Here is a 126308-nt window from a genome sequence, read left to right as displayed (position 1 = left end):
AGTAAGAGAGGGGGGGGCAGACAGGCAGCAGTGTGTGTGTGAGAGAGAAGAGAGAGAGAGAGAGAGAGAGAGAGAGAGAGAGAGAGAGAGAGAGAGAGAGAGAGAGAGAGAGAGAGAGAGAGAGGGATGGAGGGAGGTGGAGAGAGAGAGGGTGTGTGTGAGAGATCCACACAGCATCACCTTTCACCGCGCCCACCCCAACCCCCCCTCCTCTATCTCTCGTTTTCTCCCCCCCCCCACCACCCCCCCTCCTCTCGCTCTGGAAAAAACGGCAAGGAGCGGCGACTCGCAGGGCCGCACATAGCTGATCAATATTCGATTTAGTTGCTAATTTAGGGCCTTTCTATAGCTGTCATCCCGTGATGTATGAGCCCTAACCCGAGGTCGCCGCAGAAAAGAAGGGGGAGGGAAAAAAAGAAGAAAAAAAATCAAACACCAGTCAACTTTTCACTTAACAATAGAGCGACTTGAATATTATTTATGGGCGAAAGGCCCACTTTATGGGTGAATTGCTCCTATCGCTGCTGGGATGATGAAGCGCCTTGTAAGTACATGCTACACACAGGCGTAAACAGACATAAAGGCAACGGGAAAACATGTAAACATGTGGGAAACACTTGCTATTCAGGATGGGTGCAGAACAATATGCAGCATTATCATCAGCACAATGGCAATAATATTTTTTGGCATGTTAGAAATATTTCGCAAAAAAATCACTCTCCTTTTTCACGACGTTTGATACATTTTATTAATAACAATTTATTTGCCCCCCCACACACACACACACACACACACACACACACACACACACACAGACACACACAGACACACACACAAACACACCACCAGAAAGCCATACACATATACGCACACGTGTCTCAGCGCGCGCCCACTGCCAACTTTGAGATTAGACAAAACATATCCTATTTGTCTTATGGACCAACATTATACATTATAGACCTAATTGTTTTGCACTTTGCTTCGCACGAACACATACACATACACACACACACACACACACACACACACACACACACACACACACACACACACACACTCACACTCACACAACAAATGCCTACTTTATTTTGCCACTTAATGTCTTCCCGATCGATCACTGTTCTAAGGATGTTATCAATAATTTGGAAGCTTGATTAACTTCAACGTTTCCATAACAATTCTCCGCGTTTATCCTCCTCTTGAATTTTTAATTAACGCTTGCTTAATTAGTTCGAGATCGTTTGGGAGTAAGAGACACTTTATTTTAGGGGGGAGGGGAGGAAATTAACATAAAAATCTCGCCTGATAAATTGATATATTATCAGGAAAGAAATGTTGTAGGAATTTCTTGGCGGAACGAGTCATAAACAGACATCTATCAAAATAAGGCAGCCAGATACGACGTGCAATTCTTATAGAAGGCTATATTATTTAATTATTTCACGTCTATAATATCCTAATTCAAATAAACACCAACAATGAGGATGCAAACTCTTCATTATCCCATGGTAATAATACTTACATACATTAATATACTGATATATAGACATGTGAAAACACACATACATATGAGTAAAGCAATAGGACACATGAGCCTCACTATCAATTTCCTCAAGTGACAAAGTACTTTTACACAATGTAACTATAGTAAGAATTAATTTAAGTCAGAGCAAAAATGTACACAACTGGACCTTTATGGGGCCATTTGTGTACATTTTTACTCTGACTTAAATGAATACTGATGACCATGTTGTCATGCAGGACCCAAACTAAAATACTGAGACATTAGTTTGGGAGATAGAGGGAGATATTATATCTCCCTCTTATTGAAGTTATTCTCAGTCTGTGCTCTCACATGAACACCTTGCAAGTCACTTTTGGTTCCTGGCCCCTTGAGGTTGAGAAACCAACACTGTTCACTGTCAGGACACGCATCAACTGCATGTCCATTCCAGGTCTCAAACTTAGTAAAACACGTATTTAATCAAACAAGATGATCATTGGCCGATTTGAGACAGTTAAACTTCCTCCTGATGGGTCATTTGAATCAAAGGTCAAAGGTCAACCTGCGATCGAACGTGTGTCAGCCGAGCGCAACCGACCCAGTGGAGGCGTTGACTGAAATTTCTGTACATTTGCGCGGCCTTTAAACAGCATGCGCTGGGTAGGCTGCTGTGTAAACCATTGAATGCATAAAAGGCATTTTAATTAGGGTGATTAGTTAAGGAATCAATGAGCTGGCACTGGCAGAGCATACAGCAAGGCCTGGGATCAACTAATGGGAGCAATAGCACACTAACTGCACTTATATACAAGTTACTTTACAGTGGTGTAAAGTAACTAAGTGCATTTACTCAAGTATTGTACCAAATTTCAATACTTTTACTTCCAGCCTACTCCACTACATCTCAAAGAGGCAAATATTGTACATTTGACTCCACTGCAATTATTTGAAAACTTTAGTTACTAGTTACTTTGTAGATTTGGATTATTATTACAAAACATACATTACCCACTTCAGCCCTATATTCATTTCGGCCATTTGAAAATAGCCGATCTACAAGCTCACAAAGCTTGTAGATCTGCTACATTCTGCGTAATGAGTACTTTCTACTTTTGGTACTTTAAATACATTTTGACACTAATACTTTTGTACTTTTACTCAAGTAAATTTGCAATTCCAGACTTTCACTTGTAACAGAGTATTTTTACATTTCAGTAAAAAGATGTGATTTTTCCACCACTGGTTACTAAAAAGGAAGCACAATACTTATGCTGTTGCTGTCCACCTGGTACAGCCTCCATCCCGCATGATTAAACAACCTGATCTAACCTTCAAATTCAGACTCTTGGATGAATGTGTCAAAGACAAAAAAATATTGTTTCTTTAGTGGTTCTTTGTGAAGATGGAGGTGCTACATGGCACAGCTGTCATACAAAGAGCCAGTTTTAACCAGCAAGACTGTGCAACATCAGCAATAACATATACACAAGATCATAAATGGTCCAAATGGGCCCAGATTTGGTTACATTTTTACAATCTCAGAGTTACAAGAGTTATCACATTTTTACTGTGTAGTACGTCCAGAATGTATTGTGAATATGAATAATATACGTCCATTCACATGGATTTGTATTACTTTGTCCTGATTAGCCTACATAATTCATTGACAGAGAGAACAAAATCCAGAGTGCTAATCCAACTCCAACTCTTTGAGTTAAATCAACACTCCAGATTTTGACCATGCACATGGTTGAATTACACAGGAAGTCGAATTAGCGGCGTGAATTCCGAGCCGGAGTCACATTTCCACACGGGCCATACATCACACAGAAGAAGCGGTGTGGTTAGCAGTCTCTTTGCATATAAACTAGGATATGGAGACTTGCAGAGTGAGTGTGTGTGCCGCGTATTGGCTGCTGCCAGCTCCCATGCAGCCTCCTGGGTTGTTTAGTCGGTGGAAGTGAGAGTGTGATTTCCCCAGACCCTGCTCTCAAGAGACACCCCCCCCACACACACACACCTCCCCCCGCCCTCTCCCCTGCCATCTACCCCCGAACCGCACTGGTTAAACGGACAGGTCATTCACACGCACACGCACACGCACACACACACACACACACACACACACACACACATACACACACATATTCACTCCCTCCAACCACCCTACCGCCTCTTCTACTCCCACTTCCAATGCCTTTCAATCTCTTCAGGGAGAGGGGGGGGGGGGTGTATAAAGGCCACATTTCCCTGGTCGTTACCAGCCAGTCACTGGGAATCTCTCACTTCACTGTATACACGATAATCAGATCAAACCTGGAATTACCGTCATTAGAAATACTGAGGGGCCTGTGGGGGCCAGGCGGGAAGGGGGGATCATAAGGAAATGACCTTGTTGAATAATATGCTACCAATGTGAGTTGTTGTAATTGTAAATTACCCCCCCCCCCCACACACACACACACACACACACACACACTAACCATCTATACCCTCCCTCCCCCCAAACACTAACCACATGCTGTAATGATGAGCACCCCGTCCATTGTGAATGAATCAAATGAAATTGATGCCGATTCGCTGTGCATGAATGACAAGCTCATAGAGATGTGTGTTGGGAATTAATGGGTTATGACATAGGTGGCCTAAGAATGTGTGCACGTGTACACATGTTATTTGTGTGTGTTGCACAGTATAGAGGTGCATGCATGTGTTTGTGTATGTACATTATGTACAGTGTTGTACAGTATATATATCGTTGCTGTCGGGCAGAAACCAGCTATCTCCATTTTTCAACTTTTCTATATTTCTTTATAAATCAGTGCAATTGAACACCCTTACGTCTGTGTGTGGGTTTTACAAATATTGACAATGAAAAGTATTAAAAAGCGCTTCTGACTAAACCGCCTAACTCCATCTCCACATTAATGGTCAAAAACCTCCTAACTCCACTTGAGCTGGATTTGGGAATGTGTGTGTGTGTGTGTGTGTGTGTGTGTGTGTGTGTGTGTGTGTGTGTGTGTGTGGGTCCATGCGTGCATGATGCCTGTGTGTGGCTTTGCATGTTCTAGGTAGTGGTACCCCTTTCTGTGTGTGCATGTGTAATACGTGAATGTGAGTTACTCCAGTAATCTCCATGATCTATGAGCTTGTCTGCTTGTCACTCAGCCATTAGAGACAGACAGAAAGGCCTCTCTCTATCTTACCACACCTCTTTTGCTCCCCTCGGCTGTGTCGGCACCGCCGCTGCCTCCACCACCCCCATCCAAAAATAATTGTGTGTTAATGGGTGAGACAGGGGTTTGGTGGGGGATGAGAGCTTAAGTGTCGGGTTGTGGTTTGATAAGGGATAGAGCGATTGTCACAGAGATACTGTAGGTCACTGGATAGAGGTTTCCTCATCCTCAAAAAAGGCGTTTTGAAAATGTGATGGCATTTGACACCATGTGCTAGTCATAAAAGGAGAATACCCCCCCCCCCCCCCCCCCACAGATTTGGTTTGTCTCACAAGGATCCCCGGGAACAATAAATCATCTTGTCTTGACAGTTAGCTTAAGTTAATAATCTAGACTCCCTAGTCCCCCCCTTGTGATATCATCAGTAAAACAGCCGCTCCGTCGACTCTTAAATACAGCTCCATGAAGAGATGGAAATTAAAACAATGGTATGACCCAGAAGCCTCAGGGAAGCATAGGACAATACGTGTCACATGATTAAACTAGTCTACCGTATCTGTTTAACAGGCTTTTTAGCTATTCAAATCAAAACCAAAAAGTTACGAACAAATAAACTAGTTAAAATCACTTTTAGAAAATCAGTTTCAAGTTTATTTGTCAAAGGCAGCAGTCACACAGAGTACAATCAACACCATCTGTTGGGTTCTCTCAACAATGGAGGCCCTGCTGAAGGTGCAAAAAGTATAGGCTACACAAGATGAAGTTAAGAAAGACAGAAAAAATAAAACACACGCACACACGCACGCACGCACGCACGCACGCACGCACGCACACACACACACACACACACACACACACACACACACACACACACACACACACACACACACACACACACACACACACACACACACACACACACACACACACACACACACACACACACACACACACACACACACACACACAGAGTATATATAGTATCACATACCCAGCCTTTAAAGTTTATTTGACCTGGGTAAGAGGAGTGATAAAAGGACAGAGATGGTAATAGGTTTGCACTGACTGATCAGCTGCCCTATAACTCCTAGGGCTGACAAGTCAGCTGACAATCAATGCAAGCTAAAGCTGTATCTTCCAGAGGGGTTATACAGCAACTGGCCAATCGGTAAGTGGCAACGGGGAATCACCCAGCACTGCAAGCGACCTCTCTGCTTACAATGCAATGCAATCGTACCTCCAGGTTATGGGATTGAAACAGCTGATGTGACCATCCCGACAAGCTATGGGACTGAAACAGACAAGATGGAACTATGGGATTAGTTTGGGGGTTGCCTTTGCCCAGTTGGTGAGAATTTAATATAGAATGAGGAATAAAGAATGAGCCTGATTCGGGCTGTTTTCTGTTGGGACTCACAAAACAAAACATGTTTTTCACTCAGATGTGGTGCAAGCAGTGAGTAGCAGCAAGTAGCAGTGCAAGCTTTTGAACATGGGAGGTGCTGACAGGTACGCCTCATGGCTTTGCGTGTTGACAAGCATGGTGTCCAAGTTGCATATAGGGAATCACTCTCAGTAATCTATTTTGAAATTGCACATATAATTGAATATTGATATGAAATGTAATTTTGGTTCAGAAATGTTGGACACAGGGCTTAGCTTAGCTTGACAAGAGAACCGAATGCGAGCTGACAAGAATGCACATCTGGCACACAACACTGTATGTGATGCAGTACGTAAGGGGTGGTCCCTGTGTGAAACACCCAGTATTGTGGGTGCACCATTTTCTTTTGGACTTCATGAGTTGTGTCCACAAGCAACAAGTGGCAGAATGTTATTTAGTATGCCTTCAGAAAACCCAACATGAATAAAACTATGAATGGTTTGGTAGAATTAACAGCTGAGGAGACAATGGTGCAGTGATCTTCAACAGTTCACGGAATGGCTGCATACCAGCAAAGGTGAGGCATGCCACATTGTGTTTATGGGTAGTGTGCGTCCATTTATGGGTAGTGTGCGTCCATTTAACATCAGATTGAACTGTGTTTCTGCCATACACACAAAAGGAAATGAAACCATGCATGTGATCTTTTTTTGATTTTTTTCACTGAGTAATGGACCAAAATAGCAGAGCATTGAAAAGACTAATTCCCATGAGAGAGTTCACTTAAAGTGTTGCTCAAATGCTATTTTCTCATTTTCTTTGTGAATAAACTAGGCTGCATCAGTTGAATCTATAGAGAGAGATTTTCACCTCAGGCTTTTGTCATATTTCCACCTCAGGCTTTTGTCATTGCCCGAGGTTGGATAATGAAGGCAACAATGAATTCCGGGGTGATGATTTGTTGATCAAATACCCTTATATATTCACAAGGATATTGAGAAAGTAGCATTGACCACTTCAATTCAATATGCACTGTATAGAAAGTAGTTCTGTACAGTCAGTCAGTCAGTCAGAAGCGCATTGACTACATAGTTTACACATGAAACACATCTTTAACAGAGGGGACGAAAAAGCTGTAAGACTGAAAACAGGAAAACAGAGAGAGAGAGAGACAGCGAGAAACGTATGGATGAGCCAGACTGTTAAAGTGCACTAACAAGAGAATGAAACCTGGTGCGCCCTGAGAGGCAGGGAGCTCCAAAAGTCAACAGAGTTAGAGGCCTGTAGACATTCACACGGTCCTAATATGGATGGAATGAGCCATGAGAGCACAGAGGAACTAAAGAACAACCCACTAACAGGTCTCCCCTGAACCGTCTCTCCAAAGTCCCTCTCTCCCACCTCCACTTTCCCTCCCTCGTTTCCTCTCTTCCTCGCCGTATGCCTCACCCCATCTCTCTCGCTCTGTCACCACCTCCATCCGCTAAACAAAGTTGCCTGCCGCCGACTGGACCCCAGAGGCTGTTGTCAGCAGGAAGGTGGCTGTAGCCGAGAGAGAGAGAGAGAGAGAGAGAGAGAGAGAGAGAGAGAGAGAGAGAGAGAGAGAGAGAGAGAGAGAGAGAGAGAGATGTGAATGAGGGAGATAGAAAGAGGTGTATGTGAGTGAGGGTTGGTTGGGGCACGTGTGGAGGGAGGGTGGTGTGGGACGAGGAGAATGAAGCGTTTCTAATTTAAATAAACCCTTCGGCAGACTGAAACTGGCAGTGAGTTTCCCTTCCGTTCACCAGGAAAGGAGAAGAGAGGAAAGAGAGGGAAGAGAGTGCAGGGGTGGGGGTGAGGGCAAAAAAGGAAAGGAGCGATAGATAAATAGATAGATGGATGGATGGCTATAGAGACATCTCTATTGTTGGTATATGGTTATCCGACTGGGAGAGTCAGGGGGCCAGAGGATGGGGAACAGGGGGAATGGGACTGAAATGGTTTAAGATATAGATGAGCTTGATGGAGGAGGAGAAGGGACCAAAACAATAGGGGGGGGGGGGGGGGGAGACACTGACAAGACATTGGGTTTTACGGGGGAGAGAATAGAGTAAAAGTTGGGTAATGGAGAAGTGTGTGCGTGTGCGTGCGTGCGTGCGTGCGTGCGTGCGTGCGTGCGTGCGTGCGTGCGTGCGTGCGTGTGTGTGTGTGGTGTGGGGGGTTACTCATTTGGAAACCCTCATCCGTCTCTTGAACTTGAACACGCACACGTGCACACGCACACACACGCACACACACACACGCACACGCACACGCGCACACACACACACACACACACACACACACACACACACACACACACACACACACACACACACACACACACATGATGAATAGAATGAAAACAAGAAAGACTGCAAAGAAAGAAAGGACAGACAGAGAAAGTCAAGACTTTGATGTTCTTTGGGTGGTGGGTCTGATCAGTCACATTTCATCAAAAACTTGGCCCAAGTCTTTTTTTAATGACTCCCAGCTTCCAGTCACTGCCATGGTCTCTTCTCCGTCACACTGTCTCCCCCTGTCTGTCCCTTTGGCTCGTCACACCAATGGCCTCCTAACTGGAGTAGCCTGCCTTCCCTTCCTAATAGCATGCCATGGAGGAAGGATGTGCAAAGTTATGTAAAAAATAAATAAATACATCTACAATAAATTAAATTAATTTGAATGAAATCTGTAAAAGTATTTGAGGGAGAAAGGAATTGGATAAAGAGGCTAAATTAAAGTACAGATAGAAATACAGACATACAGACAGGCAAGTAGGACATAGGGCAGGTAGAATATAGAGGTGCTACTGTTTATCTACCTGGTAGATAAACAGTAGCAGCTCTACCTATCTTGGAGACTACCTATCTTGGAGAGTCTGTGAGACCTATAAAAGCCAAAAAGATAAGGTTTATGGTAAAATAAATAAACAATAATAAATAAATAAATAAATAAAAGGGAAAAGGGGGGGATGGGGATCCAAATAAGATGTCTTTTTAAATAAAAGGACTGTCTAGTGCGAATATATACAGTACATATCCATTGAATAAGTCAACTGAGGGGCCAGGGCTTGACAAGCATGTAGACAAAAATGACAAAATGCGATTACACAGTCTCTGGATTAAAGGCGTGTGTGCGTAAAGGCGCGACACGCGCGTGTTTGTGTGTATATATATAGGCCCACAGGTAGGCAACGGAAAGGAGAGAGAGAGAGAGAGAGAGAGAGAGAGAGAGAGAGAGAGAGAGAGAGAGAGAGAGAGAGAGAGAGAGAGAGAGAGAGAGAGAGAGAGACTGTTTCAACCCCCCTCCTTCAAACATACACACAGAGAACAGAACTAGCTCCAGCGGCGCTGGAGTGGAGCGGCGACGCGGGGAGAACCATAAATCTTCATATAGCGGCTGTTTTGATTAATGCAGCCGAGTCGAGCTAGGGGGCTGGACCTATCCCATTACGGCCTAATGGAAGATGGAGCGGCGCTGTCTCCACCACTAGGCCCCTGTCATTTGTTCCACTTTGCAGTCCATTTGGCCGAGAGACTACAAGCCACTCCATCAAAAATATTTTCAGAGTTAATTTCCGCCCGCTTAATTCGCCTTGATTCGGATTGCGTATCGAATGGCAGGATCGATTTTCGCCTGGCGTCTAAATTAAATAAAAGAGGGGGGTATACTTTAAGTCTGCGTTTTCTTTCTTTTCTCTTTTCCATTCCATTCTTCCACCTCTTTTCCAGCCATCCTTTACTGTGGTGGCCCCCCTCGTTCTTTTTTTCGATGCATCTCATTTCCTCCTTTCTCTCAGATTTTGATAGGCCCATGTTTGGAGGAGAGGAAAGGGGGGGGGGGGGGAGAGGAAGCACAGAGCCAGGGTGTAGTTACAGATGAAGGAAGACCTATTGAAAGATAAGCTGCTAAAGGTGGATGGATTTATGGATTTGTAATAAATTATAAACAGACACAAATAAAGACATTTGAGTTGGACATGGTGGGAGTGCACCTGCAGCTGTGAGAAGAAAGAAAGAAAGAAAGAAAGAAAGAAAGATGATAATAAAAAAAAACTACGATGGGCTTCCAAACAATGATCCTGTGTAGGCTAAAGAAAATGGATAGAAAATAAAGATTGGAAAGTGAAGAAGAATTGAACAAGCCTACATGAGAAAAGTGGGGTAAATTAGGGGCATCGGGGTATTGAAAGGGTGAAAAATAATAGGGGGGGAAAGTACCAAAAAGAAATGAAAAGAGGCACACACAAAAAAATGTGCAGTGACAAATTGGTCGAGTGTGTCGCGAATTCCCTTTTAGATTTAAAGCCGCGTGTAGCCTATCGTCATATCTTTCCAGTGTAATTTATTTTCTCATTTCTCTCGGCCCCTCAGTCCCCCTCTCTCTCCCTCTCTCTCTGTGAATTTATCTGTTAGCCCCCGCTCAGTCACGTGCGATAGAGGAGGGGAAAAAAGTCAATAAAAGTCTCCAGCGACAACTGTTTCCCCCGTCGGCCTCTTGTCTCAGTGGCATTATCTTCCCTCACTGCTCTGCTTTTCTATTTGTTTATTCGCCAAAGTTGCTTTGCTCCTCCTCGTTTCCTTCTCTTTCAGTTGCATTTCCTGTTTCTGAGCCCCCCTCTCTCATATCATAGGTTTTACAGGCCCGAGCTTCTCTCCAGAGAGCCCTATTGATTTTATTCTCCCACTAACAGTGAGCCTATGCTTTGAAATTACAAAATCAGGAAGCTGTAAAATCCATCTACTTGTAGCTGCTCCAGAAATATTTCTATAGCCATCGGAAAGAAAGTTTTCGATGTTAGTGCTGCTCTACAAGTTCACAAGTTGAACATATGACCATGCAGTTTTTGGTCTTGGCACATAAACACACTTCTGAATTTCAATCCATGTTACATTTTAATCAATGATTGAGCTTTCACTTTTGAGGCATGTCACATAAAGTGGCCAATCCCTTTACGAGATTGTGTTGAAATTCATACATTTATAACTGTCAGAATCAGCGACAGACACTTGAACTGCACAGTGTTAACAGACATGGATTGGTGGTTGCTGGGATTAAAACTGTGATATTCCAATTACAGAGTGGTCTCTAACCTCAACTACCATGACAATTAAGATTTTATGACACATCACGGTGCCGACATGATAAAAATGGGTACTGGATACTTTGTGGCATGACAGTCTTGCTTGCCTAAAATAACTGTTTGAAAGAAAGAAAGAAAGAAGACACATTGCATTGTTGTTGGCGAGCGACGCTATCGTATGACACAGTATAAATGAGGCGTAAGACTTGGCAGTAGAAGGAGCCGTGAGTGACACAGGCAGGTTTGGAGACACCTTCCACCTTTAAGAACTAATTTGCACCAATACTTAATCAGGATTATAAATCAATAACGACAATGCCACGTACTCTCATCCACTCCCTACGATATTGTAGAAATAAGGGGGGGGGGGGGTTGATAGACCCCTGTACATCGGGCACCCTTGAGGGGTATATACCACCGTGGCAAGCAGGAGTGATGACCAAGTCCATCCAGCAATATGACTTGTTCAGTCAGCCCCCACCAATACCAGTGTCTCTATTTCAGTCACCACATCTGTTATTGTCTGATTCTTAAGAAAAAAGTGGCTGAGCGCGGAGAATAATGAAACCAAAGGCCAACACACACACAGTCAACAAGCCCCTGGTAAGAAACACACTGTGTCAATATTAATCTCCCTGACAGAAAGTCGAAATATGGCATCTGTCACACATCATCTTCCCTCTCTCCTGTCTTTCTCTCGAGTGGAGATGCATGGAGAGAGACAAAGAGGGAGAGAGTGAAAGACAGGGAAGAGTACAAAAAAAGGGAAGTTGTTGGAAATTGAGGATATGGATGGGAAAGGGCAAAGGACTTGAATATATACAGAATATAACATTTTAAAGGTTTCGTCCTATAATAAAGCCTGAATTTATGAGCAGAGTGAAAGTGAATGTATTATTTTGTGTATTACTTTGTGGTAACTGATGAGGACTCAAAAGTCATTCCACAACATGCAAAAGTCAAGCAAAATGTATGTACTTCATTTTATTAATTTCTTAAATCATAGGATATAAAGGCAAGTGCTTGCATTGGTGTACAGCATATACTGTAGAGTGTAGTGTAAGTGTGTGTGCACACGTCTATGTGTGTTCCTATCTACATGGACAGACATACATTATGTGAATGAGAGCACAGCAGTCCACAATATATGACAGCTCTTACAACATGAAGTAGCGATGAAGAGGAACACAGGCCAGCTCTCCTTTGACCAAATCTTTCCTTAGGCCTTGGGACGATCAGACTAGATCAGTACTTGGACTCTGATATACATGCAAAGCTACATCCTTTGTTGCAACAATGCTATAGCTTGACCTTCCCAACATCAGTGCCGACGTCCTGCTGGAATTGTATATTTTCAAGGTCAACAATCCATCCAAAGCGCAACAAGTCAAAGAGCGAGGTCCAGGCCTGCCGACTGTAAGGCAACTACAACTGTATTGCGCTCATAAACAGTGATGCTCAAAGACAGCAGCAATCATGGCAGCACATCTATAATGTGAGATAACAAAGGACAAAGGACGGTGATGAAAAATAAAATGTCTTCCTATATATTTCATCAGCTTTCCCTGAATGCTAGGGCATTTTCTTGCGCCCCCTTATACCCATCCACCATCCTTTATTTATCCTTCAATCATCTCTGTCTCTCTCCACCTCTTCAGCCTGTTATCCCTTTCTCCCACCCATTTCACCCAGAACACTTTCCTCTCTTTCATCCTCTCCCCATCTGCTTCCTCTTCGTCCCACCTCTCCTCTTTCTCCTCCTCCCTCTGTCCTTCTGGCCCTTTTCAGCTCCTCATCTTCTCTCTCTCTCTTTTTCTCTTCCTCTTACCCTCCCACCCTGCCTCTCTTTTTTCCTCCCTCTATCTCTTGCCCTCCCTGGCGCTTCCCCCTCTTTCCCCTGTGATGAATGAGTCTGTCGGCTGGGTGCAGTTCATATTTACTGAGCAAGGGAGCGCACACTGTCAGTCTCCCTCGCCCTCCACATCTCTATTCCTCTGCTAAACAGACAGAGAGAGCAAAAGGTTACGCTGGGATGAGAGGGAGGGGAGGGTGGCCACGGTCAACAGATCCACTACAAGCAGTTACCCACTGCCATACCAGTGTGGCTTGTAGGGACCGCTACACCACGCTCAATATACTACATGGACTGAAGCACAGCTTCAGCCCAGTGGTATAGCACCAGATAGAGGCGTCAGCAGAGGCAACGAGAGAGTAAGGTACAGAGCTCTTCAGAGCCGGCTGTCAATGCAGTGACGCTAATAGGGAATAAACAGGGTCTTATTCATCCCACTACTACACGCAGCTCGGCTCACCTTCCACCTGCGCTCACCGGCCTACTCTCTGCACTCAACACAATTTAATTGTGTTGTACTCTTTGTCCTTCCTTTGAGCAAGCCGTGCTTTTAGGCACGTTTGTGGACTTGCAAGAGAGCGAGAGAGGAGCCGTTGCCAGCTGTGTCTTACCAAAGGGTCCACAAAGTACCCGGTTTCATCTACGCCCACGTGCGACTGTGTTACAGGGAGGAGGGGGGAGTCAAACGGGGTGTTTTGACCTGTGCGTTGACCCCTTCATGAATGAGAGGAGTGGATGCGGGGCCCTGCCGGAGCCCAGAGGGATGGGCAGAGAGCCCCGCAGAGCCACCATCTCTTCCCACACACTGACCTCAGAGGCCAAGCCAAACGCCAAAACCACCGCAGTGTGACGACACCGGTGACACCACAGCGCCAACGCATGCGGCGTGTTCCTCTGCCAAATTGACAAAAATATAGACAGTAAATACGAGGAAAATTGGATAGCTCGAATTACATCAACCCCCCACCCACTGCCCACACAGACCCACACACACGACACAGGACACAACTGGACTTTATAAGATCCAATATGGGGGGTAATTCAATTTTTTTCCCAGACTATATCCTAAAAGACTACCAACTGCCTGTCAGCGAAGGGGACAGATTGAAAATGCCTTTGCCATTTGGCATTGGGATGAGAAGGCTAAATAAATGTTAGGTTTTATGTTTCGATTTGTTGATGATTTGCAGTACTCACAGACATCTTAGTCCAACAATATCTGCACCGATGAAACATAATGTTATTGTAGACACGCATAGAGTGTATAGAGCATTGCAAATACATCTGATATACTGTGAGTACATGCACACACACACACAAAAAATATGCACGTACGCGTACGCACACGCACGCACGCACGCACGCACGCACGCACGCACGCACGCACGCACGCACGCACGCACGCACGCACACACACACACACACACACACACACACACACACACACACACACACACACACACACACACACACACACACACACACACACACAGTGTGTGTGTAGTATATGTATAGACTGAAGGAAAATAGAAGAACAGAGGAGGGAAAATACTGAGTGCAGGGAAGTAAAGCATCACACCATAATGATCTGAATATTATGGAAAATTGGACACAGAGAGGGGGAAAATTGGAAGTCTTTTGAGGAGCTGAGAAAGGTCTGAATGCGTCCAAATGTGAATACAATGACCAATATCAAAAACGGATGAACACATATGTCTGTGTGGACGAGAGACATGGTGCTGTTGTTAATATCCTCTAGAGGTTCTAAAAGCTCCCTTCACCACAACAAATGATGGGGTCAGGGGGTGATATACAGGGAGCATTATCAGCTGGAGTAACACTGGACGTTTCTGATGGAAATGTATGATGTTCCCATAGTGTGAAAATAAAAGGCAGTCTTGTGATCTCAGTCTACGGGTCACACACACCAGGTTCCTTATTCCATATCAGAAGAATCAGAATAACTATTTGACAAGTAGCCTATAGTAGCTGCACATGAGTTTGCCTGTGTGACATGTGTGACATGGTCCTTGTGAGGTATACCAGCCAACGCGTTAAAAAATAAATAATGGAGTATAGCTGCACAAACGTAGATGGCGATGCAAATTTATTGTAGACAAAGAGACAGAAAAATCACCATGGTCTACATTCTTAACATGATGTACTATGTTCCACTCATTATACAGACACATTACAAAAACAGGTAAAGTTCTACTTCTTGAATCTGAATGAAAGGAGACAGATTTCCTGATCCTTCCTTAAGCATGCTTTCTACAGCTATTGGTTTCCCCCTGGTGCCTTGAGAGAGGAACTGCCACGGTTTTGTTTACCGGCCTTTCAGGGCCAATTCAGCAGCCAACTCATCTGCATTATGGCTGATCTGGCCCTCAAACAGTGACATATCCGGCTATCACCCCAATAAACAATGAAAGAAATACAAAGGCTCAACAATAATACCTTTATCTCTTAGGATGCTTTCTGTGCTGTAGTCATGTGTGTATCACTTCTATCAATGGACCCCCCCCCCCCCACAACACACACACACGGGTCCTACATCATATTTGTCCATCTGCCTGCCAAGCCGATGGAACATTCCAAAAACGTCTGCTGCACAATCCATCTCAATTTTCTAAATCTATTAACTTTCTTTGTGTGGCCTGCCTCTCCAGAAGCCCCGATCTTTAAAAACCGTGGTTGTTCTACAATTATGATAACTGCAACAGAGGGGGGGAATTAGAAGATCCACCCCATTCATCTCTCTGCCCCTCCTTTGCAACAGACATGACGCGGCTAAATGAAAAATGGACACGCTTTAAGAAGTATTGATTCCCGCTTTAAACAAAGGTACACTCAATATTATTTGGCCCTAAATACATCTTTGTTATCTGTGCCCGAGTTGCAGTTACTGCGGTGTCCTCGTAATCGCGGACATAAAAATAATAGGCCAATTCCCTCTGAATTGACCCAGACAGGCCTGTTGTCCTAGTGATGCATACCTAGGGTGTAAATGAATGTGAGCAAGAGTTTCTGACGACTACACCCTACCATCTGGGGGAAATATGCCCTTGTGGTGTGAAAAGAAGCCCAAGTAAAAGTAATAGAACACATTTGGTGTGAGAACTTATTAGTTTGTTTTAGAAGGCAATCTGAAATTGTGAAACATTTATCGACATAGGGATCACTAGGAAAGGCAGGGACAGTACAGGGCAGAAATAAAGCTCATGCCTTAGGCTTTGGTGCCATTAAGCTAGACCTAGAAATATCAGACAGGCATATGTATACATTGTATTTATAAACAACAGAGAGTGCAGATTGTGTTATGTCATTTATTCGAATTAAAACAGAAGTTCAGTAGTCTGATGTGTTTCAATATGTAGTTTGTTATTATATTTAGTACATATGAGGTAGAGGAAACAGGTACATCAAGAAAAGCAACAAGGTTTTTAATGGAGAGATTAATAGTAGCCCTGCTTTACCTTTTTTACGTTATCTTTTAAAAGCAATAAACATATACTTACTTTCCCATACTGATTATACTAGCAAGCAGTAAGGTTTAAAATGGAGGTATTAATAAAATACTAAGTATAAGACAGAAACTAGTTCAACCAAATCACCTTGCTAAACTTTTAATATTTCCTACAATCATCATCGGAACTTATGTCTGACAGTTGAGTACAACACAACTTACACAATTACAATCTTTCCAACAAAGTGACCAAATACAATAAAGTCTCAGCTTTTCCACATTTTATACTCCTCTTTAAACAATACTATTCTACAATATTGAATTAAGTTAAGAACAAGAAATATTGCCATTCCAAAAACAAAATGTGTCTCTGTTTCATATACAAAGTTTGGGCCACGGCAGTGTAACGGATTTTGAGATGATACCTTAAGAGCACTATGAAAATATAATGGCCTTTTTTTTATTGCCTCTGATCATCCCCATCTAGTGGGAAGTACACCAACATGTTAACATTATCATTTTTATAAACGTAACACATAATACAAGCACAAATATTAGCATAGAAAAAAAGCAAGACACCCTTCTCGAATAACATTAGTGTTAAAATGCCAGTATGTTAAGTGTATGTTCCCAGTAGACAAAAACAACAAAACTAAAAAAGAAACGCCAAAGACAATCGACTAAAAGGGCTCATGCTTAGTTTGAGCTTGTGTACAACAACTTGGAGAGACTGTCTTCTCTAGCAGCAGTAAATTAAACCAACAAAATTAACAGTGGACAGGGATGAGTGGTTGGCTTTGTCTTTATGCCATTTGTTTAGCAATCAAAACTGAGTCTCAACTAAATTCACACACTAGTGTCCATTTGGAATATACCTCAATTTTATTTTCTGAATGCATAACACCCTTTTTGTATGGCACCGGCTAGGCAGCTAATAGAGGTCAACTATCCCACCCATCCCCATGACAACCAGGCCAATGCTCAAAGACGTTCCCTTATGGCTCCCAAACTGTGAAATGGCCTCCCTTTCGTCAGTAAGGACAGAATAGAAAAACTTGTCCCTCAAAACTTTTGTCAAACAGCGACTCCCTTCATTCACTCAGGTTTTCTGACATTTTCCTTTTTAGACATCTGCCATGATGAAGCTTCAGATGATTAGTGCGTTTGAACCGATGGCTACAATAAAGGCATTGATACGGTCTCTTACACATATGGACCTGCCTCTTGTGTGACTTCAGCCCCGTTTTAAAGCGAAAGGTTTTATCGCACTCATCGCATTCATATGGACGTTCATCTGAGTGAATTGCACTGTGTATGTCCAGTGACCCTTTGACAGAGAACCCGCGATAACAAATGGTACAAACATAGGGCTTTTCCCCTGTGTGTTTTCTTCTCTTGTGTGTGCAAAGGTCTCCTGACTGAGCGAAGCTTGACTCGCACTGGTCGCATTTAAAGGGTTTCTCACCCGTGTGGGTCCGTTGGTGGTTCACCAAGTGATATATGCGTTTGAAGTTCTTGCCACAGTCCTTACATTGGTAGGGCCGTTCGCCTGTGTGTTTGCGCATGTGGACCTTCAGAACCGCCAAACTGACTGCTTTTAGTCCACAATCACCGCACTGATGTGTCTTAAAATGGATCCTCATGTGATATTTCAGATTCTCTTTGCTACTGAAGCATTTTCCACACTCAGAACAATTAAATGATTCCTCCGACGGGAAATGTATCTTCTGTCTGTGTTTGGTTAGAGCTTGCTTGTAGCCGAAAGCCTTTCCACATTCGGGGCAGGAAAACGCCTTCTCACCTGTGTGCACGATCATGTGTTTGCGTAGAATTGCTGCCTCTGTAAACCTTTTCTTGCACACTTCACATTCAAACTTTTTGATTCCTGTGTGTATAAACATGTGCTTACGGAGCGAACCAACATCTCTGCAGGCCTTGCCGCACTCTTTGCAGGCATGAGGCTTCTCGTTGGTGTGTAGGTACATGTGATTCTTAAGACTTCGGGGGTTTCTCACCGTCTTGCCACACACTTGACAATTCACGCCTACAACGAGGGATACTGGCTTCGTAAAATCAGGATGAGCGAATATTATTTTGGTTTTCCTACCTACACAATGGTGAGGGCCCTGGCCCCAGGACTTCTTGAAACTCCTCCTGCAGTTGGAGCAACGGAGATGTCCCTTGTGTATGTGGACAGCCATGTCATGCCAGCTCCTGCAGTGATTCCTCAGGTTCCTCAGGTAATCAAAACTGCGAGCGCAGACTGGACATGTGTGTTTTTTCTTAGGAGGAGCAGTGAGATGTGCCTTGTTTTTATGAAGACTTAGCTGTCCTGGAGTGTGAAAGGTACAATCACACTGAGGACAACTGTACACGCCTTCCTTTTGGAACTGGAGCTTTGAAGACAGTTGTCTGACTGCATCAGTGTACTCATCACGGTGATGGTACTTTACATGCTGCTGTAGGAAGGTGGGGTCTGTGAAGCCTAAGGTGCAGTATGGACATGGGTGGGAATCTACCGTCATTTGCAGAGGCACAGCTAGAGAGAGAAGAGCAGACGATTAATTATGGAATGTAAAACAGTAATTAAGTGAAAAAAGGGAGACAAAAGATAAGACTATAAGTCCATGTTTGCAATATTTCTATGTGTGTGTGCGTGTGTGTGTGTGTGTGTGTGTGTGTGTGTGTGTGTGTGTGTGTGTGTGTGTGTGTGTGTGTGTGTGTGTGTGTGTGTGTGTGTGTGTGTGTGTGTGTGTGTGTGTGTGTGTGTGTGTGCGCGTGTGTGCGTGGGGGGGATTGTGTTTAACATAATGCAGCCAGTCATCATTTAATGTGGTCATTCAATTAATTATCTAGCTGGATTTTGCGTTGTTTTTGTTTCGTTTTTTTTTTTACAGTGACATAGTAGTATCAAGCTGTTAAAGGGGGTGTAAGTGATATCGATATTGCTCAAGTAAGTGTTAAATAGTTGTATGTTCCAATAGTAATCACTGCTATAGATATGAGTGTTCAGTAAGAAGGGGTTTTCTGTCTGTCCAGCTCTTTAGTAATAAGAAAATACATTTTTAAGTCTGGATACAAATTTTAACCAAGAGAGGATAAAAAAGTGAAATTTGAGTAGTAATCAAAGTGGTAGATAAAATTGGAATCGGAACACTATAAATTTGAAGCTGATGAATGGGTTTGCTCTGCTGATCGGATTAAATTGGTCTGAAAATGTATTTTCTATTTATTAACCATTTGAACCCTAGCATCCCTATTATGAGGGGGACCATCGGCGAAAATAACCGAATAACCGATATACAAACTCGCAACGTGTTGCATTTCCCTTAATGTACAGGGGAAATAAGAGTGACCAAATACAAAGCCAACCCTGGTCAAGTTTACAAAGTAAAGAGGGCTGCTGGAGAAACAAAGAGACCCATGTTATTGAACTAACACTCTACAATATAGCATATCTTTTATTTGTCTGTCATTAAATGTTTCGATTAATTGAATACACAGGACCCCAATGGAAACAAGCCATAGTGCTTTGGGTTTAATCCTTTTTAGCATCCCTTTGTATAGAACTGTACTTTCTGTGCTTTTTTTGCAAACTGCTAAATAAAGTATTCAATCAACCAATCTATCAAGCAAGCAATGATTACTATATGAATATAGGGCTGTAACCTTTTACAATATAACTTACAGCACCTTTAAATTGAAATCAGGACTCGAACGAATACTAAATATGAAATAAAAAAAAAGAATAAAAAAGTTGATCGGGACCACCCACTTTTGAAACATAATGTCAACCTCTACTTGCTCAATCCCCTGGCCTATACAACTATAATTCTACAAAGCTCTGTCCCAGTCTGTCTGCATGTTTATTTGTCCCCAAAATCTCTTCTACCCGGTTTTCCTCAGTGGCTTTGACATGTGCACGGAACAGCGAAGCCCGTTTTTCACTTTCCCCGAATGCTTATTAGCGTGTTCGCCAGCTCCCGGGTTGCCAAATCATGTGCGTGCAACAAGCGCCGGTGTTGCCACATCCGTGAAACAAGAGGACCATGACGCACTTTGGGTGCTCATATCCCCCGAAGGGTATGGTCTAGTACTATTAATTTACTTTATCCTACTTGTTCGCTGTGGAACATAAGCCATTACTACTACTATGTCAAAGTCAATTTCTGTTTTGAGTGAACTCACTCAGGAGAAGAATGGTATGGTGCAAAACATTCACAACCTCATGGACATTTATTTAGCATTTAGTTATACTTTGCTAGTTTGCTTTAAATGAACTATCTATATAGTGTCATGTTATGTGTCATCACTCATCAGTGACGGACATTACCAAATAAACCACTCAGTGGAGATGACTAAAAAGCCCTCAACAACTTCACTTAAAAAATAATTAACAGTGAGGTGTCTTACGTTCATTGTTCATTGGTGCCTCCTCTTCTTCATAGTCTTCATTTAAACATGGCTGACTTTCTCTCTTAACTTTCTTGGGATGCCTTGAAGACTTTCGTCTGACTGTATCATTGTACTCATCACGGTGATGGTATTTGACATGCTGCTGTAGGAAGGTGGGGTCCTTGAAGGAGACGGTGCAGTACGGACACAGGTGGGAACCTGGAGTAATTTGCACAGGCACAGCTAGAGGGGGAAGATCAGACAATTAATGAGGGAATGTAAAATACAGTAATAAAAGAGGGAACAAAATATGTGTGGTGTCTTACTTTCATAATTTGTTGATGCCTCGTCTTCCTCGTGGTCCTCATCTAGATGTGGCTCACTTTCTCTCTTAACAAATTCCAATTTCCTAGTCTGTATTACAGGAAATAATTCAGATACCTCATGGTCTATTGGCTCCTCCTTGACTTGCTTGAAATTCATCTCACTCTCCTGATTATTGCTCAGCTTAACCCCACTGGGTTGTAGAATAGTCTTTTTAGGGCGCCCAGGTCCTCTCTTTGCAGATTTGATCATCAACCCATTCTCATTCTTCTGATGAATGCTCAGTTCAACCACACTTTGTTGAACAATGTACTTTTTAGGGCGGCCAGGTCCTCTCTTTGGAGATTTAATCATCAGCCCATTGCCATCATCCTGATTATTGCTCAATTCAACCCCCTTAAGTTGTACACTAGTCTTTTTAGGGCGGCCAGGTCCTCTCTTTGTAGATTTGATCATCATCCCATTCCCATCCTCCTGATTATTGCTTGGTTCCACCCCACTATGTAGAACTGTCTTTTTAGGGCGGCCAGGTCCTCTCTTTGTAGATTTTATGATCAGCCCATTCCCATCCTCCAGATTATTGCTTGGTTCCACCCCAGTGACCCCATTATGTAGAACAGCCTTTTTAGGACGGCCAGGTCCTCTCTTTGTAGAGTTGAGCATCTTGTTGTGGGATGTCACTACTTGTGTAGTTGTTTTAGGAATTTAGGATATCCTCCTGACCTCTGTTAGGTTGTGTTCACACTGCAGGTGTCTCCTTTGGGGTGACTCATTCTTCAAATGTACATCATTTCATGGTTCTACTTCTACAAACAAGACAAGAAATCAATCATGAGTGGATTAAAGTTTGTCAACACTTAGGCTATTTAACACAGTGGATCTCAGCGTTTCTCATGTCAAGGACACCCACATTAATATGCATCTGGATGCAGACCCCCATCTGAAAAGATTGTGCCAGGGACCACCATAAAAGATGCATTGTTCTTAAAAAACATCTAGATTTTTTTTTTAAATCATAAGCTATGTTATAGAGTTAATGTTGTTAAACTGATTTTGATGCTATATTATTAACTCATTTAGCTGGGGACCCCAGAGACCCCACTTTGAGATCAAATAATAGTGAATAATGGTGGAGAATAATAATTTGCTGAAGAGACTCAACACTTTATCGTGCTTCGTGTGATGATAGGAGTTTAACGTGTCGTTGGCATTGCTAATTCCAGCGTCAGTTCAATTGTATTACCAGTGGTGTAAAGTAACTAAGTACATTTACTCAAGTACTGTACTATTTTGTACTAAGTACAATTTTGAGGTATATTTTTACTTTACCAGAGTATTTCCAATTTTCAGTACTTTTACTTCTCAGGGGCAAATATTACTTATACTCCACTACAATTAATTGAATTACTAGTTACTTTGTAGATTTTGATTATTAAAAAACGTACATTATACACTTCAACCCCATACATTTCGGCCACTTGAAAATAGCAGATCTACAAGCTCACAATATGCAACGCATTGTGACCTTGTAGATCTGCTATTTTCAAAAGATTTTTTATACAATTTATTTCACAAGTTTTAAAATGTATGTAGAATTTCTACATTATGAGCACTTATACTTTTGGTACTTAAGTACATGGTGATGATACCAATACTTTTGTACTTTTACTCAAGTAAATTTTGAATTCCGTACTTGTAACAGAATATTTCTACATTGCAGCAGTATTGATACTTTTACTTAAGTAAAACATGTGAGTACTTCTTCCACCACTGCAGGCTACATAGCTTAGCTTTTCGCATGTGCATCTGATTCTGCAGTGATAACTTTACCTGACCGCGTCTAAATAGCTCCGCCAGCCTGGAGTGTTGTTGTGTGGACTTGTCTGTGTCCAGTCATCATAACTCTGTGTGTACAGTGTCCCGTTTACCAACCATTATTTCATCATGCAAAGCTTAAAATAACGTTAAAGTGTTGCTTACCGAGCGATAGGGCGGACAAACCTCGCGCCAGTGGAAAAAAACTGGTTTCCAGGTCTGAAAGCCCACCCACTGTGTATCCGGTCATTTGCACTTTCACGTCGATACATGCACGCAGCGTTTCCGTATCCGCTCTAGACCGGATCAACAAGGTTCAAGGGTGTCGTCAAGTCAGACCTACTTGATTGATTGATGTACTTTATTTAGTAAGACATGAGAACAACAGTACATGGAAGTACAAATTCACAATACAAGGTCTACTAAACTGGAAGACTCATAAAAGCACAGAGCTTGTTTCAAATGAGTTCCCCATGCACACAAATCATGATGACATATAAGAGACAGACAGATATACACAACTACTATAGAATGTCATACAATCAGTTTACAGGTTACTGGTATGAAGAGTGAGAAATATGTACAAAAGGAGAGGGAGAGAGGGGGGGGGGGGGTAGGGGGGTAGGTTAGGTTAGGACTTAGACAGGGGCCATTTTCCAATTGCAGCCTCCTGAAGGTGTATCTTTAGGGCTGTTTTGAAAGAGAGTACTAATGTCACGTCAGGCAAATTGTTTTATATTTTGGACAAACCTTAGAGAATACAGAGACTCCTGATTGGGTCACTTTTATTAAATATTTTTAAAAAATAAATAAAATAAAACCCCATGATCAATAGACATCTTTGGTGTTTCAGCCCATGCAGTTTATTATCAGGTAAAGTCACACAATGAGGCAGAGGAAACAAGCACACCAAGAAAAGCAACCATAGATTTTCAATCAATACACCCCCGCCCCCCCCCCCCCCCGTTTACCTTTTTATACTTTAACTTTTAAAAAAACAAACTCAATTCTCAATTCAACTCCAACTTCTTTGTCACATCACGTGTTTACAAGTAAGGAATAAGGATAGAGATAGAATGAACAAGGAAAACAGGTCAGTTATCACCTCACTTGGACAAGAGCTTATTCCATCATGGTCTACAATTGGCAACACAGTAAAATTTGTTCTACTTTTTTTTTTTTCTACTTTTTTTTCCAATAAATTGTCTATAAAGTTGCAGCTTTTGCACAATGTGTCCTCTTTTCCACAATACTATTCTACAAAACTGAGGTCTGCGTTGAAAAATATAATTTTAAAAAAGGCAAAAAAAATACAATAGCAGCATTCCAAAACTCAAACACAAGATTTGTGGCTCAGTTTCACATTGAAACTTTGGAGTAGGCCTACGTCATGCAAACACATTCTGAGAAAAAATAAATGATGGCATCAATCTCTTTATTTTAAATTGTCTGTGATTATCCCCAACGGTGTACTGTTGTAAGTAGACCAACATAGAAATATTTTCATTGCATCACAAACATAAAAGTACAACTTTCAGGACAGAGAAAAACATCTCTGAATGCAGACATCTACAACTACAGTATTAATAGTTCCATGTATGTCAAATAATTGATTTCAAAATACTACTGTTAGTCTATAAAGCTTTAGATGGTTTACGGCCAAAATACATTTCTGATCTTGTACGATATCATGAACTTTCCAGACCTCTCAGTTCAACAGGGAAAGGTCTGCTTTCTGTCCCTACAATCAAAAATAAGCAGCATTTAGTTTTTATGCTCCACATATCTGGAACAAACTCCCAGAAAACTGCAGGTCTGCTGCCACTCTAATTTCTTTTAAAACACAACTAAAGACCTTTCTGTTTGCTGCTGCCTTTGATTGACTTATTTGTTTTATGCATCCTAATGTCATTTTATAATTGTGTTTCCTTTGCTTGATGTTCTAAATCACCTTGTTGTTGAAATGTGCTATACAAATAAAATTGCCTTGCCTAGTATTACACATGCGAGGATGTTTACATGAATCCCAGTGTGTGCGTCAGTGTTCATGAAAAGATGGTCCCTCTATCGGCATGCTTTTTAGCTTGTGTATCCAAAACATGTCTTAAACAACAAGGAGAGGCTGTCCCACTCTAGTAGCAGTAAAGTTTTCTAAAACTAAATAGGGAGTGGACAGGGAACTGTGGTTGGCTTTGTCTTTATATTGTTTGTTTAGACAACAACCGACAACAACCAGGCCAAATGCTCAAAGACTCTCCCAAACTGTGGAATGACCTCCCTCCCATCAGTCAGGACCAGGTAGACAGACATTTGTAATACAGCAACTCCCTTCATTCACTCAGGTTTTCTGACATTTTCCTTTTTACACATCTGCCATGATGAAGCTTCAGATGATCGGTGCGTTTGAACCGACTGCTACAATAAAGGCATTGATACGGTCTCTTACACATATGGACCTGCCTCTTGTGTGACTTCATCCCCGTTTTCCAGCGAAAAGTTTTATCGCACTCATCGCATTCATATGGACGTTCATCTGAGTGAATTGCGCTGTGTAGGTCCAGTGACCCTTTGACAGAGAACCCGCGATAACAAATGGTACAAACATAGGGCTTTTCCCCTGTGTGTTTTCTTCTCTTGTGTTTGCCAAGGTCTCCTGACTGAGCGAAGCTTGACTCGCACTGGTCACATTTAAAGGGTTTCTCACCCGTGTGGGTCCGTTGGTGGTTGACCAAGTGATATATGCGTTTGAAGTTCTTGCCACAGTCCTTACATTGGTAAGGCCGTTCTCCTGTGTGTTTGCGCATGTGGACCTTCAGAACCGCCAAACTGACTGCTTTTAGTCCACATTCGCTGCACTGATGTGTCTTAAAATGGATCCTCATGTGATATTTCACATTCTCTTTGCTACTGAAGCATTTTCCACACTCAGAACAATTAAATGATTCCTCTGACGGGAAATGTACCTTCTGTCTGTGTTTGGTTAGAGCCTGCTTGTAGCCGAAAGCCTTTCCACATTCGGGGCAGGAAAACGCCTTCTCACCTGTGTGCACGATCATGTGTTTACGTAGAATTGCTGCCTCTGTAAACCTTTTCTTGCACACTTCACATTCAAACTTTTTGATTCCTGTGTGTATAAACATGTGCTTACGGAGCGAACCAACATCTCTGCAGGCCTTGCCGCACTCTTTGCAGGCATGAGGCTTCTCGTTGGTGTGTAAGTACATGTGATTCTTAAGACTTTGGGGGTTTCTCACCGTCTTGCCACACACTTGACAATTCACGCCTACAACGAGGGATACTGGCTTTGTAAAATCTGGATGAGCGAATATTATTTTGGTTTTCCTACCTACACAATGGTGAGGGCCCTGGCCCCAGGACTTCTTGAAACTCCTCCTGCAGTTGGAGCAACGGAGATGTCCCTTGTGCATGTGGACAGCCATGTCATGCCAGCTCCTGCAGTGATTCCTCAGGTTCCTCAGGTAATCAAAACTGCGAGCGCAGACTGGACATGTGTGTTTTTTCTTAGGAGGAGCAGTGAGATGTGCCTTGTTTTTATGAAGACTTAGCTGTCCTGGAGTGTGAAAGGTACAATCACACTGAGGACAACTGTACACTCCCTCCTTTTTGAACTGGAGCTTTGAAGACAGTTGTCTGACTGCATCAGTGTACTCATCAGGATGATGGTACTTTACATGCTGCTGTAGGAAGGCGGGGTCTGTGAAGCCTAAGGTGCAGTATGGACATGGGTGGGAATCTACCGTCATTTGCACAGGCACAGCTAGAGAGAGAAGAGCAGACGATTAATTATGGAAGTAATTAAGTGAAAAGAGGGAGACAAAAGATAAGACTATAAGTCCATGTTTGCAATATTTCTGTGTGTGTGTGTGCGTGTGCATGCGCGCGTGTGTGTGTGTGTGTGTGTGTGTGTGTGTGTGTGTGTGTGTGTGTGTGTGTGTGTGTGTGTGCGTGCGCGTGTGGGGGCCTGGGGGGGATTGTGTTTAACATAATGCTGCCAGTCATCATTTAATGTGGTCATTAAATTAATTATCTAGCTGGATTTTGCGTTGTTTTTGTTTCATTTGTTTACAGTGACACAGTAGTGTCAAGCTGTTAAAGGGGGTGTAAGTGATTCATATTGATATTGCTCAAGTAAGTGTTAAATAGTTGTATGTTCCAATAGTAATAATCACTATAGATATGAGTGTTAAAGGACGATTTCACCACTTTTCAACATATCTTCATATAATAGGTCATGATAAAATGATACCATTTTTTTCTACTTGGTCTGTGTCTCATAGGAGGGCTGTGGACAGTCCACAAACCCGTCTACCAGTGACATCATCGTTAGGCAGGATTTTTTTTTCCAAAAAGATTACAATTTTTTAAATTCCGATTTATATTAGGGGGAGAACAATGGGATCTATTATTGCATTGCACCTTTCCAGGAATACAAATCCTGCAGTTTCTATTAGCTTGGATTCCCCATCGATGATGTCACTGGTAGACGGGTTTCTGAACTGTCTACAGCCCTCCTATGAGACACAGACTGATTAGAAAAAAATTGCATCATTTTATCATGAGCATTAGTGAGGACCTATTATATGAAGATATGTTGAAAAGTCGTCCTTTAAGTAAGAAGGGGTTCCCTGTCTGTCCAGCTCTTTAGTAATAAGAAAATACATTTTCAAGTCTGGATACAAATTTTAACCAAGAGAACTCACACAGGATAAAAAAGTGAAATTTGAGTAGTAATTAAAGTGGTAGATAAAATTGGAATCAGAACACTATAAATTTGAAGCTGATAAATGGGTTCGTTCTGCTGATCGGATTAAATTGGTCTGAAAATGTATTTTCTATTTATTAACCATTTGAACCCTAGCATCCCTATTATGAGGGGGACCATCGGCGAAAATAACCGAATAACCGATATACAAACTCACAACGTGTTGCATTTCCCTTAATGTACAGGGGAAAAAGAGTGACCAAATACAAAGCCAACGCTGGTCAAGTTTACAAAGTAAAGAGGGCTGCTGGAGAAACAAAGAGACCCATGTTATTGAACTAACACCCAACAATATAGCATATATTTTATTTGTCTGTCACTAAATGTTTCGATGAATTGAATACACAGGACCCCAATGGAAACAAGCCATAGTGCTTTCTTGGGTTTAATCCTTTTTAGCATCCCTTTGTATAGAACTGTACTTTCTGTGCTTTTTTTTTGCAAACTGCGAAATAAAGTATTCAATCAATCAATCTATCAAGCAAGCAATGATTACTATAGGAATATAGGGCTGTAACTTTTTACAATATAACTTACAGCACCTTTAAATTGAAATCAGGACTCGAACGAATACTAAATATGAAATAAAAAAAGAATAAAAAAGTTGAGCGGGACCACCCACCAGACTGTCTGCATGTTTATTTGTCCCCAAAATCTCTTCTGCCCGGTTCTCCTCAGTGGCTTTGACCATTACCATGTGCAAGGAACAGCGAAGCCCGTTTTTCACTTTCCCCGAATGCTTATTAGTGTGTTCGCCAGCTCCCGGGTTGCCAAATCCTGTGCGTGCAACAAGCGCCGGTGTTGCCACATCCGTGAAACAAGAGGACCATGACGCACTTTGGGTGCTCATATCCCCCGACGGGTATGGTCTAGTACTATTAATTTACTTTATCCTACTTGTTCCCTGTGGAACATAAGCCATTACTACTACTATGTCAAAGTCAATTTCTGTTTTGAGTGAACTCACTCAGGAGAAGAATGGTATGGTACAAAACATTCACAACCTAGTGAATTTCCCTCATAGACATTTAATTGTCATCACTCATCAGTGACGGACATTACCAAATAAACCACTCAGTGGAGATGACTAAAAAGCCCTCAACAACTTCACTTAAAAAACAATTAACAGTGAGGTGTCTTACGTTCATTGTTCATTGGTGCCTCCTCTTCTTCATAGTCTTCATTTAAACATGGCTCACTTTCTCTCTTAACTTTCTTGGGATGCCTTGAAGACTTTCGTCTGACTGTATCATTGTACTCATCACGGTGATGGTATTTGACATGCTGCTGTAGGAAGGTGGGGTCCTTGAAGGAGACGGTGCAGTACGGACACAGGTGGGAACCTGGAGTAATTTGCACAGGCACAGCTAGAGGGGGAAGATCAGACAATTAATGAGGGAATGTAAAAGACAGTAATAAAAGAGGGAACAAAATATGTGTGGTGTCTTACTTTCATAATTTGTTGATGCCTCGTCTTCCCCGTGGTCCTCATCTAGATGTGGCTCACTTTCTCTCTTAACAAATTCCAATTTACTAGTCTGTATTACAGGAAATAATTCAGATACCTCATGGTCTATTGGCTCCTCTTTGACTTCCTTGAAATTCATCTCACTCTCCTGATTATTGCTCAGCTTAACCCCACTGGGTTGTAGAATAGTCTTTTTAGGGCGCCCAGGTCCTCTCTTTGTAGATTTGGTCATCAACCCATTCTCATTCTTCTGATGAATGCTCAGTTCAACCACACTTTGTTGTACAATATACTTTTTAGGTCTGCCTGGCCCTTTCTTTGCAGATTTGATCATCAGCCCATTACCAATCACTTGATTATTACTCAGTTCTACCCCATGTTGTGCTATAGTCTTTTTAGGGCGGCCAGGTCCTCTCTTTGGAGATTTAATCATCAGCCCATTGCCATCATCCTGATTATTGCTCAATTCAACCCCCTTAAGTTGTACACTAGTCTTCTTAGGACGGCCTGGTCCTCTCTTTGTAGATTTGATCATCATCCCATTCCCATCTTCCTGATTATTGCTTGGTTCCACCCCACTATGTAAAACAGCCTTTTTAGGGCGGCCAGGTCGTCTCTTTGTAGAGTTGACCATCTTGTTGTGGGATGTCACTACTCTGCTTGTGTAGTTGTTTTAGGAATTTAGGATATCCTCCTGACCTCTGTCAGATTGTGTTCGCACTGCAGGCGTCTCCTTTGGGGTGACTCATTCTTCAAATGTACATCATTTCATGGTTCTGCTTCTACAAACAAGACAAGAAATCAATCATGAGTGGATTAAAGTTTGTCAACACTTGGGCTATTTAACACAGTGGTTCTCAACGTTTTTCATGTCAAGGACATCTGAAAAGATTGAGCCAGGGACCACCATAAAAGATGCATTGTTCTTAAAACGCATCTAGATTTTTTTTTAAATCATAAGCTATGTTATAGAGTTAATGTTGTTAAACTGATTTTGATGCTACATTATTAACTCATTTAGCTGGGGACCCCAGAGACCCCACTTTGAGATCAAATAATAGTGAATAATGGTGGAGAATAATAATTTGCTGAAGAGACTCAACACTTTATCGTGCTTCGTGTGATGATAGGAGTTTAACATTGGCATTGCTAATTCCAGCGTCAGTTCAATTGTATTACCAGTGGTGTAAAGTAACTAAGTACATTTACTCAAGTACTGTACTGAAGTACAATTTTGAGGTATATTTTTGCTTTACTAGAGTATTTCCAATTTTCAGTACTTTTACTTCTCAGGGGCAAATATTATACTTATACTCCACTACAATTAATTGAAAACTTTAGTTACTAGTTACTTTGTAGATTTTGATTATTAAAAAACGTACATTATACGCTTCAACCCCATACATTTCGGCCACTTGAAAATAGCAGATCTACAAGCTCACAATATGCGAGGCATTGTGAATTTGAAAACTTGTGAAATGGGACAGTCTACTGTAGAATGTACCATTTCACAAGTTTTAAAATGTATGTAGAATTTCTACATTATGAGCACTTATACTTTTGGTACTTAAGTACATTATGATGATACCAATACTTTTGTACTTTTACTCAAGTACATTTTGAATTCCGGACTTGTACTTGTAACAGAGTATTTCTACATTGCAGCAGTATTGATACTTTTACTTCAGTAAAACATGCGAGTAGCCTACCTCTTCCACCACTGCAGGCTACATAGTATAGCTTAGCTTTTCGCATGTGCATCTGCAGTGATAACTTTACCTGACCCGCGACTAAATAGCTCCGCCTGCCTGGAGTGTTGTTGTGTGGACCCGTCTGTGTGCAGTCATTATAACTCTATGTGTGCAGTGTCCCGTTTACCAACCATTATTTCATCATGCAAAGCTTAAAACAAAGTTAAAGTGTTTCTTACCGAGCGATAGGGCGGACAAATCTCGCGCCAGTGGAAAATAACTGGTTTCCACGTCTGAAAGCCCACCCACTATGTATTCGGTCATTTGCACTTTCACATCGATACATACACGCAGCGTTTCCGTATCCGCTCTAGACCGGATCAGCAAGGTTCAAGGGTGTCGTCAAGTGAGACGGAGGGTGCGTTCGAAAATACAGCACTGAGCGGCAGTGAGCGCACTGGTCAATACAAACTAATAGGCGAGTGTGCTCCGGTGCGTAATTTCCGAACGCACCCCTACTAATGTCACGTCAGGCAAATCGTTTTATATTTGGACATACCTTACAGAATACAGAGACTCCAGATTGGGTCACTTTTTATTAAATGATAAAAAATAAAAAAAAGATCAATAGACATCTTTGAGGTAGAGGAAACAAGCACACCAAGAAAAGCAAACATAGATTTTCAATCAATATAACCCCCTTACCTTTTTATAATTTAACTTTTATAAAAACAAACTCAATTCTCAATTCAACTCCAACTTCTTTGTCACATCACGTGTTTACAAGTAAGGAATAAGGATAGAGATAGAATGAACAAGGAAAACAGGTCAGTTATCACCTCACTTGGACAAGAGCTTATTCCATCATGGTCTACAATTGGCAACACAGTAAAATTAGTTCTACTTTCTTTTTTTCCCCCTACTTTTTTTCCAATAAATTATCCATTGCAGCTTTTGCACAATGTATCCTCTTTTCCACAATACTATTCTACAAAACTGAGGTCTGCGTTGAATTTTTTTTTTAAAGAAAAGGCAAAAAAGATTAGAATAGCAGCATTCCAAAACTCAAACACAAGATTTGTGGCTCAGTTTCACATTGAAACTTTGGAGTAGGCCTACGTCATGCAAACACATTTTGAGAAAAAATAAATGATGGCATCAATCTCTTTATTTTAAATTGTCTGTGATTATCCCCAACGGTGTACTGTTGTAAGTAGACTAACATAGAAATATTTTCATTGCATCACAAACATAATAAAAGTACAACTTTGAGGACAGAAAAAAACATCTCTGAATGCAGACATCTACAACTACAGTATTAATAGTTCCATGTATGTCAAATAATTGATTTCAAAATACTACTGTTAGTCTATAAAGCTTTAGATGGTTTAGGGCCAAAATACATTTCTGATCTTGTACGATATCATGAACTTTCCAGACCTCTCAGTTCATCTGGGAAAGGTCTGCTTTCTGTCCCTACAATCAAAAATAAGCAACATTTAGTTTTTATGCTCCACATATCTGGAACAAACTCCCAGAAAACTGCAGGTCTGCTGCCACTCTTATTTCTTTTACAACACAACTAAAGACCTTTCTGTTTGCTGCTGCCTTTGATTGAGTTATTTGTTTTATGCATCCTAATGTCATTTTATAATTGTGTTTCCTTTGCTTGATGTTCTAAATCAGTGGTTTTCAACCAGTGGTCCTTGAGGGAGTACCAGGGGGTCCCCAGCGAAATTAGTTAACATAGCGTCACAATCATTTTTAACCACTTAGCTTTGGCTATTCAAAAATAGCAGATATACAAGCTCATAGCGCGGCACCGATTTTTTAAAAACCTTGAAAAAGTGTGCATATCTTTGAATATATATATTTTTTAAAGCGAAAATTAACTGATATCTTTGCTGCTGGGGGTCCCTGGCATAAAACATTTTCAAAAAGGTTGAAAACCACTGTTCTAAATCACCTTGTTGAAATGTGCTATACAAATAAAATTGGCTTGCCTAGTATTACACATGCGAGGATGTTTACATGAATCCCAGTGTGCGTGACGCACACACAGTGTTCATGAAAAAATGGTCCCTCTATCGGCATGCTTTTTAGCTTGTGTATCCAAAACATGTCTTAAACAACAAGGAGAGGCTGTCCCACTCTAGTAGCAGTAAAGTTTTCTAAAACTAAATAGGGAGTGGACAGGGAACTGTGGTTGGCTTTGTCTTCATATTGTTTGTTAAGAAATCAAACAGCTGCGTCCCAACTAAATTCACCTTTTTGCATCCATCCACGTTAGTGTCCATTTGGTACAGTTGGAATATATAAATTATATATTTTTTAAACACATCCAGGGGTTGACACGAAGGTCTCAGAGGCACTTGCTCATTTGGGCAACTACAGGTTATGCTCTACTTACCCCAAGGTCATGCCTATTTACGAAAAGTAAATGCACTTGCCCGTCGGGCAACCTGAAGGCAAACTCTCCACATTATATTTACTTGCCACGGGCACTCGGGCAACCGTTGTGTCAACCCCTGAAACCCTTTTTCATGGCACTGGCTAACAGAGGTCCTCTATTCCACCCCTTCCGACAACAACCAGGCCAAATTCTCAAAGACTCTCCCTCCCAGCTCCCAAACTGTGGAATGACCTCCCTCCCATCAGTCAGGACTAGGTAGACAGACATTTGTAATACAGCAACTCCCTTCATTCACTCAGGTTTTCCTTTTTACACATCTGCCATGATGAAGCTTCAGATGATTAGTGTGTTTGAACCGATGGCCACAATAAAGGCTGATGCGGTCTCTTACACACACATATGGACCTCCCTCTTGTGTCTCCTCAGCCCCGTTTTCCAGCCAAAGGCTTTCCCGCACTCATCGCATTCATATGGACGTTCATCTGAGTGAGTTGCGATGTGTACGTTCAGTGACCCTTTGACAGAGAACCCACGATAACAAATGGTACAAACATAGGGCTTTTCCCCTGTGTGTTTTCTTCTCTTGTGTGTGGTAAGGTCTCCTGACTGAGCGAAGCTTGACACGCACTGGTCGCATTTAAAGGGTTTCTCACCTGTGTGGGTCCGCTGGTGGTTGACCAAGTGATATATGCGTTTGAAGTTCTTGCCACAGTCCTTACATTGGTAAGGCCGTTCTCCTGTGTGTTTGCGCATGTGGACCTTCAGAACCCCCAAACTGACTACTTTTAGTCCACATTCGCTGCACTGATGTGTCTTAAAATGGATCCTCATGTGATTCTTCACATTCTCTTTGCTACTGAAGCATTTTCCACACTCAGAACAATTAAATGATTCCCCTGATGGGAAATGTATCTTCCGTCTGTGTTTGGTTAGAGACTGCTTGAGGCCGAAAGCCTTTCCACATTCGGGGCAGGAAAACGCCTTCTCACCTGTGTGCACGATCATGTGTTTACGTAGAATTGCTGCCTCTGTAAACCTTTTCTTACACACTTCACATCCATACTTTTTGATCCCTGTGTGTATAAACATGTGCTTACGGAGCGAACCAGCATCTCTCCAGGCCTTGCCGCACTCTTTGCAGGCATGAGGCTTCTCGTTGGTGTGCAGGAGCATGTGATCCTTAAGACTGTAGGGGTCTCCCACCATCTTGCCACACACTTGACAATTCACGCCTACAACGAGGGATACTGGCTTTGTAAAATCAGGATGAGCGAATATTATTTTGGTTTTCCTACCTACACAATGGTGAGGGCCCTGGCCCCAGGACTTCTTGAAACTCCTCCTGCAGTTGGAGCAACGGAGATGTCCCTTGTGCATGTGGACAGCCATGTCATGCCAGCTCCTGCAGTGATTCCTCAGGTTCCTCAGGTAATCAAAACTGCGAGCACAGACTGGACATGTGTGTTTTTTCTTAGGAGGAGCAGTGAGATGTGCCTTGTTTTTATGAAGACTTAGCTGCCCAGGAGTGTGAAAGGTACAATCACACTGAGGACAACTGTACACGCCCTCCTTTTTGAACTGGAGCTTTGAAGACAGTTGTCTGACTGCATCAGTGTACTCATCAGGGTGATGGTACTTTACATGCTGCTGTAGGAAGGTGGGGTCTGTGAAGCCAACGCTGCAGTATGGACATGGGTGGGAATCTGCCGTCATTTGCCCAGGCACAGCTAGAGAGAGAAGAGCAGACAATTAATTATGGACCTCAGTCCATAATTAATGGACCTCAATGGAAACAAGGCCGCAAGGACTTTTTTGGACAGACCTTTTAGACAAAGTGTTTTAACTGTACTCATGCTGTTTTTACATTTCTGCCTAAATAAAATATTCAATCAATCAATCAAATGGAATGTAAAAGACAGTACTTAAGTGAAAAAGGGTTGACAACTATATGTCCATGTTTGCACGATTTCTATGTTTGTGTGTGTGGGAGTGTTCAGTCAGAAGGGTTTCCCTGTCTGTCCAGCTCTTTAGTAATAAGAAAATACATTTTCAAGTCTGGATACAAATGTTATCTAATCAGGAGAGAGAACTCATACAGGATACAGGATAAACAAGTGAAATTTGAGTAGTAATTAAAGTGAGACTATACAATTAGTTGATAAATGTGTTAGCTCTGCTAATCGGATTAAATTGATGACCCGTCTGAAAATGTATTTTCTATTTATTAACCATTTGAACCCTAGCATCCCCATTATGAGGGGAACAATCGGCGAAAATAACCGATATACAATCTCACAACATGTTGCATTTCCCTTAATGTACAGGGAAAAAAAGAGTGACCAAATACAGAGCCAACCCTGGTCAAGTTTACAAAGTAAAGAGGGCTTAGGTGGTTAAACAGATGGAGAGACGGGGAGACCCATGTTACTGAACTAACACTCTACAATATAGCAATGATTACTATAGGAATGTAGAGCTGTACCCTTTTACAATATAACTTACAAACACATTTAAATTAAAATCAGGACTCGAACGAATACTAAATAATAATTTATAAATATTCAAAACGTTGATCGGGACCACCCTAAAGAAACTTGTCAAGCTCTACTTGCTCAATCCCCTGGCCTATACTATTAATTTACTTAATCCTACTTCCCTGTGGAACATAAGCCTTTACTACTACTATGTCAATTTCTGTTTTGAGTTAACTCACTCAGGAGAAAACTCACTCAGGAGAACAATTGTATTGTGCAAAACATTCACAACATAGTGAATTTCACTCATGGACATTTTTAGCATTTAGTTACTTAGCTTCAAATTAACTATCTATAGTGTCATGTTATGTGTCGTCAGTGACGGACATTATCAAATAAACCACTCTGTGGAGATGACTAAAAAGCCCTCAACAACTTCACTTATCAAACAATTAACAGTGAGGTGTCTTACGTTCATTGTTCATTGGTGCCTCCTCTTCTTCATAGTCTTCATTTAAACATGGCTGACTTTCTCTCTTAAATTCCTTGGGATGCCTTGAAGACTTTCGTCTGACTGTATCATTGTACTCATCACGGTGATGGTATTTGACATGCTGCTGTAGGAAGGTGGGGTCCTTGAAGGAAACTGCGCAGTACGGACACAGGTGGGAACCTGGAGTAATTTGCACAGGCACAGCTAGAGGGGGAAGATCAGACAATTAATGAGGGAATGTAAAAGACAGTAATAAAAGAGGGAACAAAATATGTGTGGTGTCTTACTTTCATTGTTTGTTGATGCCTCGTCTTCCACGTGGTCCTCATCTAAATGTGGCTCACATTCTCTCTTAACTTCCAATTTCCTAGTCTGTATTACAGGAAATAATTCAGATACCTCATGGTCTATTGCCTCCTCCTTGACTTGCTTGAAATGAATCCTATTCTCCTGATTCTTTTTAGGGCGGCCAGGTCCTCTTTTTGTAGATTTGATCATCAACCCATTCTCATTATCCTGATTATTGCTCAGTTCAACCACACTTTGTTGTACAATAGACTTTTTAGGTCTCCCAGGCCCTTTCTTTGCAGATTTGGTCATCAGTCCATTACCAATCTCTTGATTATTGCTCCTTTCAACCCCATGTTGTGCTATAGTCTTTTTAGGGCGGCCAGGTCCTCGTTTTGGAGATTTAATCATCATCCCATTCCCCTCCTCCTGATTATTGCTCAATTCAACCCCACTATGTTGTACTATAGTCTTCTTAGGGCGGCCAGGTCCTCTCTTTGTAGATTTGATCACCAGCCCATTCCCATCCTCCTGATTATTGCTTCGTTCCACCCCACTAAGTAGAACTGTCTTTTTAGGGTGGCCATGTCCACTCTTTGGAGATTTAATCATCCCATTCCCATCATCCTGATTTTTGCTCAATTCAACACCCTTAAGTTGTACACTAGTCTTTTTAGGTCGCCCTGGTCCTCTCTTTGTAGATTTTAAGATCAGCCCATTCCCATCCTCCTGATTATTGCTTGGTTCCACCCCACTATGTAGAACAACCTTTTTAGGGCGGCCAGGTCCTCTCTTTGTAGAGTTGACCATCTTGTTGTGGGATGTGCAGTTGTTTTAGGAATTTAGGATATCCCCCTGACCTCTGTCAGGTTGTGTTCTTTTTAACCAGATTAAATATTCCCTTCCGTATGTTCGCACTGCAGGTGTCTCCTTTGGGGTGACTGATTCTTCAAATGTACATCATTTCATGGTTCTACAGACAAGACAAGAAATCATGAGTGGATTAAAGTTAGCTAACACTCAGGCTCTTTAACAGTGGTTCTCAAAGTTTTTCATGTCAAGGACACCAACATTAATATGTATTTGGACGTAGACCCCCATCTGAAAAGATGTTGTGCCAGGGACCACCATATCAGATGCATTGCTAAGTTTAGAAAATATTCCAAGTTCTTAAAAAACAATATCTAGATTTTTTTTTAATAGACAAAAATAGTTTGTATATTATATTTAGAGTTAATGTGGTCAAACTGATTTTGATGCTATATTATTAACTCATTTAGCTGGGGACCCCTGGGAGGCCCCGGTCCGGACCCCAGTTTAAGAACCACTGATCTAACAGGTCAGTAGCTCCATAAAGAACCTCTCACTCCGCTATACAGCTCCGAGATGAGGCTCTATGTGGTTCTCATCCGGGATCGGTCGAACGTCCGCCAAGGCTCCGCTGTTTACCCTTTTGTATACATCGTATCCCAAAACTAATGGTAGATTCCAAACCTCACGGATGTTTAAGGTTTGGACCGGAGCATAATATTTTAGGTCTGGAGCGAAACTACCCGTTTAAATCGCTTATTTAGTCAGCCTGTGGCCATGTTTCCCATTCAACCCGGAAAACCCCCCTACGTCCGCTGCCAGTACTGCTCCTGGTTTGGCTACAATGGGAAACATGGCCACCGGCGGACTAAATAAGCGATTTAAACGGGTAGTTTCGCTCCAGACCTAAAATATTATGCACCGGTCCAAACCTTAAACATCCGTGAGGTTTGGAATCTACCATTAGTTTTGGGATACGATGTATACAAAAGGGTAAACAGCGGAGCTTGGCGGACGTTCGACCGATCCCGCGTGAGAACCACATAGAACCTCATCTCGGAGCTGTATAGCGGAGTGAGAGGTTCTTTATGGAGCTAACAGGTCAGCTCCCTGTGTAACACTTCAACATCAAATAATGGTGAATAATGGTCAAGTGGTGAATAATAATTTGCTGAAGAGCCTCAACACGTTATCGTGCTTCATGTGATGATAGGAGTTTAACGTTGGCATTGCTAATGCAGAATCAGTTGTATGTATTACGTTTTGCATACAAACAAGCTATATAGCTTAGCTTTTAGCATGTGCATCTGCAGTGATAACTTTACCTGACCCGCGTCTAAATAGCTCCGCCGGGCTGGAGTGTTGTTGTGTGGACCTGTGTGCAGTCATTATAACTATGTTTGCACTGTCCTGTTTACCAACCATTATTTCATCATGCAAACCTTTTATGAATCAAGTCAAAGTGTTGCTTACCGAGAGACAGAGCGGACAAACCTCGCGCCAGTGGAAATTTGGAAAAATACTGGTTTGGTTTCTAGTTTCTACTCTGAAAGCCCGCCCACTCAGTGTATATCCGGTCGTTTGCACCACATCAGTACATACACGTAGCGTTTCCGTATCCGTTCTAGACCGGATCCTACGTCAGAATCAGATTTAATAGGTAGTTTTATATTTTTGACTAACCTGACAGAGACTCCAGATTGCGTCACTTTTTATTGAGTAAATATATATTGATTGATTGATTTAAAACTTTATTTATAAGTTTGCAGAAAAAAAGCAAATTACAGAAAGTACAGTTAAAATACAGTTAAAATACAAGATCAGATAGGATTAAAAAGACCATGAAAGCCTGGCTTGTATCAAATGGGGTCCTTTTGTACTCAATACATAGTCACATTAAATGACAGGCAGATATACACTACTATGCAGAACATCATATAAAAAGTTTAGAATTAGAATGGACCCCTTAATAGCTGAGAGAGACCCCCCACTAACCTTTTCGTAGACTTGTTTGACAACACTATCATCAGTGTTGTATTCATGTTAATGTGTATTTTCAGACAATCAACCACTTAAACCCTCAATGCTTAAAAAAAACTTGTAGCCTACTTGATCTGCTTTTTTCCCCCTATACACCAAACCTCTTTGCCATAAATGGCCTATCAACAAGCTCACAACGCCTCACAGCGCAAGCCGTTGTGAGCTTGTAGATCTGCTATATTCGGTTAATGATCCCCTGAGAAAAGGAATTCTAGGGTTCAAGTGGCTAATGTAAAAAAGAAAAGTTCTTATCACACAAACATTTGGTGGCCTTCTTGTAGTAACTCTGAAGACCCCCTAGGGGTCCCAGACCCCCTGTTGAAGACCCCTGAGGTAGAGGAAGCAGGCACATGAAGAAAAGCAACTAGGTTTTCAATGGAGAGATCAATATGACTTTTTTATACTTAAACTTTTAAAATCAAACATTCTCACTTCAACTCCAAGTCATTTGTCACATCACATGTTTACAAGTAAGGATAGAGATGGAAAGAACAAAGAAAACAGGACAGTTAACACCTCACTTGTACTGCACAAGCTTACATTCCATCATGTCTAAAACTGGCTACACAGCATATTAGTTCTACTTGTGTCTTTTTCCAACAAAGAGACCAATACAATACTGAAGAAATGTCCACACTCTGAACAATTAAACGATTTGTCTGATGGGAAATGTATCTTCTGTCTGTGTTTGGTTAGAGCCTGCTTGTAGCCGAAAGCCTTTCCACATTCGGGGCAGGAATACGGCTTCTCACCTGTGTGCACGATCATGTAGATACGTAGACCTTCTCCCTTTGCAAATATTTTCTTGCACACTTTACACTCAAAACAGTTTGACCCCTGTGTGTATGAACATGTGCTTACGGAGCGGCATGAGCGAATATTATTTTGGTTATTCAACCTACACAATGGTGAGGGCCCTGGCCCCAGGACTTCTTGAAACTCCTCCTGCAGTTGGAGCAACGGAGATGTCCCTTGTGCATGTGGACAGCCATATCATGCCAGCTCCGGCAGTGATTCCTCGGGTTTCTCAGGTAATCAAAACTGCGAGCACAGACTGGACATGTGTGTTTTTTTTTGGGAGGAGCAGTGAGATGTGCCTTGTTTTTATGATGAGCTAGCTGTGCATTAGAGTGAGAAAGGTACAATCACACTGAGGACAACTGTACATGGTTTCATTTGGAACTGGAGCTTTGAAGACAGTTGTCTGACTGCATCAGTGTACTCATCAGGATGATGGTACTTTACATGCTGCTGTAGGAAGGTGGGGTCTGTGAAGCATAAGGTGCAGTATGGACATGGGTGGGAATCTGCCATCATTTGCACAGGCACAGCTAGAGAGAGAAGAGCAGACAATTAATCAGACAATGTAAAAGACAGTAATAAAGGAAAAATAGGGAGACAAGAAAAAGTACAGGTCCATGTTTGCATTATTTCTGTTAGTCGGGGGCAGCGCATTTATTGTGTAAAGAGAGAGAGAGAGAGAGAGAAAGAGAGAGAGAATGCAGTGAGTCTGTAGGGTATTTATTAATAATGTGGTCATTAAATGAAGTATCTCTAGCTTATTATTCCATGCTTGGATTGGTTCTGATGATTTTAGAATGATCACAGTGACTTTAGTACAAAGCTGTTGAACTAAAAGGATTCGGATCAGCAAATGCTAAATATTAAATGACTCTGTGGTATTGGAGACAAAATAATGATGACCGGGACAGTCCTAGTGAAAAAGATAAACCTGTGCTTGCTCAACCTAGTTAATTTCACTCATGAATATTTATTTGGCATTCAGTTATTCTTTGAACAGCATAACTTCTATAGTGTCATGTCATCAGTGATGGACATTATCAAGTAAACCACTCAGTGGAAAGGACTAAAACGTCCTCAACAACTTTACTAATCAAACTATTAACAGTGAGGTGTCTTACGTTCATTGTTCATTGGCGCATTCTCTTCTTCATGGTCTTCATTTAAACATGACTCACTTTCTCTCTTAACTTTCTTGGGGTGCCTTGAAGACTTTCGTCTGACTGTATCATTGTACTCATCACGGTGATGGTATTTGACATGCTGCTGTAGGAAGGTGGGGTCCTTGAAGGAGACGGCGCAGTACGGACACAGGTGGGAACATGGAGTCATTTGCACAGGCACAGCTAGAGGGGGAAGATCAGACAATTAATGAGGGAATGTAAAAGACAGTAATAAAAGGGAGAATAAAAATGGTGTGGTAATCTTACTTTCATTGTTTGCTGATGCTTCCTCTTCCCCGTGGTCCTCATCTAAATGTGTCTCGCATTCTCTGTTAACAAATTCCAATTTCCTAGTCTGTATTGCAGGAAATAATTTAGATAACTCATGGTCTATAGGCTCCTCTTTGTCCTGCTTGAAATGAATCCCATTCTCCTGATTATTGCTCAATTCAGGCCCCCTGTGTTGTACAATAGGTCGTACAACACTTGTACAATTTTTAGGTCGCCCTGGTCCTCTCTTTGTAGGTTTTATGATCATCCCATTCCCATCCTCCTGATTATTGCTTGGTTCCACCCCACTGCGTAGAATAGCCTTTTTAGGGCGGCCAGGTCCTCTCTTTGTAGATTTGATCATCAACCCATTCTGATTGTCCTGATGAATGCTCAGTTCAACCACACTTTGTTGAACAATATACTTTTTAGGTCTCCCAGGTCTTTTCTTTATAGACTTTTTAGGTCTCCCAGGTCCTTTCTTTATAGATTTGATCATCAGCCCATTACCAATCACTTGATTATTACTCAGTTCAACCCCTTGTTGTGCTATAGTCTTTTTAGGGCGACCAGGTCCTCTCTTTGGAGATTTAATTATCAGCCCATACCCATCCTCCTGATTATTGCTCAATTCAAATCCACTATGTTGTACAATAGTCTTCTTAGGGCGCCCAGGTCCTCTCTTTCTAGATGTGATCATCAGCCCATTCCAATTTTCCTTATTGCTTAGTTCAACCACACGTTGTTGTACAATAGTCTTTTTAGGGCGGCCAGGTCCTCTCTTACTAATTTTGATCATCAGCCCATCCCCAGTATCTTGATTGCTCAATTCAGGCCCCTTGTATTGTACAATAGGTCGTACAACACTTGTACATTTTTTAGGTCGCCCTGGTCCTCTCTTTGTAGGTTTTATGATCAGCCCATCCTCCTGATTATTGCTCAATTCAAATCCACTATGTTGGTCAATAGTCTTCTTGGGGCGCCCAGGTCTTCTCTTTCTAGATGTGATCATCAGCCCATTCCCATTTTCCTTATTGCTTAGTTCAACCACACGTTGTTGTACAAAAGTCTTTTTAGGGCAGCCAGGTCCTCTCTTACTAATTTTGATCATCAGCCCATCCCCAGCATCCCGACTATTGCTCAATTCAGGCCCCCTGTATTGTACAATAGGTCGTACAACACTTGTACAATTTTTAGGTCGCCCTGGTCCTCTCTTAGTAAGTTTTATGATCAGCCCATTCCCATCCTCCTGATTATTGCTTGGTTCCACCCCACTATGAAGAACAGCCTTTTTAGGACGGCCAGGTCCTCTCTTTGTAGATTTCACCATCTTGTTGTGGGATGTCACTACTCTGCTTGTGAAATTGATTTAGGATATCTCCTCCTGACCTCTGTCAGGTTGTGTTGTTGTTGTTAACCAGGTTCATCTCCCTTCCATAGTATTTTCCCCAGGTGTCTCTTTGGGGTGACTGATTCTTTGAATATCAGTTCAGTTCCTACAAACAAGAAAAGACATCACGATGAGTGGATTAAAGTTCAGTGATGGAATTAAGAAGTATTCACATGTTTTACTTAAATAAAAGTATCAATACTGCCATGTAGATATACTCTGTTAAGTAAAATGCCAGTATTTAAAATACTCGAGTAAAAGTGCAAAAGTATTGGCATCAAAATATACTTAAAAGTACTGTGCAGAATGTCCCATTTTACAAGTTCGAAATGTATAAGAATCTGTTTAAAATAGCAGATCTACAAGCTCGCAAAGCATCGCAACGCATTGTGAGCTTGTAGATCTGCTACTTTCAAATGGCCAAAACATAGGGCTGAAGTGGGTAATGTATGTTTTCATAAAAATCTACAAAGCAACTAGTAACTAAAGTTTTCAAATAATTGAAATGGAGTAAAAGTTCAAAATGTTCCCCTGAGATATAATGGGGTAGAAGTAAAAGTATTGAAAATTGGAAATACTGAAGAAAGTAAAAAAAAATACCTCAAAATTGTACTGAAGTACAGTCCTTGAGTAAATGTACTTAGCCCACTCAAGGACTTTAGGTTACCTTTATACCACTGTTAAAGTTTGCGAACACTACTTCTGGGTGAACAATAGTCATGGTTCACATGCTCATAACGCTCATGTTTCAGGGCTAGGGAAACAGGTCAGCTCACACTTGAGTCGCTGCCTACATCCCATAATGGACTGGTGATTAATAATTGGCTTATGAGCCTCTACACATGCTTCATGACATGTGAATTCAACGATAGCATTTAATTCAAATCCCGTTAGTTGAATTCAGTTTTGCGTAAAAACAGGCGACGTAGCTTAGCTTTTAGCTATTCAGTGAAAGTTGCCATGTTCGCTTATTATAAGCGACGTTGGGCTTGTTTTTCTGGTATTAAAGTTGCTAGTTGCAGGTTGCGTTTTGGGCTTGTTGTTTCTAAAAGTGTAGTAACACTTTGGGCTTGTTTCCTAATGTTGTTTAAAACAGTGGTTCCCAAACATTTTCGTAAGCCCCAAATTAACACATATTTAAAAGAAAAGCTCAAATAGCCAATATATTATGTTTAAAGGGCTTGTTTTCATAGACCTGATTGCTTGTTTCTCTCACAACATCTGGTAACACTGTATCCTGTACATCTGTCTGCAGAGTTGTAACGTGTTACTCCTGCCCTGCGTCTACATAAGCATGATAGTCGAAGTGTTTTTGTCAGTGTCGACCTACGTGCAGTGTCCTGTTAATTTCATTGTCTATCATTCATAGGTTTATTGAACAAAGTGTATCTTCTTACCAGATTGTGTGGAAAGACTGCCAGCCGATGAGCCGAATGAACGCGCGCCTGTACGATCGGGTAAGAGCCCGCCTACTGTATCCGGTCATTTGCACACAATACTTACGCACAGCCTCCGTATCCGCTCAAGACCCAGACAGGATCAGCAATCAGCCAAGTCAATTGACCCCAGTCCAGCAGCGAAAACATTGGAACAGACTGAACTACTCCTTGCTGCAGAGCTTTTAAAAAAAAAAGGTCCTCGTGTTTGCCGTGTAGAGTAGGGCAATGGTTCTCAAAGTGGGGTTCGGGGACCTCCAGGGGCCCTTGAGGGGGTTCCATGGGGTCCCCAGCAAAATGAGTTAATTTAGCATCAAAATAATTTAAAGCCTCACTATGTAACTTTTTTTAATGCATAAAATGTTTGTCCAATCTGTACGGTAGAGTAAGTTAATACAATATAACTTATACAATTGGGGTGGTTGCATATATTCAAACCCATTTAGAGAGCAGAGTTCTGTCAAGCTTTGATCTCGCCGTAAAGCGGGCTGCTATGGGAAACATTGAAACTTCCTCATCGAGGAGTCTATGGGAGTCTATGCTAGTGTTGTCACTCTTACTAGATCACGCTGCTTCTATTGAGACATTTAGATTGTGTCAAAGGTCATGTCTCACCTAGACACGATTTTTGACCTGGTGGTCAAGATTCAATTTATCCCCCGAGCAAGCAGACGTGCTCTATTAGCTCAATGGTACAAATTTCAGCACTTGCGCAGGATACCAGGTTCAAATCCGGGGTAGAAGAGGAAAGTTACATAGTGCTTACAAGCTCACAAAGAATCGCAACGTGACTCTGTGTGAGCTTGTAGATCGGCTATTTCCAAAAAAATCATTTTAACATCAAAAGTCTTGTATTGGGTCCCTGGCACAAAATATTTTCTGATGGGGGTCTGCGGCCAAATACAAATGAATTTGGGGGTCCCGTCCTTGACATGCAAAAGTTTGAGAACCATTGGTGTTGTGTAGTTAACTTGAAAAGCACTCGAAGTCTCCATCTGTCCGCGGTGAGCAGAGTTTAAACGGATGGAACAATGGGTGTGGAAATATCGATCCGCTTGTTTGGGATGCAACAGGCTATACATTATCATACAATTATTTAAAATAAACAAATCCAACTTGATGGATGTTTAAATCTTCAATGAGTAGGAAGGTAACCACATGTAATCTCATCCCTAAAATGTAATGTAGACATTATCTACATTAACTTATTTATTATAATACAAATTAGTAGGACAAATTCATCAATATCAATAAATATATATCCTTCATACATTTTTATTTATTTACTTGGGGACAAATAAAACACTGCTTGAATATACGCCTGCCTTTCAGTACTATTTCACTTTTTTTCATAAGACAAATTGGACATTTAGAATTAATCTGCAGTGAAATTGAAACTGCAATCCCTGTTAATCCCTGTCATTTCTTACCATTTATCATAGATACAGGTCAGGCAGCCAACTATTAGAACAACAGGTAATGCAGAATTGTAATGTTAATTATAATGCACACATTCAAAACATTTTGCATCTATAGTGATGACTTTAATAAGTGGAATAATTTCACACATAACACCACACAGTGCATTCAGTTCCATGCATTAATCAAATAATGTTATATAAGGTTACATATAAAAACAACATACTATATAGTGTTGAAATGTGAGGGTCTACTCTGGGCCGCCAGCCCACCAAATATATTTGGCATTTATCTACTACAGTATACCATCTCCTCAAGTCTCAATCAAATTCTGCGGGGGCCTCACCACCGTCCTGATTACAAATACTGTAAAGGCCATCGGATAGTGGGTGACAAAAATGGCCATGCATAAATAAGAGGTAATTCAATTGTTATTTTCATTAATTCCGTAGAGTATTACAGCTTAAGAAAGTCTTTGTTGTCATCATGTGAACCGTTATTTCCAGCGCTAAGCACAACTTTCACCAAACTCATGTCAGTCAATAAAACATGGGAAAGTCGTTGGCTAATGTCTACTGCACATTAGCTCCTACATACATCATGTATAACTCTGGTCTAGTCTAGTCCTACAATAACTCAGCGACATCTGGCCATGTGACCGGAGAGGTGGTGGGAGCGAGCGAACCTGCGAAGGCATATGGGACAGGAGTACGGCTTCTCCCCCGTGTGAGTTAACATATGGGTCTTTAAATGTCCAGACAAACGGAAGCTCTTTCCACATTCCTCACAGGTATACGGGCGCAGGTTTGTGTGACTCCTCATGTGTTTTCCGAGATCTCCGGAAGAAATGTAGCGGCGGTGGCAATCTGGGCATTCGAACGGCTTCTCACCAGAGTGAATCCGTTTGTGCTTCGCCAGGTCTCCAGACTGAGTGAAGCTCTTGCTACATTCAGTGCACTTGTAGGGCTTCTCGCCGGTGTGAGTGCGCTGGTGGTTTTTCAGATGTGAGAGGCGAATGAACTTGCTATCACACACAGTACAATGGTATGGCCGCTCGCCTGTGTGTGTCCGCAGGTGGGTTTTCAAGGCCCCGGGGTCTCCGATTTGCAGCCCGCAGTCCCCGCACTGGTGGGCTTTCTCGGTTGAGTGGATTTTTTTGTGAACCCTCAGGTTCCTCCACATCTTGAAGTTTTTACCGCACACAGCACAATGAAACGGCTTCTCACTAGAGTGGCTCCCAATGTGGAGGTTCAGGCTAGACTTGAGCCCAAACTGTTTCCCGCATTCAGGGCAGGAGTACTCCTTCTTGCCGGAGTGAGTTGTCATGTGGCTCTTCAGGTGGCATGAACGTAAAAATGCCTTGTTGCATACCTCACATTTGAAGTGCTTTTCTCCCTTGTGTATTTTCATATGAATCCTACAACTGCTGCGATCCACAAACCTCTTGCCACAATCCTGGCAGGCATACGGCTTGTCCCCCGTGTGGATACGCATGTGCTGCTCCAAGCTTTGAGGGGTGCTGACCTTCTTGCCGCATATCAAACACGCCAAGGCGGTGTCCATACAAATAGGCGTGTCCTGAGGTTTTGAGTCCTCAGGCTCATGACACACGTGAGGCCCTTGGCCCCACGTTGCCTCAAAATTCTTCCCACAGCTGGCACAGCTGAGGTGCCCACCCCTGGTGGTCACAGACATAAGGTGCCAACGCTGGCAGTGGTTCTTCACGTTCTTTAGGTACTGGAAACTGCGAGGGCAGACAGGACATGGATGTAGCCTCCGGGCAGGTGGAGAGGGATGGGCTTCACGTACATGGTCCCGAAGCAGTGTTGGAGAGCTGAAGGTGCAGCTGCAGACACTACAGGGGTGTTCGGTGCCAACGCTCGGTTTGGGACTCGAGTAGCATTTGTCCAGCATGGCACGATACTGCTTCTGGTGGACCCATTTGACATGCTTCTCCAGGAAGTCCCAGCTGGTGAAGGAGACAGTGCAGTGTGGACAAGGAAAGAACTCTTCCGAGTCTGACAGAGACAAAGAAAGAAAGAGACATCGGAGAGCATTAGAATTGGCAAATGGCTCCCAGACATACTCCCTTAAACAATTTCCCCAGGTCATTACACACCAATACTGTAGAACTGCCATGATATTTAACAGACATAGAAAGGTTCAGGCTCTTTCAGTCTCTCTCCAATAATAATTATCCTATGAAGGAAGTGAAAACCAAATTGATGTGTGTTTGATTGATTGATTGATGTACTAGTAAGACATGAGAACAGACATGAGAACAACAGTACATGGAAGTACAAATTCACAATACAAGGTCTACTAAACTGGAAGACTCATAAAGCACTAAGCTTGTTTAAAATGAGATCCCCATGCACACAAATCATGATTTGGTGTGATAATGGAATGTAAATTCAATTATCTAGATTACACTGGTTCTCAACATGGGGTTCTCAGTTAAATAATTGTCACTGTAGGAAGACCAAACAGGCACTCACTTACAGGGTCTGTAATTCTGAGAGTTACAATGTAACTTACACACTCTCAGATCTTACAGTGTAGATCAGGTGTCTTCAACGTTTTTTCAGGCCAAGGACCCCTTAGCTGAGAGAGAGATGAAGGAGGGACCCCCCACTACATATTGGATTCATGTTTAATGTGTGTTTTCAGACATTTAACCACTTAAAACCCTCAATACTTTGTAAACTTGACCTTTGGCTCGTTACTTGGTCTGCTCTTTTTTCCATGTACACCAAACCTCTTTGCCAAAACAATAGCCGATCTACAAGCTCACAACGGCTAATGTCCCCCCCAGAATAGGGATGCGAGTGGTTAATGTAAAAAATAAAGTCCATATCACACAAAGAATAGGCGGCCCCCCTGCAGTATCTCTGAGGACCCCCTAGGGGTCCCGGACCCCCTGTTGAAGACCCCTGGTGTACATTGTTTTAGAAAATCTTATTAATCAATCAGACAGACAATATACAGTGGGAAACCCTGCATTAGGTGACACATTACCTTTCTCCTCTCCTCCCTGTTCAGTAGCGTCCCTCCAGCTGGCCTCCTCTTGACCTTCCTCTTCATCGCTCTCTTCCTTAACATCCATCTCCAGCTCATCTTTAACATCTGCACCAGCGTCAAAGTCATACTCTGACGCTGGTGCAGAATGAAGCTCATCCTTAATGTTTATTATTCCTTGTCCACTGTCAGCGTGGCTAGATTCTGATTGGCATTCAACAGTTCCAGAGTCACTGTCAGCGTCCAAGTAGTCGGACGCCCCTCCATTTGGTTCGGGAACATCTGGTTCCTCCTTGATTTGAATGTCGAGACATTCCAGTCCATTGGCATGAGCTTCATTAGTGAGGTCCTCTTCTTCAGCGTGAGAGTGACTTATGGCCTGTTCACATTCTTCAGCTCTCTTGGTTCTGATGAGTGAAGACTTCCTTTCAGCAGGTTTGATCTTCATGTTGTCAACATTACACGTTCCTCCCGTTCGTATGCTGTGAACCAGAGTAATAGATAGATGAGTGGGATACAGAATGCTTCCCTGTGGGACTCCACAGTTCACAGGGAGGGACGAGGACAGGGTTACATTCTCACATCAACCACCTGTTCTCTTCCCTCCAGATAGGATTTCAGTCAGTTCCGCAGATGTGCTATCAAACCCAATTGCCCTCAGCGTATTCACCAGGATAGAATTATTAACAGTGTTGAACGCCATTTGTAAGTCCAACATAACTATGTCACAGTATTTTCCCATGTCTACCTCACATTTAATGAAGTCTGTCAGATACAGTATCAGTGGAATGAGATCTTAATAACTAATGACTTAAATCAAGTCTATAAAAAGACAATTACATTTTGCCCCAGAAGGTGTTAGGTAGCTTTTGTATTACATATTGATTAGAGGTTTTTTTTCATTATCATTATTATTGGTTATCATTTTCTCCTTTTTGTTTTTGGCTTCATTCTTTTGTTATTATTATTATTATTATTGTTAATATTATTACTAATACGTGTGTATTCTTTATTATCGTTGTTGATCGCTCAGTGTGGTTATGCTTGTAATTTGCATATTTCCATAGTGTTTATATCAATAAACATTTGATTTAAAGAAATGGGTATAACCTCTCTGGGCATTGAAAATCTGACAAGAGGGGCATTGCATTTTCCTGCTCACAACACAGAAAAAAACATGGGTTTCTGTGTCCCAGCATGCACCTACGTGGCACAGTAAGTGCCCCCCAAAGGGGGATTTGTTCCCCTTCTACGCCAAATCTCTCTGAGACCATAACAGTTAGATTTATTATAATTACATGACCATAACGTTAAAGCAAATTATACAGCAGTCTGTTATGTGTGAGTGATCGACATTGTTAAATGTATCTGGAAATTGTCCTTTAAATACTGTTGGCCTAACAGTACTATCTTAAAACATGTAGTAGGATGACATTAACTACGAAAACTACACGTAGCATAATTATACCAACGTGCAAAAATAACCTGAGCAACGAGTATTAAGGATTTCCTTTATAATTAACTAGGTAATAACAACGTAAATACGTAGTACAGTGGTTAGCTATCGCTAACTAGCAGTGCTGTTGTATCATCATGGTGGATTTTTTTTTCTTCTTCTTGCAAACTGTTGTCATTGTCGCTCATTCAAACTAGATCAGCTTGTGGATGATCGTGAGGAAAATACCTACCTTTGTATGTGTTTGATGCGATGACTGTGCTAAAGTGGCTATTTCGTTGTAGCTGGAGGCTAACTAATTAGGTTGCCCCGACAATAATAATACTGATGCTACACCGAAGTGGTACCCTATCGAATCTTGCGACTCTAGAGGTCGCTGTTTTGCGTGTATGGCATTTAAACCTAGGCTTTATATTAAGAAAATGGGTTAAACATGGCCTAAACATGCATCACACACACACACGCACGCACACGCACACACACACACACACACACACACACACACACACACACACACACACACACACACACACACACACACACACACACACACACACACACACACACACACACACACACACACACACACACACACACACACACACACACACACACACACACACACACACACACACACACACACAGGGTAATACAAAGTTTGCTTTACATTTGCATTGAGTATATTAAAGCACACCAAGGCCTAGGTCCTTCTGTTGACCTTTTAACCTCTAAGCGAAGTCAAGAACACTATCCTCAGACAATAGGATCTGTCTTAGTCCCTCCCAATGAACCGTGGGGTCCCACAGGGAAGCATTCTGTTACTATTGTCAATATACATTAAGCCACTTCCTCTTGTTCTCGGTGCCCAAAGTCAGGGTAGCCTATTGGGCACAGGTGACAGGTCAGCGGCATAAGTTCTGAAGCTCTCTCTCTCCCTGTCAGTTGTTCTCTGGCTTCTTGGGGTTATCAGTGGATACTCTTACAGCAGCTTGCTGGCTGCTCTTGCTGGCGACCTTGGGATGTGCTGGCGCTTACTGGCCAGTGGATGAGGTCAGTGACTTTGGCGGTATATTCTGGTACCATTAGCCAGTGGCAAGTGTCCTCTTGGCGGCTTTCGTTCAGTGCTGTGTTGGTCTCGTCTTCGAGAGCATCGTCTGCGGTGCAATCTGGCACCTCTACCCAGCAGTGAGCACCACCAGCCCCTTTGCGCCTTTCCAGCCTTCTCCTGGAGAAGCTGGAGGGTTTCCCGAATCCCTTCCATTCCTTATCACACTTCTAACACTAATGGAATGACCAGTGGATTTCAGAACACAAGTACCAGTCATGACAACAACTTTCTTTTGGAACACTCTTTTATTTGTAATTCCAAACACCACCAAACCAACAACTCCACAGAGCATAGGGAGGGAGGGGGTGCTCCCTATAATGTATTCACCTCTACCGGTCATGGTGCCAAAAAAAACTAAACACACAAACAAACACACATAATCATGAATGACATAACCGATAAGCATTATAACACATAAACTCCCACAAAAAATCCCATAGCAATTAATATAACAATAACGAATATAGGCGCACCCTGAGGAATGCTGGGAAGGGTCTCTCCACAACCACTAAAAGGCCGGGCGCTGCAGTTATGTTGTTTAGGCAGATGCTAGGTTTGGTGACACCCTATCCTAGAAGTGGTGGAAGAAGTACTCAGATTTTATTTTACAGTAGCAATACCACAATATAAACAATATAAAACCTTACTTAAGTCAAAGTAGCAATACCACAATATAAAAATACAAAATGAAATCTTAGTACGTCAAAGTACAAAAAATATTAGTATCAAAATATACTTAAAGTAGCAAAAGGAAAATTATTCATTATGTAGAATGCCCTTTTCAGAATCATATACAGCATATTGTTATTGGACTATATTTTGCCTCTGAGATTAGTGGAGTAGAAGTTTAAAGTATCAAAACATTTGAATAACTTTATTGAAATACTCAATAAAGTTAAAGTACTTAAATTGTACTTAAGTACAGTACTTGAGTAAATATACTTAGCTACTTTACACCACTGTATCCTAGTTACATTGTAGCAGTTAATTTGTTTATTTACATATTATTTAACACATATGATTATTTATTTATACATTTTATAGTCTGCTATTGCTGACCATGTTGTAACGCAAAACAAAATGTATTCTACTCTTTGTAAGTCGCTCACCATAAGAATCTTGACCAAATGCCTATTCTCTCTCTCTCTCTCTCTCTCTCTCTCTCTCTCTCTCTCTCTCTCTCTCTCTCTCTCTCTCTTTTCAGCCCTCATGGTGAAAAGTAGAACAACACTGCTCCCTGCAGACCAGTGCTTGCCATTAGTTCTTATTGTTTAGCTATCAGTTGAAAAACATATATACATCAACCAACTGCCAAATTTGTGTTTCAATATTATGTCTAATTAAATAGTTAGGCAATGTATTTCAAATCTAATTTAACATTTTAACATTTTGCCATAGCGGTTATCCAGGGTGGCTTTGTATAATGAATGCAGCCTACATGTCAATGTTTGTGTGTTACTGTTAATTGATGATTTACTTTTAAATGATCAAAAATCTAAAAATAAGAAAACGGTGAAAATAGGTAAATGTGAGAAATATTTCTACAGTAAGTAATTCCCAGTTCACCAGTTTCCATAACACAGAATACTGGAAAGATGTCCCCATTTTATTGGAATCCAGAGTACATTTTGAAGGCATCTTTGATCAGTCCGATATCTGGTCTGAAATTACCCATTGTAGAAGCACAGCTTTGGAATCTTCTGTCATCTCCTTGATCCCCTCGCGGAGTAGATGCAGCGTTGTGGCAAATGCAATCCCCATCGCCCCAATATTACCAACGACAGGAATAGTGGTCAGAACAGACTCAACAGTCTTTGCTGCCACCATGGCGTTTGTATGCATCATTTTGGCCACCACTTTCTCATCGACCCCCTCAGCAAAACGGGACTTCAGCACTGACCTGAGCTCCACTTCTCTTCTGGCTTGTTGACCCTCTCTGAGAGTCTTCTGAGAGATCTCTCGTCCAGCCCAAAGGAAATGAGGGCCTTTTGTAGAAAGCCTTGCATGATCCCAATCTCACATCCTACAGACAAGCCTGGAATGGGAATTGCAGTCATGGTACAGGCAGCAGCGGCAGCGGCTACAGCAGTTTTGTTTAAGTCCTTCCTTTTCTTTTCTATCATGGTCAAGGAGCAGACAGGGAGAGAGCAAATCAGAGCTGACTGCTTGTGCTCTGACAGGTTTGTCTCCAAAGAGTCAATCAGGTTTTGGAAATCATACTTCCCCAGGTCAAAGGTGGAAATGAGGAAGACTTTGGGGTTCCCAAGAGCCCTCAGGTTTTCTTCACAACTCTGCCTGATCTTGACGAGATCCTGCTCCTCACTGAAGTTCTTCTTTCGAGTTTCGGCACGGATGTCGTTGTCAATCTTTGTTCGAACAAAATAAAACTTTTTCTTCTTCTTCATGATCTCTTTTCCTAGCATGATGTCATTCTCCTTGAACCTGATAGTGCCAATGATGATAAAGAAATCATAGGTGTCAAACTGGACCTCTTTGAGATAGTTCTTAGCTTTGAAGTTGGGTGTACCAATTCCCGGCAAGTCCCAGATGTAGACGTTAGGCATGGTGGGGTGATTGTGTCGAATGGCTTTGATAGTGGTCTCAGTCACTCCAGTCTCTGCTGCTCCGTAATCTCCGTCTCTAAGACCTCGTATGGCGTTGACAAAGGTGGACTTTCCCACGCCGCTCTCTCCAGTAATGGCAATGTTCAGAGTCACTTTCTCCAACTCGCCATGTTTCTGCTTTGATTTGGATGGTGGTTGATTTTGGTAAATTTTCACGTAGTCCTCCAATTCATTGAGGATGTCAGGATTTTCATAAACAGCCTCTTCTGACATGGTGAATCTGATGTAATGTAACAAAACCAAGAAAGGTTTCTAGTGCTTGTGCTACATAAGGTTTCAATCCACTGTGTACAATATGTACAGTAGGAATCATACATGCTTGCAGGCAAAAACTACACATTCGACATGAAATGATTTGTGATTTCTGTTGCTCATCCACAACACTTATTTAATGAATTATTCAAAGAAATGACTGAATGTAAAAAAATATAAATAAATCCTATTCAATCCTATTCAAACTCATAATTAGGGTGTAGAGTGAAAAGGGTTTGTCCACTTACCATATATCTTATGTCAGCGTGAAATAAAGTTGAATCAGCAAATATCAACAATGCCTGGATTTTCTTCTCTCAAATTGATACACAATCTTTAGGCCTATTCTTTACACCTCAAGGACTACAATGATGTGGAAGAGGTTAGTCTTGCTCTCTCCACAGTGTCTGGAATCAACAGCATTGTGCATAACAGCACATACTGTTGTTATCATAGATGCACAACAACAGCAACATAATAATAAACTGCCAAACTTCACCCTTGCTATTTGCACCTGTAGATCCTGCCTGTTAACATTCTTCATCGATGCTACACATACATTTGGTCCCATCAGGGTCATCACTCATCATGGCTGAAGCCCTCTAAGCACAGAACTATGTGAAAGTGGATCCTACTCATCAGCCAAAGCAAAAGACACACAATTATCCTGCCTGACTTTACAGTTTGTTGCGACTGCAACCTGTTCCTGTTCGCGGATGACTCGGCTCTGCTGGTCTCGGACAGGGACAGGCTGCAGGTTGAAAAAACTCTCAGCTCTGAACTCGATACGATCCGCATCTGGCTCACTGACAACAACCTATCATTACACCTGGGTAAAACTGAATCCATTTTCTTTGGGTCTAGTGTTAACCTTAGCAAGACTGAAAGCTTCACAATCAAAGTGGGTGATGATGTTATCACAAGAAAAGAGGAAATTACCTACCTGGGTTTCATCTTAGAGGCAAACCTCTCCGGTGATAAAATGGCAGCAAGTGTCATCAAAAAGGTCAACCAAAGAACACGTTTTTTTGTATAGGATTTCCTCTCTTGTCAGTAAGAATACATTGAGGATTCTTACAGGGGCCCTCGTCCAAGGTCATTTTGACTATGCATGCCCCTCATGCCATGGTACCACAACACCACTAAGGCCTTAAAAATAAGGCTCCAGACATCCCAAAACAAACTAGTTAGGCTACTTCTTGGCCTTAAACATACAACTCATCTAACCCCTGCTCATATTGCTTGGGTCAGATGGCTCAGGGTTGAGGACAGAGTATGGCAACTTGCAATGGGCCTGGTCGACAAGATACACCACAACATTGGGATACCCATGTACCTGTCAAAGTATTTCAAAAACGTAAATGAAGTCCACAATCACAACACCAGAGGCAGCTCCACTGATCATGTCCAACCCAGATTTGGCACAAACAAGGGAATTAACTCGTTCTCATGCTATGCAACAAAAATGTGGAATGCCCTACCAAAAGTAGTGAAGGAGTGTAAAACCCTACTCCCTTTCAAAACTGCCCCACAAAAATACCTTCAGGAGGCTGCAATTCGAAACTGGCCCCTGATTTTGTCCAAACATTAGGAAAATCAGCACACATTATCTCTATAGTCATGTGATCAAGACGTATCTGTCCGATTTTTCATATTCCATCCTGATTGTCTAATTCCAAACATTGCTGGCCCACAATAACCTACCTGACCCTGGCGGAAAATTCAAAATATCCGTTCAAAATATAGCCTATATATTTCTTCATTATAATGTAAAAACATGTGTGTTTGAATAACTTTGGTGACTTGTAAAGTAACATGCTCATTAATATGCTGCAGTAGATTTGTAGATTTGTAGTTTTGCACATGGTACCAGTACACACAATTGTATCAGGTGAAGTCAGACATCAAGACAGCTATAAGAAATGATTGCTAATAGCTGCCTCAATTCTGCGGAAATAGCGAAATGTGCTTTCAATCCTTTGTTGGAGAAAAACCTTTTTAAGACAACAGATTCATGGAGTGTATGTGGTGTGGTCAGACAATTAAATAATGAAAGATTAACAGCATGCAAAGGACCACAGTGAAAAAAATGGTGCAGAAAAATAACAAAAACAGAAGGCATGTCATCTGTTCAGAAGGAGCTATTTGCTACCAAGGCAAAGGAGGGCAGAACTGGACAAGTAAAGCTGGTTGTCGTTAGTTGAGAGACAGTGTTTCAAAGTGTCCAATAATGACAATAACTATAATAACACTCCACAATCATAATCCATGGTAACCCTCCATCCACAGCCTAGGACCTCCTCCAACCTAAAAGTTAGCTCACCTCTCATCAAAGTTAGGTGCCTTTGCATTAAACTATTGTGACACTGCATTCCGCATTACAATCCTGGCATGGCCTTCATTAATCACTCATCATGTACATATCTATTTTGTCTCTCAAGTTTCCTTGTTACAGTGTTCCATTGGCATTTTATCCTTCATGTTTCCGTGAGAAGCATTTGACATGTAATTATCACAACAGAGAATACCTCATCACCTTAGCTGGTAGAACTAGAACTTCTGTCCTCAAGTAACACTGTCCTTTGAAAAGCCAGCAATCTCAATAATAGCTCTATAATGATGTATAATACGCACACACTCACCTTTGAAGCTAAGAGGCCCTTTTACGATGGAAGCCCCATCTGTACTGATGAGACTCAATTATCCAAAATAATTAGGATTTTCTTTTTTTGGTGGTTAAGTGGCTCAGTAGTAAATGCAGACATACTATTGTTTAAAAATGTGCAGCACATGACCCCTGGGAGACCAACCTAGTTTGTTGTTGAGTCCCTCAGGGCTCTATACTAGTCTTTTCTGTTTTCACTCTACATTAAATATCAGAATACCCCGGAATACAGCTGGGGTAAGTGGTTAAGTACTGAAAAAGAAGAAGCTACTGTGGGTACGTTATTTCAATATGGTACAGTAGATATGTTGTATAATTTGAATACATAGGACCACAACAGGACTTTTTTTGTTTTATCCTTTTAGCCCAAATGTCTGACTGTACCTCGTGCCGTTTACATTTCTGTCTAATAAAGTATTCAATCAATCAAAAATATTTGTTATACTAGGCTCAGTGACCCTCAGTAGAATGTTTTACATTCGGTTTCAGTTGAACAATTATTTGAAAACAAGAAATACAATCTTTCACAGACTTTATTGTCGCCGACTCATCACCAGGACAGAGAATCTTCAGGCATACACAACCACTTGTCTGTACAGCACTGTTCCCTTCTTTGAAAACAAAAACAAATGGCAAACAGAAAATATGTACAAAAATAATAGCGTTAAAAACAAAACAAAAGACAAACATACAGGACAAAACAGTATTAATGCTTAATGGTGGAGAACTGGTATAAATAGTGTGGGAGTTACAGTATCGATTTTTGAGCTTTCTTAATGCTTGACAACAAAGCTGTAGCTGTGGCTGAGAAATCGGTTCAAGAGAACATTTGTCATGATAAGGAATCCAGTAGCACCTTTCTGAGCTTCTGTGTGACATTGTATGCCATCCATCCACTGAGGGGAGCCCTCTCCTAGTGTTTCACATGGATTAATGGAGTCCATTACCTCCATGCAGTGCAAAAAGAAAAGGAAAACACTATCTACATAAAACGCAACAGATAAAGTAACAGTCGCCTTGGAAATGATAAAAATAAAAAAAGAAATACTGATAAGTCTTGTGAAATGTCATTTGTCTTTCATACATCTCTCACCAGGAGAATGTGACTCTTCCACATCAACTGTCCCTTTCCATTATCATTCTTGTCACAATATAAATGTCTATATTGTTTTTTGTCCCATTTACTTTTGCTATGTCATGACCGATTAAAAATATATACTTTTCTTTCTTTTTTTTCAAACTCTAGCTCTGATTGGCTGATACAATCATCCAAGCAGGAGAGTTGCCTAAATGAAAAATGAAAACAGACCAGCAACATTTGCTCAGCATACATTTCATATCATGAAAAAGTAATTAAATACTCCTAAATTACATATTAGTCCTTCATTCCAATGATGGGTTCCATGGGAAAGCAGTTAGCCAGTCATGTCGTCAACTCATAATAGTAGTAGGAACTGAAGACTGGTAAAGCATGATTTATACTTTGTCCTACAACGGTGTGGTATGCTGAAAATAGATGACCAAATAGCTACAAGCACACAACGTGTCACATCACAACGCGTTGTGAGTTTGGAGATCTGCTATTTTTGGCGTGTTTCACCACTGTACAAGTATAAATTATGCATACCAAAGAATTTATCCTTCAATTGTAAAAAAAAAAAGGCCTAAATAAGTGTTAAGTCCCTCTCTAAGCTGCACTGCACAATACAAAACACAAGTGTTAAGTGTAAGCACGTTGACTCACAGACAAGGCAAGAAGAAGTGAAGGCAGATGGGCAGAAGAAACAAATGTAACATCAAACATGTAACACGGCATGTGGAGGAATATGCAAAAATATACTCAGGCCTTTGAGCCAGCATAACATTAGACACGTAGCCTAGAAGCCTGCCATATATTAAGTTACAATTAGAATCACTCATGTCTACGATATAAAAACCACCTGACAAACAAGTTTGACTTTTCTTTCCTTCTACACAATCAAATGTTGCACATGAGGCAGAACCGATCTTGTTCTCAATGGCAATTTTGATTGTCACTTCTGGGGGGTATAAAGCACATGTTGGTTCCAAAGTAAGCAGGTGTTTTCCTCACCACCTCCATTGGTCATTGCAAAAGAAATAAAAATCTTGACAGTCCAGCAAAAGTCTTTCTGTGTGGCCGGCTGTCGAGTGCGCTTATACCTCTTAGTGAACACAGACTGGTCGCAATGTTGATACGTATAGCAGTTGTAGTGCATTCTAGTGATTAGCTGGCTTGGTCATGTGAAGCGTTGAAACAATAGCAATACATAATACAATAAAAGACACTCAGCAATTAATTATACAGTGTATGTACAGGTATGTTCAGGATGCTGACTGTAACTGGCTCTTAAATTACTTTATTCTTTTGGCCTTTTTTTCTGTGACGTGCACCAGTGCTTCTTTCAAACTTGTTCTGTCATTCCTCTACCACTTGCGTTGATTCTTTTTGTTACTCTCTTTATGTCCCTCCTTTGTCCCCCTACATGGCCATAGTGGTGAGGTGTTGGTGGCCCAGCAGGCCCTTACGCCCAGCGCCTCCCCCCGGATGCCCTCCTCCGTTCCCGTGACCGCAGTATTCCTGCAGATTCTGTCGTAAGGTGACCAGCGCAGAGCCCAGACAGGCCCGGTTTGGTGCCAGAATGCCTCCAGGTAGCTGGATGAGGACGGTAGCTACCCCGGCCATGCCGTCATCTGTGGGCTCAAGAGTGATGGGCCCCACCTTGAAGGAGGAGTAGGAGAAGCCCATGAGCTGAGAGAGGAAAGGGTCGGAGCGGCAGAAATGCTGGTAGCCGCTGTGTGTGGACGGGTGGTGGTGGTGTGAGGCCGGGGCTCCGGTGGCAGTGCTGGCGTAGTGGTGGGTGTTCAGGTAGTGCAGAGGGAGGTGCTGCCCGCTGTTGCCTCCGCCCAGGGTGAGGTGGTGGAGGTGGTGGCCGGCGTTGGGTCCGGAGCCCGGGTCGTGTTTGTAGGAGACCTGGCCCGCCCTGCCCCTCTGGCCCACCACCATGCCCCCCAGCTTGCCGGTGCGGGCGTGGGCCAGTGACACAGTGCTGCCCCCCACCCCTCCACCCGTGGAGGGCAGGTAGATGAGCTGCAGCTCCTCGGGCTCCAGGTAGACGGTGAGCTTGGCGAAGGGCCGGGAAGCCATCTTGGTCATCTCCTGGATGTGACGCCGCTGCTCCCGGCGGAAGTCCAGGAACTGCTTGACCTTCCAGAGGAGGACGCAGACCGAGAGGAAGAGAAAGAAACAGGAGAAAAAGACAGAGAAGAAGACAAAGAGGTCGATGTGGGCCTGGTCCTGGCGCAGAAACAGCAGACCCTGGGACTCTCCCTGTGCCTCGTCGGTGCCCACCCCTCTCAAGGCGATGTAGAAGCGACTGGACTTCAGTGAGTGGACCTCATGGGGAAAGGTGATGACCACGCGGTCCCTGACACCACGGACAATCAGCACTGTCTGGGGTTTCCACACCGTGATGTAGGAGATGAGACCCTCAGCTCGCTCCTCCCGTACCTTCCTCTCCACCCCCGGAGGCTTGGCCTGCAGCAGCATGGAGTTGCTGGCGAGCATGGGACTCCCGAGGTTGGAGGTTGAGGCGTTGGCGTACACCTTCATGGGGGAGGGAGGCGTTTCCTTGTCCACCCCGCCCGCCGCTCCCCGAGCCGCGGACTCATCTTCGATCTTGATGTTGTGAACGCCCGACTGGCGGTCGACTTCCACGATGAAGGTGTCGTGAGAGTTGGACACGTACACCTCCACTTCCCCGAAAGTCACATCGATGGTGACACGGATGTCCACGTTGGTGAACTTGGGCTGGGCGGAGAAGAAGACGGTGCGTCCCTTGGGTAGATTGCGGATGGTCGGGTCGTGGAAGCAGTTGGTCTGGGACGTCGGGTCGAAGCAGCACTCGTTGTCCACGTTGAACTGGCGGTAGCACTGGCGCCCGTTAACCGGTGTGCCGTTGAAGGAGTCTTTGCACTTGGCACACTAGATTTGGGAATTTGAGAACGAGATGGAGCAAAGTATTTATATGATTATAGTTATAAAAACAAAACAAAATGCTCCCAATTTAAGGGTGAAAGACTATTTTCATGCAAGGAACCAGTAAAATATTAATAAGGAATACCCTCAAAGTGACGGTGGCCCACACCTTACATAACATATTTAGCTTTACTTAATTGTATTGTTTTTTATTTGTTGAGGACAGTTTGTTTTAAGTGGTAGACAGGAAGGATCTACCTGTTGTCTGTAGCAGTCTTTCCTGTCACTCTGAGGGCTACTGAGGCAGGAAGACGTCTCTGTGTTGTTCTGGCAGGGACAGCCAGTACCGTCATGTTCATTACATGTGTCTGCATGGCCGTTACACTGACACCTGCACGCAGGGGTACAAAAAAACATTGATATTTGGTTGATGTTCTTATTAACAAAATGCATAATACATGACTAAATTTGTGCATATCTGTCAAAATGATAATTTAAAAAAGCTTGAGAGCTAATTTCCGTTGTGTGTGTGTGCCAACTGAGGCTAATCGTGTGTGTGTGTGTGTGTGTGTGGGTGTAGCTTCTTTTTAAGGGTTTTTGGGACATTAGTGTACCACGATGTGCTGGCATAATCAAAATTGCATTGAACAAGAGCCCCTGCTAATATCTCAAGAGCGCTTCTATCTATAAAGTGGATACAGTGGATATTCTAGCTAGACATTTTCCTCAGTTTGCTCATACTTCACTGAAACTATTTTAGTGACCCAATATTGTCCTGAAGTAAAAGGTTAAGCTCAAAACCACTTGTTAATGTGGATACAGATGAATGATTGTCAACTATATTTTTCCTTTTAATTAAGCTACTGTTGAGTGCTTGTACTAAGTGGGAGCAGGAGTTTCGGCAGCAGCCATTCACCTCTTTTTGTTTTACCATAACAAAGCTATCTAATGTCTCATTCTTCCCAAGCAGAAAACAACTCACTTGTCACATTTCCCCTGCAGCAGGAAGTAGCCGCTGAGGCAGCTCTCACACTTGTCTCCCACACTGTTGTTCTGGCAATTCACACACACAGCGCTTTCTTCTGTGGGACCCTCCGACACCCAGTTTTGGATCTTAGAAAAATATGGAGAAACGTACAAACATAAGCAGTCAACATTCAATATTCACAAGTGGAGGTTTTCTGTGTGCTGTGCATAATGATACCAGGGGCCCTATTCCGTGGCACCTCCGCCAGCCTAAACCCTACCCTAAACCTGTTAAATACGGATAATGGAGCTGCGCTGCCCCAATGTTATTCTAGCACCTGCGCTACGGGCACGCCCCCCCGTTATTTGCGCGTGGGGGCGTGCCCGTGGGCGTGTTGTTGCTATATCCCCCACGTTGCCATTCTGCAGACACACATGGGTACGGCTTTGGGAGGGGGGATAGTGGATTCTAAAAGCACCCGCCAAGTGCACGCAGACACTGCAATGGCTTTGTGCGTTGGACCATGAGCCGTGCTGCCAGCCTTGGCTAGAAATAAGCAACCACAGGTCTATGAAAACAAAAAGAAGCGACTATGAGGCCACATGAGCACTTCAAACTAGCTTTCATAGCCCCTAAATATTTCAGCCTGGCTCGACTAATAATTGACAAATTAGGGCCAGACCAGCCTGTCAGTCATTTTTCTAAAGAAGGCTTTTTTCTCATTAAATCTTGGTAATTCGTTAAGAACAGGAGTCATTCTACCCTATTCCAACAGTCTATATTTTATTTAAAAAACAGCATGTAGCAAATAGGCTATATAAATATATACACTGCCCCTATAACCATTAAAAAAATTATATTCGATTATTCTATGAAATATATTTTAAATTGAGATATTTTCGTTTTTTTCCATATTGCTGTCATGTCTTAATAAAATCATGCTTTTAACAAGCAAAATAAGCAGTACAAAATATGGTTAAGTAAGATAAGTTTGGATTACTTTGTTTGATGGGAAAGAGTTGCATGAGAAATCACATCCAATGTTACCTCGTACTGCCTGCTGCCTGCTCTTGTCATTTGAAGAAATAATCCAATTTGTCTGAAGATCCATCTATATGTCATGTTGGTTTTGCTTTTGCGCTATGGTGATTATTAGCTGCTTAGCAGCTGTGTAAGAATAGTATAAAAAAAAACGTCGACCCGGCCCAGCCGGTGCCGACGGGCCGGGTCGGGTCCCGTTGGGTTTGGGCTAAAATCTTAAGCACTTACATTTTTTATAAGATGATCGGATCATCTAGTGTGATTTTCATTTTGGCTGCTGTCTCGTTAAACCCATGCTGCGGGTGAATATTATATTATATATTATATATATTATATTATTATTATATTCCCCACGTAAACGTATACGTTCATGTTTACTGCATGGGGTTCTCAATCTTTTCAGGCCATCGCCCCCCCCCCCCCCCCAAAAATAACCATATTTGAACTGGGACCCCCCCCATTTTGTTTGACTCGGTTCCACAGATAAATATTGTGAAAATAGTAGATCTACAAGCTCGCCAGGCGTTGAGAGCTCCATTGTGGTCTCGACCCACAGGTTGAGAACCACTGCATTAAAAGCTCCAAGCTAGTTACATGTCTAGTATGTTGTTGACCACGTAATGTAATGTTTTTGGTTTAGTAATAGGCTATACTCCGTGGCGCGCGCATGCCTCATGCGCCTCATTGTTTATGATGCCCAAAATAACAGATCTGTAAGCTGTCGACACGACATGACGCAGCGCGTTGATAGTTTGTATGTCTGTTATTTTGGGTAGGTAGGAGACGCACATACGCATCGCAGCGCAGCAATGTATCTGGGTTTGAGAGGCTATGATTGATGTAAACTTAAAGTGTAGCTCTGTTCGGGATTATTGAACAAAGGTGGATGATGAAAGATAACGGGGACAATATGGATAAGTTAACTGCGTCACTTCAGAGGAAACTATGGAGCTAATTCAAAGATGTTTACGCACCCCTGGAATCCATTAGAATGGTGGAAATAGAACAATAACAGCCAACGTGAGTACATATAGACCTTTCCTAAAACTGTCCTATTTATTATACCCCACTGTATGTCTGTGTACCACCGCCCAGCCCTGTGGTCGATAGGAGCAACATGATGTAATTAATTATTTGGGAGCAGCAGGTGTGTACCAATAGTATAACAATTTTAAATGGCTTTTATATACTATTCCGGATCTGAATTGTGAGTTGCTTATTGTGAACACAATAGGCTACAAATTAATATAAAAATGTATTTGGATAAAATAAAAAAAATGAAGGAAAGCCAGCCCAATGTGGCTTATAATAATCAGACCAGGCAACAGTGCAGACAGGGAGATAGGCTAGAGCACATTAGAGCGGGGATGACGGCTAGCGCAGTCTTCTCTTAAAGGCAATGGCTTCTGGCACGGTGATTGGTTTTATCAATGTAACGCCCAAACCACACCTATACATAATGTAAGGGGTAGCGCAGGTGTTTTGCGGGGGGTGGGGGGGAGTACCACAGAATACCAAATTTTGCGGGGCAACGCCTCTTGCCTAGTCCGCAATCCGTAATTAGCGGTTTGTTCAAATTTCAGGCAGAATAGAGCCCCAGGAGCCCAGAAAAAGCACAGGGACGTCTAGATGAGTTATTAGCAGATAAGACTATTAGAAGCAGGAGGTTCTTGTGTGTGTCAAACTTTAGTCCAAGAGACAGAGGGTAGACTTAGTAACCATGAAGATGCAAGGCACTCACGCTTATGGGGTCCAGCGGGTAGAGGTGTAGGTTATCCAGGGCTTTCTTATGCTCGTCCCGGGACAGACATATGCCACTGTTCCCTCTGCAAAACTCCCGACATGGACGACATGTGCCCCCGCCCTTGGCAGAGCCCACAAACAGAGGCTTACATTTCTCACAGTGTTTACCCTGGAACAGAGAGGGAAGAACAGCATGAGTCAAGAAAGACTAGGGGTCAGTTAATATATTGTCTAGGTGTTTTTGTGTGTGTGCATGTTAATCTAAGTTAGTTCATATATTCCCATAATGATAAACCCAGATTCAAAGTAATATCAACATTTAGAGAAAAGGCAAGAAGGACAAAAATGACATGAAGACATTTCATTTCAAAACAAACTAAAAAGGCAGGAAGGAAAGACTAACAAAAACAGGGCTGACAACCAAATACAAAAGCAATAACGCAACATGATATGCTTGAAAACAAGATGCAACTGACTGATAATGAAAATAGAGCTGATACATAAGTCCATAACAAATATATTGTACTGTGTGTAATCAATAGATCCCTCTGTCTACTCACAATAGTGTTGTTGTGGCACTCCAGGCAGACGTCTGGTTTGTTGACCCCGGCACAGTTGCTGTGTTTGTTGCAGCTGCACTGAGAGGAACAGTTCTCCCCGACGAAGCCAAAGTGACACTGGCACACGCCCGGGGAGACACACGTACCGTTCACACAGCCCTGAGCACACACCGGCTCACACTGTCCCGACACACTGAACGGTGGGAAGTGGGGGGGAGGACAAAAGTGTCTTGGGTCAACATTGTCCACGTATTGTGACACAGGGTTAAGTTGATCGTCATCGCAAAATAAAGCCTAACAGAGTGATGCCAGACCCCAACGTGCATAACCTGTTATGCTTTATTTTGCCATGATGAGTGGCATATCAACCGACTTATCAATAATCTGAAAAAAATATTGATTTAAAAATGATTTATTAGCTTACAAGCTTCTGCTAAAACATTGTATGTTAGATTCTATTCATTATAGTCTCACATAGCCAGACGATTGGAGATCTCTGCCTACTAATGATATTTAAATTCAATGTAGTTGCTGAAACTGGGTGGAAACAATTCCTGAATTAGAAATGAAACGGCATTGCCTTCATACTGGGACAGTATCAAGATGTCGTAGGTTTGTTAGTGGTTGTTCTCGAAAATACATTGATTTTAGATGTCACCAGGCATATTGGTTGGCTTAGATCTCCGATCGCCTAGCAACATGAGACTACTACGATTAAAAACGTTCTTTCCTTTTTCTCTCAATTTAATTGTTATGCCAATTCCTGACCCCCTGTGTATTCTAGTCCCTTGTCACTGCCACGCCAACACCTACAACATATTTGGTCCAGGGGTCGCGCTAGGATTTTAATTTGCCGGTCCAAATGTCCGGAAGGATTAAAATTTACCGGACATCTGACAAAAATAACGGTCATAATTAATGGTATGCAATAATGACAAGCAGGTGCGTAAATACAGCCTAACACTTTGGATTGAGCTATTTGAACATGAACCAACCATCATAATATACACATTTTATATAGCAGGGTCATCTTACACAAATACATTAATTACCTACATTACCATTTGTGCATGCTGCGTGCGTAATGGTTTCTCAATAATCAATTGCGTTTGAATGCATTTTCTAATCAAAGGGCAATGCAAAAAAATGGGCATTTCAGATAAATCCTTCATAACGTGGCTCAGCTGACCTGTTAGGGCAATAAATTATAGACCACTAGTCACTGGTTATACTGTTTAGTTAGACAGTGGATGCCGTCCGTGCGCATAGTTGGGACAGCCGTGGGAAAGTTGATGAGTTGTGAGAACCTTGTCGTCTCCTCATAGAGCTAATCAGTTCAAAGTGGTAACGTTTTAACGTGTCCACCTCATAGAATTAAAAATAGGTTCACGATTATGATTAACGTCGTGTTTCACCTCGATGCCATAGTTGCAGTAGCCTATAGCTGTTGTGGAGAGTATTTACGCATCTGTGTTGGATATTTCATCTTCAATGAAACTGTTGTTAAACTGTAGGGCAACTTGCCAACTTTACTCACGAGTCACAAGTGCCCTTGTAGTAGCCTAGTATCTGTGACATATTCTAACTCGTAATGATACAACTTGTGTGTGAATGACTGTTAAATACACAACTTTATAAATGTAACTTGTAACCGGACCGCGATCTCTGTCTGACTGCCGAGACCGCAGTCTAGCTACGCAGCACCAGCAACAACTACGCAGCAGCAACAACAATTCTCTTCTTCCTGTTGTACCTTCACAATAAAGTGTTTACCATTTGCCGCCCAATGCAGCACATTTTACACTGGTTATTATTAACAGGAAATAGGTGTAACTTAACAGCGTGTGACTTTCTACCATAGAGGTATAATATAACGCGTTCTACCGCTCTCTCTCACTCTCTCTCTCCCAAAGACACACGCAGGCTGAGAGAGAGAGAGAGAGAGAGAGAGAGAGAGAGCTTGCAAAGTAGAGGATATGAAATGTGCCTAATTTGCGGTGATAATTAATGAACTGCCGTGTCATTATCAACCGGTCAGGATGTCCGGAGAGATTTATTTTTTCCGGTCCTAGTCATAAATAAACGGTCAAAACGGCAATTATCGGACTAACGCGACCTCTGATTTGGTCATAGGGAGAGCACAGACAAGCTTCTGTCTCCATCGATAGAAGGCCTTGTAAGAATAGAACCGGCAGAAAGTCATGGGAATATGGGCCAGGTGTGTAAGGTTTACATTGTACTTGGTGAATAAAGTGATTAAGACATTAAGGCGGTGAGGCGTGAGCCTACCTGCTGAGTATGTAGCCCTGTTTGCAGGTACAGTGGTAGCCCTGGGGCAGGTCATGACAGTCCTGTGTGCTGTTGCAGTGGTGGTGGCCATTGGCACACTCGTCTTCCTCTGGACAGTAGAGGAAAGACCAGCTGCTGTTCCTCAGAGGACACACTCCATCACTCACACCTGGAAATGAGAACAACTTCAATTACAGTGTACTCTATTCCTCAACCCGTACTTCAGTCAAATCAAATCTCGGGACTCGTGGCTTATTTTGACCCACCGTCAAGTCCTCCCTGCAGGCAGCGCCCGGCCCCGTTGCCTCCACGGGCGGCGCACCAGCCGCACTGGGGCCTGCCGATGCACTGGGAGCACTGGGTGAGCTGGGAGCACTGCGGTGAGCAGGAGTCGCCGCCAGAGAGCAGGCGCCCACACTGGCCTGCCTCACAGCGCAGCGGCACGAAGGACGGACTCATACACTAGGACACACAGGAGAGATCCACGGTAATTATCCAAACATATCATGTAATTGAATACATCACTAAAACTTCTATTATCAATTTGACATATGGTTATTTTGCTGTTGCACTCATTATCAATGAGTATTACCCTACAACGGCACCGACTGAATACCCCAAAAGCTCTTAGTACTTAGGATGGGTTAAATGCATTTCAGCGTACTGTATGAGGACATCTACAGTGACAAAAACCCCAAAGGAGTGGGGGCTAAATTATTATTATTATTAAATAGAAAAAAGAAATTATCTGTAAAAGAGATGTGTACAAAATAACCAGTCATACCTGCTGCAAAGCCATGCTCCACACACAGTGCTGCCAGCCCCCATCAGAGCCTCGGGAGCCCAGGCAGAGGCTGCAGTTGTGGAGGCTGTGGCAGGGTGGAGGGCACGGCAGAGGTGGGGAGGATTCCACCTGCATTGGGGAAACGTTGAGCAAGGCGTAGCTGAAACACGTCCAGTCGTAGGTGGGGTTCACACTCAGGATGCGCCTGGTCTCACCTGGATGTATGCAAATACAGTCAAGGAGTTAACAGTGGTGAGTCATTGTTGTTTTACGGTTCAAAGGGTACATTTGACCTTAGTTGTTACAATTTTATTGAAAATTATTCCAGATTAGTTTTGAGTATCTCTACAATACTTGATGTACCTGTGCGTTTGAACTGGCGAGTCCACATGCATTTGCCTGAGGCGGTGCATTTGGGGCAGTCGGAGGCTTCACAGCTGGTTTCAGTACAGTTGCTGGACAGGAAGATCTCTCTCTGGTTGATTCGACAGTCGTGTTCTGATGTACAGCTGACTGAACTGCTGATACAGGCCCCCTCTGGACAGTTGGTGCACCACTTGCACTGCAAGGCAGGCTGGGAGATCCAAAACAAACAGCAACACTTTATTCAGTTTTCAGTTTACACTACAAGCTAATGCCTGACAACCACCAACGGTGCAAAATATGACAAACCAATTTGCAAGTCAGAATTAACATTTCCTACAACAAACAAATCTAAAGCATTGGATTTCTCCCGCTTTTAACCAGTAACTTAACTTGTCCCGTAACAAGTTAAGTTATGAATAAAAAGGCTATACAGAACATTCTGGTCCAAGTGGCACGGTGTGACTGTGCTACCTGAGCTGGACTGGAGAAGGTCCTGGGGTGTCTGGCCAGACATTCACTGCAGGTTTTCAGTCTGCGACACTGGTCTGGTTGTCGAGGTGTGGGGGAGCATGGAGAGAGACCAGTGGAACAACCCATTCTGTCAGAGAAGGAGGGGAAGATTTTAGAATAGGATCTTATTCTCTTTATTAATCAAGGCCAACTGAAATTGATTTCATAACAGTATGATGTTAATAGTACACTGTACATGGACTCGGAAAGATTCATTGCATATAACAAAACCGAACAGACATCCCAATCTTATGTAAAACTGGAAAATACTACAAGATAACCAGCAACAAATAAGCCATACAGACAGGAAAGTTTGAACAATTCTGTTCTAGTTTCTTGCAACAGAGGTCTTGGCTCCCACAATTTTTAAATGCTTCCAGCCAACAAGTTTTGTAATATGTCTGTTATTACTGTCACTCAGAATAGAGCCTAATAAAAACAGAATGTCCAGACTTGTACCGGGTTACGCACTCTGTTTACTTCAGCACAGGATTGAATAAATGAATAAATCTGTTGCACATTGCACTGCGTCATCCATGTGAGTCTATGGCAAAACCATTCCCTGGGTTAAACCATTATCCTAAGGGTTCTACAAGTCTGAAATGAAATGCGTAGAAAATTAAGTGGATGTCCTGCCCCCACTTCCGTTTTGCTTGTGCAATCGCGTAAATAACTCCTACAGAAAACTAAATTAGCCGAAGCCTATCTATCTAGCTGTTCAGCAGAAAAGGATGAAATGGAAAAATTGGTGATTGGTTGACTACCCTTCCAGTCTGAAGAGCAGATGACAGCTTCCTGTTATACATTTTTACAGTGCGGAATTACAGACTCTGTAGCTGTAGCATTCAAAGATTGTGGAAGAGATAGTCTTGCTTGAGAGACTATGTGCCCTCTGTGATAGTGCAACAAATGGCCTGATATTTAAAATGTAAAAAAGAAAAGAAATGACATTTGATTGTGAAAATCTGAATGTGAAAGAAAAAAAAAATAGATTATTTTTGTAGCAGCCGTCTTCCTTGGAACTTTCAACATCTGTTTTTTTGTGCCTTCCCTTTTGAAAACGTGGCTGCAACATTTTGTATACGGCTATTGTATACTTGCTATGCTGTTACTTGACAGACATTTCATAGCGTATTGAAAATCTAATTCAGGCCAATTCGTCCAGCTGAAAAAGAGACAACAATTAAACAAAAAAAAGTTTGGAGCACAACTGGGCTATGAGCTGCTCTCTTTCCCAGATGAAGAAAATGAAAGACAGAAAGGCTCTGTTTAGACTCTCCACAGCTCTGTGCACACTGAGGACAGAAAGCATTATTGAACTTTATCAGTGAGATGTAAATGAAGTCTCTGTCTCCTCCTGTTTATGTAAGGAGCATTATGCTATGCTTACACTGGCAGGGACTTGATCATTGTATGTGGTTGTTATTTTGCCCGCTGTCTCTCCTCGTCTCTCAGAACTCACTGAAAATAAAAGACTCGAGACACTTTGTCTAGTTATGTCTGCTGGTGTGTATGCACAGTTAGGATCTTGCTAGCTCCGCGACAGAGCAATCTAAAAAGTCCTGTTTGGGGCATACAAGTCAACTTTTTTTTTTTTTTAAGGAATATTCAAACAAAGATGTTAATTTTTTATGTTCAAAGCCCCACTGTGAGAGGAATAATATGATATACCAATGCAGGACCTCAAACTCAGGACCATGCTACGCATACGCAGGTATTCAGATTGTTTGCATGTTGATGTACCTTTCAGCAGTATCTGATGAGGCACACGCACCCCTACACCAGATACAGCTGCCTGTGGTGGAGTTACAGGTCTCTGGCGTGGGCAGCAGGGAACAGGGATCAGAGGGCACGGTCAGTGTGAGCAGGCGTCCCAGTGTGACACCGTTGAAACCTCCCGACAGGAACAGACGTCCGTCCCAGCTTGTCATGGCCAGAGACACTGACCGGTTGACTGGCTCGCCCACCGCTGAAGCTGATAGAGGGAGAGAGGGGAGAAGATAAAAAATACAGTGGTTTGGAAGTAGGAATGGCTTGATCAAAAAAGCAGCCACAGAGAGTAAAAGGAATTAAGATGGCCATAGCATGTTTCGATCGAACATTCGTTAGAAATGTTTCAAAAGACCTGCCCTGGCTGGAGGCCACAAAAAAAAACACTCTTCCCAATTAGTTTGGTGAGATGTTTTCTACCGATGGCAGGGACTTGATCGTTGTATGTGGTTGTCTACCGATGTTTTCTTATCTGACCTGTACCAAATTAGTTACTATTTTACAATAATTTTATATTGTTTTAATCAGTTTGTTTATAATAATAAGTAAACAGTCAAGTGAATTACCTGGCTGTATCCAGGTGTTACAGTTGATCTGGTAGAGAGACACAGAGTTACTATAATCCTCTGCTTCTGTCCTCCCCCCAACAATAACCATGGTGTCTTTGATCAGGGCTGCCGCATGGAAGAAACGAGACAGGGGCTGTATAGGGAAGAAAATATCACATTTAAGACTCTTCTCTATATTGTCTCATAAAACACAACACATGCTCACATTAAAATGTAAAGGATAGAGCCTGACCAATGGCAGATTTTTGTATCTGATACAAATCCCTATTTTGGAGAGTCCTAGACCACCAATTATCGATGTTTTGAATGTATTTTGTAAACAAACATCTGCTAAATCTTGAAATCAATTTGAAAAACTGAGATTTCATTTAAGTTTCTATATGAGAACATTCAACTACTAAGCAAACAAATAAAATAAAACTTTTTGATGAATTATGAAAAACAAATTAAGTATATTTATTCAACTGTTGAAAAGAACATTTAACTTTAATTACACGATGAACAAGCAAACAACTGATGTAAACGGAACCACAAAATTAGCTGATTTACAAGCTCAAAACGTGCCACATCACGATGCGTCATGAGGTTGTAGATCGGCTATTTTGGAACATTTGGGGAAATTTTAACCAGGTTTCCCAAAGTAGGTTGAAAGTGGTAAAAAAAAAACAGAACACTATGTTGGCTAATTATTATCAGTAATCTTGTCATGGATTATCAGGTATTTCCATCATGTTTTCCATTTTAATTTTTATATTTCAATCATGATATTTGTAAATTCTATATATTTATATTTTGTTGTTTGCAAATGATGTTCTTAACCCCTAACTCCTCCCTGGGCGCTGTATTAATAGCGCCCACTGCTCCAAACTGTTTGGATGGGTTAAATGCAGAGCAGAGACTGTTGTTTTAAATTGTGCTCTATAAATAAAGTGGATTGGTTTGGAGAGCACAAATTTCATGTATGTGCAAAGTGCACTGTGATAGAAAAACCCTCTTTCCCTTTCCCTGCCATGCCAGTTTGGCAGTGCCTAGCCAGGTACTGTACCATACTACCTACACTACAGTACCTTGTTTCCCTGTGAGGGGACCAGCAGAGACCAGGTGAGGTTGGGGTAGTACAGGCTGTAGAGTTCTCCAGAAGGCTCCACGGTCTCCACATGGAAGCGGTAGCCTCCAAACACATAGACAGCATCAGTCTGCTCATGGTACACTGCTGAATGGCCATACAGACCTGAAGGAAGATTCAAAGACAATTCAGTGGTCAGCCAGAGTGAAACATAATGAGTCTCTGAATGAGACTTTATCATAAAGCACTATCATGTACAATGGAAGTGCTGATTATATGCCAGGTAATTACAAGCTATTCAAACACTATATTACAGCTTTCAACACACAAAGAGCCATGTAGTTGGTGTAAAACACATTTTGTTTATAGACCAGTTACAGGATAGGTCAAGTCAGAACTATGGGACAATTATTAAAAAGACTATTAGAGCTCCTCCAGACCTGTAGGAGGTGTCCCAGTATGAGAGGCGATGGTCCAGTTCCCAGACAGGAGACTAAACTCCAGCAGGTGGTGGTTGAAGCCGTTCTCAGGAGAGTAACCTCCAATCAGCAGCGCAGAGGTGTCTCTGCGCACCGTAAGAGTGTGGCCTGCTACCGGGGGCAGCACTGAGCTCTAATGGTGGGAGAGGAGATCGAGGTCAGTCTCTAATAATATGCTATATAATATATAGTATAAGACATATATCTATGCGTGTGTATCCCATAGTTCTCACCTTGTACTCTCTCCAGACTAAACTGCTGAGGTTGAGACTCCAGGTGTCCATGGCAACACCCTTCTCAGTGACCCCGCCCACCACCATCATAAAGTTGTGACTGGCTCCCTTGCCGCCGGGGAGAGGCTTGTGGTTGGTCAACAGGGCAGAGGCGTGGTGGTAGCGAGGGATGGGGGTGGAGCCTTCTTCCGCTGAGCTCGTCAACATCTGGGTCCAACGGTGCTCTGACACTGAATATCTGAACCAGGTGGCAAGCATCATGAAGCATGTATGTTATTCATACATTCAGTGATGGACATACCATGTCTGAATTTACAACCTCAAATTGTGGCTTTAATATGTCAAATCAATAATACTGGAGACTCCTTTAAATAAGGGATCTTTGTCAATATATAAGAATGTCATTACATTTAATAAGATATATAATTAAATAAGATGTCATTGTTCACCTGTAGACATTTCCCAGGATACCCTCTGAGAGAGAGAGTCCCCCGTACATCCAGAGGTTCCCCTGGGGCCCAGAGAGCAGAGAGTGGCCCATCCTCTGGAGGAACCTGTGAGCTTGGTTCTGTGGGGCAAGAGTCAGTTTAGGGACTTTAATACGTAGTTGTGTTCAGTGTGATTACATTGTGCTTGCTATATATTTTAGATGATATAAATTATAATAAGTTGGAGAACACATTTTTTAAATTAAACTAATATTCATGTTTAGGCCATTTTCATTTACTGGCGTTATCTGTTATACGTTTTTTATCAATACCAAAATCAAACTTTCCCCTCTGAAATTAATACTATTAGTAGTAGTTATTTAGGACGCCCCTGGAAATTAATAATGTTGTATTGTATTATAGATGTGATAATAATGTTTCAATATTGCCGTTAGGAAGAATATTGGGATACATTTACTACATGACCCTGTCTTGCGCCTACCGTACAGAAAGGCTAATAGGGAAAGAGAGCAGGGGAGATTAAGAAAACTAAATGCAAAAGAGAGAAGCTTCAATTACTTGGGTAGTTGGAGTGCATGATTGTGTAGCCATATTAAGTCGCTTACCACTGTGAATTGTGTGTTCAATAGCGTTTCCCACACCAAGCTACTGGAGTCCACGGGAACAGAGCAATCGGAGCCACCCCAGCCATCGGAGCACACACACACTCCCAGCGACTGAGAGGAGCAAAGATATCAATTAGCTCTTCACAAGGAACTTGGGTACACATTGGTAGACTAAATGCAAATCAGCAGTCTCAAAAGCCATCGCAGCACTTACTATATTACAAGATCCTCTTCCCTCTCCAAGTCCACATTCCTGGGGGCAGACTGGCCGGTCACAGTGGGGCCCGCCATGGCCCTGGGGACACTGGCAGAGGCCTCCTTCGCACTGAGCGTCTCCCTGGCACACCGGTGACCCGTCCTCTCCGCCGTCTGCACTCTGGCGACAGCGCCGCACCCAGTAGGAAGCGTTGAAGCCCTGGGGTCTGTCTGAGGACACGTTGGCCTCAAAGTAGACCGAGATCACACCTGGTGGTGAAAAAAATAGTTTAAAAGAAGAGTTAAGTGCTAAGAGTTATCAAACCATTCAATTTTCCAATTAAATCTATAAAATAAACAAATCTGTGCAATATATACAAGGAGCAGGTATTAGTTGTTACCCGAGGTGGCCTCCACTGTGATTGGCTGGGTCCTGGTGGTCCCACAAAACGCCCCAATCAGATTGTGGTCTGAATGCACCACTCCGTTGCCCAGGAAGCGAGGAAGGCCGTCAAAAACATAGATGTAGGAGCTCTGAGAGACAAACAGGAGATTTATGGCAACGTGTCATGGGAATTCTGATACATTATATCATGTGTGTGTGTATCTGTGTGAGAAATTCTCTACTGTCAACAATTCAAAAGCACACACGACATGGCAGTTTTTTTTAAAGAAGAGGTCTTAGTTGATACGGCTCAATGACTCGTCCATAATGTGCTTTGATGTCAGCAATCATTTTGTAGAAGCCGATATCGATATTACAATTATTTGCATGCCCACGTCCAGTCAGCAGTACTCAGTACTCACAGCACACTGCGTGTGGGAGTCAGGGTGCAGCGTGAGGGCCACAGGGGGACACAGCTGGCCGGGGAGACATGGAGCCAGGTTCTCGGTCACAGACAGAACCCACAGGCAGTGAGACAGGCCTCCCTTTCCCCCGATGCCTCCTCGCCACCCCAGGGAAGAGGATAGAGGCAGGGGGGAGGTGGAGGTAGTGGAGAGCAATATGGACCGTCCTTGACACTGGCGGAAGCATGTGCCGTTGTTGCTGAGGGAGAGAGAGAGAGAGAGAGAAATGATGAGGACACAAGAGACTAGGTGCGTTATTATCTAAGCAAAACAAAAGTCCCGTCAGCATTGATGGAGAGAGATGCATCCTCAGACTTGTGTTGTGCCATGAGGTTTTTACTTTACAACGATAAAGCACAGGGGCATTATGAGACAGAGACCGTGATAAAACTCGGAAAACACAGAAAGATTTAGACTAGAGATTTTCTCATTTGTACAGGCTTTAATATCTAGTTGCTTCAAAACTAACAGAAAATAAAATTAAAATAATATATTCACTCTGACAATCAAAAACAGAACCGATGTAGGGATCTGTAAGGTGTTTTCTCACCTGGGGTCTCCGTAGTATCCAGGCAGGCAGGACTCGCAGTGTGTTCCCTGGGTGTTGTGGGTGCAGTAGCACTGGCCCGTCTGGTTGTGGCAGTAGCCCTGCAGCGGGTCACCATGGCCGTTACACTCACATGGCACACAGCCGCCTCCGCCAGCCAGAGCCGAACCAAAACCACCTGGACGACAGTGCTCACAGTGGGGGCCCGTGGTCCAGTCTAAACGCGGGGGGCAGAGAAGACAGGATATGAGAGACAGAAAGAGAAAGCAAAAGACAACAAACAAAGGGAAAGAAGGAAAGAAAGAAAGAAAGAATGTAAGTAACTAAAAAAACAAGGCAAAGCACAGGAGAGACACCAGAAAAAGTTAGCAAAACCCAGCCATCTGTTATGTCTCACCCTGACACTGGTCGCAGATCCCCGGGGCAGTGATGCAAGTGGAGTGGAAGTTGCAGCCGCAGTCGACGTCACACTCTACCCCGCTTAGCACCAGGGTAGCAGGGTCAGATGTCCAGCCAAGGGAGCATTCACACTCGAACCGTGGGCTGCCGCTGCACTGGCCCTTGCGACACTCATTATAACAACTGGAGGGAGAGAATAAAATGTCAGAATTGAGATGCGCTTTATTTGCCAAGTCCAGTTACAAAGCCTGATAGGCGGGGGAGATGACTAAAACAGGACAGGGGGTGTTAACACAAGGTAAGAGGGTGGCAAGAGTCTTTGGCAAGAGAAACATTACCGATAACTTATGCCCCATAGGGAGGGAAGAGCATAAGAAAGAAAGTAAAATGGTGGCTCCTTACGTCTGGTTGCAGTGCAGAGTGCCGTCCCCCGTGTATCCCCTCTCACAGTGGCACTCGTAGGAGGTGGGGGTGTTGACGCATGTAGCGAAGGCGTGGCAATTGTGGAGCCCCAGCCTGCACTCCTCCACGTCGGGACAGGAGGGATAGGACCAGACGGCGTCCCAGTCCCCCTCGTCCAGGAGCTCCAGTCGTTCCAGTTCGATGTCCATGTCCATTTCAATGGGCCGCGGTGGGGCCAACGTCTGGGGCTCTGGGCTGAAGGACGAGAGATGGTAAATGTGAGAAATCAAACAGGAAGGACACAATAACCTGTTTAGACTAGGCCTGGATATTAACCCACTTAACCACTTAAAACCTCAATACTTAGTAAAACCTCCCCAGAATTCAAGAGGTTAACACTGAAACTGTACGGGACACCCAAGTTCCAAGCAGGCTGAGGTGATACCAAATGGCAACTATGGATTGGTCAGAGAATCCTTACTTGCGATGCACAGATGCATCCACGACGGACGAGTCGCGCGTGTTGTTACGGCCACATGCTAATTGTTTTATATTTGCATTTTGTATCTTCTCTTTTTGAGGATGTCTCCCCTGTGTAGCCTAATTGCGGTTGTTAGAAATCGGTGAGATTAGACTGCTGTTTGTCTGTGTTTGCTCTAAGGAGCTCTGAGAGCATACTAATGTAACCAAATGGACTCTTTCTGCTGCTAAAACTGACATTAATTGCCAACACTTTCACAGTGTGACACTAGTAGGAAAGCGCACATTGTAATAGGGGTTCAGGTTTCTTACTTGGCAGCCCTGGCTTCAGCCACAGCCACACTGCAGTTGTAGACAGAGGGGTCATCCATCCCTGCCCAGTCTCCTCTCAGACATCTGTGTACATGGGTGGAATACAGGTAAGGAATGGCAAAAACACAGCAACAATCAAGGGCACTCGTACATCAGTAATTCCCCTTTGTGAAAGAATAGGAGTTAGGTGCCAACAATGCTAAATAATAACAATAAAACTAATGACACAGTAGAGCAGACATTGGGGAAGAAGACAACATTACATGGGAAAGAGGAGAAAAAACACCTTGCTGGTATTCAGCCGCTTAAGCCTGATGTAAACTACATTGCATGACGTTGTCACATGGTCAAAATAGCCGATCTACAAGGTGACAACCTGTCGCAATGAGACTTGTTGTGAGTTTGTAGATTGCATATTTTTGCCATGCTACACCGCCGTACTACAAAGTAAATTAAGCATATAAGACTAGGCTATTTTTGAGATTTTTGGCCTATAATGCCCTGCCGAAAATAGGGAAGCCAGGTTGGAAGTGGATCTGTGTCGGGTCTCTGCACGTTAAATCACGTGTTTGCCTTTTCTTACTTTCCAATCGTAGGGTTGTTGTAGTCACCACACCAGCCACACTGGAATGTCCGCAGGCAGTCTGTGCAAGTACTCAAAGCCGAGCACTGCTTACACTGGGGCACCGAGTGGACACTGGGACATAGATGAAAGACAAAGAGTGAATTATACACCACTGACTGACTGATGTACATGAATGCTGTTTTCTACACAATATGACATAGCTATAACAATATTATGCTTTTTTTTTGTTGCCGTGAAGGTAATGTGAGTTCAACCAACAGCAACAAACAAAACCTTTAAAAAAGTGGTAACTCAAGCGTTCAGTTGAAACAAGGACAAGATTTATGTTGAGAAAAGAAAACTCAAACATGGACCTCATTGCAGTGCTTACCTGTCATACCAGTCTCTGCATTCTCCATACGGATACTTAGTGAGGTAGGCAGCGAAGTAGAAGCAGGCCTGGGCAGACTCACACCACGCACACTGGCTAGAGTTAGACAGACACTCCCCGCACGTCTTCCGCCTAAGATAGACAGACAGAAAAAAGTCCTGTTATTTAATCTCCTATTCTCTTTTGAAGATGTATTTGATTTCAACTGGACAAATTACTTCCATACACAGTTTTTTTTGTTTGATTTAATCATTTTACCACTGTATGCAATTAATATTTCGTTTTTATGTGGAGAATAATCAAGTCATTGAGTATAATCTCAACTTTCAATGTTTGTTTGCTTTTATAACTCACACCTGTAATGATTGGCCATTGTAGGTGAAAGTGCGTAACATTCCACTGAGAGGTCAACTCGGATGGCTGAGGAAAGATTCAAGCATTGGTGGTATAGTGGTAACATAGCTGCTTGCCATGCAGTTGACCTGGGTTAAATTCCCAGCCAATGCATTATCTCTACCTTTTCACTCGAGGCAAAATGTCATTGTGAGTTTGTTTTGAGGACAAAAAGTAGGTGGGTGGAAGCCAACTGGGTCAGAGGATGCAGCGATATTACTCACTGATTGCAGACTTTAGGACACCCCACTGGGTCACGGATGGAACCCTCTAGTCTTCCCCGCCGGCTGCACTGGTAGTCGCCTTTCTTACTGAAGTTGATTTGCCACTCACAGTATGGGTCCTGCAGGTTAGACTTCATTTTTAATCATTGTACTCATTCAGTCTGTCGACATTCAGTCAAAAATGTCTATTTTCAACTTGAGAGTTCTGATGTCTTGAAAATATAACATTGTGAGTTTAACTCATTGCATCAACATTCATTTAGGCAGATATGTCATTTTGCACTGGAACCCATCATATAATGGCAACGTCAGCAGCACAGAGACAAACAAACGGCCATCATATATGTCCCATCGCAACATGGTTACCTGAGTGCATGCTGAGCAGTCCCTGTATTCCTCGCAAAGCGTGCAGTGCTGTGGAGCCAACAGCAGATGGCGCTGGGTGTCTCCTTGCTCCTCGGGGCAGGGCTCTTCTTCTTGGTTGGCCCGCAGGAGGCAGCGGGCAAGGGATGGACACCAGCCGCAAGACTGGTCCGACAGACAGGCCAGGCAGGACATGTACCCCGAGCAGAACCCCGAGCGGTACGGCTCCAAGAACAGGAAGGAGATCTCCTAGAAAGAAATTAACCAGACTAAGCGACTAGGAAGATATCAGAACATGTCTGTTTTTAGTTTTTTTTCATGGGCAACAAGGACACTTGGTTACCATAACATGTCTTATAACTTCTCTCCATTCACTCAATTCTGTATTAATCACTAAAATGCTGTTGCACTCGTATTACTGGACCCCTTTCATGTGCAGATGTACAATGATTCCACATTATGACGCTACACTGATCCACTGTACCCAGGGGGCAAAACCCACCTTTTTTTAGGGTGCTGCATTTGCCCTGCCATAAAAGGTTGGCCACCAGAAATAATATCTATGACCCTCTAGGATCACAATCTATATGGACAACCCGGTCAATTTTTTGCTGGAAATCCAATATGGCCGCCTCAACATTGGCCCCATCAGAAAATAGCTGTGGTGATAACTTTTTAACCAGATGGGCTAGAAATGCAAACTTGGTGTCTATTTCATAGTTTATGAGCATGAGAAACTCAATGGAATACTTATCTTTATGATTGGATGTGTCTGGAACCCTAATTTGAATGTTACCAAGATGCTGGCTACTCGAGAATGAGCTATTCAGGGGCCAAAGGGGGTTTTAAGTTGCTGAATGCTCCTCCAGATGCAGAAGCGGGTTTACCTGGCTTTTCAGCATTCTGTGCAAACCAATAGACAGGCTAGCATTATTGCCTACCTTCCACTCATTCCAGCATCGCCAACTGATCCTTCTGTCCTCAAAGAAGATATGAAACGACTGGTCACTACATCACATGCACTGGGTGATAAGTACACCATTATCACTGGAGATCAGGCTACATATGAACTCGCAGTTGCCATCAGAAACAAGCACCAAGATGAGTTTGGCAATGAAGTCCTGTTGCTGGGAGGCTTCCACCAAGCTCACAACTACACGAAGGCTATTTGCAAGATCATCAGGGATGCAGGGGCAGAGGATCTTCTTGTAGCAGTAGGTCTCTGTCAGGAAGGAACTGCCAAGAAGATGTTTGGTGAAAAGGCTATACTACCAAACCTTACACGCCCTCAAGGTCCTCAGTGAAGCCATGTGGCGCCTGCTCTGGGAAGCTTTTGAGACATGGTCAGCAGACAGGGACACACAGCCCTGGAAGCCACAAGTTGAGTCGGTCTTGAAGATCCTGTTTGAGAAAGAGACAACTGGGACTCAGAAATTATCCAGGCGAGGCGTCCAGAGATGGCAGTCCTAGGAGAGCAGCTGCTGCTTTTTCAGGAATCATTGAATGGGCAACCAACTGCAGTCCTCTGGGCAACCTTCCTGGAGATGTCAGATATTCTCCAAAGGTTTATCTACTACGATCAGGAAGGTGACTGGACAGGACATCTCTGTGAATCAGCAAGAATGCTACCCTACCTCACTGCAGCAGGCCACTACAAGTACGGGCAGCAATCTTTACCTCTGTATTTGGCTGAGATGAAGAAACTACCAGAAACAGCTTCAGGGGGTACATGAAGCACTGATGGCAGGTGTATTTGTTGGCAGACGAGCAGATGGCAGCCACAACAGTGTTGCTCTTGACATGCTACTGGAGCAGACCTATAATGCTGATGCCAAGGAAGCAAGCAGTCTGGATGGCATTACACTCAGCCCTGCTGCCCGGACAAAATGGGTCTACACAAAACCACTCACTGCAGCTGTCTCTGCAGAGCTCAAGTCTATGCTCCACCTCCACTCCTCCAACCCACACCATGAGTCTGGTCAGAGGCGTGTAACCCGGGATGCAGAGATGGTAGTCAAGGTCATGGCAGCAGTGGAGACTAACCCATTTACAGTGAGCACATCATCCATGATCAACATATCTACAGGACAGTGTGCTGATTCCACAGTCAAGGACGACTTGATGAGTGTGAAAGAACTGGGTCTGAAGCTTAACACTTTCCACACTCAAAACACAAAATCCAAAAAAATCGAAGGGGAAAACCTCAGCACCTGGCAAGAGCAATGAAATTACTGCCTTCCTGCGCATGACCCAAATCATAGCCAGTGGTGGAGAACTCAACCTTGTTGACTTTATAGGCAACCACGAGTGCAGTGACTTCCCCCCTTCCCTCTTCCAGGAAGATGGCAGGATGAGAACAGGTACCAAGGCAAGCCTTGTGAAGGTCCTGAAAGAGGAGACCAAAGTTGCATGCATCCCTGACCTGCCTACAGAAGACAGAAAAACAGCAGTAGTTATTGATGCCATGTATGCCATACGCCATTGGTCGTTCCTGAAAGGTGAAGCATTTGGAACAATCGCTGAACGATACCAACATCTGCTGTTTAATTATGTGCCTGCTGGCACAGAGATCATTCACTTCTGTTGTGACCGGTACAGTGGACCTAATCTTAAGACAGCTGAGCAAGAACACAGATATGCTCGACCAAAACCTTCCAAAGAATATGAAGTCAGTATGCATTACACAGCTCCAGATCCTCGGGATTTTTTTGCTGTGTCAGCTAACAAGGCAAACCTATTGAGTTTCCTCTGTGACGAATGGTGTGAAAATGAGAAACTTAAGTCGGCCCTTGGTCCAACACATCTTTACCTGGGTGGGGGGTTTAAAGAAGAGACAATGAGTGTGGTGATCAAGGAGGGGTCTATTGAAGATGTCCCTGCACTAGAATCCACACAACAGGAGGCTGATACAAGAATAATACTCCACACCCTGTACAGTGTCCAGAATGACAACGTTGACAGAGTTGTCATCCATGCCAATGACACAGACATCATCATCATGTGCCTTTACTATAAAGTAACCCATCTCAGATGCCTTCCAGAGCTATGGGTGAGAACAGAGCAAAATTCATACCTTCCTATCCATCAAATGGCATCAGCACTGGGGCTCGCACAGTGTCGTGCCCTGCCCTTTATCCATAGTTTAAGTGGCAGAGATACCACCAGCTATCCCTTCTTCGAAGAAGGCATGGTTCAAGGCCAGCATGTGTCTGGATCTCCCTGCACTTGAGGAGTTTGGTGAAAACTCTTCTGATTCCCTCTCAGATGACGTCATCAATCAGGCACGAGACCTCACAATTGCTGTATATACATCCAAAGCGGACCACCCGGAGGATTTTGACCTGAGTAAGCTTAGAGTGTACAAGTTCCTCAATAATAGATCAACCCTCTTAAAGCTGCTAACCCCGACAGAGAATGCCTTTGACCTGCACCTGAGAAGAGCTGCTCTAGCAACCATAATAGATAAATGTGCACACATCGCCAAGCCGGATATTCCCTCTTTCGCAGAGTACTGTATGGATGGTCTCTCAGTGCTAGCAATGCAGTCCCCCTTGCATCTACCGAGCCAGCCTGGCCTGTGTCAATGAACAAGGCAATATCATGCAGCTGTATCAAAGGCTGCCAGAGAAACTGTTCCTGTAAAAAGAAGGAAATTCCATGCTACTTAGGATGCCGTTGCCAGGGACTGGAGACACGATGCAGCAGGATCAGTGCAACACTTGACAACAGTGACAGTGAATAGCATTGTACCATAGTATCATTGGCTTTAGAAGCAGGCAAGACAGCACCATAGAGGTCAAAATTAACCTTTTGTAGGCAACCTCAACTCCGCTTTTACTCTGTTTGTCTCTAAGTAGTCTATATTTTGTTACTGTAATGCATACCACTATGTTAATTTGTATAGCCCTAAAGTTGAAGTTTTTGGCAAGTCTTGGAGTGTGCATGTGTCTGTTTATATTGTAGTTAGTTTATTAAAATGATACATAAGATACATTGTGGGCTTTTTCTCAGATTTTTCTCTGCAATTATCCCCACAACTATAGATCAACGATAGAATCTGAGCAAAAATGTAATACCATACATTCTTTATGACTGCAGCCATATTGACAACATAGAAATGAAAGCTCAAACTGACCAAATGTGTTCATATTGCTTAAAAAGCAGACTTTTTGCCATAACAGTTAGCTGTCACTGTAAAAGTCATATTAAAACTCATTTTCGGGTGGCGTCCATCTTGGAAATATGCAAAGTAAAGGTCCAGACACACTTAATCATAAAGATAAGTATTCCATTGAGTTTCTCATGCTCTGAAACCATGAAATAGACACCAAGTTTGCATTTCTAGCCCATCTGGTTCAAAAGTTATCGCCAAAGCGATAGAGGCGGCCATATTGGATTTCCAGCAAAAAATTGACCGGGTTGTCCATATAGGTTGTGATCCTACTGGGTCATAGATATTATTTCTGGTGGCCAACCTTTTATGGCAGGGCAAATGCAGGGGGGTACCCTTTGCCCCCTGGGTACTGTGCTAGAAGTCAGGCCCTATGGTTACTACTTATCCAACCCAATATACTTATAGCGAAAACAGCCCATGTACAAGCTCACACCATATCGCAAATTTGACTCGTAATGAGTTTGTAGATCTACTATTTTCTTTTGTTTGTATTTATCAGAATTATATTCAACTTTATTATCACATCACAGGTTTACAGGTGTAAAGAAGTGGGTGAAATTCGTTTTTTAGTGCCCAAAGACAGGAACGCCAGGTTGAAAAATAATTGGTTGATATTTTTGAAATGTCACTGAGAAAACCGCATCCGTTGTCACTAAAACAACTTCCTGTGCAGCTGCCCCATGTATTTCGGACTTGGCACTCACACTTCCTCCCGGCAGTGCCGTCCTGTTCCAGATGAGGGCCATCTCGCTGGTTTGTCCCGAGCCCGAGTTGTTGAGGTAGCCCTCGGCCTGGACCAGGTAGCGGTTCCCCCGGGTGAGGTTGGGGAAAAGACGACTCCCGTCCGGACGGGTCAGCAGCTTCAGCTCCTTCTCCTGCTGAGCTGCCCAGCGACCGACCACCTCCTTCTCAATGCAGGGAGAGGAGGAGAAGGAGAAGGGAGGGCAGGGAGGTAGTACAGAAGTAGAGAATAGTGGAGAAGGGATTAATAAAGTAGCAATGTAAAAAAGAAAAAGAAAAGTATATCTTTCACCGTAATGTAATGTGTGTAATCCATAACTTCCATGTTCTACTGGGATTTGAGTCCAGCCCTCCCTGCATGAGAGACCAACTTTCTACCACTCTGCCAATAAGGCATCAGGAGCTTCAAGAAGTACTAGTTGTCAACCACTAGGTGTCGTACCGACACCTAGTGGTTGACACACCCAGGTCTAAATGTCTCAACCTTCAACCACTGCAGATGTTCTAGTTATACCATAAAGATTCAAATAAACTTGTATTCATTAAAATAAGTTCCGGATTGCAACTTTAAGGTTCCCTAGTGTCATTTCGGAACAGACGTCTCTCACCAGTTGGTTGGAGTTGGACCCAGGTGCCATGCGGGCCTCAAAGTGGAGCCTCTGGATGCGAGCCCACATGGCGACTGTCTCGCTAGGAGGGGGAGCGGGCGGAGGAGCTCCCCACAGAGGGTGGATGAAGCCGCGGAACTGCAGAGCGACGTCCATCTCCGTGGTGGGACTCAGGATAATGTTGGTGCTTCGGAGGATGGATACCTGCGGGAAGTGGGGTGAGAATGGATGGAGGAAGGTGGAGGATGGATAGATAGATGGAGGTGGACATCAACAGAGGCACTATTATCTACTGACTGCTGCACACAGTCTACTTATGACATAGTACGCCTCTCTATGAGCATGTGGCAAAAAGCAGCAGGGAAGAATGGAAATAAAAGAGAATTAGAACTGAGCAATAAAAGAAAGTCACTTGAAATACAACATGGCAGAAAATATAAACTGTGATTTGTGATTTAAGTTTAAGTTTAACCACTTAAACCCTATATACTATATATCAAATAGCAAAAATAGCCGTTTGTTAATGATAACCTCGATTATCATTAACAAACTAGAAAAAGTGCTCCTCGGAGCACAGGTCTCCGCCAGGTCAGGTACGTTATTCTGGCCTCCTGGTGGCGCTATAATAGGCCAATGTGAAAAGGGTGCCATTTATTCTTAGGTCTTTCACGGCAATCAGACACTGCATTCATGATTTGAGGCATTTTGTTCCAAAAATGTGTTTTGCTAAATTAGACCTGCTGGTGGCGCTATAACAGGCCAATGTGAAAAGGGTGGCATTTCTTCCTCGGCCTAGTGGGAATGTGCGTGTGAAATTTCACGGAAATCGCAAGCTGCATGCATAGTTTGAGGCATTTTGTTCAAAACGGACCAATCCTGCAAACTTTGGAAGCCAACCATAGGCAATCAGGATGGAATATGGGAAATCGGACAGATCCGTGTTGATCTCATGACTATAGAGATACTGTGTACCGATTTGCATGACATTTGGATAAAATCTGTAGGAGTAATGCAAAAAAATGTGTTTTGCACAAATCGGCCTCCTGGTGGCGCTATAACAGGCCCATGTGAAAAAATTGGGGCAGAGGTTCTGAATTGGCATCAAGGGAGTGTGTGTGCACAGTTTCGGAGCGAACGGACCAACGGTGCCGGAGATTAGCTGGTAACACACAGACAGGACACACGGACACACGGACGGACGGAAGGACGGACGGAGGGTAAAACATACTCTCTCGCCATGCCTTTCGGCCTGGCGGAGACAACAAATAAAATTGGGAAAATAACAGATCTACAAGCTCACAACACATCGCAGCACGGCACGTTGTGAGCTTGTAGATCTACTATTTTTGCTGAACGATCACCTATGACATGCCCAGAATAATGATGCTAAAGGTTCATGTGGTTAAATTAGGGGGTTACAGTGTCAAATCAGAAGACTTGGAGGGTTAAGTAGCAGTGAGAAGGAGTGGGGGGGGTTAGTGCTGTAGTTACATAGCAACAGGATTTGGGACTCCGTACCTTGTCAGGCTGGGAGTCGTTGCGGGGGTGCTGGAAGGTGAGCAGGTGCAGTCCCGGGACATAGTTCTCGGTGCGACAGGAGTGGAGGGAGGTTAAGAAACGGGTACGCTCCCCCCACCAGCCGTACGCCCCAGAGATCTGGTCCACGCGGCACGCACTTCGCTCTGCGAGACCGAGAGGGAGAGGTCAGCACACAACAGAAGATACACTTGACCTCTTATGAGATTATATAATGTATTTTGTTTAAAAAGGAACAAGACAGTTTTCATACGATGCATTTACTGGACTGAAACCAGTGCTGTCAATGCATCTCATTTGGGTGGCGCGTTCACAAATAAAAGGGTGAGAAACGAGGTGACCTGACTGTGCCCAAGCACGATTGCAGCAGGAAAGGCAACTTGGATTGCAGTCGGAGTTGCCCATTGCTTGTCAAGCGAGCGCAGTCGGGTCATCTCGCTTCATCTATTGACGCGTGCCCCCCAAAAAGAGTCTCAGTGGGAATCATCTCCCATGTCACCTCCCAACTTTCAACATCAGAGCATAACAAACCCTCCCCCTCTTTCCTTTTCTGCCCTCCTTCCTCCCTCCCTGCATCTCACCTGACACCGGTAGGCAAGACTCGTTCTGGACACACCAGCCGAAGTCTCCGGGGGCGTGAGCCAGGGAGGGCGGGGTGCCACTGAACACCAGGCAGGACTGGCAGTCGGACAGGAAGCGGGCTAGACCCAGGCAACCGGTGCTGCCGCACTGTGGACACACACGTGGCGGTTACCCATGATAAAGGCAACCTCTAATGACAGATGTTAATGCTGCTAAAATCATGATAACCTCTGCAACTGTAGCATTGTACACATTTTGAGGTAATTTTAATAATCTGGAGAATAGGGCTAGAGTGCATTATTTTCTAAATATTAACAGCAAGACAAAAATTGGGATATATAATCATATGGGATTAATTGCAAATAATAGTGCGGAACGAAGAGTTCAAAGTATTAGAAGAAAAACACAGACAAAATGTAAGTTCATTCCACATTGAAGATGCAATGGCATGGGGGGGGTCTTACTGGGTTGGCGGGCTGGTACTCCCGACAGCGACCTTCACACCAGCTGCATTCTGGATTCTTCAAACACATGCTCTCGTCGGGTGCCTCGGCACATACAGCATCCTGAAGAATGCATCACAAAGTGCACAAATACTTCATCTGATTTATTGTTCATCGCCGCCACACCCCCTTCTGCCTTGACTCCTTTATACACTGCCAACAACAAGTTCACCAGTCTCCTTCATGACCCAAATTCCAATGCATTCACTCTCTGGTGCTTCCTGCACTCACCCTGCGCCGTGGATCACTGCTGATGAACAGCGGAACTTTGTAAGCCACAAGGTCTCCTCGGGCGACGCCGCTGTAACCCCCGGCAACCAGCAGTACCTGGCCCTCCATCACCGCAGCGACGTGAGAGTATCGTCCTCTCACGGCCCCACCTCCTGAGAGAGAGTGAGACACTCACGGTTATACAGTTATGTAGCGTTGACCATTTAAGCCATTGCCTACTCGTACTGTCGTATGAGTAGTGAAAATAGCAGATCTATGGTATTTTGGGAAATACGATAATGACACCAGGACTCACTATGTAGCAGACTCTCCCCAGCAGAAACCCACTGATGACATCCTAGGTGGTAAAAGAAGATTTCCTCATCGTAGCACTTCTCCTCTTGGTAATGAATATGCACATTCCCCCCTGAGAATTACAGTTTGCATGGAAAGAAATGGATAAACATTGATTAAGATTGGTCAGTAGAAGAACCCTACTGTTCGATATCTACTCACTTGGGTGTAAATGTATACATATGCTACATAATAATGATCAATAACCGACCAACTTTCATAACCGTTAAACGATTGATTGGTTGATTGATTAAATACTTTATTAGCAGGATTGTTAACAGTACAGGTAGTACGGTCAAAGGTTATGCTAAAAGGATAACACAAAAAGCCCCAGGGGGCTTGTTTTGATAAGTTTAAAATTTACCATTTCTAGCTTGTGAAAATGTAAAAATATTAACTGTCACTATTAATGGGTAATTCTTATTACTGGGTAATGGCTAAACGGTTAATTACTAACATCACTAATACAGAGCGATGCATTTAATTGTCCACCTGCATTGGTGGATACTGTACATCCAACATCACCCACACAGCAGTCAAAACAGGGAAATACTGCCCTGTCGTCGACAGACTGGATAGTGGATACAACCACAAGATATTAGATATCAGTCTGTCCTCCAACCGCCAGCCCTGACTCTCTGTCACCACACTCACCGTAGACCACCATGTAGTTGCCGATGACGGTGGCCGAGTGGAAGGCCCTCTCTCTGGGACCCGTGGCCGGGAAACGGGAACGAAATGCCGTCCAGAAGCGCTGGTCGACGTGGAAAGCGTCAGTGTTGTTCACCCTCACGCTGAACCTTGGATAGGGCAGAGGGATTCCACTCAGTGAAGCAGTGGTAAGGCAGTTGGGTAAAATCACAACTTTGAAACTATGATAATGATAAATCTTTACGAGTATCAGTGACTACAGGAGCTTTCTTGCACTTTTTCATCTTATATGAACATTAACTAACGTTGAATATTTTCAACTACAATGGGAAGGAAAATGAAATTTACCAATTTCATCCATAGCTATACATACACATACAGTGATACACAGCAACAGCACATGCGCTTCGCCCACATAGACACACACACATATCCAATAATTACACAGCAACCTGTTGTCTACGTCATTAACAACCAGTGACAGAAAAACACCCCCACATGCGCTTATGTAAACAGACCTCACCATCTACCACTTTAACTAGGTGCCTGTGCAGTGTGAACCTGTGTGTATTTGTACCTCGCAGTGGTGGGCCTGTGGCCACCGTAGACCAGCAGAGTTCTGGAGGGGCTGTGGAACACCATGGAGTGTCCGGCGGTGGCGGGGGGCTTCCCCCCTGTGGACTGAACAGTCTCCCACAGCCCCGAGCCCAACAGATTGAACCGGTAGAGAGAGGAAGAGAACATGTCCTCCTCAGTGCGCCCTGTGAAAAGTACAAACTCCAAGTTAATTTATATTCTCCCAGGTACACGTACACACACACACACACACACACACACACACACACAGTTAACACAGAGTTAGGTGACAATACCTCCAAATACATAGAGATGGTAGTCCACCACAGCTGCCGCGTGATTGGCCAGCTTAGGAGCTCCGGGCGAATTTGATAGGCCGAGCTGCTGCCAGTCATCCTGGGCAGGGCGGTACATCCAGACATCGCTGGCCAGAGTGCCGTCGGCTAGCTCGCCTCCGAAGATAACCATATTACCCTTCCACTCCACTGCTGTGTGGGAGTGACGAGCAGCCTGGAACAGAGGAGGCGCGGGCAGAGAGCCAGCAGGAGAATGAGGAGTACATTATGGTGATCATCATGAATGAGTGCAATTGTGTTCAGAGTGCAGGGATTAAAACAAAACAAGTCTCCCGACTGAAAAGGTTTTGTTAGGCCAAGTCTCAATCTGCAATTTGTGAAAGGAGCCCGTCACACTAGCGCTCTGTTTCCTAAACAATTAGCACAATATGTTAACCCATTCAATGCGCACACGCATCTCTGTCATTTTGGATTTCTTTGGCTATTCAAAAATAGCAGATATACAAGCTCATATCACTGAGTGCAGTGCTATGAGCTTGTGGATCTGCTATATTTTAAGAATCTTGAAAATGTGTGCAAATCTTTGAATACATATTGTAAAATATTTTGTTCCAGGGACTTCCAGAAGCAAAGATTTGAGTTACAAATGTTCAAGATTTTTCTAAAATAGCAGATCTAAAAGCTGAGTGCCACGCTATGAGCTTGAATAGCCAAAGTATAAATTAATGGTTAAAGCTAAAATCTAAAATTACACAATGCATTCCCGGATTGAATGGGTTAAATTATGTTTTGGTATTATCACTCTAAATTTATGTTCCTGCTGTTCTACATACAACCAACCAGATGAAGTAATCGCAGATCGAGGCTTTAATCTTTGCTTTTATGAAATATAAGAGACCTTTATTGGGGTTTTATGAAAGATGCTTTTTTTTTTTTTTTTTTCCTATAATTTTTATCCCGCGATTTTTGTAACCCATTTTTTTCACCCGGTGCCAATTTCCTAAGTGATCCTGGGCGCTACACCAGCCCTACACCAGCCCTACACCAGTCCCCCACAGCCAGGGAGGCCAGGGCCGAGCTCATGCTTCCTTCAGTGCATGAGAGCCAACTGACCTTCTTGTCACCTGACAGGGGGGAGTTTCCCTGTTTGGACGTAGCGCGTGGAAGGAACACGTTATTCCAACCAGTTCCCTTCCCCTCCATCAGGCGCCCCGGCTGTCATGGGGGAGGCGGTATAGCAACCAGGATTACTACATGTTTTTGTGAGGGTATTAACTAACCTAGGAGACACGGGGAGAACATGCAAACTCCACACAGAGTAGGCCCTTTCGCCAACCCCACCCTGGGTATGGGCGCTGATGACGCGGAGGAGAAGACACGCCCCCAGCGCCCACAGCGTCCCTGGCGGGAATCGAACCCAGGACCTTCTAGCTGTGAGGCGACAGCGCTACCGACTGCGCCACCGTGCGCCACCGTGCGACTGCGCCACCTTGTGAACATGTACAACATGTAACCAATTAAAATACTTTTAATTATTTAATTTTTTTAATACCCTATAATTCCATGTGGGAAATTCAGTTTCAGCTTCACCCAGCTGATGGCAACTCAGATGGCTATGATCATGATGACGCTCCGGGGAGAGCAGTTAGGGGTTAAGTGTCTTGCTCAGGGACACTTAAACACAGACCAGGCCAGGCGCCAAACCGTGTGTAATAATTGCTTGTTGTCGCTTTTGTTGGGACAATGTTTTACTGATGCCAGGCTATATTTATTTTCAGTATACGACATGTACTTACAGGGGAGTGACCGTAGGACCTGTTCTCCCACTGGTTGGAGGTGAAGTTGTATTTGACCAGGTCGCCCAGAGCTCTGTTCAGGTCAAAGCCTGAAACATATTCAAGATTATTATTAAAACAGGATAAATGTTTTACTCGATTTGTGTTGTGGAATATAATACAATCCAAAAAACATCTTCTGCTCAAGGATGTGTGTGTGTGTGTGTGTGTGTGTGTGTGTGTGTGTGTGTGTGTGTGTGTGTGTGTGTGTGTGTGTGTGTGTGTGTGTGTGTGTGTGTGTGTGTGTGTGTGTGTGTGTGTGTGTCTCTACAAGCAACACCAGTTAATTAGATATGGTGAATAAATATCGAATCTAAATGTTCAGCCATATGTTCTTTCAGAATGTCAGTCAGTGGGATGCATTCGAATTTAACCATGGCAACAGAAGCAAATTAAGTGACCTTGATCTTGAATACAGTATACTATACCACATTCTTATGCTGAACAAATAATGTTATGCAAATACATTGGGGCTGAGTGGGTAAAAAGACAAATCTCTAGTTCATCACAAAATTATAAATGAAACAAAGTAAATTCAATTAAATGACTGTTTTCCTTAAGTAAGTAATGTAGGTCTCTCACCTCCAAACATATACATTGCTCCAGTAGAGGACAGGTAGACCCCAGCAGATCCTGTCCTTGGGGGCATGTAGGGGTCACCTTCACTCAAGCTCCACCACTGCCCCCCTCCGCTGTCGTCACGGAGGCCGAGTTGGCAGCTCTGACCCAGGAAGCCTGAGCTACACAGACAGCGCTCTCCTTTCTGAAAGACAGTTTAAGAAAGAAAGAGAGCATAGTACAGCTGAGTGGCAAAATCCAAGCCGATATCAAAAGCAATTTTACAGAACCAAAGGACGAGTTCTTCTAACAAACTAATGCCCTATTAAAGAGGCTCACTGAAGCCTCATTCAGTGACATCTCTGCAGCCTGTGGTGTCCACTATGTCCACATGCAACTGTCTCTTTTTGCCCATTTAGGCAATTCGTCCAAGAGTCCATTTCATAAAGGCATTACTTTAATAAACATAAACAACATAAGTAAGCCTAATACATTATGCATCACACAAAAAGCATTAAACACATTAGCAGAAATGTACTTGATGTACATTTCTGTACTTTTATCTCCTCTGACCTTGTCACACTGGCCGTGCTGGGCGCAAGCCTGGGGGGAACAGAGAGGGCTGGTACAGTCCACACCTCCCCAGCCCTGGTGGCACTGGCACTGGGAAGTGGCTGAATCGCAACGGCCATGGCCCCCACAGGCTCCGGGACACAAAGAGAAGGTGTAGGTGGCATTGAAGCCCAAGAGGTTGTAATTAGCGTCACTGAAGAGGTGGAGGAGCATCTGATAAGGAGAGAGAAAGGGAATAGGATTATTCAACATTCATTCATGAGGACAAAATTAACATTATTTACACGTTCTTCTATTACTCAAAGAATCAAACAACTTCAATCTATTCAACTATTGTGCAATAACTAAGCTATGCTCATAAAGCCCAATACTGATAGAATAAGGCAAAGTCTTGCAGGGAAATCCATATCCCCCCACCGGACAAAATGGTTATGCGATTGGGTTTTTAGGGTCACATCAACCTTATTTTGGTACGCAACATCCCTAGATCTAACCATATAGTTTGGACATCCAAGGCCTTAAGTATAGGAGACGTATGTATGAGATGTAGTGCAAACCTAATTAATCTCGGTATTCAAGTCTGTCTATGTTAAAGTCTTAGTGCCATAAGTCTATTTCCTCCTTGATAACGATCCTTGGGTATTACTGTTATATTGCATTATATACCGGAGGAAAGAAACGTCAAAAGTGTACATTCAAAGGTAAACAGTATTTTAGTGGACACATCAAGTAGCTCATTGATTAAAAGTACTGGATCTGATATCAATTTTCAGTCTCACTCTATCTACTGGCCAGAGAGAAAATGTGAAATACACATGGAAAACATTGTTGCAAATCGTATTCTAAATCACGTCAAGTGGTCTATAATATTACTGTATAGTCTCTAGTCTAGACTCTAGACCATTAGAAGACAGGAAAAAGACATCGAGAGATTTAAATGGTTGTTATCACCTTGCCAGACTTGGCTTCCATGGTCTGCGGCAGAGTGTTGCCACTCAGGCTGGCCAGAAGAGGGCTTTGGTATGAGTCTCCATCGTACACAAACAGGTAGTCATAGGTACACTCTGTGTCCATGAAGGTGAAGTTCAGGACGATGCGATGATTGTTGGTTGGAGCTAGAGATACAAAGAATGGGAGGGAAATGTCAGTACCCTTTGTCTCAAACTAGCGTTCTATTACACATCTATTCCCTGTGAATGATATTGATTGTGTAACATTACCCAACAGGCAGTTTCAAATGAGCACTTACATGTTATGACAGTTAAAGGAACTGTGGAAATAATCTATGATTATGAAAGATAATTGTGGATTATTATTAATGATATAGTAATGTACTTTGTCATCTGTCCTGTTGAAGAATACATGTCCCTTTAAGTTGAGTCTAGCAGGCCGTATTAGACCCCCTGGTGAGGTAGCTGCTTCAAAGGGCCACTTGCATACCAAGCGGGGGAAGGTTGTGAGATAAGAAACAATAGGTGGACAGGGCAGTAGGCCAGAGCTAGCCTCCCCTTGTGTGATGTGTAACAAGAGACAGGACCAAGCGCAAAGCCTTGTGGGTAACCAGAACTTCCTGTTGCTTAAAGATCTGCCCTAAAGGCGGACCTTATGTGTGGAGTTGATATAATAGGCTGCCTGAGCACAGGATTTTAGATTCAGAAGGAACAGTGCCGTGGGTTACCTGAAATATGGGTTTTAAGTAACTTACCGAGATCCTACAAGAGAGTGAGAGACCAATAGTGAGTAACATTGTAATTTTGTACTTGTGATGTGTACGTCTGATGTGAAGTCATATCCTTAATACTCTGTGTGTTATGTGCTTATTCTCTCTCTCAGGTTTTATTACCTAACCACTAACTACCGGTGCCTAAAGTGCTAACCTTTGCTAACTGGTAACTAAGTTTTAGACTAGATTATGTTTGTAATGTTTGTATAGTAAATAAAAAACCATCAAAGACACCAGGTATGAGTAATGTGCTTACAACTCTCTCCACTCTTCTTGTACCCTTTCAATGGGTCTAGCGATTGTAGCTTAGCTGCATCAAACGCAGAAAGTGCGATTTGCTACAAAATTGAACAGTAATAAAACTAATGGTGTCCCCGGAGGGGACAACCTAGAGTTTTAAGCAGATTAACCGTAAACTGTGCATGCCTTTAATAAGGCCTTCAGAGTTGTTTATTACTAAAGTAATAAAACTACTGATGCCTCCGGAGGAGGCATGTTTGAGTTTTAAGCATTGAATTATAAACTTTAGAGTCTCTTATAGAAGAGACATCAACTAGGTATAAGTATAATTACAAAGTCATTAACAAAGTTTAAGTGTTACATAGTAATCAACCACTAGTGTGTCTGAGAGGGACAACTAGTTGTGTGTATTGGTTACATAGTCATTAAACAGTGTTTAAATGTTCACAGTAATTTAGTTACACCACTAGTGTGTCTAAAAGGGACAACTAGTGTTGAAGAATCACTTGAAAAGTTATAACCCGTGGTAGCCATGAAAGTATTAGGCCCTGGAAGCGGATGATATAATTGAGTGATGCTGTGTTGTTGTAAAGATATGACACAGATAAAGCCGTGGTAGCCTATGGCGCTTGAAGCGGAACGTATAACTATACTGTCTCTTTAGATGGGGAGTTAGTTGCAACAAAATAATTATAAGGCCTGGTATGGGACAGGTTTAAATAGGCTCACAGAACTAACGCTGGCTTAATGAACCAGTGCTAGTTGTGTGAACAAAGGGGACAAAGGGCCTCAACTAACACAAACTGAAGGAAGTCATCTGTCCACGGAGGCGAAGGGAGATACACGGAGCCGGCGGCCTACACGACGCTAGGACCGAGGCAGTAATACCGTACGGGCCCGAGGAACCACCGGGAAGAGACTCGCTATCAGGTTGCTATGAACAAAGCCCCACAGTTCTGCGAAGACCGTGGAGGACAAAGAGACTGTAGATTGTGAAACGCTGCGTGCTAAGAATAAGGAGCTGAGGGAGAAGCTAGAAGCTAACCACAGGTTATGTAGCTAGGCTACCGTTAAAAGTTTGATTAGCGTACCAATAAGGGGGTTTAGAAAGCTAACAGTCCTGAGAGCTACTCTTAGTGTCGCTAGCTCACAGTGCTAACAGATCTATTGTCTAGCATAAAGTGCTAGCTGCTAGCTAACTGCCACTGCCACTGTTGAGTGGTGGGGGAGTAAAATTAGCATTGTCTTGTAAGCTAACCGCCAAATTCTAACACGCCTTGAGAGGTGGTAGTTAGGTTTGGTTAATAATCTAATCATAGATGCTTGCTTTAAGCTGATTAGACAAACTTTAAATAGTATTCATGGTTTAACTAGGCTTTATGAGAGACCAGACACTGCAATATAGCTAAAAATTAGACTAAGAGACAGATTATGAGGTGATCTTATAATTGGGAGTTAAAGGCCATTGTTTACTGATAAGGGGTGGGGGAGGTTTTCTACCACTAGTGTAATACCATGTTCAACCAGACTTTATGATAGACTAAAACTGTGAGCAACTAGATGATTAGTTACGATAGCAGTGGATTAAGTCATCATTGTGGGTTAAATGCTATTATTTACTTTGGTAGAGCTAAATAAATCCTGCCAGTATTAATTAACAAAATAACTAAATGTGAATAGACCATTAACAGGCTTCTTGCATAGAATGCTACAGGGTGAGTGCTATTACAGGTTAAACACAGTGTTAATTAATTATTGTTGTTATTAGCTAAAGGCTGAACAACACTACTACTTGCTAAAAATAACTGACGATTGCTTTCACGGCCTATTGAATTAAGACTAACTGAAAAGCCTAAACCTAAAGTCCTATAGCCAAGAAGGCGAGGTAAAAAAGGGGAATATGGCAGGATTAGCTGATTTGATGGAAGGGGTGAAGGCAGCAGAGTCAGACTTTGGGTGGGAAGCAGAGTTGGCTGAGGACCAGATGTCGTACCTTTGGCTCCAATTATCAAAGCCAGAGCTAGCCACGAAGAGAGAGAATCTGAGGACGGTTTTTACCAGACTCTATGAGATTACAGGTGATTATATCACCGCGCTAGTAGAAAGTGGCAGCGACACCCATGAGGTTTACAAGATGATAGAAGCTTGTGTACAGAGGTTTGTAGAAACAGACCAGAAATTTGAGACCTACTTTTGGTCCCACCACGTGGAAAAGCAAATGCACGATCTGGTCCAGGAATTAGTGCAAGCTTTAGATGAGGCTGAGAAAATCAGCTCACTGGCCGTGTCCAGCACAGCGCAAAATAAGAAGGGGCGTGTGTTATCTAGGAGACTCGGTTATCTTGAGGAAGCAGTGCTGGGGTGGAAAGGCCATATCTCTGAGCTTAAGGAAACAGAGATGTGCAATAAATACCAGCAGCTGAGGGAAAGAAAGGTAGCCCAGTTGACCAAGTGGTCAAAAGCCAGATTGCGTGAATCCCCTGCTGTGAGTGTAGAGCAAATGTCTAACCCAGCAGCAGTCCCGGTCGTAACTGGAGAGGGGGTTGGAGTCACCAGTCCTACAGATGAGCCGGCCGCTGCAGTGGGGGGTTGGAATGTAATTCCCACTGGCCAAGCCGCTGGACAAGCAGCCATTGATGGCACCACTCCAGGGGGGAACGCAGGGTCCTGCCCGGGGGTCCCATTCTACGCTGCAGAGGGAGTCGTTCTAGATGCTTCCACTACTGCACCAGGAGACGACGCTGAGAAGGTTCCGGGGGGAACCGTGCCGGGAGTCAACGTCGCAGAGGAGTCGGCGGCCGAGGAGGGAGTGCCATCGGAGGTCGATGACTTCACAGAGGCGTCAATCGTGAGAGCCACGGAGGAGGACCCACTCAACGCAGAGGGATACCATCCACCAGAGGCCGCTGGAGAGGCGCCGGCGAGGGCGTCAGAGGACGTCGTCGTGACAGCTGGAGGAGAGGAACCGTTGACGGCTGAGAAGGAGGTGCCATCAGACAGCGTTGCTGCTCCCGCAGACCAAGCTGTGGGCGCGGTGGAACTGCCACTGGAGGTCGCGAGAGAAGCTGCAAGGGAGATGGTCGATGGAGCCGCGCAGGCGAGGGCGTCAGAGGACGTCACCACCGAACCATTCAATGCAGAGGGGTGCCAGCCACTGGATGTCGCTACTGGAGAAGCTGCACCAGGAGAGGCACCGTCGGAGGTGTCAGCCACAACAGCTGTCATGGAGGACCGTCCAGAGGGCGCCGCTACGTCGGACGTCGACACCAGCCCACTCAAGATGGAGGGGAAGCACACCACTACGCCAGGGCGGAGAGCCATGGCCAGCCAGCCGGGTGGTCCTACGGAGCCTCGGGGTAACCAAGGTGGCAGGCTACCTGCTGAAAGCGGCGTGTCCTCTGAGCCTCCAGTTCACAACGGTGGCAGGAGGCAAACCTTGGTTTGCAGACCAGTCAAGGTAAAATTATGCGGTGGCAGGCTACCAGCTGAAAGCGGTGTTTCCTCTGAGCCTCCAGTTCACAACGGTGGCAGGAGGCAAACCTTGGTTTGCAGGCCAGTCGAGGTGAAATCATGCGAATGTGCGAACTGCACACCTCCTAACCTCTTGATAAAATGCGAGTGTGAAATATGCAAGCCTCCTGACCTCTTCGCTCCAGTCCGGTGGGTCATGAGGAAATTGCGGAGAGAAACGAGAGGCAGGGTGCTACGTCAGGTCGCTTCAGTTCTTACCGCCAGGATCCAGGCAGAGAGAATGCTTCGTCCTGGTGGGGCTGGAATAATTAGAAAAAAGAAGGTGAAGATAAAAGATGAGCCTTCCTCACCCTCTGCGGAGGGGGCAACCAGCTCTTTCTTGGCAACAGCTGAGAAGAGGCCCCAGGAGGGAGCTGCTAAAAAAAAAAAGCAGTCCCACTGGCGGCTGGTGGTGCCAGCAACGTGACACTGGCGAACGGACTGACACTTGCGCTGCCACCCTCAGAGTAAGGGGGCAGTGCGGACGAGAAGCGAATGCCATGCGAGGTGTCTAAAAAATCGAAATGTCTTATTTGAGCGACTGTTTACATAGGAATTTCGAAATATATTTTGTAAATGAATGTATCATTTCTAGGTTTGCAATATACCACAGAAGAAAAACTTAACGCATAATGAAATGTATTAAGCTACTTGTAACTTCCAAAACTATGCCACTAAGTTCAAAATGCAACATAAGTTGGGAGGTTCTTCCGCACAACAACAATTATTCTCTACTGATATTTGACTCATGGTATGAGCAATCAGACCTGTTTGGATTATTATTTGTTGATTGTCTAAAAAGCATTTTTGTATGTGTGCTTGAAGTTTAAGTTAAGGCTTCTTAAGGTGAAATTGTAGATCAACTATTTTAATAATCTTTTAACCCTTTTGCCCAAATTGCAATGTCAGTTACCATGGCAAAATGCCCTAAAATAGGACATTGACTTAGTGGGAGGAGAGAAAAAAGACAAGACACGTGGGTGTCAAACAAATGGGCCTTGGAGGGTTCATGCTTGAATATAGATAATAACTACAATTAAAGTTAATTTGTCCTGGGATTTAGGAAAAATCTCAGGGATAAACTAGTGGAAAAGAATTGTTGCTAAATTAAATTGGTCTTGATTTACTATGAAGTAAAGTCAATTTGAGATCAAATATTAGCCACAATGTCCAAAAAGTATTTCAAACAAATTGAGAACATTAAGTTGAACTGTTAATTGTTTCAAAATATGGGTTTGGAGCCACTGAGAGACAATGTGTGTTGAAAATGTAACCTGTATGAGTATGGGATCAAAGCAGTTTACAGAGAGCCATACTAAATAATTGTTTACCGAGCCGTTATCTAAAGAGCCAAAAAGCTCACGAGGAATGTTTTGTGTGTGTCCTGGATCCTAGATCAGACACACAGGTGGCAGGTGTGGAAATAATCTATGATTATGAAAGATAATTGTGGATTATTATTAATGATATAGTAATGTACTTTGTCATCTGTCCTGTTGAAGAATACATGTCCCTTTAAGTTGAGTCTAGCAGGCCGTATTAGACCCCCTGGTGAGGTAGCTGCTTCAAAGGGCCACTTGCATACCAAGCGGGGGAAGGTTGTGAGATAAGAAACAATAGGTGGACAGGGCAGTAGGCCAGAGCTAGCCTCCCCTTGTGTGATGTGTAACAAGAGACAGGACCAAGCGCAAAGCCTTGTGGGTAACCAGAACTTCCTGTTGCTTAAAGATCTGCCCTAAAGGCGGACCTTATGTGTGGAGTTGATATAATAGGCTGCCTGAGCACAGGATTTTAGATTCAGAAGGAACAGTGCCGTGGGTTACCTGAAATATGGGTTTTAAGTAACTTACCGAGATCCTACAAGAGAGTGAGAGACCAATAGTGAGTAACATTGTAATTTTGTACTTGTGATGTGTACGTCTGATGTGAAGTCATATCCTTAATACTCTGTGTGTTATGTGCTTATTCTCTCTCTCAGGTTTTATTACCTAACCACTAACTACCGGTGCCTAAAGTGCTAACCTTTGCTAACTGGTAACTAAGTTTTAGACTAGATTATGTTTGTAATGTTTGTATAGTAAATAAAAAACCATCAAAGACACCAGGTATGAGTAATGTGCTTACAACTCTCTCCACTCTTCTTGTACCCTTTCAATGGGTCTAGCGATTGTAGCTTAGCTGCATCAAACGCAGAAAGTGCGATTTGCTACAAAATTGAACAGGAACACTTTGCAGATTAAAATGTGAACAATCTGCTATTTTTGAATAGCCTAACCCGCTTAAAATAGGGTTAAAGTGGTTCAACTGATTTTGATATCACACCAACACATTTTGCAGGGGACCAACCCCCTCAAGGACCCCTGTGAGAACCACAGCTTTGTATGATGCAAAGTTGTTGCTTATACATTTACCTTTGATGAGCCACTCGCAGTTCCCATTGACAGAGTAGTTCCCTGGCCCATCTGTGACGTAGCCTGGGGGTCCCCTCAGCACCTGCCTGTGGCCCTTACAGTCCCCTGCCCAGCATCCAGGGGCCCCAGCTAGCAGCAGAACCAGTGGCAGTAGGGACACAGGAAGGAGGGAGGCCATCCTCGCCACCACCTTTTGGAAGCAAGAAATAACTACAATTTAGGCATTTAAGAGCGACTTACAATAAGCATGGTAAACACATACATCAAATGCAGAAAGACAGAACGGTGCCTCAGTAAACTAGGATCACGAGTAAACCAAGAACCTAGCATCAGTCTAAAAATAACTATCAACTAGATGAGTTTGCAGTTGTATGACGTGACGGCAGCCGAATACCAAATCGCAATACTAAATATTCTGAGAATTCAAATCAAATGTTCTGTTCAGCGAAAAATGGGGCCTGTGTAGTGTGCATACCCATCAGAGTATATAGCAGGTCCGATTATGACTCATTATGTTATCAGCACCAGTAGAGTGGGATCTGGGATGACTTTGTTTTGGACCTGTGACAGTGAATCTCATGTTTCATACTGATCCAAGAGCCAATGTGATCCGACCACAGCTAACAGCAGGGTTTATTTACACTACAGGCCTGGCTGCCAGGAAGGCTGATACCAGCTTAATGGAACGAAAATGGAACATTCTGATATTTCACAGGTTACCAGTCCTCAGTCTCATTAATGAATACAGTAAGCATGTACACCTGGAACAACTAAACAAACATGCATGCAGGGACAATGCTGCTGCTGCTGCAGGGACGTTCAATTTCATGTAATAAATGAAGTGTATAACGTTTGAGAAAAATGGATGCCTGCATGCTGCAATCTCTTGCATTGATGAAAGCTAGGAGGGTGAAAGGATATGCTGTTGCTACAGAGATACGTGCTGTAGGCTGAAACACACTAGCATCAACAGAAAACAAATGACACAACACAAATCCCTTGACTGTTTATTCACCTAGTTAGTAGTATAGTAACCTCATCCACTGCACATCGACTTGCACATAGATTGTCTTGCATGGGTAGCTTTCTAGCCAACTACATGATCCATGTACTAAGTATGCTAACAACGCTGTGCGAATACACAGAAATAGGGTTTAAGTCTAAGATATTGCAATTTGCATATTGTAGCTATAGCGAGCAGCTAAAAACACCTAGCAGCAGAGCAGATAGCCGCAGGACATCACAACCAGTGTTGCCAGGTTTTGAGAGAGAAACAAGCAACCGGGGCTATGAAAACAAGCCCAAAAGAAGCCACACCACATCACAGGAGCACTCTAACCCAATACACATTGGCTATTTGAAAATAGCCAATCTACAAGCTATCTGGTACTTTCAAAGAAAAATCTTAGAGAAGAAAAGTGAACATTTTGGCATAGTTTCATAATAAAAATAAAATCTTGTATGGGGGTCTCTGGCACAAAATATTTTCAGAAGGTTGTGTCTGCAAATACATATTAATTTGGGTGGTCCTTCACATGAAGATGTTTGAGAACCACTGGTTTAAACAACATTAGGAACCAACAAGGCCAAAATAAGCAACTACACTTTAGAAACAAACAAGCCCCCCAAAAAAACGCAACCCGCAGCTACCAATTTTTACAAGCGACTTCACAGAAAAAACAAGCCCAACGTCGCTTATAACAGGCAGACCTGGCAACGCTGCTAGCTAACGGTCGGTAACACAAATAACGGACAGCTAGCCACATTATAACACTCACCAGTCCCCGTCTCTGCGGCCTCATCGTAGATTTACATGTTCGACGAAGAGCTTCACGCGCAGAAGCCAACAAACAAGTCGTTCCGCCGGTTAGCAGCTAATGCTGCTAGCTGTTGGGAGTCAAGTGGGTTCACAACAAACACAGCAGCCTGTTTGCTAGCCCAGTTAGCCACCGTCGTTAGCCAGCTTGGCTAGATCCAGATGCGCAATAATACCAACGTTAAACCGGCAGGAAACAACTCCATAATGTTATTATACGTCTTCTTATTGCTGGAGGTAATTCTTAATAATGTAAGGGTTAGGTTATTATGTGCCACGGCATTGTGCACTGTCTTATGCGGCCAGTACAGTAGCAGCACCACAAGCCCTGCGGTCCATTCTAATAGATGCCTGTTGTTTTGGTGATGCAGTCCAGTCGTTGCTAACACACAAAAGGCAGACCTTTAACTATTGTGGTTCTAGACTGCCCTCTACCGGACATCTCTAGCCTTGTTTTTTCCACATCTGGTTTGATTTTGATTGAATACTTTATTTAGAAAGACATGGAAACAGTACATGGAAGTACAATTCACAATACAGAGGTCCTTTAAACTGGATCGCTCATAAAAGCACAAAGGCTTATTTAAAATGAGATTCCCACGCAATTCAATTTCAATTCAAAGGGCTTTATTGGCATGAGAAAACATACGTTTACATTGCCAAAGCAGAAAGCACAATACAACAATACAGCAAAACAATCAAAACAAAAAATATGTACATTTGAAAGTCAGAATCTTCAATAGATCAATTTCTATGTACCAAGATCACTGGGTGCAGGTCTAGTGCAGGAATATACACAATGATTAGTCTTTAGGGACCATGCACTCAAATCATGATGACATTTAAGAAGACAGACAGATATACACTACTATTCAGAACGTCATACAATCAGTTAACAGGTTACTGGTATGAAAAACAACTTACTCCTTTTGGTAGGGCATTCCTCATTTTTGTTGCATAGCATGAGAAAGAGTTCATTCCCTTGTTTGTGCCATATCTGGGTTGAACATGATCAGTGGAGCTGCCTCTGGTGTCGTGATTGTGGACTTCATTTACGTTTTTTTAAAGTATTTAGACAGGTACTTGGGTATCCCAATGTTGTGGTGTATCTTGTAGACCAGGCCCATTGCAAGTTGCCGTACTCTGTCCTCAACCCTGAGCCATCCAACCCTAGCAAAATGAGCAGGGGTTAGATGGGTTTTATGTTTGAGGCCAAGAAGTAGCCTTACCAGTTTGTTTTGGGATGTCTGGAGCCTTATTTTTAAGGCCTTAGTGTTGTTGTGATACCATGAGAAGCACGCATAGTCGAACCTTGGATGAGGGCCCCTGTAAGAATCCTCAAGTTATTCTTACTGACTAGAGAGTTAATCCGATACAGAAAACGTGTTCTTTGATTGACCTTTTTAATGACTCTTTCTGCCATTCTATCACCGGTTTGCCTCCAAGATGGAACCAGCAGGTCTACAACCCAGGTCTACAAGCTCATCATAGTGCCGCGCTATGAGCTTGTAGATCTGCTATTTTAGAAAATTCTTGAAAATGTGTGCATATCTTTGAATATATATATTTTTTTAAAGCAAACATTTGTAACTCAAATATATGCTTCTGGGGGTCCCTGGCACAAAGCATTTTCAGATGGGGGTCGCGGTCAAATGTATATCAATTTAGGGTTCCTTGGCATGATAAAGGTTGAAAACCACTGTAGTACACTGTTCATATCCTCCTGGATTCTGCAGGAGTCTCCTTGATTTCAACCACATCTCCTTGAGGTCTCCTTGATTGTCATTTCTTGATTTGGTATCAATCTCCCAAAATTCACCAGAACACAGGAAATTACATCTACTATGCTAAAAAGTAGATGTAATTTACTTTTACGTGTGGTCAGTGCATGCAATCATACAGTGATATTCACTTTTAAGTAATGAATGTTTATTAAAGGTGGGTGTTATATTGCCTCAGTCATCAAATACATTTCTGTAGGCCTACTTTTTGCGTTTTTATGGATGAAATTGTACCCATCATTTTCCAATGCTAGTAAAGCAAGCCTGATGAAAGTATCAAACTCATCTGATCAGTAATCAGCTATATTTATTATGATATATTAGAGAACAAACAACATGGTCAGGTGGTCTCAGGAGTCTCTTTCAGGGTCTGGGAGAGAACTGCCTCCAAAGACAGGCCTGGACAGTATGTTGCTAAAGCAGTAGTACTGGAAATGTGTTTAGATACCATCAAATGTCAGGAACATCCCAACATTGTTTGTGTGCTAAGTTGACCGATCATGTGTGGTGTAGTGGCTACTGGAAACAAAATATAGGTTTAAAGCTGCACTATGTAACTTTCCTGTTTTGAACCTAGGTCTGCGCAAGTTCTGAATCTTTTTACCACCGAGTTAATACAGCCTGCATGCTTGCTATGGGGATAAATTAAAATTTGGCCCAAAATTTGTGTCAAAACAGAAACAAGATTGTGTCATTGAAGGTTGTGTCCAACCTAGACACAGGATCTAAATGTCTCAAATAGCAGGGAGACAAAATACAACCACGCCAATTGTTTAAGTTATATTGTATCATCATATAGATCGGACAAAACATTTTATTCACTATAAAAATGTACAAAATAGAGCTTTAAGTAGTGCCATGTTTGTTGATTGTCTGACACACTACCAAAAACATTAGCTGTGATAAACAAAATAATTGAATAACTTTTATTATAGAAAATAATCACCATATATTAATGTGCACAAAATATACTCAAAATAATCACAGTGATCAGAGATCAGCAAACAAAAAATACAGCAAAGGTAATAGAAAATAGAAGATTTAATCCAGATCAAAGCTCAGATTTGATGTCCCAATACAATCAGATATCAAAGTTATACCAATTGTTTTTCCTGTACTTCCTGCATTTTCTTCATATCTTCCTGGTCAGATATCCTAGCATGGTTTTATGTCCCGAGATGGGTTGTTCACTGAATACATGACAGTCCTCAAGAAATAGTTCAAATGAATAAAATAAACACAATAAAATGTAAGTAGAATATACAAACAGAACCCAATTATAAAAAAAGAAAGAAAGAAAATGTACCCCACAAATAACCCAAAACAAAATCCTATGAAAATGTTAAAAACAGACCATCATCATTTCATAGGCACTAAAGGAAGGCACAAGTCAAGTCTGGTTGTTAAAAAACATACATACACAGGCCTGTCACAACAATAATTACATAATCGCCTGATCGGAATTGAGCTAATTGCAATTATTTTGCATTATCATTACAATTTTCCCTTTATCTGTATACACAGCTGGATTAAATTAACAGAAATTTAATATTTCCATCATAATGTCATAGAATCACGTCGTTGTCCATCATGGTGGGTTGTGAGCTTGTAGATCGGCTATTTTCTAACGTATACAATTATTAGGGATATGGCTTATTATGGCCACAGTACCATATTTATTTTGATAATTAGCACGGGTCATTGTAAGTCATTTAATAGGCTTTCTATATTTATGTTATTTGTTATATCTGCCCAGTGCAATTTTTGTTTACAAATCCTAAAAGGTAAACAGAAATCTAATATTTATTCATATGTTCCAATGTTCAATGCCAAAAACGACATAAAACCATTAATTGCAATTATTTGCATGACAATCTGCAACTAAAATTATTGTGACAGCCCAAGATGTTACATTGCTGAAATTGTATGCAAAGAGATAAAACAATCTACTGCAATATTGCACAGCGACAAGAGCATATGCAGTAGTTAATATATATTCATACACTCACATCAATATCTGGCTCAGGCCCAACAAACACTGAGCATGATGTTTCCTCCTCATGAGGTATGGACAGATATCTTTCCTGGTGCCAGAACCATAGGTGTGCTATGGATCCCAGGGCCAAACAGTGGGAATATTTTTTCATTGAACTGACAAGTCAAGGTACACAGATGCTTCGATGTTTCAGCATCCCAAAATGACACCTCGCTTTTATCCATATTCAAACTGACCCGGATGCGCTCTGGCGACTTCTCTACCTTCAGTTCCTTACGCTCTGGGGTCATGACGGTGTACACCCCCTCGCTGTGGCTGATGGCCCACACGCCACGCTTTGTGGACACTGTGAAGGTCTTCTTTCTGATCAGTGACTCTTTGCACACACCCAGGATCCACTTGGGAATGTCGCCAACAATTACATCCCATTTGTGCCTGCCGGCAGTGAAGCCCTCGTTACCCAGGACAAAGACACAGGGATCAAACCGTTCAGGGTTGGCGGGTGCCACTGCCACCTCCTTCTCCTCGATTCCTTTGAGGCTAGTGAGGTCAGGGTCCAAAGCCAACCAGGGAGAAACTGTGTTAGGGTCGAACACCACTGGGTCTGTAAAGAAAGAAAAAGGTATGAGCATGTTGGTACCTTGCATGGTTTCATGTGTGTGAATGGGTAAATGTAATGGACGTTTGTATACCCGTTTGTATACCCAACACCCTCTAGTTTGGTAAACTAGAGGTAGACTTGGACACTCGACCGATAACTACCCCCAGCGCAGTGAAATCTCCAAATTCCACGCAGGTGCTACTAAGGAACTATCTTTGTCAGCACTGACATTCCCAAGTAAAGGCAGTAACTACGCGTTTGGTTGAATAGTTATGTTTGGGGTCAAAGGTCAAACTAGCTGTTATGGTTTGGGGTATTAAAAACTACCTCATGAATACATAAAATTCATATATTGTATACCAATAGCAATAACACATTTGGCTGGCCAGTTGAAATACTTTAAATGCATTCTTCTCGAGTTTGACCCTTTGTGCAGCTACTGCAGTTAGGCTTTGTATTGTGGGCTAAAACCACTATGTGTATGTGCAAGTTTGACTAATAATGCATTAGCACTCATGACAGTCACTTCAAACGGGCAAACAAATATCTCTCAATATACATCTCTCTGCCCCTTTATTTCGAATACCACGCAGATTGGATAAGTCGATAAAAGTGAAATGCAATAAAATGTCTTTGTGGTGGGTTCTGCACGCATCAATAATACTGCGATAATAAGTATTCATGGTTACCATCCTCAAATGAACCAATGTGTAATAAAGGTGCTAAACATTATTTTCAGATCTATGCCCAGCTTTTACAATCCACAAGCTTCACTCTGAACCAAACTCACAACAAAGGACAATACTCACTATAATTGATATGGGTCTGCATGTCCTTCCATATCTTGAAGCCCAGAGAGCCAACATGTTTTGCCATGTCCAGGAGAGTGTCCTTAGGGTGCTGTGGGTTTTCCCATGTTAAGCGGGCCCTAATGCAAGATGTAAACAGTAAAACTTTTAGTGAAGTAGTAGAGTGTATGCAGATGCACGCACACATGCACACACTTCCCTTTTAATGCACAAATTATTGTATTGTATTTTATAACCCAAGGGGTGCCATTTGATTCTGGAATTTCCTTCAGTGTCAATTAAGTATCTAAGTTTCTCTGTCCTTCTGGCTTTTTGGCTCTAATGTCTTGACATTTGTCGTATTTGTAATAGTTGTCTTATATTTGTCTCCATAGCAGTGTTGCAGGCTTTTATTCATGATTGTTGTTGAGTCCTACAGCATTTAAAGTTTAAATTAAAAATTTAACCTAATAATTTCTATATTATTTTGATGATACGGCTATTTTCTAAAGTAGGGACTTGACTGTCTGTGAGGATACTGGTACCTGGTATCAATCTTTGTACTAAATGGTGGTTGTTAAGAGTCAAAATGGGAGATGAGCCCATTGAAATAACACAGAGATAGCACATACAGAGACAAAGTGTTGTCACTAGGTGTGAAGTCAGTGTATGTTAAAATTACCTTCTATTGACCTGGTTCTAGTGTTACACCCCCTCTGCAACCTAAGTTTCCTGTGGTACAATCAAGATTTAACTGAATTGTACAAACGGCATGTTTATAAGGGGATGATAACAATTTAAAGATACAGAAAAACCTGGGAATGGAACTTCTGATGAACAGAAATGCATTTGATAGCGTGCATTCCAAAAGGAGCATGCATATAAGGAACAAGCATAAATAAGAAAGACACTATTTTACCATCATTGTATATTTCATGTTTCTCATGCCTGTCCAGTAGACAGGCCAGTTCATAATTCTGAGGTCTCTAGTCTAGACCAGTGGTCCGGGGACCCCCAGGGGTCCTTGAGGGGGTTCCAGGGGGTCCCCAGCTAAATGTGTTGATACATTTTAACCCGTGTATCCATATTTCATACGTTGGCTATTCAAAAATAGAAGATGTACACGCTCACAGCGCATCACTTCGTGCCGCGCTGCAAGCTTGTACATCTGCTATTTTTTAAAAATCTTGAAAGTGTTTGGACAATTTTGAATTATTTAACACATATCTTCTCTTCTGGGAGTCCCTTGCATAAAACATTTTCAGATAGGGGTTCACGGCCAAATATATATCAATTTGGGGGTCCTTGGCATGAAAAAGTTTGAGAACCACTTATCTACACCACTGATCTACACTATACCTACTACACAACTGTACAATTGAAGTGCTATTGTCCATTTTTGGAACAGCTTACCTCATAGTTAAATCCGAATATTTCTGAAATACAGACACACAATTTGAAGTTAGTATAAGGTAGAAGAAAAAACAAAGAATGTTTTACATTGCAATGAAAAACAACATTGTATGCAACTAATTATTCAGTGTTTATGTACGCATCTAATGTCTCTCGCTGCATCATTATAAATAAAGGTATTGTGTTTTTGGGGAGTGATTTAGTCTAAATGTTACAAGTTCAGTATGTCACAGTTACATTGTTCAACTGCCTCTGCAAGCAGGAGAGGGCCATTTTCTCTGACATCATACTTCACACTGAAGCTGGCGTGTATTAACCCATTAAGACCTGAGGCCAATTCTAAAAATATTTTCTAAATCCAAAAAGTTTTTTGAAAAAAAATATAAATATTTTTTCACGATTTTTCAAAAATAGCAGATCTACAAGCTCATAGCGCGGCACTCGGTGCCGCGCTATGAGCTTGTATATCTGCTATTTTTTAATAGCCAAAGAAATCTAAAATGACACAGACGTGTCCCCGGTCTTAATGGGTTAAATGGATAATACTAATAGGGCATTAGCGCTCATCCGTGCCTGTTAACTTGAGCATGTAACTTGCTCTAAGTCTAAGGCCTCTACTACAACTATTTATTGAATGCATGTAAAATGTTCTTTAGCAAATAAAGATTAATAGTCTGTCTCTAGTCTAGAGTAAGAACCCCTACTGCTGGTATCCAGAACTGCACAATGTCTTATTCTTGCCATTTTCACAGAACTTACCTTTAAGAACAGTACATCATCATCATCCCCCATTTCCTTCTTGATGGTGTCGATGTTATCTGACATAGCCTGGATGTCGTTGCTTATTTTTGCTATTATGTTGTCCACGGCCAAGATCTTCTGCCTCTCCTCGTCAGCCAGGTCCTTGAGACGGACAGCCTCTGCTGTCTCAAGGACTTTGTGGAGTCTCTCAAACTCTGCCTTGATCATCTTCTCTGCCTCGCTGGCCTGGTGCTGTGGTGGGAGGATAGGGAGAAAAGATAGGAATGCATAGACAGGAGCAAATGTTGTTACAAAAATGTAATGTAATGCATGTAAAAAAAAGAAAATGCAGCAGGGTGCAGACATGCATAATAATATTACATCATAATATTACTGTGAAAAACTAAAAACAAAGTAAAAAGAGCAAATAACATTTCAACCCTGCTTGTTGTTATCATGCAGGGGTGAAACATTGTTTGCTTGTGTTTACCACAGCAGCAAGCTGTTGTCTGTACATCACCAATACTAATCTCTGTACATTTACTGAACTTGCCATTAAAACAATGCTCATAGAATTGAGACTTGGCATTTGTTTCATAATTATGTCATGGCTATGTTCTCGTTTTTTGAGCACATTCCATTCCTCACTGCCTTCTATGAACTTATGTGCTACACAGGTTTTTAAAATGGCTGACAGTGAGCCAACATAGCAGTACCTGTAGAGCCTGCCAATGTCAGTAAATAAATACTATACATAACAAAACTTGACAAGACAAAATTACCTTGATGCATTCTACCGTGTTACAAAAGTTATTTCTGTTTTTTATGAAAGAGTCCATTTTGCTTTCAGAAACCTGGACAGTAAATCCCAGCTCCTCCTGCAAAGTAGAATAAAACAGTAATAATCAAAAAAGATTGCAAAAGAAATTGTGCAAAACAAACAGTAAAATCCTTTCTATTTCTAACTCAGAATGTAGGCTACAAATGTAACAAAACAAAAAAAAACCTGAGTAGTCATAGTTCATAATCCTAGTGGTTCTCAAAGTGGGGTCCGGGGACCCCTGGGGGTCGGGTCCTTAAGGGGGTTCCAGGGAGATAGTAATCTGAGTTCCCAGAAGTTTTCGCCAGCTCTGGCGAGGAACTTCTGGGCCAGAGCCCTGGTATTTGTGGGCGGGATGTAACTAACGCTCAGAATCTGAGCGGACACGCCTCTTACCGGTCTGAGGCTGTGCAACTCGTCTAAAAAGTCCGACGAGAGGCAAACAGTAGTACACAACAATGGCGGCCGCAATTTCTCAAGGGGAAATTGCTTCCCGTCGATCCTATTTAGATGCAACACCCACTGCATGTGGATCCCGCCCCCTTTTCTTCATTGGCTGTTGATTTGAATCACAACGCAGTGGCCGCGCCCCTGCTGTCCAAGCTCCGACGCCCAGACTCCCAGACTAGGGAGATAGTGATGAGCGGGCCGACCCGTAACCCGCGGGTCCCGCGGGTCAACCCGCGGCGCGCGTGGTCGAGTCAGGATTTCAGAGGCAATTATGCGGGCTGCGGGTGAGTGGGTCAGCCGCTCGCACACACAAAAAATAAATAAATCACATGCTCTTGTTTTGTCTTTATTCCTAATAAGAATAATATAATAACAATAAAACAGTTTGAATACACTTGGGGTGTATACTTGAAGATTATTTTCTAACCTTCATGATTTTACAGAATTATAGGTAGGATCCGCGGGGCGGGTTGAGCCATAGATTTATATATGGGTTCGCGGGGCGGGTTGGGGCGGATTGGGTTCCGGGGCGGGGCGGGGCGGGTCATGAAAAAACTACACTACAGGGAGAACAACACAAATCTTGTATGGGAGCACCTGGCTGGCACAAACTAATTTCAAATGGGGCTCAATGGCCAAATACATTAATTTGGGGGTCCTTGACATGAAAAATTTGAGAACCACTGTGTCATAACATACACTCCAAACCCTGATTTTGATTATTATTACAAAAATGACATTAACCACTTCAGCCCTATAATTACATTTCGGCCATTTGAAAATAGCCGATCTACAAGCTTACAATGCGTTACGATGCGACACATTGTAAACTTGTAGATCAGCTATTTTCCAAAGATTTTTCTATACATTTTGAACTTGTGAAATGTGACATTTACAGTACAGGGTACTTTTACTTTAGGTACTTTAAGTACATTTGGATGCCAATGCTTTTGTACTTTTTAGTCAAGTAACATTTTGAACACAGGTCTTTTAATAGTATTTCTGCATGGCAGTATTGATACTTTTAGTTAAGTAAAACATTTGAGTACTTTTCCCACCACTGAACATACCTTACAGAAGGACACCGCCCTCTTGATCGGCAGCAGCTCGTGTGTGCCATGCTGTGCCACACATTCCACACAGATGGGCTCCTCGTCCTTGTGACAGAAGAGGCTGAAATCCAGGCGGTGCTGGGTACAGTGGAGCTCATCCAGCGGTTTGGGGGGTGTGGGTTTGAAGAGCGCCTTCTCCTTCAGGAAGGACTCACAGGCATAGTTGAGCGCCCTGTTGGGGAATAAAAGGGCTGTCAAGATTACACGTTGAAGTTGACGATCACTCAAATAATCGCGATTAACGATTTAAAGGAGTTCACCCAAAAAATGACTTATTTTCTATCAATTACACACCCCATGAAGCCTTGATTTCATGGATTTATTTTTGTTTTGTTTTAAGACAATAATTTGATGACCGTGTGTATTTCCGGTAGGAGACACAAATGATCTACTTTGTGTCTCCTACCGGATACATTAGCCGGTAGGAGACGGGAATCAAATTATTAGCTTAGGAATGCGACAAAAACAAAAAAGAATCCATGGATTCAAGGCTTCATAGGGTGTGCAATTGATAGAAAATAAGTAATTTTTTGGGTGAACTCCTTTAATTGTGTTTGGCATTGGAACATATGAATACAATTGTAATTTCTGTTTGCCTTTTAGGCTTCGTAAATAAAAAAATGCACAGGGCAGATATTACAAAATATTATAAATATTAAAAAAGATCTTGACATATTTCATAATTTTGTATGTGTAAAAATCGCAGAAATAGCAGATCTACAAGCTTACAGCGCATCTCCACATCCACATCACAAAGAATAGCAGATCTACAAGCTTACACGACTTCATTGTAAGCTTGAAGATCTGCTATTTCTGCCTTTTTAATATTTGAAAATGCATGAAACATTCTCAACGATTGGAAACGATTATGCATAAATAATTGTGATTAGACGATTATGTAATAACTGTGACAGGCCTGTTGGTGATCTGCTGCTGTTCGCCGCACTCCTTCCTGCACACGGGACACTTCGCCTTCTGCTTTAAGCACTGCATCAGACATCCTCGGCAGAAGCTGTGGCTGCAAGGCAGCAGCACCGGATCCTTGAAGATGTCTCTGCAGATGGGACACGTTAAGTCCTCCTGGAGCGGGAACGTCTCCTCGGACATGTTGTCATCGACCTCAGAAGTGTCCATACGCTCAGCCATGACGGCTCTCTGGTCTGGCGTCAGGAAATGCCTGTTTACTTTCGCTCTCTCTTCTTAATAAAATGGCTAACTTCTCGAAGAGCAAACTGTGACAAACTATACGCACCCGCGGTCTCTGTTGATTTGTCGACGCTTTCCTTGCCTCTCTCTGCTCCTTGTCAAGACAAACCCAATTTTTTTTTTTATTGCAAAACGCAACCTATTGTCTGACGTTTTGGAGAGAGAGAGAGAGAGCTACCGCCGAGCTAAGTAGCAAAGTACTACTCTCTACTTCTACTCTCAGCTCACGACTGACACGGAACTAAGTCACGTGACACTCCCTGTTGGTTCCGGAAGAGTTTCAAAATCGAGACAAACCAGAAATACAAGCCAATGGGTACAATGGAGTGTGCAAAAATAACGTTTGCATTCAACGCGCCACAGCGTGCAACTGAAGTCCATATATGGTCTGACTGGGAAACACAGGGCACACCTTTCATAGCCAAAGGATCCCATGGACATGGTACACCATAGACTCTAAGGGGTTAAACTGATGAATTCCAAATATTATTAAAGTACTTTTGTTTGAAAATGTTTTGAAAATTGTACATCTACAAGCTCATAACGTGTTTTGATGGTATGTCTTTTGTAGCCCAGATTTTCGAATAGTCAAATAAAGAATAGGATTAAAGTGGTTTAACTGTTCCTCATTTCGCTGGGGACCCCCTGGAACCTTAGAATATATATTATGGAACCCCGTCAAGGACCCCTGGGAGTCCCCAAGGATTCAAGGAACTACCTTGGGAGTCAGTGCAAACCGCTGTTGTATTCTGTACAGGGGTAGAGGACTCAGTGTGTAGCCCAGGGTCAGAGGGGCTGAAGCGATGTTGGCCATTTTCACCACTTGGTAGTTCATCGGGAAGTCCAGTATCCAGCTGCAAATGTTTGGGTGCTGGTCTATAGTCTCAGAACTTTTGGGGTGAGACTCTTTCTTTGGTGTTTCGCCCAGGTGGACAGGGTTTTGAGGTTAGATTTAGGCATTATTTCTGTGAGGTTAGGGTTAGGCATAGTTTTAGTGAAGTTAAATGTCAGGGTTTAAGCGCAATCAAGGCGAAACACCAAAGACAGAGGGAACTTTTGTGTTGAATGCTGAGCTGTAGTCTAATAACAGCATTGAAACGCATCTGTTTCCCTCATCCAGGTGAGAGGGCAGTGTGAAAATCCATGGCAATTGCATTGTTGGTGGATCTGTTTTGACAATACAAATTGACATGGGTCCAGTCCAGTGAGGCGTGTATTATTATAGAACACCAAATGTAACCTCTGAAAACATTTACTGACAATAGAGGTGAGGGCAAAAGGTCGTTCAGACATGATGCCTTGGAGTGCTTAGTTGACAAATAGTACTGTCTTGAGCTCGAGTCATAAGCGCGATACAGTATATCCCCCTGGACAAGCGGCCGAATAGGGCATGAAAGTTATGGATTTGCAGCAAAGGAACAATGAGACGTCATCTTAAAATTTGCGGCGCAGCCATGGCATGCAAAATTAAGCTCAAACATGTACCTTTGTTGGTGCCGATGGTAAAACAATATATAGGATATCCCTCCATCAAAGACTTTGAAACTACAATCCTAAGTGTGATTTAAACTCTTCTCTTTCGATTACAGTCCTGTCCGGTTTCTTCTCTGCAGAAGGAAGACTTGCTGCTGTTATAATACTAATATTTGTGTTTTGATGGAAAGTTTACCAAACAAGAAATAAATATACCAAAACACCAGACAATGCCATATACAACCCATTGCGCTTTATTTCAAAACACAAATTATAAAACATGTTAATCTTCCAGAAATGAAATATTTCATAAGACCAATTGAGTAGATTGATGATTTTGACATTTTTCAAAAAGTACAAAGTGTGAAAAATAGAACTGTCTAAACAATCACCTTATACATGTAAACCTAACTACAAAAGTCTACACAGTGGTGGGTGGGTGGTTTCACACAGATGAGCCTATTTATATTAAGATTTGTTCAAAATAATAACATTCATTTATAAATCAGCATAATCATGTATAAGTCAGCAGAATCAACCAAATATCTATTACAAATTATATATTTATCTAAAGAAAAAAGTTACATAATTGTTGGCACTGATCATTTGTAGCCTCCTGTACTGTACCTCTCGCAAGTTTAACAGCATTGAGTCACATTTCTTGTGTTTGATGACATCAGAGCATACTTTTTACTTTTTTGCTTCTAGACTAGATCTAGTCTAGAAGACCCTTTCAAGACCCTTGATATCCTCAGGATTTTTTTTTTAGTGACCAGATGTTTTCTTTTCAAGTCAGAATTTGTGTTCATGGAACCAGTTACATTTTGTTTTTTATCTACAGTATGTTCCGGGACCGGGTTACAAGATGTCCTGATACTAAGTCAAATCAATAATGCTGTTGATCTTGAAAACAAACAAAATCAATTAACAAAATTAAATTAATGCATTTTTGTTGCAGATTTTTTTTTTGGTGTATCTTATTTAGGAGAAACATAGGGAAAGGGAAGCCTGTGATTTTAAACCTATGTTTTTGGAAATAGATTTTTTATTTCACAAAAAACATTTGTTGACTCTCTCTACATATATACACACACAAACGTATGTATATACACATATAGAGAGTCAAAGAGTCTAGTTAACTACTAGTCTCTTTCCACAATAATATTCTATAGCACTAAGAATATATACAATAGTTAGTATATATATTCATAGATGCCCACATCTATATCTGGCTCAGAACCACCAAACACTGAGCATTATGCTTCCCTTTCATGAGGTGTGGACATGGGTCTTTGCTGGTGCTAGAAACATGGGTGTGCTATGGAGCCCTGGGCCAAACAGTGGGAATATTTTGTCATCGAACCGATTGGTCAAACTAGTCAAGGAACACAGATGCTTTGCCCTCCCACCGTCCCAAAATGACACCTCTCCCTTCTCCATATCTAGCTTGATCCTGATGCGCTCTGGACGATTCTCTAGCTTTAGTTCCATACGCTCTGGGGTCATGACGTTGTAGGCTCCCTTGCTCAGGCTGATGGCCCAAACGCCACGCTTTGTGGAAACTGTAAACTTCTTCTTTCTGATCAGTGACTCCGTGCACACACCCAGGATCCACTTGGGATTGTCACCGACAACTATATCCCATTTGTGCCTGCCACTAGTGTAACCCTCATGACCCAGGATGAAGACACAGGGATCAAATCGCTCAGGGTTAGCAGGTGCCACCTGCCTCTCCTGGCTTTCTTTGATGCTAGTCAGGTCATGGGCCAAAGACAACCAGGGAGAAGCCGTGTTGGGGTCGAATATCACTGGGTCTGGAGTGAAAGTTATTGGAGAAGTACGAAGATAGAGCGAAAAAGAGACAGAGATAGAAGAGACAGAGATTATAAATGGTGCTAAACATTATTTTGTGATACAAATCACAAGCTTTACTTCAACCACAAACTGACAAGGGACTACACTCACTATATTTGATATTCGTCTGCAGTTTCTTCCATATCTTGAAGCCCAGAGAGCCAACATGTTTTCCCATGTCCAGGAGAATGTCCCTGGGGAGTTCTGGGTCATCCGCTGTCCACTGGGCCCTAATGCAAGGTGGCAACAGCACAAACTGCAGTCAAGCTGAGGAGATTGAAATGTTTACTGGTAAGCCAGGCAAACTTAACCACTTAAACCCGGTTCACTTCGTTGCACATCAAATAGCGAAAATAGCAGATCTACAAGCTAACACGTTGCATGGTGCTTTGAGCTTGTAGATCTGCCAATTTTGCAGAATGTTCCGACTATTATGACATGCCCAGAATAGGGATGCTAGGCATAGTGAGAAAGATGAAGCCCCTTGGATGAGTTTAAAACAATGCTCTCTGGATGCTACAGTGCATACACTACATTCAATTATTCATAATTGTGAGCCTTTATGACAACTGTCTTTGTTTTGCACTCAGTAATAATGTCTGCCTATACTTTAGACGTCCACTAGGAGGATGTTACCTCTTGGTTATTTAATTAGTTTTACCCGTTATCTTTCCATTCTGGCATTTTAATTTAAAACCACTTTGGAATTGAAGTTCCCTGTGTAGTACGGTGAATATTTAAATTGAACAGACGTTTACAAAAGCAGATTACATGATCACAATGTTTCACATCGCAATGCGTTGTGAGCTTGAACTTACCTTCTTTTTAAATCTCGAAATTTCTGAAAAACAGAGACATAAATAAAGGTTACTGTATGGTAGCAAAAAAGAAAACAAGTTTAAATAGCAATTTCTGGAAAATAAATAAATAAATTGATTTAGCAAGCAAAAAGGTATTAGACAGTATGTGAAAAATAAAGTGTAGGTAGAGTATTTGTGTAGGTAAGTGTAGTCAATTAACTATACACCAGACCAGGTATGTGATAGACCATGGCTTATTCGTGTATATCCTATATTAAAAATGGCAACTGGAAGGGCTGGCGGGGCGGACCGCGGCCACGTCACTCTGACATAACCATAAACAAGCCCGCCCATACTGTATAGATATGGATGCATATATGGAGAGTTCAGATCAGGTTGTCCAGAGCCACATATCCGACCGATATGCCAATATATGGTCATGCGTATATATGGGGCCGGCCGACTTCTAACTCGGCATATGTCTGCAAGGACTTGGTCGGATCAGCGGTGTGACGTCGGTGTTCGAATATAATATTTAGAGGCTCTGTAAATACACCACCTAATAAAGGCACCTCTCAGTGTACTCATTATGGTACTATATATTAGTTATTTCTGTTTACTATTATACTTGTATATGGGATGTAAGAAATACAAATCTGGAATGCAAACTGAATTTACTTTCAAGAATGACAGATCCACATCTGTCATTTGCCTCTTGAAGGTGTCAATTTCCTGCGACAGAAGGGAGATGTCAGCACTTAAGCTGTCTATCATGCGCTCCATGATCGCGACTTTCTCCTGCTCCTCGTCAGCCAGGACCCTGAGACGCAGGACCTCCTCTGTGACGAGCACCTTGTGGAGTCTCTCGAACTCAGCCTTAATCATCTTCTCTGCCTGGCTGGCCTGGTGCTGTGATAGGAGGATAGAAAGAATGACAGGGATGCAGACAAAAAAGGATTGTATAAAATAAGGATTTCGATCATTCACATTTGGCACAGGACAGGAACGCTAAACATGATCTGATAAATAAAAAGAAGTTCAGTAATCTGCCAGAATGGAACATGTATATTGCCTACTGTACATCATGTGTTACTACAACTATACATGGTCCTTTCTTGCGGCATGTTTGTGTCACTCAGTATACACTGTTAAAATTCTTAAGTATGACATTTACAGAACTTGGTTCAACAGAACCACGCCCATTCGGATAAGTTCATTTAGGTGTTTCATCTGTGTGTATGCCACCTTGTTTCTCCAGCACATTTCAAATTCACTCCTAACTGCTCTGTCTGACCCGACAGGTTTTTCAAAAGAGATGGCCGTGGGCGGAAAATGTAGTCCTTCCCCCCTGTAGACTCTACACAGCGAGTAGACCGGGATCAACTCGCTTTGCAGGTTGCTGATCCGGTCTGGCTCTACGACAAGAGCGGATACAGAAATGGAGCATGCATGCATGTACAGTATGAGTGTGCAAATTACCGGATACAGTAGGCGAGCTCTAGACCGGATCAGAGCACCGAGCAGTAAATACAAGCCTGCTGCGGAAAGCCTTGTGACATGAGGTTAAGCTACAGGAAGTTTACTGGTTTAGAATGAACCTTGTGAACTTACTTTATACAAAGGTGCTCGTACTCGTAGCACTGCTACGAGTACGAGACAAACCCATCAACACTCGATAGTCAATCATTACCTTGATGAACTTTACGGTGTTGGAGAAGTTATTTTTCGTGTTCAAGAACGACTTCACTTTGGCTTCAAAAATGTCGACTTTAAACGACAACTCCGCCTGCAGTGTAAAGAAAACACACAGTGAGGGGGTGAACCAAAGCATTACAAACAAGCAAAACATTACAGGCAGATTGTTTTGTATAATGCAGTGATTCTCAAGCTTTTACATTTCAAGGACCTCACTCAACTCTTCATTTGTACACTGTCAGAGTTACAGACTTGTAAGGGTCAATTTAGAACCCCCTCAAGGAAATCTGAGAGCACCTGGACCCCACTTTTTGAGAACCACTGCAAGTCTAATTCATACACGCTTCACCTTGCAGTAGGGCGCCCCCTCGGGGATGGTCAGCAGCCCGTGTCCGCGGTGCAGAGCCACACATTCAACGCAGATCGGCGTCTCGTCCTTCAGGCAGAAGAGGTTGAGCAGCAGGCGGTGCAGGGGACAGTGGTCCTCTCCCAGGATCTCGTCGGGTCCCTTCCAGCCGCGCTCCTTCAGGAATGTCTCGCAGGCGCTGTTAAGCGCACGGTTGGGAATGAGCGGCTCGTCGCCGGCCTCCTTCCTGCACAGGGGACACCGCTTGTTCTCCTCCCGGGCCTTGACCAGGCAGTCTCGGCAGAAGCTGTGCGTGCACGACAGCAGAACAGGATCCCGAAAGATGCCCTGGCAGATGGGACAGGTCAGCTCCTCCTGGAGGAGACTTACGCTGTCTTCCAGGAACACGGGGGACGTGGACGTGTCCATGCTCCCACTAGTAGCAGCCATGACTTAACTCCGCGCGCGGCCCTTTCTTCTTCCAGGAAGTGCGATTAATTTTTTTTACTTTCGCTTTGACAAAAGAAACGGCGATTTGAATGGCAAACCGAGGAGCTTGGCGTCGTTCAGAATGTCACGGAGGTCGTGCTCTTCGGCTTGTCCTCGCCAGATTTTAAGTGGTTTTCTGGCTACAAACACACTTTTTAAGATGAGTTGTAGGGAGAGGCGCTCGAAGTTGAACCGCGGCTCCAAGTTCCTCAAACTCCAACCGTCTGGCTGTGGCAGTGTTGCCAGATTTTGCGAGATAAATAAGCAACCAGCTCTATGAAAACAAGCCCAAAAGATGCAACTAGGCTACATGGGCCCTTTAAATCTATCGATCCGTCGGCCAATTGAAAATAGCCGATCTACAAGCTCACAACGCTTCGCGATACGAGGCGTTGTGAGCTTGTAGATCTACTATTTTTAAAAAAATCTTGAAGAAAATGTGGAATAGTTTTGAAACATTTTAACAACATATCAACAACAATACATATTCATTTGAGGGTCCTTGACATGGAAATGTTTGAAAACCACTGGTTTAAACTTTAGGAAACAAGCCCAAGATAGCACCTACACTTTAGAAACAAGCCCAACAAACCGCAACCCGCAACTACTACCAATATTTACAAGCGACTTTACAGAAAAACAAGCCCAAAGTCGCTTATAATAAGCGGACATGGCAACACTGCTCTCTGGTCCCCAAAAAAGCTAGCAATCTCGCGATATCTCCGCTTCTTCACGCTGATGCTATTGGTTTGTTTGATTGATTGAATACTTTATTAGCAGTTTGCAAAAAAAGCACAGGAAAGTACAGTCCAATACAAGGTCTGCTAGGATTTAAAACCCAAGCAAGCCTATGGCTTTTTTTCCAGTGGGGTCCTTTGTACTCAATTCATCGAAACATTTAATGACAGACAAATATACACTACTATGCGAAACATAATATAAACAGTTTAAACAAAAATATGTACAGTAAACAGTTGGGGGGGGGGGCTTTGACTTTTACAGGGGCCAGTTTCGAATTGCAGCCACCTGTAAGTGCTCTTTTAGAGCGGTTTCGAAGGAAAGTCAGAGTAGGGATTTACTAGCCTGGGATCCAGCCTGCTTCACTACCTTCGGCGGATTTTTTTCTCACTTATTTTCTCAGTCTGGAAAGCCTCCAATCTCCAAGGGAGGCTCAAGTCTGTGGTGCGGGGCGAGACAAAAAAAAAACAGTGTGATCGTTGTGATCCGTGATTCGTTTGAACAACATCCAATCAGCAACGACGTTGCCTACGTAACATATGTAGTTCCAGTGTAGTTCTGCAAAACGAGTCAAATAGGAACCTTTCCAGACTGAGAAACGAAGTGAGAAAAAACATCCGCCGAACGTAGTGAAGCAGGCTGGCTGGATCCCAGGCTAGGGATTTACAACACTCATTTACGACTGTTGGTAGGGGGTTCCACATTTTTGTGGCATAGCAGGAGAACAAATGTAACCCCTTGTTTGAGCCAAATCAGGGTTGAACATGATTAGTGGAGCTCCCTCTGGTGTTGTGATGGTCAGATTGTCAGACCGGCCCGACGCGTGATTACAGGACCAGATTAACACACCTGGGGGCCCCTGGGCACTGAAGCTCCCGAGCCCCCCCCCCCCCCTGACGTTTTTCTGTTTATTGAATCATTGATAGTGGTGCTAATCATAGGTGTGGTCACCTCAACCGTTCTCCTCTGCAGTTCTGGCAGTCCTAGATTGGAGGGTGCCAAGTACTGTAGAGGAGGAGGGGTGGGTGGTCTGTCTGTATTCAAGACAATAATTGAATGGTCTTTTGAATATAGTGATGGGTGAGAAATGTAACTTATATTATGTTGTACAACCTCGATTGGAATGTTTAGATCAGTCATAGGCTATGTAGCTGGGTTAATGACTGTTGATAAATTCTTAAAAAAAGAACCCCAAATTTGCATCTCTGGACTTGGCCAATCGGTCACTTTTACACATCTCAAGCAATTATATGATTGCTAACAACAATGCAAATATAATAATGCAACACAGTAAAGGGGCTTACAACTAGAGCTACAGTCGTATGTATCCATGGGTTGGCGTTCATTAGAAATTGAGTTTTAATCATTTGACTGACCTCCATCCTGTACTGGAGAGTGATTTTTGTGTCAGTGCAATGTCACTGGTGTTCACTTTATTCCATCGGTGGGTGGAAGTGACTCAAAACTTTTTTTGTGTATTTTTATATCAAAAGTCCATCACATTCGATTTTTTATTACTTCCTGAAAACGCAAACGTACTGCATGATGACGACGATCAAGGGTTCGAAATAATCATATTTGAAAGGGTCACCCTCGTCTCTGAGCTAAATTTAGCTCAGAGAAAATTGAAATAAAAAAAACAATTTTCATGACGACTTTAATTCCTATTGGATAATCATATCATGATCAAGAGAATGGGTGATATTTTCGCGGAGCGTGTAGATCTGCTATTTTCGGCTAATGTTTCTCAGAATAGGGATGCTAGGGGTTAATGTAAAAAAAAAAGAGAAAAATCCTATCACACAACGATTTGGTGGCTCCCCTGTAGTAACCCTGAGGACACCATAGGGGTCCTGGCTCTACAAGATTGAATCAAGCACATAACCATCCAGATGCCACACAGTCTGTCAACAGAGGGAGCCAGAGCAGTATTCTTGGCCAGTGCGTTGTGAGGCTTCCAGGAACACACATCTCCACCTCCAGGAACAGGACTGGGTGGAGACTTAACCACTACTTGTGTGAGGTTTTTGTAGCTGTTCAAGATGAAACAAATTCTAGAGAAATGTGTGGTTGTACCAATGGCAAGAAATGAATTTATGACCTTTACCTAGGGGAAAGGTCACAGTTTGTGACAATATGTACCCATACTGTGTCACACTAGGGCAATTATCACTACTAATTCTCCTACCCTTCTTGGAGGACTTTGTGTGTTTGTGAATGCTTACCGGGAGGCCAACTCTTTGGGTGGTGCACTGACAGTTCAGTTCCTTTTTCTTTGAGGAGAAAAAGAAAACACTTTTAGATGTGTCTCATCTCATTTATTAAAATGTTGAAATACATGTGGAATATAGAAGTTATCACCCCTGGCTCTGCTGCACAAAAGTGTTTCAGATAGATTATATAGACCACAAACCGATCACACGTGTGCTAATGACTGATTGGCTCAAACCAATTCCAAGCCTGTTGAAAAGTGTTAAAATCATGTTGATGATGAAAAAAGTGCTCCTCGGAGCACAGGTCTCCGCCAGGTCAGGTAGGTTAGTGTGGGCCAGCAATGTTCGGAATTCGCCAATCTGGCTGGAATGTGAAAAATCAGACGGATCGGACTGATCCGTATTGATCACTTGACCAAAGAGATAATATTTACCGATTTGCGTGATGTTTGGACAACATTTTAGGAGTAATATAAAAAAAAATGTTTCGCAAAAATCAGCCTCCTGGTGGCGCAATAATAGGGCAATGTTCAGTGGCGGAACAACTGAAAGCCGGGCCGGTATAGGCACGGCACACTGATCAGCCCCCCCCGCGCGCGAAAATTTGTGGGTTTTGGGCGGATTGTGTTCGTTTCAGTGTTACTTTATTTTGGTTTTAGGGTTAGGGTGAGCTTCCAACAGTGTATTGGGGTGCCTCGAATATATTTGCAGTTCCATGTAAGCTGCCTCATGGTAAGCTGCCTCTAGGGATTGCGCATACATACAAAGTTTTACGCAGATCGTTTCAGTTATAGGTATAAACGTGAATCGGCCTGTTATAGCGCCACCATGAGGCTGATTTGAAAATTTTCAAGTGCCATTTCTTACTCGGCCTAGTGGGAATGTGCGTGTGAAATTTTACGGAAATCGCAAGCTGCGTTCATGAGTTGAGGGATTTTGTTCACAACGGACCAATCCTGCAAACTTTGCACGCACATTCGCACTACGTTGAGGAACAAATGCCACCCTTTCAACATTGCCCTATTATAGCGCCACCAGGAGGCCGATTATTGCGAAACAATTTACTTTTATATTATTCCTAAAAATTGTGTCCAAACATCACGCAAATCGGTACACATTATGTCTATAGTCAAGTGATAAAGACAGATCCGTCCGATTTTTCATATTCCATCCTGATTGGTGAATTCCGAACATTGCTGGCCCACAATAACCTACCTGACCTGACGGAGACCTGTGCTCCGAGGAGCACTTTTTGTAGTTAATTTCAGAAATTGTTAAAAAATATATTTTGGTTAATGTATTTACTTCAGTATATACTTGTCCACCACTGCCTCTGATACACTCGTTAAAGCCGCTTCTTTTCACTTGGCAGTGAGGATGTCCTAGTTATACACCCCACTAAACAGGTGCCCTGACCAACCTATCCACAAGTTTCCGAGGGCATTGTGGGCATCACTTCCTGTCGATTTGATCAGGTTTCAGTGATCAAATCGACAGGAAGTGATGCCCACAATGCCCTAGGAAACTTGTGGATAGGAGTAACTAGTGCAGCGACAGAGAATGAATTAAAGGTTCAGGTTGCATACTGACCACACCTAAGACGCATTTAGCAGTGGTGGGATGGCAAGCCACAGTAGTTATAAAAAAAGAAAAATCACACCCAGTGTGAAGAGAGTGGTGCCTATCACTGACTTTTACGTGTTTTTACTCATTTTAACATCTTTTACGTATTTTTACTAATTTTAAGTATTTTTACTAATTTTAAGTATTTTTACTCAGTTTAAGTATTTTTACTCAAAAGTGTGTGTGTGTGTGTGTGTGTGTGTGTGTGTGTGTGTGTGTGTGTGTGTGTGTGTGTGTGTGTGTGTGTGTGTGTGTGCGTGTGTGTGCGCGTGTGTGTGTTGCACTCCTGTTTGTGTATAATTAGTGTAACTGGTTGCATCTTTGTGTTGCAATCAGCCGCAGCTGTTGAGGTCATGCTCAGGTCGTGCTCATACGGAAACCCGGACACCCGAACATAACATACGGACACCCAGACACACGGACAAAGTCAGTCCTGGGAGTGCCTAGCACCACTCAAAAAGGCAGAGGCCGATATCATTTACGTGCTCAAGTACCAGGGGTCGCAATCACAGTGGAAATTTAAGTTTTTGAGGAAGTTGGTGCTAGGCCAAGGAAGAGCAAAACTATATCCATGTGTGCAAAGCCTGTAGGAGGTCAGATGAGCCAGCATTACCTCCAACAGAGCTAGGTGAATCAACAGCACTGGTCTCCATGTTTAGAGACCTTTCAATTAGTCAACAGCTTATGCTTGGCATATTGCGAAAAATCTGTCCACTGGTTCATCCCTCGTCTCATTTAATTCTTTATTATAGTTTAATTTTCCCACACATTAATTACTGTAATATTGTTTGGGCTGCTACTTATCCTACATATTTATCTAAATTACTCATCATTCAAAAGAGGTTTTTGAGAATGATCTCTCTCTCAAATAGACACGAGCCATCTGCACCTCTCTTTATTAAATATTCTTTATTGCCCATAGATAAGGTTCATGTTTTTCAAACCTGCTTATTTATGTTCAAATTTAAAAAATGTAAACAAGACCTTCCTTATTCTTTTCATAATTTTTTTCATGTTACTTCTGATGTTCACTCTTACCCCACAAGGCAAAGTGATGATTTTAATTTACCTTTTTGTCGTACTTCAAAACATAAACATTTCATCACATTTAGAGGCCCTCAGTTGTGGAGCTCGCTAGATGCATCCCTCAAGTCTTCACTATCCTTCCCAATATTTAAGAAACATTTAAAACAATATCTAATTTCTTCCTTACTATAATCCATTGATTTTGTCATATTTTCAAAATTGTTTATTCTTTTTTTGTTTTGTTTGTCTCGTTTTCTTTTCAGCAGTTTTGTGTTTTTATTTCTTTATTTGCACTACTGCTCCCCTTGGAAAATTGTATATATATTTTTTTTTCTCTTTTTGTATTGTTCTTAAAGAACTTTTAAATGTTTCAATGAGCTCTCCCATGAAGGAAAGGATTCCAAATAAGCCATCCGGCTTCTTCCTTTCCTCGCACAGCAACTGTCTTTCAATATGTATTGTGTCTATATTTGTATAACAATGTGCTAAATAAACTAAACTAAACTAATCTCTGCTGTCGGGCAGAAACCAGCTATGTCCAAAATATTAACTTTTCAGGAAATGAAAAAAAAAAACACACACATGCCTCATCAAAGTCGCCCGGTATGGTGACTTT

The 126308-nt window shown here is 42.7% G+C and overlaps 6 protein-coding genes across 12 annotated transcripts; all 6 read right to left on the bottom strand.

The window, feature by feature from the left end:
- Positions 1-24016: 24016 nt before the first annotated feature.
- On the bottom strand, positions 24017-43044 carry LOC311042234 (uncharacterized protein; the record flags this gene model as incomplete). Of its 5 annotated transcripts, none has more annotated exons than XM_084052850.1 (4): positions 24017-26798; positions 28946-29170; positions 36630-37603; positions 38914-38997. In XM_084052850.1, the coding sequence occupies 3 exons, from the start codon at positions 37438-37440 to the stop codon at positions 25351-25353; spliced, it is 2484 nt and encodes an 827-aa protein (XP_083908976.1). In that variant the 3' UTR covers positions 24017-25350. The 5 variants fall into 5 exon arrangements, 4 of the variants coding, with proteins under 4 accessions (XP_083908976.1, XP_083908978.1, XP_083908975.1 ...); XM_084052852.1 differs by lacking the exons at positions 36630-37603; positions 38914-38997 and adding exons at positions 29254-30053; positions 31202-31223; XM_084052849.1 differs by lacking the exons at positions 24017-26798; positions 28946-29170; positions 36630-37603; positions 38914-38997 and adding exons at positions 31540-35102; positions 36322-36546; positions 41712-43044.
- A 2785-nt stretch (positions 43045-45829) lies between these two features.
- Positions 45830-50774, bottom strand: LOC311042821 (uncharacterized protein). The gene is made up of 3 exons (XM_084053843.1): positions 50666-50774; positions 48978-49459; positions 45830-47977 (listed from the first exon to the last, which is right to left on the bottom strand). Exons 2-3 carry the CDS (start codon positions 49423-49425, stop codon positions 46596-46598), a joined length of 1830 nt encoding a protein of 609 aa, XP_083909969.1. The 5' UTR covers positions 49426-49459; positions 50666-50774; the 3' UTR covers positions 45830-46595.
- Positions 50775-53122: 2348 nt separating this feature from the next.
- On the bottom strand, positions 53123-54760 carry LOC311041976 (interferon-inducible GTPase 5-like). The gene is made up of 2 exons (XM_084052476.1): positions 54666-54760; positions 53123-54385 (listed from the first exon to the last, which is right to left on the bottom strand). The coding sequence occupies exon 2, from the start codon at positions 54376-54378 to the stop codon at positions 53431-53433; it is 948 nt and encodes a 315-aa protein (XP_083908602.1). The 5' UTR covers positions 54379-54385; positions 54666-54760; the 3' UTR covers positions 53123-53430.
- A 2837-nt stretch (positions 54761-57597) lies between these two features.
- megf8 (multiple EGF-like-domains 8) lies at positions 57598-102873 on the bottom strand. Of its 3 annotated transcripts, none has more exons than XM_084052543.1 (44): positions 102490-102873; positions 100712-100901; positions 93779-93942; positions 92828-93040; positions 92279-92459; positions 91658-91746; positions 89862-90075; positions 89567-89750; positions 88993-89138; positions 88301-88411; positions 88006-88157; positions 87736-87837; positions 87271-87418; positions 86672-86835; positions 85154-85357; positions 84509-84709; positions 79634-79879; positions 79268-79386; positions 78651-78782; positions 78278-78391; positions 77695-77778; positions 76903-77157; positions 76499-76683; positions 76105-76318; positions 75513-75753; positions 75107-75239; positions 74725-74975; positions 74511-74621; positions 73906-74024; positions 73457-73694; positions 73185-73356; positions 72746-72909; positions 71676-71811; positions 71083-71314; positions 69301-69427; positions 68827-69037; positions 68464-68678; positions 67946-68141; positions 67680-67848; positions 65391-65583; positions 64829-64999; positions 62062-62192; positions 61338-61470; positions 57598-61085 (listed from the first exon to the last, which is right to left on the bottom strand). In XM_084052543.1, the coding sequence occupies exons 1-44, from the start codon at positions 102511-102513 to the stop codon at positions 59583-59585; spliced, it is 8682 nt and encodes a 2893-aa protein (XP_083908669.1). In that variant the 5' UTR covers positions 102514-102873; the 3' UTR covers positions 57598-59582. The 3 variants fall into 3 exon arrangements, with proteins under 3 accessions (XP_083908669.1, XP_083908670.1, XP_083908671.1); XM_084052544.1 differs by having other exon boundaries at positions 79634-79876; XM_084052545.1 differs by lacking the exon at positions 102490-102873 and adding an exon at positions 101727-101865.
- A 2347-nt stretch (positions 102874-105220) lies between these two features.
- On the bottom strand, positions 105221-113672 carry LOC311042638 (nuclear factor 7, brain-like). Its single transcript, XM_084053497.1, has 7 exons — positions 113146-113672; positions 112188-112401; positions 110630-110725; positions 109866-110099; positions 109107-109129; positions 107715-107833; positions 105221-106908 (listed from the first exon to the last, which is right to left on the bottom strand). The coding sequence occupies exons 1-7, from the start codon at positions 113373-113375 to the stop codon at positions 106367-106369; spliced, it is 1458 nt and encodes a 485-aa protein (XP_083909623.1). The 5' UTR covers positions 113376-113672; the 3' UTR covers positions 105221-106366.
- Positions 113673-115139: 1467 nt separating this feature from the next.
- Positions 115140-120377, bottom strand: trim35-28 (tripartite motif containing 35-28). Its single transcript, XM_084053128.1, has 6 exons — positions 119607-120377; positions 119253-119348; positions 118241-118471; positions 117581-117603; positions 116874-116992; positions 115140-116722 (listed from the first exon to the last, which is right to left on the bottom strand). Exons 1-6 carry the CDS (start codon positions 120051-120053, stop codon positions 116178-116180), a joined length of 1461 nt encoding a protein of 486 aa, XP_083909254.1. The 5' UTR covers positions 120054-120377; the 3' UTR covers positions 115140-116177.
- Positions 120378-126308: the final 5931 nt, after the last annotated feature.

The sequence above is a fragment of the Gymnoscopelus microlampas genome (genome assembly GCF_963454915.1).
Source record: "Gymnoscopelus microlampas genome assembly, chromosome: 3".
Lineage (NCBI taxonomy): Eukaryota > Metazoa > Chordata > Actinopteri > Myctophiformes > Myctophidae > Gymnoscopelus > Gymnoscopelus microlampas.
Note: the sequence above shows the minus strand (reverse complement) of the source record. Positions and strands in the feature narration are given on the sequence as shown.

Excerpts from the sequence above, each read along its gene's own strand:
- trim35-28 (XM_084053128.1), bottom strand. The coding sequence starts at position 120,053 with ATGGCTGCTACTAGTGGGAGCATGGACACGTCCACGTCCCCCGTGTTC. Across the intron at positions 119,349-119,606 it reads AGGGGGCGCCCTACTGCAAG|GCGGAGTTGTCGTTTAAAGT; the intron begins GTGAAGCGTGTA and ends TTTACACTGCAG. Across the intron at positions 116,723-116,873 it reads GCAGACGAATATCAAATATA|ACCCAGTGATATTCGACCCC; the intron begins GTGAGTGTAGTC and ends CTTTCACTCCAG.
- LOC311042821 (XM_084053843.1), bottom strand. The coding sequence starts at position 49,425 with ATGAAGATCAAACCTGCTGAAAGGAAGTCTTCACTCATCAGAACCAAG. Across the intron at positions 47,978-48,977 it reads ACAGGGAGGAGAGGAGAAAG|ACTCGGAAGAGTTCTTTCCT; the intron begins GTAATGTGTCAC and ends TGTCTCTGTCAG.
- megf8 (XM_084052543.1), bottom strand. The coding sequence starts at position 102,513 with ATGAGGCCGCAGAGACGGGGACTG. Across the intron at positions 89,751-89,861 it reads CCATCTCTATGTATTTGGAG|GGCGCACTGAGGAGGACATG; the intron begins GTATTGTCACCT and ends TACTTTTCACAG. Across the intron at positions 74,622-74,724 it reads GAAGAGGATCTTGTAATATA|TCGCTGGGAGTGTGTGTGTG; the intron begins GTAAGTGCTGCG and ends TGCTCCTCTCAG.
- LOC311042638 (XM_084053497.1), bottom strand. The coding sequence starts at position 113,375 with ATGGCTGAGCGTATGGACACTTCTGAGGTCGATGACAACATGTCCGAG. Across the intron at positions 112,402-113,145 it reads CAGCAGCAGATCACCAACAG|GGCGCTCAACTATGCCTGTG; the intron begins GCCTGTCACAGT and ends ATTCCCCAACAG. Across the intron at positions 109,130-109,865 it reads ATGATGTACTGTTCTTAAAG|AAATATTCGGATTTAACTAT; the intron begins GTAAGTTCTGTG and ends TCTGTATTTCAG.
- LOC311041976 (XM_084052476.1), bottom strand. The coding sequence starts at position 54,378 with ATGTCAGAAGAGGCTGTTTATGAAAATCCTGACATCCTCAATGAATTG.